We start from the raw sequence: 144,179 nt of genomic DNA on the forward strand, positions 1-144,179 counted from the left end.
CGTCATTGGCAGCACATTAGATCATAAATAAAATTAGAGCAGCGCCTCTGCTGTCCATTACCCGCGTCCTATCAGATACGCCTGGTGTGCAAATGTATCTGTATCTGTATCTGTATCTGCTACTCAGGCCATCGATATTGTGTCTGTGTGCGTTTGAATGGGTTGTGTAATATTGATTAAATTGGTGAAACTCTCCTCTCCTCTCCACTCCTTTCCTCTCTTGTCTACTCATTTCTTTTTTTTTTTTAAATTACTGTAAAATTTCGCACACTCACCCAGTGGTAACTGCCTCATCCTGGTGTCCGTGTCCGTTTCACCCTTTTGCCATTATCCGTTCGATTGCTGCTGCTGCTGCTGCTAATAATATTGACACAAAGGATACTTTTTGGTCGTGCACTTCATACAAAAGGTATGAAAAAGAGGATGAAATACAACAACAACAACAACAGCAACAACAACAAAAACAGCAACAGCAACAACGGCTTTGATCGGTGAAGTCAATTGTAACACATCGAATTGTTCGCATTGATAGATTTTGATTTATTTGCAGTTATTTATAGGCCTTCAACTGGCACCAGCCAGTGCTCATGTGTGTGTGTGTCTGTCTGTCTGTCTGTCTGTCTGTGTGTGTGTGTGTGTGTAGTCGATGACTCGACGCCTCATTGAGTGACTGCCGTGCGGCAGTGGCACTAACTTTACCTACTTCACAGCGACATTAGATTATCCGTTCTTATCCTCGATTTTTGGTTTTTACCCTTTTAGTCACTTTTTGCAGCCAAAGATTCGCACATAGATATGCAATATATATATATGTATATATATAGAAATATATACATATATATATATTGAATATATAATATATGAATGTATATATATAGAAATATATACATATATATATATTGCATTAGATTCGAGCTGCTTGCCAAATAACTATTTTGCAAATAAAATATAAAAGCCAAAAACTAAAAGCTTTAAAGTTTTATTCTTGGTATTGAAGTCTGCATACATAATCGAAATATATTTGTACTTAAGGAAAACATCAGAAACACAGAACTTCTTTATCAATATGCACTTTTAATATGATTTTTATTTCAATAAATTAAAATAAATAGAAAATATTTCGAATTATAAAGTGTTGTATTTGATTTAGCTCATGATGATATTAGCTACACTTGCAAATGCCGTAAAGTATCTTTGAGATACTTTTTGCAATTGCTGGTACTGTGCAGCTCTTGCTGCTTCTTCTTTTTCGGCAATGCTGCGTCATTTTCGCAACTACTGTCCGATTGTCCAACCGTCCAACTATCCAACTGCCCGCCAACCACAGCCCATGGCCAAAGGGTGGTTCCGATAACTCCAAAGATAACTCCAGCCATGTTTGTGTGTGTGTGTGTTTGTGTGTGTGAGTGTGTGTGTGCTTATTGCATATCCTTAAGGTAATCACATTCACAATATAATAAAACCATGCGGTGACGTTCTTTTTGCGTTTCAGCTGCCGCTGGCCTTGCGACTGTTTGCGCTACATTTGCGGTTACAGCGACTGCTGAATGCGCTGCATCACACATATGTAACTGTAACTGTGTGGGTTATCGGGAGCGCATTTGGCCATGCGGTTAGTGCCGGCACATGAGCAGTATAAGAAAACGGCTGCCTTCCATTTTTTTTTTTTTTTTTTTTTTTTTTTTGTGGAGCGTCTTCTTTTCGTTTATTTTGAAAAGTTTGTTGGTATCCGGCTACAAGTCCCTTGGGCAGCATTTACCACCCCATTCACAGGCAGCTGCGAAGAAGACAACGGTACAGCAAACCACCCACACACACTCACACACACCCACACGACCCACACACACACACACACACACATACACACATACACCTTTGGCTCTTGTTTGAAATTCTTCAAGTTAATGTTGTTGTTCCTGTTTGCTTCTTTTTTTTCTGGTTGGTAACTGTGTTGTTTTTTCCTTCTCCAAAATGGACATATGGCCATTGGCATGGCCGAACCCTGTATCCCTCCCATCTCTACATTTATCAGTGCATATATGTGTGTGTGTGTGTGTGTTGTTATCTCCATGTGGGTTTTAAAACCTTAAACAATTTCGGCAACGGCTTGCGAATAGACTGTAAATTGGGAAATTAATGGCCCTGTTACGGCTCGTGTATTGTTTTTTAAAGGGTTTTCCTTTCCATTTTTTTTTTGTTGTGTATCTTTTTCTTTTAACATTTCGTCGTTTTTTTTGTTTTCTCGCCCGAACTGACTGATAGGAGGCGTTTGCCGCCCGCTGGGTGTGGATGTCTCTGGCGTATGTGCAACTCGAATGGACCTTTGCATTTTTGTGGCTTTCTTTTCCATTTGAAGTTTAATTTATGCTTCAGCAGCTCCAGCTAGCCGGCATCGTGCGAGAGTCATATTATATACCGATATACCTATTAGTGTCTAGCTGTAATGCAGCTTGGATTGGACTTACAATTTTTGAAAACTCATAAGCAAATCTGATCGCAACGAAGTCTTCTAAATATAACTCCATAAGCATTATTGTCGTTTCAGTATCCCTATTAAAATGAAGTTATTCTTAATTGAGTTACCATTTGGCAAATGCTACTTGACTTTGCCAGAGATCACCAACATTCAACATTTGCTCTTTGTTCCACTGTCGAATCGACCAAAAAGGTTTTTCCTTGCATTTCTTTCATCTAATTTGCATATTTAATTGAAATGTTCGTCTTCTAATTAATATATATATATAAATAGATTGAGTGATGGTAGATTAGATAATCGGTGGATGCGAATAAATAATTGAGCACAAAAAGGCAAATAAATGTACACATTTGTGTGGCAAGTGCAGCAACTGAGCCGAGAGACCAAGCTGAAGGCAACTGAAGTGGGTACAAACGAGTAAAAACAATAAGAAAACAGCGATGGAGATGGAGAGACAGAGAGAGGGAAAGAGAGAGAGAGAGAGAGACAGAGAGAGAGAGAGAGATATTGAAACAGAAACATCAAAAACATATGCAAAAAAAAAATGTAAAATAATAACAACCCAAAGGAAAACAACATTTGCAGATATTCTGTCGTTTGTTGTTCTTGTTGTTTCGACGCATGCATGGATGGGAGGGTTTTTGGGTAGCCAAACGGACCGGTCAGGACATGTACAGCTACCCACGCCACTCATGCACATGCACACACACACACACACACACACAAACACAGAGCAAACATAAAGCGCCATAAAAACACACACACACACTTACAGACAGAGGACTATAGATCGAATGGAGTGATACACATTGGGATCCCGAAACGCACGCCGCGCTGCTCGGACTTTTTGAGCGTGCGAGTTTGTGGGGAGTGTGTGTGTGTGTGTGTGCGTGTGTGCGTGTGTGGTATGGTGAACTGTTCGAAATGGACGGGACAGCGCAGGACCTTTTATATTTACATGTCTTAAAATTTTAAAAAGCACCACAGCAGCGACCAGGCGACGACCAGAAAGGACCTTGGCAGCTGTTTTGCATATATGTGGGGGTGTAGCAACTGTGTGTGTGTGCGTGTGTGTGTTTGTGCTTTTGGGTGTAGTTTTGACAACGAGCATTGGGCCAAAAAGTTTGCTCTTTGTATATACACATATGTCCATATGCAGATGTATGTGTGCGTATTTTGTGGTCCTTTTTTGGGTGGCAGAAGGTCCAGAAGCTTGCTCGGTTGCCCGGTTCCGTTTCATTAGTTGGACTGTCGTTTCGTTTACCTTGTAGCTATGCAAAGCGAGGCCAGCTGGGGAGATGTACAAGCATACATGTATACACACATATCCTTGTACATATGTCTGTATGTGTGTGTGTGTGTGTGTGAGTGTGTTTTGTGGCTCCGCCGAATGCCGAATTGGATTTATACGTGTATAATAAAAGTACTTGACGGGAGGGCCAAAACACTAAATGACTATAAAAAGCACTTTGAAGAGGGTCAAATGGAGATAAATTTGTGTGTGCTCGACTCTCGCTCTCTCTCTCTCTCTCTCTCTGTCTCTCTCTCTCTTTCTCTGTATGTGTGTGTGGTCATATATACATATGCATAGTAGCGCAAGGACAACTGCGGGGAGCTGTGCGTTAAGGATATTTGCTTGTGTCTAATGTGTTTTTATTTTCCAGCTCGTTTTCGTCTTACGTTTTACGATTTCGACGGTCACTTTTGTGGACGTGGCAAACGTTGCCGGGCGTCAAATGTCCTTCGTCCTGCGTAAAAGGGCTATTTGCATGCAGGCGTGTGTGTGTGTGTGTGCCTTTTGGGTGGGGTTCTCGGTTTGTTGGGGCCTTGTGTATTTTATGGCCACACACACACACACACACACACCACACACACGCATAGCATTTCTTTTAGCGCCTTTTGACATCGGTCGCTCGGTCGTTGGACCAACCGACAACTCGCCCCGTCATTTGAATAGTACCCATTCATCCGTTAGGCAATCCCAAAAATCCCAAGACCCCCTCCCAAACTTTGCCAATTTCCCATACCAATTTCAGATAGTATATTACTAAGAAAGTAGTTGGGGGATGGCGAAGGAATTAATTCCAATGAGACTACCAAATGCTCTATCCTATATTCTCTACCACATTTTCAATCTTTTCAAGTTTTCCTTATCAAATTTTATTTGGTATCGTTTAGCAAAATAAGAAATGTGCTTGATATCTCCACAGAAATATAATTGTTCAACAATTTAAACTGATAGTTTCTATGAGATTTAAGTCTGTATAAATAGAATCCTATATTCATTATGAAATATTGATATTCTGATATTTTAAGTATATTTAAAATGTACAATTCGGTTGCTTTTCGAACTGTCAACTTATCTGCTCACTTTCATAAATCACAAAGCCATTCAAGAGGTCGGCAAAAGTTTGCCATTTACATTCCTGAGGTAAAAACTTGTTTTTTTTTCTTTTTACTTCACTAACTATTGGTAACACGATACTTTTTCAGTAGGGTTGAGATACGCTGGACGTTTGTATCCATTTCTAATTGCAAACTGTCAATTACTTTGAGAATGCGGGAGAGTTATTGCTCAAGATTGGCCCCTTACCATTTCCCGGCGGAATATCAAACATAGTAAATGCTCCATTGCGATGTAAATTGGCCCTTCTGGCGAACGGACAGCGAGCCAAATTGGCAAGTTTTATGGCTTATAAAAAACCAATAACAACAACAACAACAACAACGACGACTACAAAAACACCAGCAGCAAGAGCACAGGATGACTTGTGGTAGCGGCCGGTATTGTAACTCGATATCCGACACCGATGTCGATATCGATGCCGTTACAGTAACCATTATGTGGCGTGCTTCTCTCCACCCCCTCGGCTCGTACCCCTTTGTGTACGCGGATGCGACAAGTCGCGTCCAAGTTTTTTGACGCATAAAACATGATTAATTTCTGTCCGCATTTTTAAGCACTTCAGCCTTGTTGTCCAACGTAAAAACAAGACAGCGAACAACTGCTAGGAAAAAAAAAACATAAACAAAAATCAAATCAATCATTTTGTGCAATTTTCCTTGTGGGTTTTCCCGTGGAAAACTAAAACATGCCGCCTAATTGGGGTGCCTGCCATTTGGCCCAAGCGCACTTTCGTCCAAGTCGCCTGGACATTTGACCATTGGCCAAGGTTCTTCGAAACGAGTTGAGCCACACAAGTCTCAGGGGGTTGCTTTAAGGAAGTTATCTCCTGCCAGGTACTTAACTGGACGCTGCTTGGACTGTGCGTCCAGCTTCGGTCCTTTGGCACTTCGCCTCGATCACCTTTTGATGTACATCTTGCTTGAGACGCGTGTCACAACACGACAGCAAAGTTCAAATTGATTATCGTTGAATCATTATGAATGCACTCGGTTGTGGCTCATTTCGAGGGTCAAGATTATTTGACAAATTTACAAGGCACGCCACATTTCGGATTTGAATCTTGTTTTATTTTAGATTTGATTTAGTTTAATAAGTTAAATATAATATCTTATATTAGACTGATAAATTATTTCAAATGCTTTGTTTTACACAATTTTCTTCATGTTTGGCAATTGTCTAATATTGCCTAGCCTTCACAATTTTATTTCAATTCTTTTCACTTGAAGTCACATAATTTTTTTTTCTACCATTTAAGTTTTCCTCCAATAGCTATGTTTTTTAATTGAAACCCTTTCAACAATTCCAATACTCACGAAAGCTGATAGTTTTTCTGTTAAGAATAACAGCAATCATTTATTTATATCTTAAACTTTAATTAGGATTGAGTTTTCTGATAGGACGAGTATTTAAACATTTTTGTTTACATTGACTATATTATTTTACTTTAACATTTTCTTATTTATTTTATATATCGTTGTTTATTTGCTTCTTATCAGTTTTCGTATGACATCCCAGAAAAAATGTATCAAGCTAAGGTCACAACTAGTCAGGCGAAGGAATTTGATCAACTGACGCCTTTCTACAGAACCTCTGATCCTCTGGGCTGCTACAGTCGCGTCCGAAATATTAATCTACTTGGCATTGGAAAAGGTCACGCAGCAGGCACCTCCCCGATCTGATTGGAATTATAGTTCACCCAATCGGGAGTATTTGACGCACAGCTAGGGGTAGTTGGTGATCTCGGCTATGAATCAACCCTTAATAAATGACTGTTGGGCTGTGCATGAAAGAGATGGTCTATGTGTGTGGAAGAGAGTGGAGAATAAGAGACGGAGAGAAAGGATATAAATCGTAGAATAGTTCAAATTTACCTGGGTATTTGCATAGCTCAGGTTTCAATTGTTACCTAAGCCAAAGCCAAAGAATAAAGAAATGAAATATTGAGCTTCGCCGACCTTTCATAGTCTCATGTAAATCATGATATATTTATTCAACTCAGCTTAGCAAATTTATACATTATTTGGCTATCTAATTTTTCTTTTGAAATTATAATTAGTCATACATGGTATACATATATAACTACATATAACAACATGTCTACACAGATGAAGACTTTCAGCGCCAGACTGGAAATCCTTTACTCTCCTCACTTGTGTAGTTCCTGTCTATTACTATATAAATCAGATTTATTTAGTACATCATCATTCATTGGTTAACTAATTCAAATCAAATCAATTATCGGTTTAAGTATAACACATTTCATTGCCTACTTTTTGGGATTGGGGGCATTAACAGATAGCCGCGGGTGGCAATTCCAACTGCTCGATGGAATGTTTATCATAAGAAAATTATTTGCCTGACGAATGTGGAATGTTTGTAGTTTTTGCATTCGAGCTGAAGCTGAGCCAAGTTATTTGAATATGGCCATCGTTTTGGGTGGGTTTGTCAAGACGACTTGTGTCTAGACCTAAAAACAATGAATGTCGAATATCTGTTTGTGATTTGTTTGAAATACTTTTCAAAGGTGCACGCTTAGAGCGAGAGGGAGAGCAACAGCGAGCAGGAGATGGACAGAGAGAGAGAGACGCTCATTTGAATATCTTTCGAGTGGTCTCAAATTAATTTACACCCAATACACACACACACACACACACACACACACATTCATACACGTGTGTGTTCCACACACGTGAGTGGAAGCTGACGGCATCGGGTGACAACGACAACTTGCTGTAGAAGGAGAACAATTAGAAGCCAAAAAACCGAAGCCAAGTCGCCAACGAGCACAAAAGGCCCCCAGCATCGGCTTTTGCTCACGGTTTTCTATATATATATATATATTTATATATATACTTACATATATAATGTGTGTGTGTGTGTGTGTCACATGTGTGTAGCATTGAGTTGTGTGTGTGTGTGTGTTTTTTTTACGACATGGCTGCAGCTTCACATGGCTGATTCGTAATGCTCTCAATTCCCAACTGTGCTCCAATCTCCCCCCAAAAAAAAGAACTCATGCTCTTTCTCGTTCTTGGACGCATTCATTCGCTTTGGCGTTCTCGTTCTCACGTTCGCGTCGAAAACAAAAGGTTAAATTCGCTTTCAAATGGTCAGAATTATTTAATGAGATGGGTTTTTTGGGTGGCTGGGCAGACGACGATGGCAATGGCGATGGCGATGGCGATGGCGTTGGCGATGGTGATGGTGATGGTGATGGCAATGGCTTTAGCTGTGGCTATGGCTATGGCGGACAGGCAGGCGCACTGTGCCCGACATGTCGAGAGTGGGCGAAACACCAACACGATGCCAAACAAGCTGTACATATGAGTGTGTGTCTGTGTGTGTGTGTGTGTGTGTGTGTGTGTGTGCGTTTGTATCTGTGTGTGTGAGCTGAAAAAGGGTTATTGCTGCCGGCAAGCAAACACCACCGGCTACCCGGCTACCAACTGCGGACCGTGTGGACACCGGACAGCCGACTGTCGACGGCCTTTGGCTGCTCACCGACCATCCAGCCGTAAATCCACCCGCCGCCATTACGATGCGCATCCATTCTAACTGTATATTTCTCTCGGTATGTGCGTGTGTGTTTGTGTGTTCTGCTTGTGTATGTGTATGTGTGTGTGTGTGTATTCAATGTGGGATATTCAATGGTTGCCGAAACGACGGCTGCCCACTGCCCTGCATTAGTTTGAAAACATGTCCAGCCTTGGAAAGTTTCTTGTTCACAATTAGCAAAACATGAAAAGCGCCCAAAATGTAATTCAGCTCCATTGGCAATTTAGTTAGATATTGCGCAGGTCCAAGCACTCCAAACTAAAGATATGCCAACATATTAGAAAACAAAATTGAAGAAGATTATATACCCTTTTTTAGAAGTTGAACTGAAGTTGGCATTGAAAATCTACTTATTAATTTATAAATTCAAATGAAATTCATAAATATCAAAATACTCAATTATTGAGCATTACTTCATATGGAAGAACGGCTATCTTTAGCATTCCGAAGAATATATATATCTTTTGTAGACCGGAGTTAGTCTACAAAATTATATTTTGACGATTTATATTTCAGTACAGAGTTTGAAGTCAATATTCAACATTTGTGTGGTTATATTGTATCAGAAAGAAAGACATGTTGGTCCACACATAACTCGATCCTACAACTGAAATCCTTAGACTGATTGCTCCTATCTCAGTTACATAATATAGGGTCCGATCAGGTTAGATTTCGACATCCTTGTCGCTAAAGTAAGATTACTTATTGAAAAAATAGGTGTACGCACTGGGCACAGACGGACATGGCTATATAGACCCGACTGGTGATGCTGATCAATATTATATACACTTTATGGAGTCCGAAAAGTTTCCTACTCTCAAGATAAAAGAATGATACCCCCAGCAAGGTTATAATAACCACTGATTTGTTCTAGAGGTGTATTTGTCTTTGTTTTTTGTTTTGCATAATACTTGAATTTTGTGAGTCTGCTTCGGATATATTAGTAATGCTTAAGATAAGCTTCCCATAATTATTGGACTGTGCTTACAAATTAAAATGCCGTGATCAAAAAGACATTGCTTTTAGAAATCGATTGAGTTGGGAACTTAAGACTTGTTCCTATTTATTATATATAAAATTGACTAAATTAAATTAATTGACTATAAATAAAATTGACTAAAAATCGTGTTTTTGAATTTAAATGCAGCATTAGTTGTTTGAGGCTCAACCATACGCAATACTTTTGAAAATCTGAGTAGATTGGACAATCTTATGGCTGTAGAAAATTATAACCCATCCATATATGGTAAGAATTTATCTCTTGCCCGATTGTTCCTATGGTAGCTGTATGATATATTGTTCTAAAACGGGCGCCTCCGATATATATTCCGGCTGAGAAGACGAATGTATTCCAAGTATTCATGAATATTGACGTTTAGAAATATTTAAATGACCATTTACTATTTACCAAGGACTGAGAAATCAATGCGAACGTTGATGCTTTTGTAACTTACTTTTTCATTGGGGGTGTCATTAAACTAAGTAGTTTGACAAAAGTGTCCTTTGAAGCTGTAGCCGGTAGCAGCGTTGGGTTCCTTGTATGTGTGTTTGTATGTTATAAATGCTGTATATGTATGTATGTATAATGTACATGCTATTTAAATATTCAATTCTAATTCCAAATGTACATAAGTTTCAATTATGTGCCGCTTGTGCAGACGCTCTGAGGGTTGATTGCTAAACTTTATAATGAGAGCAAGGAACACACGCGTGCCTCAAAATATTTACACACAATGGGCCGAGACCGGGGAGACATTCACTGGCCGTTGGTCGGCCGGTCAGCAACGGCGTTGGCCTTTGGTAATTTGTTGAGCTTCCTCTCTCTCTGTTTGTGTATATGTGTGTGTGTGTGTGTGAGTCGATTTTCAACCCTCGATAATGTTGCATGTGAGAATGGTTACGGGAAACGCAGCCACAGCATGTGGTTCTATCAACTAGAACTGGGAGTTGAATTTTGGGTTAGGCAACGGAACGAGTCTGTTTCTAAACATTGCACGTTCAGCCGGCATTGAAATAGAAATCCAAAATAGGCACAACACACACACACACACACAAAATACAGCACACACACACACACATACACAGAGAGCAAGAGGGAAGGCGACTCGGACTTAGACTCGGAGCCAGTTGGACAGGCACGCACGAAGAGAGATTAAAGGTTAGCGCTCGCGACCTTGTCAGGGGCCCCGTTTGAGGCACTGACTCGACGTGGCGTGGCAGCTTGGCAAAGCAGCTTGTGGCATGTACGTGCTCGTTGTTGCCGCTGCTGCTTACAGCAGTAAGCTGGCCAACCCATTAAAGCGAATCGTAAATCAAATGAGTTGCATAAATGCCTACAAAATGTTTCAATGTTTTCGAATTTTGCGGCCTACGATAAAAAAAATAAAAAATGTATATATATAAATATATATATATATATATATAAATATATATATAAATTCGCAAGTATGCAATAAACATTTGTTTACAGCCCATTCGTAGTCTGTGTAAACTGTGGTTGGTGTGGGAGCTGGTCTGAAAGTTGGCGTATATATTTTGAATTGCTGATTATGAAACCTTTGGTAGTTGGCAGCATACTCTATAAGTTTCCTTTAAAAACTAACAGCCAAAGATTATGTGAAATGTTTTGTTTATTCACTTACAAAATGGGATAATGTGCACCTTAGGAACAATTGTCTCGCTGAAGGAGCTGTAATTGGGCAAAGAGTTTGGTTCTGAGATCGACCCTTAACAGATATTGATGCTGATTACTTAAGCAATGACAGCTTGTTCTGCAACTTTAACCGGCATTACATAGGCAGACGTGTGGTCCCTTGCCAGTTAGCGACTAATTTTTAGAGCTAGTCATGGCTTCACTCAGCAATTTATAACTTTTTCACTATGCTTTTAGTGCTTTTAATGTTTAAAGTTTGACGAGTTCAGTTTTTAATTTACTTATAATTATATGTTATATTTTTGTTTTACTTTTCTTTGCTTTTGATTCGATTGTGATAAAAAACACATCGTTTTACTCAAGACAGGCACTCAATAACTCAGTAGTTTCCAACACTGCCATAGTCGCCATCAATACTGCACTTCTATGAGAAACAGTTGCAGAAAATTAAAATAACCGATTTCTCAAATTTTCTATTTATGGCTACAACATTTGAAAATGTTCCATAGTATATAGAATCCATTTATATATTTTATGTGTGCTCCTGTGTGTGGTCTATGTCTCTACCTCTCTCTCTCTCTCTCTCTCTCTCTCTCTCTCTCTCTCTTACACAGCTTCTCTCGCTGTGCCGCCCCTTCTCCTCATTCTTCAATTTTGTATGTTTTTGGCCGCGTGCAGCTAACCTAGTCAAATAAAACACTTTCTAAATTTTGACTTTGGGCAGAAACCGCATTCATTACTCTTAGCCAAAGGATGTGTAACCCTTGCAGGAATTTACCGTTTTTAATCTCATTTCAAAAGTCCTTTCCAGGCTCCGAACACACACACACACACTGACACACACACACACACACACACATGTGTGTGCATATGGTGTAAATATGAGTATTGGTCCAAACTTGGCTAGTGTCAGATGGAAAAATAAAGTTCTGGTCGAGGGCTTTTTGGGGTTCGCTGGACGGGTTGCGTCGGGCTGTGAATTGAAAATGATGGTCCGACAGATTTTGAAAATTGCCAGCCGCCATTTGAAAACCCCGAAGCAGTGTTGGGGAGGGTGTGGGGGAGCAGACAGCCGACAGGCAGTTGTTGCAAGTGGCTGCGAGGGGGGCAGACAACGACCGCGTTGTGGGGTAGAAATGGAGTACGACGTAGGGCGGGAGGTGGGGGGTGGTTTTGTGGGGTACAGTAGGACTCGAGGCGACCGCAGACCTGAGCCTTGAGCTGGGTAAATATTTGTGGTTTCCGAAAGGATACTTTTAGCTATGCGTAAATTCAAAAAGGCAAATTGGCAACTTCTGAGCTGCAAACCCAATGCCCCAACTTCCCATTCTGATGCGGCAGGCTCCCCGCTCGCGGCCTGGTCTCATTTGCAGCCCGTTGCTGCTGCTCTCTGTGTGTCTGTGTGTGTGTGTGTGTGTGAAGATACATATCTGCTGGCGTTGCGTCAGCCACATCAACAAACACAATCGCACACACACACACACATATGAGGCTGCTGCGCCAGCGGCTCTGTTTGAGTAAAGTGTCTTGGCGTGGAGAAAGGAGGATGGAGGATGGAGGATGGTGATTTGGGGTTGGGGGTTAGTGGCCGGGAGTCCTGGGACTGGGGCGTTGGTGATTTCATTAGGATGGTGACCAAATAGATTTATTAATCCTAAGGCTAATAAATAGTGTGCGACATTAAAACACACGCACACAGAAACAGCGAACCACAGCGCAGCTTCCGCAGCATTTGGAACCGGTTGATGCTCGACCCAAGGGTTGGCTGCTGCTGTTTATTTTCGGGTGTAAAAGGGCAAATTTCGCGGTCGGTTTTTGTTCTGTGCAGCATCAGAGAGATCACAACCCCCTAGTCATACTACCCCCTAGCCGTACACCACAACCCCTGCCCCAGCAGCGGTCCATTGGTCAGTAGTCAGTCGGCAAATGAGGCTGTGAATGAGACAATTAACCTTTGCCGGATCTGAAGATCTCCTTCTCTCTGTGATGCTGTGAGCCTTTATTAACATACTAAAAAACCAACAAGTTTTTTAACATCATTTTGTAGGGTTTTTGTTTTGTTGCTTAAAAGAGGGGAGCTCTTTGGCATTTTAACCTCTTTTAATAACTTGTTGACCCGCTGACCTTTTGTCGCAGCCGACAGCAAATTGTTGCTGTTAGTCGGTAATTGGCGCATTTTGTGTCGTGGAATTTAATTAGAGGCAATGCGCTGAGCTAAGAATTTGACAATTGACTGTTCGTCTCAGTTGAGATGCGAATAGTTGCATCCCCAACTGCCGAACACTCTCAGCTATTCGCTGTAGTGCCAGTCTGAACTGAACGTGCAACAATGCCACATGCCACATGCCACACTCTCAACTCTTTCACGAACTGAGTTAAAATGACAACATGTGCGAACTCATTACCTGCCAATTAGCTGGGCCTGCAACTCCAACTCCAACTCTAACTCTAACTGTAACTGTAACTGTAGCTTTAGTGGACCTGGGCTGGATTTTGGGTGGATGACCGAGCACTGGGCACGCGCCCAATAAATTTGCGTAGAGTGCAATTAAATGGGCGGCACTGCGATTTAGCATTTAATTAAATTACACCAAGGTTTTTTCATGTGCACGCCATGCAAACGCCATTTGCCATTTCGTAATACGAGTTTTCTATCCCCAAAAAAAAGTACAGTAACGCACAGAAAGAACTAAGGACCAGGCATTAGGTTGAAAATGCCCGCTTCTCCATCCAGATTCTAGATAACAGCAACAGGTTAACTTCAATATGAGAAAGATAAACTTTTGATAGGAGAAAACCTTGAGTGCAGTGATGTAAGCTAAATATAATAATATAAATCTAATAATATAATATAAATATAATGTATATAGGATTGGATAATAATTCATTTGATTTAGGTTTCAACTCGGGAATGAAAATCGCTTCAGTTTATAAAAAACGAAATATTGAAATACATTCAGCAGCAAATTGCATTTCTCCAAGTGTCAAGTTGCTATTACTAAACGAAGTTAATAATATTATTTTATAATTCTTCATATATGTATATTAACTGATATTCCAGTAGTGGTAATTAAATAATGCCCACAGTTTTTTTAATTTTATTTTATTTATAAGACCTATTCAAATAGCACAAAGCTAAAACCAAATTGCATTCAGATTAAGATTTTTTCATTGTTGTTCCCCATTTAGTGGCAACCGCTGCACAAGCAGCTCAATGTGCTGGTCATTAAATACGCCAACGATAGTTTGGGATGCGTCCAATGGGTGCCCCACTTCCACGCTGCATCTCACCGACATAGCAATGTATTGCACGGTTGCAATTGTGCAACAAAACGTGGCAAGCGGTGCAGGCAACAAAGCAAAAGTCCGTCTCACATCTAGCAACGGAAGCGGGGTGCTTGCCGAGCACGCGGACTCCTTGAAGCAAGGTGGACAAATGTATTTTGCAAATAAACAAAACGTTGGCAAAAGGGGCATGGCAAGTGGAGGTGGTGGCAAAAGAGGCAAAGCTGTTGACGAGGGGTGGAGGGGGAGCAAAGAAAAAGCAAGTCACAATTGCATTCGCATTCGCGTTTGTTTCAAAAAGTCGAAAGAACAACAAAAACACAGCTAAAACACACACACAGAGACACACACACACACACACACAGGCGCACAGACACACACACACACACACACACACAAGGCGCCTGGGTAAGAAGCAGAATGCACAAAACCCACTGAAAAGTTATAGAAGTCATTGAATGTCAGCCATGCAGCAAGCGCAGGAGCGCCTCGGACCCAACAACAACAACAGCAACAACAACTACAACAGAATCAGCAGTAGCTACCGCAGCCACTCACCCCCCCTACCCCCTCCCCCCTCCCCCTACCAATAGCCCTCATCACGCTTTGGCAACACCCACAGCTGCCACAGAGTGCTGTACAGTGATCCTCCGGCAGTAAAAACTAGCAAAAGTAATTTCGCAGAAATTTGACTCATTATTTGAAATGTTTGCATTTGAATTTCTAATTTTTGGTCCCATTTCACGTTTAACATTTGTTTTTCCATCTTTAAAAAAAAAGCCATATTACAAGTCTAAAGAGATTTTGAAAAATTATGCATGTTTGGGTGCAATTAACATTTAAGATATGTTGTTGTTGTTGACTTTTTCAAAAACCCTGTGCCAAGTTAAAAGTCAGCAGTAAGCTAAAATCATTCGTAGCTATTAGGGTTCTTTGCAAATTACAAATGATTTGGGGAAAGGAAGTGTTCCACTTTACGAGCGGACACTGTCGGAGCCTGTGCATCCTTGCATCCTTGCAACGCCGCCGCACACACATTCGCCGGCTTAATGATTCTTTTATTCATTATTCTCCCTTGGTTTTTCTTCTATGTTTTTTTTTTTAAGATATTTTTTTTGTTGTTTTTTAGTATGCTAACTTTACATATATCGCATGTGCTTTGGACAGCGACGCGCATTTAGCCAGAAACAAAGCGGTGGTTGGGGGGCGGGGGTGTTGTGTCAGGTAGCCGTAGCTATGCGCAACATGCAACGTGGCGTGGCACATTGAAGAACCGCTGGGAGGCCGCTCTCGGTCCGCCAGCTGTGTGCGAGAGGGGGGCCTCGGGGGCTCTTATTAACGAGCCAGCGAACGCGCGAGCGAGCGTACGGTGTCCTGCCGTGTGTCCTGTAACCACAGCCCCCCTTCCCTCCCTACTTTTCACTCCTCCTGTAAGCAGACCACTCTCTTGTGCGTGTGTGTGTGTGTATTTTTCCCTCTTCGTGTCACTGCGAGAAGCAGACAATGTGAGGACAGTGCACTCCACACGCTATTTTCAAACACACACTCACAGAGACACACGCACACACTCTCTCACACACACACACACACACACACACACACACACACACACACACACACACACACACACACACACACACACACACACACACACACACACACACACATATAGAACGTGAATTCGATGCGCGCCAAAAAAGGATGCATTCACAGAACGCGCCTCGACCGCTCTCAGTGTCTCTACGTCACTGCCCCTTCTCTCTCTCTCTCTCTCACACAAACACACCCACAGTATCTCCCTCTCTCTCTCTCGCTGACTCCCTCTTTCACTCACTCCTTGTCGCTGTCTCTGTCTGTGTCCCTCTGCCCTCTATCCGAAAGCTGAAGCGCCACAAAGGTTCATGGACAGTATGAGGACCCTTAGACGGGCACAAAAGAAAGGCTTAAGTTTCCATTTGGTCTCTAGAGCACGATATTCAGCGCTAGGACATACACACATACAAACACAAACACAAACACACACACACCCACACACACACATACACATACACACACACAGGCTTTTGGGTGGCTGCAGTTGAAGCTGGAGCTGGCTCCGGGTCGCTTCGCTTCGGTTTGACTTGGTTAAGTTGGGTTTGGTTTGGCTCTGCTTCAGTTGGGTCTTGTTGCCTTGCGGTGGCAATGCACGCGCATCCCTCCAACGTTCGCATCCTGCATCCAACTGGACGTGCACATAAACGTGCCTCATGTATACTCTACAAATACATATGAAGGCTGTGTACTTCAGATTACGCCATTCAAAATTGAATATTAAGTTGCTAAGGTCCATTCAAATTATGTGCAAGAAATTAGTTACCTGATCTGTATGACGAAATTACATTCCATAACTATCAGCGCAAATACAATTGCTACAATTGCAGGGTATCTTATAATCGTTCAGCTCTCTTTACTAATCAGAATACGCATTAATAGTAAAAATATAATCCATATTTTTCAATCGTAAGGTTTAGAAATCTGCATCCCAATCTTAATATAAATGAATAATTAAAATATAAATGAATGTTAATTACTTCAAGCTGTACTTATTACAGTGTATTCGATAGTCGTGTAGGCTCTGCTTGCTATACTATTTGGCCTTTGCGAATGTTTTGTGTGTCCATGTTGAGTGCTGGCGATGGGTAAGGCGATGTTGCCGTAGACGTTGCGGAGCCATACCCATTTGTTCTTTGACTTGCTTTACTTTCTGCGTTTGCCGCCGCCCACCTGCCACGCCTCTGTCCGCTCAAGCAGCTGGCATTCGGTTTCACATGTGTGGGAGAGCTTTGCGCTGCTATGCCAATGGCCAAGGACCACGCTAAAATCTAATTCTGAGTTGGGTTTTAGCCATTTTCATTTTCTTTTTGATATTTTTATTTTTATTTTTCCCAGAGAAAGAGGGAAATAAATAATTTTTTCATGGCCAATGCGTCTGAATCTTCGAAGTAAGCTTAATTCGAGCTTAATCCAAGAAATACACACACACACACACACACACAGATGCACACATGCACACGCATAATAAACGCATTTTTGCCTGGACGCCATGTTTAGCTAACTCTGCCGTCCCGTTGGACACTTAACTGTCTAGTCGGGTGGGTGGTCGCCTTATCCTTGTCACATTTGGTCCGCCATGCTGACTGCTGACTGCGGACTGCCGACTGCTGTCTGCTATTTGCTATATGCTGTATGCTGTGTGCTTTCAATTAAAACATCACCCGGGTACTCTTGGGCCTTGGCAGCCACCCGCCACTTTGGAAATTATTCAAGTGGTCAGATGGTGTTGTTCATTATTTCCATAGTTGTGTTTTGTTGTTGCTGCTATTGCTGTAATTGCTTACACATTTGCGATAGGGTTGAAACACATACATACATACATACATCCATCTACACATTCCCTTTGCCTGCATTTGTTTTTGCTTTCAAAGTTGAGGCAGTTCACACGTATATAACTGCCAGCTCATATGTGTGTGTGATTGTCTCTGTCTCTCTCTCTCTGCGTGTGTGTGTGTGCACATTTACATGACTTTAGTCCTGGCCTCGGCAATGGCTGTTACATCCGCTCGCATTAACAGCATTGGCTCGGTCTCCGTCTCCGTCTCGGTCTCCGTCTCCGTCTCTGCCTGTGGGTCTCCGACTAAGGGTTTTTCGTTTCACGTTTGTGAATTCTTGTTCTGGCTGTGCGAGTGCTTCAATTCGAACATAATAAATTAATTTATCATCAGAAAAGAATCTCTGTAAGCAAGCAGTAAAAGTTTCACCCTTATGGTCACATAGACACACACACACACTCGTGTGTGTAGGTTGTCCGTTATATACGAGTATCAGGCACACACACTTGAATTGCTCGCTCTGAGCGGGTAAATGTCGCCCACCTCCCACATCCCACCTCCCACTGCCACTTTCCCACCAGAAACCCCAAATCTTACTACTTCCTCGTACCCTTGAGCAGGCCCCATCACAGTCTAGTCTCCATATTAGCCACAGCCAGAGTTTGGGCATCTGAAATTTGGCTCCCTTTAACATGGCAAATGGATGCCTCTGAAGAACCGTTATTAATTGCCCACTGTTGAATGGAAAACCATTAACTTGGGCTTACTTAGCCGTTAACTTGACTACTTGAGTATATCCCCAAAACTCTCAAATTATTACATTTTCTTTATTACCTTCTAACTCAAATTTCTTGTACTATAAACAAACAAAAAACACCGAATCAATTATTTTATATTTGGTCCAGTTGAAATATGTTTTTGTTATTGTTTTCTGTTGATTAGATCAATCTCGGCAATGTTTTACAAATGTATATATATAACAAATATATGTAGAAATATTTATATTTATTCATTTTTTTGTTGTAGGTTCTAGCGTTACGAAGAAAGGCTGAAAGTATTTCTATTTTAAATATACTTTTGTTTCTCGCAAATAGTTTTGTATTTTAGATATACTTTTGTACATCACAGATACTTTTGTAATTGAAATACATATGTATTTGTCTGTTGCAGATATATTCGAAATAAATCATTTAAATAAACTTTTGTACCTTCGCTACATTTTAATCTGAAAGATACATCACTATCTTTCAGATACTTTTATAAATCAGAGATATTAATGCAGTAATATCTGTTAATATCATTAGCAATATTTTCGCATGGAAGTGATTCAGCCAAGTGGCTGGAGCTTAAGTGGCTGCAAAAGCTCCAACGACTTGTTGGCTTGTGCATGACAGCTCAGACAACAGGACATTTCCTGCGAGAGCCACTCTGATGGACAGCTGATTGTTGACGGTGAACTGTCTGACGTTGTCTCCTGGGGATTCAGCTGCGTCGCCAAGAACGCGTTGTTCACATACTTGAATGCCCAGCGATCTGGATAAAGCAGAATGCAGATATTTATTTAATAATGAATATGTGAACATAAATCATTTACAAATGCGATTGAATTTGTTAGTACATTTGAAGGCTTTAAGCGATGCATCTTACTTGTGAGATATGGATTCTTAGATTACTACAAAGTCCTTGAAAGCAGCTCTCTGGACGAGGTACTTGCGACCACGTCCTTTGAAAATCTATAGGAACTTAGCCGAGTTAGGGCTAAGTTTGTAGAAAGGACATTTGCTTTCACAAGGTCAGAAAAAATGAGATAAATTAAAAAATCCGGAGTGTTTTTGCATTTTGAAGGACTATCCGAATGTTCTGTGGACCAGAGACAGCCGTTGGACGCAACGATGAAAGTCCTGCATGCAGCGGAAATAAAATAACTTTTCTTAAAACAGAAAATTGCTCATAGCTCGTTAAAGTCCATGCGTATCTTGACGAGTCTTATGTCAAACATATTGTTTTGATGAAGACAACAAATTAACCCAAGGACATTAACAGCGTTCCTTTAGCTCCCGAGAGAGCAAGGATTTTGTGAAATCGGCTCAGTTCCGTTCGCACTGCAGTGAAATTTGTAGAGGTGTGTGGGTTCTTAGATTGGACCCCATTTGATTGTGCTCTTTGGCAATTTAGCCAATGCACTTCAATGCAGCCATATCATTTCTGTTTAAGCTTCAAATAATAAAAATAGCGACAACAACTGGGCAGAGCAACTCGAACCGCACACCGAACTGAAAGCAACGAACATGTTCGACCTGCACATGTTCGAGCCGGCCACAGGCCACACTGGAAGCCTCGGCCATGGGGTGGCAACGCCACCCGAAGCAGCGACGCTGGCTGCGCTGCTAGCGTTTGCGTTGGCTTTGTTGGATGGCCCACACATGCGCCGGCCACATGTGTGCTAGTCTCGCAGTCGTTAGATTCCAATTCGAATTGAAGTTTCCGCCCCACCAATTGGGTGGCCAGTTCTGTTGGATTGGTCACTGCTGGTCGAGTTTAGTGAGCTGCCTTATGGGGGGGTCGAAGTGCTAGTCCAGCTGCTGGCGTTAACAAGACTTTTGGCGACCAATGGGGCTCCACTGGGCAGCAGCATCGCTCTCTCTCTCTCTCTCTGTCTCGCTCGCAACATGTGTGTACGTGTGTGTGTGTGAGTGACTATGTTGTTTGCATTTCGTGCGATGGCGACACCTAGCGGCTAACTACAAGCGCTGCAAAGTAGGCAATCATTTTTTAACGTTTTTTTTTTTTATAGATAACGTGTGATCGCCTGCAAAAACTCGTTGCTTACTTTCGTGCGTTGCCATAAATTTTATAGCACGCGATCGTGTGTGTTAATTGAAAAATGCATGTTTTGTTACAGTTTTTGCAATTTGTATGTATTTTTGTATTTTCGTATTTGTATTTTGTAACACAGACAACTATTTTTAATTAATAATTTACGCTTTGTATTTATTATTGTTTATGTTCAAAAAATTACACACACTTGAAAAATATTTGGTTTTTTTTTGTTTTTTTTTTTGTTTTGTTTTGTTTTTGAAATTTTTCTTATACATTTTTAGTTGCACATTTTCGCATTTGTTGTCGTTCGTTTTGCTTGTTAAGTATATTTTTTGTGCTTTGTTTGCGGTTTTCTTTCCTTATTAATTTTATTTAGTATAAAGTGGTTTGTTTTCCTTTTCTAATATCTATAATTAAATTTTCTAAATTTTTATGATAGTTTTTTGTTTGCTTGCTGGCTTTTTTCTCACTTTTCTTTTGCAGCTGCTATTTTTCAATTTTTATTTCAAATTCAAATTCTTGTTGCTTCGCTTGTCTTTGTTGCTGTTTAAATAAAAAAAAAAACTGAAATAAAATATAACAAAATAAGCAAAAATAAAAAGAAAGAATTTTGTTTGCAGTCTAAGTAAAACATAAATGTTGTATGATTTTCATAATATTTTCTTTTTTATTCAGTTTTCTGGATTTTAAATATGAACTATATATAAGTATATAGATGTATATATACTTTATATATACACATATATATATTTCTATATGTGTATATATAAATATATATGTCTTGTCTGAAACACAATGCATAGCTCTCACAGTTTTAAGAATTGCATTTTAAAAACCTTCGACACTGTTCTTATGCATGCTTTCTATTTCGCTCTCAATTTCTCTCGCTCTCGCTAATCTTTTTTAATAAATTATGCACGATAAACTTCATAGTTGGGCTTACGAATAAAAATTGCTTGTATTATTGCAGCAGCCACTGTGAGTGGTGAGGGGTGTGTTTTTGGGGTGGGTCTAATTGTGTATGTGTGTGTGCTGCAACAGTAGAAGCAATTTTCAACGCTTAATTTTCTTTGCGTGGTAAATTTGAAGCCAAAAGAAAACAAAAAAAAAAACACATACGAAGAAAGAAAAAAACCTAGTTTAAACTAATTATTTTTCCTCCTTAATTTTCGATATCGATTTGACTTTTGCTTGCCAAAAAAATTTGTACTAAAAACAATTATTAAATATTAATCAAAATGTTTTTTTTTTTCAATCAAATAACGAAAATCAACAGCAAAAACATTTATGCAAAAAAAAAAGTTAATTTTTTTCGATTTGCTTGTGTTCTCTCACTTTTCTCTATCCGAATCGCTCTTAACGCTCTTTTGTCTTTTTCATTCGCAAGAAAACAAATACGTACTTTAGTTCCTCAGTCTTCTAAATCTAGTTGTTTGTTGTTGTTGTCTCGGTTTTTTTTTTGTAATTTTTTATATAATTATTAATTGCTTGTGGCGTGAAGTTTTACGTACAAATTTCATTATTTTTCCATATATTTCTTAACGCATTTCTTTTCTTTTCTATTATTCGACTGCTTCTAAATTTGTTTCTCTTCAACTTTGTTTTTCTTGGATTTTTTTTTTTGTTTTCATTTCGTCAATTCTTAAACTAGTTGGTTAAAAAAAAGTTGTGTTTACATTTATAGATTTATTTATGTATGTACGTAAAAAATTTGATTATTTTCGGTTTTTTAAATTACATTTAATAATAGAATTATTTTCTATGCAAAAAATTTCTCGAAATTATATTAAAAAAAAAAATTATATATATATATATAATAATAATAATAATATAATAATTATAGTTAATAAGATTTTTATACAAGTGTTGCTCTTTAGTGCCTAGATATCTAGATTTACTAAAATGTACATCGATGTTTAACAAATACACGATCTTAAAACACACAAAAAAAAGTCATATATATATACATGTACATATATATATATATATATACTTTTTATGTATATGGGCATATATATATACATATATATAGTAAACTTTAGCGCAGATTTTTCCTTAAATATTTTGTGGCTCACGGGGAGCGCATGTCGTGTGGTTTTTCTTTTTATTTGTTTTCTTTTTCTTTTAGTTTTTTTTTTTGTTTTTGTTTTTTCAGATTTACGTTTAGTTGGTTTTTACTTTCTTCACATAGTTGCAGTAAATGTTTTTTTTTTAGTTTTTTGCTTAGTATTTTTGTGTTAGTTTTGCGTTTATACAAAGTCTTGCTTAATTGCTAAGAATACACTGGAAAATGTGTCACTGGCGCAGCTGCAGCCAAAAATTTGTAATTTCTAAAACTGTTCTCATTTTTGTTTTGAGTTTTTATAAATAATGTTTAAAAATTAAAAAAAAAAAAATTATATAAAATTGTGAAAAATTATATTATATAAATATATATATATATATATAAATGGTATATATATATATTATTATTATTTTCTTTTAGCAGATACACATAGTATATACGAATGAATACATATGTATAATAATTACAAAAAAGGCAAAAAAAATGCTTTAAAATTATATTACATAACGGTTATTGCTTTGGTATTAAATGCCTCTGGTCGTGTTTAAGTCGCCTGCAAAGGAGCAGCTAGGGGGCTGGGGGCGGGGCGTGGCAACAACTGCTAGACAAGCTTTTAGAAAGTTGCAGTCAGGACGGGGCAGGGTTGTGTCTGAGGGGCACGATAACTGCGCTAGATATACATATATATATACAAAGGGTGGCGCTGAGAGGGTAGCGGGTTGGGGGGTGGTTGGGGCAATACAACATCTTTAGAAGATGCGCGACATGAGACGACTGCGGCTGCTGGCCAACTGTGGATGATGGTGTGGATGCTGCTGCTGTTGTTGCTGCTGCTGTTGCTGCTGCTGCTGCTGCTGCTGCTGCTGTTGGTGATGATGATGGTGCGGATGCGATTGTGGGTGTACCGGTGGCAGCAGCACATGCGGATGTGGCTGCAGCACAAGTGGATGTGGATGCGGATGTGGGTGCGAATGTGGATGCGAATGCGAATGCGGAAGAGGACTGCTGCTCCAGCTGCTAAAAAGTCATGCCTCCTCCTTGAGCGAAATGGAGGAGTGCGCTGGCAGGCTGGAGGATGCATTCGAATCATTGTCGCCACTCACGCTGCCCGCCAGCGACAGATTGTGTCCGAATTGCGGCGGATAGCCGACAGCCACGCCCATTGCACACGGCGGCGATAGCTGCGATTGCGATGGCAACTGTTGCTGCTGTTGCTGTTGCTGCTGTTGCTGTTGCTGCTGCTGCTGCTGCTGTTGTGCCTGAGCAGCGGCCTGCAGCTGCTGTGCGGCAGCGGCGGCTTGGGCAGCGGCAACAGCATTGGCCGCATTTGCAGCAGCTGCTGCCGCCTTGCCCTGATTGACGACACACTTGCGCATGTGCTTCTCGAGGGTGGAGGGGACGCTGAAGGGCATGTCGCAGAAGCGACAGCGATACACATCCTTGCCGGTGCGTCCGTGCGTCTTCATGTGGCGCGTGAGCTTGGAGCTCTGGGCGCAGGCATAGGAGCACAGTTCACACTTGTATGGCTTCTCGCCGGTGTGGCTGCGACGATGCACCGTTAAATTGGAACAGTTCTTGAACACCTTGCCGCAGAACTCGCAGGTATCGTTGCGCTGCCGGCTCTCCTTCTTGAGCAGCGGTCCTTGCAGCAGCGAGTTCGCGCCGCCCAGACCCAACGGCTTCAGCTTGAGGTTCTCGAAGAGCGCCTCGTTGCGATGCAGGGCGGACATGCCCCACCAATCACCGCCATCGATCTTCATGCGCTTGGACAGCTCGAAGGGATTGGGAAACGGATTGAAGAGCGGCACCTGCGACGGCGCATCTTGCGGCTGTGGCTGGAACATATTGCAGTTCTTGGCGAATTCATCGCGCAGTCGCAACGCTGCCACTGGTAAACCGTTAAGCTTGTCACCCAGTGGCTGGTTGGAGGCGACGCCGCTACCAGCACCTGGATTGGCTGCACCGGCTGCCGAGCCACGATTGTTGTTGTCCACAACAGCGGCGGCGGCAGCAGCGGCAGCGGCCACAGCGGCTGCTTCCTTGCGTCCGGACTCCTGCAGCGCCTGCTTGTACGCCTCCGAATATTGGGCAATGTTGGATAGGCCGAACTTGTCCATCAGCTCACCCACCAGCGATGTGGCACCGGAGCTGGTCGTCTTGGGGCTTTGACTTTTGCCATCGATGCGATTGTTGACGCTCAGATCTTCGGCCTCGTAGTCAACATCATCGCAATCGTCTAGCTCATCCTCGTCATCCTCTTCGCCATCGGCATCCGCGTCGGCATCCTCGTCGTTCAGCTCTTCGTCGGATTCATCGGGATTGGGATCGTCATCGTTGTCCGCCTCATTCGTTTCCAGCGAATCGGCATTGCTGCCGCCATCGTGACCATCCTGATTATCGCCGCCATCGTGTCCATGATCGGCTGGACTGCGATGCACCCGCATATGCTTCATTAGCTTCTGTATGTGCGAGCACTCAAAGTCGCAGGCGGTGCACTTATACGGCTTCTCACCGGTATGCGTCCGCTGATGGATAATCAAGTTGTTCTCATAGCGGAACTTCTTGTCGCAGTAGCCACACGAATAGCAACTCGACTCCAGCTCGGATTCCCGTTCGGTGTCTGGCTTGGTGGGCGTGGGCGTGCTGGCGGAATGGGGCGTCGATGTTAGCTGACCATTCTCGATACCTTTCTCTGGGGGTGTTGTTGCGGCGGCAACCGAAAGCGAGGCAGAGCTGGGCGAGGGGCTCGCAAAGCGCGGCGATTGCTTCTGTCGTGGACTCGGCGAGCTCGAGTTAACAATGTTGCCAGCTCCAGGGCTTGTTGTGCCCGCAAGCTGACGCAATCGCTGCGAGTAAAAATCCATCTGCTGCGGTTCCAAATTTAAACTAGCAGCTGGACTCAGTGCAGCTGCAGCAGCAGCCGCCGCTGCGGCCACTTGTTGCTGCTGCTGTTGTTGCTGTTGCTGTTGTTGCTGCTGTTGCTGCTGTTGTTGCTGCTGCTGTTGCTGTTGCTGTTGTTGTTGCTGCTGTTGCTGCTGTGAGCTCAGTGACGGAGGTGGTAGTGCAGCGGGCGGTACTGAGCCACGCTGGCTGCTATTGCTCGATGGCGGTCGCTGCTCGACGGGATTAGGAACATTGACAGCAATGGGCTGAGCAGGTTGCTGCTGTTGCTGCTGCTGTTGTTGCTGTTGCTGTGTATTGGCATTGAATTGCGCCTGGGCGGCGGCAGCGGCGGCGGCCAGACTGAAGCCATGGTGCCGGAACTGCTCGCTAACCAGCTGCTCCATGCGATAGTGATCGGCGGGCGTGGGGCGGCCAAACAGCGGCGACACGCTAGGAACTACATTGCTCTGCGACAGCGCGGGTGGCAGTGGCATGCGCAGCAGCTGGAAGGGGTTCGCGTGCAACGAATCTGGTGGCGCCAGCAGCGCATGATGACGCATGCCTGCTGCCAGCGCTAGACTCTGTTGCTGTTGCTGCTGTTGCTGCTGCTGCTGCTGTTGTTGCTGCTGCTGCTGCTGCTGCTGTTGCTGTTGTACACGCTGCTGCAACAGTTGCTGTGTGGGTGAATTGGCGCTGTTGCTACTGCTGCTCACATTACTGCTGCTGTTGCTGCTCGTATTGGCCGAGCCTGCAGAAATTGCGGCTGCTGCTGCTGCTGCTGCTACGGCGGCGGCGCTGCTGTTGCTGGTGCTGCGCTTTGGCGCTGGAGACTGCGCCATGAGCGCGTGCAGCGGCAGCGGCAGAGAGACGCTACCAACAGTTGCTGCTGCGGGACTGAGACTACGATTTGGACTGACGCTGACGCTGGTGGCTTGTGCTGCTGCTGCTGTTGCCGCCGCATTAAGAGCGGCGGGTGTGGCCACAGTCAAGGTGGCGCCACAGCCACCCGTCTCCACGTAGATCTTGACGCCGTGCGAGTGCTGCACGTGCTGGATGAGGCGCCACGCGGATGTGTAGCGGGTCTTGCACGTCGAACATGTGTAATTGCTGGGTTCTGCAACGATAGAGAGCGGGGAGGGTAGGGGTACATGTTTAGTCATGTTTGTCAGTCAAATATGTGAAATGATGGCAGGAAATGAGGCTGCCAGCAATTTTCTAGATTAATTATTAATAAATATGCGGTAAATGAAATGCAAAAGAGACGCGACGGATGATGTGCGCGACGTGTGGCTTTCGAGGGGGATACTGCAACGTTTTTGGACGGCGGTGAATTTATATATTTATTGATTTTGTGTACGGCAGAAGCACACACACGCACACATACTCACACACACAGCCAGAGAACAGGCGTGTGCTGTTGCGGGCGTGCATTGCATACAAATGGGCGCGCACAGCAGCAACATCGGCAACAACAGCAGCAACAGCAACAGCAACATCACCAGCAACAGCAGCAGCAGGTGCCCCAAACAGGCAGCAGGATATTGCCAATACACACACATAAATATCCAAGACACACACACACACACACTGTGCCGTAATAGTTTTTTATTTTATGTTGCTTGCGGTTTGTCGCGACGTTTGTTAATTTGCCACGGAAACCGAAAACCGAAACACAAAAAGCGTAAACCACAACCAACCGACAACCACCCGATGCCACCCACATGTCCTGCGGCGGAAATTACAAGCGAGCACACATGTGTCCATAACTATCGATGAGATTGGGCGGGGGCGGAGAAGGGCGATTTAAGGGACAACGCAGCAACAGATGCGAAGTTTAAAATGAAAAATGTGAAAATGTGAAAATTGGCTACGGCAACAAAATAATAAAAAAAAAACTGACAAAAAAAGATGAAGTATAATAAAAAAATATGTGATAAAAGACGAAAGCAAAAAGCACTAACAAAGCTCAACGACTCGAGCATACACTATATATATATACAGTGGCTTACAGTTCATTTCGGGCAGTGTCTAGCAAAAATTTTAAAGTGCTATAAAGTTTAAACAAAGAAACAAACGCAAAATGTTTAAATGCCAATTTGTTTTATGTTATATCACGTTTGAAAAGGAAGCTTCAGTTTTTATTAAAATATTAATTAATTAACTAAAATTAGTCAAAACTTAAAACATATCCAAAATACATGTTACAGTTTTTTTGGAACAGTCTTGGAAAAGTAACATATTAGGCGTATAAAAACTTAAATAAGGATGTTAATACTTAGTATGATATCCTTTAGCCTTAATAACTCCCCTTAACCTATTATTCATGGAAGATACCGCTTCGGGTCGTTTTGGACTGATTTTGCTCCACTCATCGGAGCATTTTTGAGATCGGATCTGTGATTCCTGATGTTATTTTCCAGCGAGCCCACAATTTTAAATAACATTTAAGTCTGGAGACTGGGCCTGTGGAATTATCGTGTGGGGGCGTTCCGATATGCCAGGACTGTACTAATCCGGACTTATGCTTGGCTTTTGTCTGGTGTTGTGTGGTGACCGAAGTACGTCGGATTCCTGCTTCTGGACTTTGGAGTAAATTTTCCTTGAATATATTGAAATACACACTCTTGTCCATTGTTGTTTCAAAAACCAATTTCCCGCCGGCTTCCGAGATACATGCCCATACCATGACACTCCTCCGTCGTGTTGCTGTTGCCTTTGATTTTGGGATTCGCTGTATCGGACTGTCGCATAGTCCGTCCGTCTGGCAAAATGTTGAATTTGGGCTTTTAATATGAATTTGTTCCGACCCAATCCTTGTAGTGGGTTTTGCATGCCATCCTAGTCCCTTTATTTTTGGGCTTATAAGGGCTTATTCGTGGTCTTGGGCATTAAGTCTGGTTGGCGAACCCGGGCACTTTTGTTTTTTTCTCCTGCACCTGTTGGTGTTTTGGGCCATAGCTTGGGATTTTCCTTATTTTCCTGATGATCCTCCGCCCTGTTGGTGAATCTTGTTTGGTGCATTGCTTGTTTTATTTTGTACGAGAGTCGAATGATGTTGAATACAGTTGTGGTGCTTGATTTATTTTAGTATTTGGCGATGTGAATATCATCTGGAGTGTTCCGGATGGATTCCGTTGCTCATGGTAGTCCGTGTCCATAGTCTTGTTGGCTGGTGGCCCGGATGCAGGTTACTAACTGACTCAAGGATTGGTTATTTATTCCAAAATAATCATCCCGGCGTAAAATCCGGGTTTTATGGAGGTGTCCTAATGCCACTGCCCGAATAATATGTACTATTGTCTTTTTTCCGGCCTCGAAACCCATTTAGGGGGGATAATATTTTTTTGGGGGGTAAAAAAAAAACCCCCCCCCTTTTTTATTTTTTTAAAAAAAAAATAAAATTTTTTTTAAAAAGAAAAAAAAAATATATTAACCATATATATATATATATATCTACCTAATATACAATAGAGACCCCTTAGTAAATTGCAATCATATTTGTTATGTTTGCAACTTGATATTAAATATTTTCTTCTAGGCAATTATTATATTGTTGTTGAGTTACTGGAGACAGTCGATGCCAACTGGTTGGCTATATATAAGCATCCTGTCTATGCTAGAGTATTAACACGTAGAGCCATAGACCGAAGCAGACGGGGTCCAGGCGCTAATCGAAGCGAACGAATGGTAGAGCTGTTGTTGCTGTTGTTGTTGCTGTTGCACAGGTCAACATATGTCACCACTGGCGCTGGCCATCCGGGCAACAAGGTGTTAATGCTTAACTATTACAAGCGAACTACCCCCAGCAACTACAACAAGAATGGCAACAACAACAACAACAACAAAAACTAAGAAGTTGCGCCACGCACTTTGCATTTAAATGACGCTTTAAAAAAAAGGCAAAAAGATGAAAATGAAAATAAAAAGTGAAATGAAAATGTGTTTGGCGTTGAGCAAGGGGAAAAGGAAGAGGACAGTTGAGGAAAACGCATGTCGCGCACGAGTCCATAAGGATGAGCATTAGATACACACTCACACACACACACACACACACACACACACACACCTATCAAATAACTACACTTTTGCTTTTCTTTTGTTTACTTTTTTGTATATTTTTCCACTTTTTTTTTTTTATGTTTGGGTGTTTTTTTATGACGTTCCGCGCGGCTGCAGCAGCAGCAGCAGCAGCAGCTTCTTCACTTTTGCCGGGCTTCCTGTCAAAGGTGAGAGTGTGCTGAACATGATTTGGCCACGAACCCTGGCGGCAAGGATAACAATGCTGATCAGGGGAAATCCTTGGCCATGCGGGCAGCAGGAAATGCAAATGAATCTGACAGATACATAATTTGTTTTCGAAAAGGGTTAGGGGCTCTTTAGTGCTTTAGAGGTTAAGGGTTGCTAAGGGGTTAACACGTCTGTTGTCGCGTCTGCTGCTGCTACTGCTGCTGCTGCTGCTGCTACTGATCATGATCACGATCGTTATCATCACATCATGATTGTCATAAAAAACGAGGCAAAAGTTGTCGAAAAACGTGCGGCATTTGCGCAAGCAGCGCGTACCTCGAGGATCCTCTTTAATTTCATTTGAATTTACTCTTCATTTTTTTATTGTTGTTGTTTGTGTTTTGAGTTAGACGCGCGTTGCGCACGCGCCAAGCGCGCATCCTTTATATCCTCTTTGTGTGTTCTCTAACTGCTGTCTCTGTTTTCTGTCTGTCTGTCTGGTTGTCTGTCTGGTTGTATGTCTGGTTGTGTCCTGGGCATGGCACGTTCTGATTTTGGCAGCTCTTTCAGCTGCTCATGCTCGCACATGCTGGCATTGTCCTTGCGGGAGTCAGGACACCAGAGCACAAGCTCCAAGCTGAGTCGCAATCTCAAGTGACCCGAGTGACTGCATTCAAAGCAGCTCAGACGGAAGTGAGCAAAACACAAAAAAACAAGACAAATAATAAAAATAAGAACTGAGACTCGACAGAGGTCTGGGGCCAGGAAATGGCAAATTGACCGCCTGCTGCAAAAGTGGAGCCAGGAAGTGCGCCAGGACAACGACGCGTATGAGCATTGCATAGAAAAGACTAAGACTCTAAAGAGTGGGGTCAGCGGGTGGGCAACAGCGGCAGCAGCAACAGCGGCAGCAGCAGCAGCGGCAACAAAAAAGAAAGGGTTGCACAGTAATGGGATAATTGTTGCAGCTTTTTGCCGCATGTTGCCAACGCAGCAGCCAACATTATGTTGTCGAGTGTCCTGCGGGCTCCTGCGGTGATTTGCATGGCCCGACCTTTGCCTAAGCCTTTCGCTCTGTGTCCTTTTTTTTTTTTGCCTCCTTTTTTGTTAGCTGCCACTTTTTTTCTTGCTGTTCACAAAGCAAGGCGCGCGTAATCCTTTTTGTGGGTGGGCGTGAAATTGCATGAGCCGAGCGCATTAGCCATTGATTTCGATATTGAAATGGTAGCCAGGTGGTGCGGTTTTGGGTGGTTGGGTGGTCAGTTGGGTGGTGCGCGTTGTGTTGGGCGCTGTCTTTCTTCTCTCTCGTCTCTAAAGGGCGGTCGGGGAGGGGAAGCGGGGAGGGGCGACACTAATGCCTGGCTTAGTGCCAGCATGAGTCAATAATTGAATGTGAGTGCGGTGAATGAATACTGTATGGGCCAAAATGGATAAAATGGGTTCAAGTCCTGTTGTCCTTTTGCTGACCTCAGACCTCCGACCTCCAACCTCAAGCCTTCCTTTGCCCCCATATTCAACCTCCAGACTCCTGATGGTTTTTCATTGTTGCTGCGGTCGCGACACGCTGCGCATTTGAAAGTGCGCCAGTAAATTGATAATTAACATGAAACACACACACACACAGACAGACAGACAGACAGTCAGGTAGTCAGGTAGTCACACACGCTGACAGACAACAGCGAAAAAAGGCAAGTTGAAAATGCAAGCAAAAAACAAAAAATGTTCGTGTCATCGCAACAAATATTTCCATTTTCCCCATTTTGTTGACAGTTATTCACAGGGCAAAAGTGGGGGTGGGGGCAGGGGGCAGGGGGCGGGAGATTTGTGGCAGCCATGGCAGCCGTTGCTCCATATTTATAATTACCAAATGGACAACAATTGGATGCGAGGACAGCAAACAACAGCCAACAGCAGCCAACAGCAGCTTTCAAATGCAAAAAAAAAAGAGAAAGAGCAAAAAGAAAAAAAAAAAAAAAAAGGAAAAAAACACGGCAAAAAGAATGAAAATAAAACAATGCGTAATTAACGTGACAGATACAGATACAAATGTATCTGCAGGGCACACATATCTGCATCCGTATCTGTATTAGTATCTGTATCTACACATATCTATGGCTGCTGCGTTGAAGAGTTGACAGTTTTGCATTGTTAAGAGTCAAACAACTTTGTTGTCAGTGACTTGTTGTTGTTGCTGTTAAAGCATGTTGTTTTGCATGCTCGTGTCAAAAGCTGCAAAGTTCAAGGGTTAAATTGCGACAATGTATGTGAGTGTGTGTCTCTCAAGCAGATCTGTGAAATCAGACAGCAACAGCATTCAAAACAAATGACAAGCATGCGTCAAGCTTTGATTGACTGACTGAGTGAGTGCAGCAAGTGAAATATGTTGAGCTACATAAAACATGCAAAGCAACGTTTTTTATTTCAATTATTTCTTTATTCCTTTAAATATGAGTGGATTCATGCGTGTTTCTTGCACTTTTCAATGAGTATATTCACTATTGCTTATGAGTGCACCTCACAGGTTAGAATGCTAGCAAACTAGCCAGCAAACAGAATTCAATCTCGTCCAGTCCAGTCATGAGTGTTTAGTGGTGGTGCCATTCACAAAATGCAAATGAAACAAGTTGCTGTCAGAAGTCACACTCAGAGTGAGTGTTGAGTGCCCGCTGTGTTCACTTCAGTCAATCAGTCACTCAATCGGCTTTTGGTTAACTCAAACTCGAACTCGAACTCGAACACGAACTTGATCGCCGCCTGTCAATTGCTCGATGATTTGCCGTCAATAGCTGGCACGCGTTTCAGCTCACCACGAACCTTGACCCCTTTGACCAGCTTGCTGGTCACGTGGCAGCAATGCGTTGGTCAAGTCACCAGCAACAACAACCACAACAACCAAACTGACCGCCTCAATCGTTTGCACAAGAAAATCGCTAAGCGTTAAACCCCTCAACTCGTTTCGTTTACCTTCGTCTTGGCGTTCTCTGCTTTGTGCGTGTGTCAAGTCCAGTTTCAGTTCGCATTCACATTCACATTCACATTCATATTCAGGTTCAAGCTTGCTGCGTCCTTTGTCCACTCAAGTGGTTTCTTCTGCTCTCTACCCTCGACCCTCGACCCGCTCTATCGCTCACATTCCTTTGCTTCCTCTTCAAAATTAACCCCTAAGGGCAGCTCGACTTCTGTTTGCAGCTACAGATTCAGATTCAGCTTTTGCTGCTGCTGCTTCTGCTGCTTTGTTCCGTTGTCCTGCTGGCCTTACCCTTTCCCTTTCCCGCTGCTTCCTTGCCATTGTTTTTATTGCTGTCTTTTGGCTTTGGCTTTTCATCAGCCTCATCATCGTTCGCATTTGCATTGAAAAATGTCACAAGTCAAAGGATAGCAGCAACCGCCGCGTAACAATCAAAGCTCGTATCCCTTCCCTACCATCCAGCTGCTGCCCCTACCCCACACTCCTTACACTCATGCACCCCTCCCGCTGCCACTGCTGTTGTCCGAGTGTCCTTTTTGGTCGTGCTGCACTTCAGTTTTATCAGCAGTCGCGCTTTGATGTCGCCCACGTTCCACATTTTCTCTATGCTTTTTCATTTTTTTTTGTCTTTTTTTTTTTTTTGCAGCGGCAGCATAAACAAAACGTTTTACAGCGCAATTGGTCAGATATTGGGCGTGTGGATGTGGGTGGCTTCCAAAGGGGAGGCGGGGATTAAGGTTGAGAATGTGTGTGTGTGTTTTTTAAATGCAGCCGCAGCTGCAGCTTATCGCGCGTTCAGCAGCCCCGCGGCCCGATCAGCGCCGACTTATGAACGGCCGGGAGTGCATGTCCTTTGACAAACTCACACACACACATATATATATATAAACTCTCATCTATACACACTGACACACGCACATCAAACACATTTTTTAGCGCAATTTTGAGTGTCTCGTTTGATGTTTGGCTTTTCACTCATTTTATTCCATTTCATTTCATTTCATTTTTTCTTGCGGGCGCTGGTCATTTTTGTGTCGCGGATGGTTTGGGGCTGATTTTAATTTTGATTACGCGAAAATATGCGACAACAAACAACACAAAATACCGCTTTGAGTCTTTGGGTCTTTGGGTCTTTGAGCCTCACCTGTGTGCACTGTATTCGCTTCGGCATCGACGAGCTCCATTTTGGGCCGCTTGGCCAGCGGCTGTTGGCACTCGTCTCTGTCAGTCGCCTGTGTCAGCAGTTGCGCATTCAGTTCCCGCTCCCGCTCCCGCTCCTGCTCCTGCTCTCTAACCCGCTCCTGTTCCTGCTCTTGTTCTGGAGCCTGCTCCAGCTCCAGTTCCTCGTCGAGCTGCTCGTCGTCGGCATAGGGCTCCTGCTTGACCTTTGGCTTGTCATCGTGCAGAGCACACTCGTCGCGACCAATCAGTTGCCCCTGCGCCAACTGAGCGCGAGGACTGTGAGCGATGCTCGACTCCAGTCCCGCTGCGCCGGTGGCGGTGGTCAGCGCATCGCTGTCCGCTTTGGGCGTCGTATTGTCGTTCTCTGTCAAGGGGAGGGGGAAAAGATGGTTATAAAGAATACTCGCATCAATTTGTTATGGTTAAACTTACCATCGACGAGGCGCTTGGGAGTGCTGCTGGCGCCATCGGCGAGCAGATCCGCTGGACTCGGCGGCGGTGTGTGTATGCGTGAGCCGCTTGCAGCGCTGCTTGCAACAGCGGCTGCGGCAGCCGCTGCTGTCGCCGCCGCCGCAGCGGCAGCAGTGGCAGCAGCCGCACTTGCAATTGCATTGGCTGCAACTGTGGGGCCACTGCCGGCAACTGGCGCCGATTTGCGGCCTGTGATTGGCGCCGAAATTGAGGGACGGCGATTGACCAGACTCAGGGGTCGACCCTCGTCGGCATCGCGATCCATGCTGGGCGCCTGTGTGGTACACTGACCATAGTTCTCCTTGTTGCACTGCAGCACCTTGTGCTGAATGAAGCGGACAATGTCCGACAGTGCGAAGGTCTTCTGGCAGGCGCCACACGTGAGGATGTCCTGCGCGGCAACCGCATCGTTCTCTGTCGAGTCGGAATCTGCAATGTGTGAACGGTTTTGATTAGTAACTGGGGCACCACTTGCACAGCGCGAACGCATTGAGAGTCGCTAGCCACCCACGAAACCCGAAAAAACCCCATTCCAAGCCACCAATCGGTGACTGGTGGCACTTTTGCACTTGCAGTTCATAAATTTGCTCGACAGTTGTCGCTTTTATGGGTGTCGATTGTTGGCCATCAATTCTGGCTTAATGCGCCGCCAAGTTAACCACATGAACTCCATTGGCTGGTTTGCCTAATTTACTTCTGTTTCTGACTATTGACTACTGTTTGCTTGTGTTGCTGCTGCTGCTGCTTTTGTTGTTATTATTATTTTTATTTTGTTTGTCACTTTTATGGCAGCAATTGGCGACTGACAGCCATGAATAATTTTGTGGCAAGCAATGTGGCTGCACCGAAAACTAACCCAAGGCGACAGTTATAAGAGAGAGAGAGAGACAGAGAGAGAGAGAATGACTTATCGATAAATATCGATTTATTGATAGTTGATTTTTAAAGACATTCAACTTGTTACTTGCCACAAATAACTCGGTGGTCAGCAGTAACGAAGTCTAAGTGTAACAAAAGAGTTTTGAGAAAAGCGTTAGTTATTGGCTGCCTATCGATAAGTTTATCGATTAGCTAGTCACAGATTTTTTAATTTGCCACGCCAAAAATTAGTTGGCATTCGGTGTGGCATTCATTAAGCGAGCTTAACTAAATAGCCAAACACACACACACACACACACACACATATGCACACAGGCACATATACTTATAGAGATGTGTCACAATTGATTTGCAACAACAATTTACGCCTGGCAATTTCATTGTGCGCTGGGCTTTTACGGCTGGGGCGACAAACGGCTAGAAGAATAGACGACAGACAGGCAGACAGACCGACAGGCAGACAGACAGACAGACAGCACCCATGACCAAATGGCAGCTATGACAACCCCACACCCGACACCCCCACCAGCCGCCCAGCCGCACAGCCACTTACCACACTCCCATTCGAGCAGGCAGCAGTCTTCTGCCTAGTTTGCTCGCTCACACAGCAATTCACTTATTTACATATGAGCACAGCTCTGGGCGTTGATAAGAGAGGGCGTATGTGGCGCGGCGCGGCAAGGGGATGGGATCGTATGGGTTGGGGTGGGATGGTGTGGTGTGGTGTGGGTTGGGTTGGGGTTGGGGTGAGGTCGTTGTATAGTCCGCGGATCGATTCGCTTGCACTTTAATTTATGTATTTGCGCGCGCCCAAATAACCAAAGCAACAGCAACAGCAACAACAACAGGAACTTCACCCCGCTTAAACCACATAGCAGTGAGTGTAATCTAAGCCCACACCAACGATCCCAACCACTGAACTATTTGCATGTGTGTATGTGTGTGTGGATAAAAATGTGAACATAAATTCCAGTAGCACTGCGAATAAAATACCAAAAATTTGCGAGCGCCTGCAATTAATTCGAGTCGCAATGAACTCGCAAAAATCGTTGGCAATTGATTCTTATCCTTGTTGCTGTTGTTGCTGTACAACAGAGGGAAGCAGCAACCACACTTGCCCCTGGGGCTATGCAACTTTTGGCAATTTATCGATGAATTTTGATTGACCAAGAAACCAGCAAAGCACCCACCGAAAAAGGGCCGAAAAGCACAAATGAATGCGAAACATCGTCACAACAAAAATAATATAAATAAGAATAAGAATAAGAATAAGGACAAGAAGCAGCCGTAAATTAGCCGCCAGGCACGCATACGCACAGAGGGAAATTCTAGGTTCGCAAAAGTTGATTGAAATGTTGTCGAACAATTGCCAAAGTTTCTCTTTGTGTTTGTTTGCGGGTTTTCCCTTTTTTTTTGTTTTTGTTTTGGAATTGTCCCCCACATTGGTCAATCAAAAGTGACCAATTTAAGAGTTGCATGTGATTTGGTTACCAACTTCTTTTTCTATTATATAAAAATAAAGTTTTTCAATTTCAGTTCTGTTTTGTCTTATTATTTTTTTTATTCATTTTAAGATACGAGTTTTCATTAAACATCAACTTTTTTGTATTATTTTAAATATGTTCTTTTATTATTTTGATCTTACTCCACTTTAATAACTAAGCTGTGTTGACCTTTAAGCTAATTGCTCATCTTTTATTGTTAGCTGCAACATCCACTCATATCACATATCCTCCACACACACACACACACATCACTCCCTGCCACCCTTGGTCTGACTTTGTCAATTAGCTGTCGCAACAACCATAAAAAAAAGGCAGAAAGAAAAAAATGTTTATTGACGCGCTGTCGGTTGCCACTTGTTAAGTTTGTTGCTGCTGCTGCTGCTGTTTGGGCAGTTTCAACAATTTGCGGTTGCCCACACACACTCACACACACACACACACACATACATGGACACATACAACAACTAATGCGCCCCGAAGCGTTGCTCAACTTTTTTTGGGCCACGTCCTTTGTCCGTTTTTTTTTTTTGCCCACCCACTCCGCACGTCCGTCCGCCCGCTCGTTTGCTGTGTTTTCTTTCTTTTTTTATCAATTGATTGTCCTGCGACGGGGTGACAACAAGGTCCTCCCAGTCACACACACACACACACACACACATGCTCAAATTTATCTCATATTATTACAGATATATTTTCTTTTTTTTTGGGTAATTTTTTGATTGTTTGGGCGGGCAACGGACTTGCTGCTCGCTGCTCGCTTCTCGTTTCTCGCTTCGTTTTGGTTTCTGTTTCTGTTTCAATAACAATAAAATAAAAAATATGTTTTCGCTTTTTTTTTGCCGTTCGCTTATCGCTCTACCCCCGTCTCAACTCTCCCCGTTGCCCTATTGACTTTTGGCTTTTTTCCTCATTTTTTGTCGCTTTTTTTCGGTGTGTGTGGCTGTGTTTATTGTTGGCGGGTATTTTATTTATTGATTGGCGATCATTGGCGTGAAATCGACGCAGGACGCAATTAGCCGCCTGTCTGACTCCATGAATTAAACATGTGTTGTTGCTAGTTGCCAGTTGCCAGTTGTTGCTGTTGCTGTTGGCCGCTGCCAGTTGTTGCCAGTTATCGCCAGTCGTTGTTGTTCTTGTTGTAGTAGCTGCTGCTGTGCGATTGGCCAGTGGACAGTTAGCGGCCAGGTAAAGCTGACTTTTTACCTGCTTGCTTGGCTGCTTGGCTGCTTGCCTGCCTTTATTTTGGTAGGCGTTGCCCCGCAACAAATTGTGGTCGAATGAGTGTAGGAGTATGAGCGACAGAGAGAGTGTGTGAGAGAGAGAGTGAGAGGGAGAGCGATTGAGAGTGAGAGTGAGAGTGAAGGCTAGGGATTGAGGAGGCGGGGGCGTAACCAGCTTATTTGACTAACCGATTAGATTAGATGTGTATGTGTATGCGTGTGTGTGTGTGTGTTTGTTTATTTGTTTCTCTGTGTGTGTGTGTAGATAGAGAGATTAGCGTATATGCCTGGCAAAAACTAAGTAAATATAAATAATATACAAAAACTTATTGACAGCTCCAAAAAGTCTGCTGCAATATTGCGCGCAAAATAGCGAAAACATGAGAGAGAGCGAGAGGGTTGCACCAGAAGCAGCAGGCAGCAAGTCAGAGACAGGTGTAGGTGGGGGGTGGGGGGGAGTGCAAGGGCGGGGGTGAGCTAAGCAGCGACAGCAGCTGCTGGCCAAAAGGTGTATTGAAAGGGTGTTCAAAGTGCCCGAAACTGTCAAATGTCAGACAGACGCTGACAGTCGCCTGACAAGTGTCAACAGAAGGTAGCTCCCTCGGTCTCCCTCCTTATCTGCCTGCCTGCCTGCTTGCCTGTGTGTGTGTGTGTGTGTGTGTCTGACTGTGTGTGTGTGCAAGTTCACGTGTATTTGGCGAATATTTCATAAAGTCAGCTCATAAATTGAATTATCTCCGCAAAAGGGCAAAAAGGACACACAGCACACACATACACCCACAGACAAAGAGTTCACACACACACACATACACACGCACACACACGCAGAGAAGCGCAGTCAACAATTTAAGCAGCCAGAACCAATGCGCTAACAGTTCACTCAACTGCCCCACACTCCCCTCCCCTGCCATCGATGTAACCCTTTTGACCAGCTGCGTTGACAGGCCAAAAAATATTGAACAAAATCGGTAGGATGGAAAAGCGATTGCTAAATTCACCGAAAATTCGCTAAAATTTGATCAAAAATATTTGTGATGTCATCGCATAGGCATAATTAATTCAACTTCTCCGACATCCCCAGCCAACCGCTGTTCACTCCGTCCCCCGCGCCATTCCCTCAATATTCGTCCTTTGGCAGACCATATAAATAAATTGAAGTGCGTCGATTTGTAAACCGCGCAGCTTAAGATTTATTTACGAGCTGCGTTTGCCTCCCGGCCAAAGAAATAAGAAAAACTATCCTGCGGCTATTAATATGCGCCTAATGTCTATGTCTACGTTAAGTATGTGTGTGTCTATGTGTCTATGTGTGTGTGTGTGTGTTGGTGTGTGCGATGGCAAAGTAGGACAATTAAGAATTAACATATTAATAGGACTTTTGCGCAAATTATCAAGACGCACAAATATGAAATTCAAGTAGGCGGCTGCAGATACAGCCACAGATACATCTACTGCTGTGTGTGTGTGAGTGTGTTGTCTGCTTAGCTCGTATTTTTGTTATTTATAACATTTTCATGTTATTGACTGCACGTTGCGACAACTGCCACCACCCTCCCCAACCACTCAACCACTATTTCAGCGGCTTCTGCTGGCTTTAACCCCCCCAGTTGCTGCTGCTGCTGCTGCTGCTTCTGATGCTGTTGGAGGCGTGGCACAGCCACAGAAAACAATACGTTGATTGTGCTAATTTATGCCCCCACCACACACACACACACACACATACACTCCCTCGCACACCCACACACACACACACACACACATAAATACATATGAGCAAAGGACGCGCTTTATGGCCAAAAAGGTTATGGGCCAGTCGAGCTGGCTGTGTGCATGTGGTTGGGTGGTTCGCTTTGGTTAGTTGGGGCCAGGCTGGCCATAAAAACCAGGCGAGCGCCACACGGCCGACTGTTTTTAGGTGCCACACACACACACACACATACACACAGACACACGAGCCAAATGAAAAATGGCGACTGAAAAACAGCGGAAAATTGGTTGAGAAAATGTCGTAGCAAAAATAGTGCTGCAAATGTGCCAGCTGCAGCTTTTGATGTGTGCGACCAGTGGAAGGTCAGCAGCACAGCAATGCCGCACCATCCAATCAGAAAAGAGACCCAAAGACCGCCACTTTAAAGTTGCCACTCGCAACCCAAAACTAAAGTTGGCAGAGCAACCATGCTCAACTAGCTGTGTGTGCTATTTAAGACTTGATATAATTTAGATGTATTTTCATTTATTTGAAATTGAAACTTAAGCTCGAATTGAATTTTAGACAAAGAATTTCCGCTAAGGCTAATTTAGTTAGTTAGATAGATGGATATTTGTACTAGGGGTATTTATATTTATATACATATATATATATATATATCTTATGTCTCATTGAAATATATATTACTTGCGTCCAAGTAATGAAATTCAAGCAGAAGACTCGGTACAACATTATTATGACACCAAGTGCTCCATTTCGTTGTCTATAGGCAAATAAATTAAGTACTAAAAAAGGAATGTTGCTGTTGTTGTTGTTGTTGTTGCTGTCGTTGTTGTTGTTGAAAAGAAATGCTGTGTAAATATTTAAAAATGCTGAGCCACATTTTGTTTGTTGTCGTCTTATTGTTTTTTTTTTTTTTTTTTTTTTTTTTATATTTTTATTGTTGTTACTATTGTTGCTGTTGTTATTGCTTTTTGGCCAACGGGGCTCTGCCTTTTGAGCTCATTAAAAAAGTTAACTAAAAAAAACTGACAACGTCGGTGAAAAAAAAGGTTAAACAAATTCACAAAATTTTTGTAGCTGCCGCGATAACACGCACTGTGGGGGCGGTGTGTGTGTGTGTATTGGTAGTGGACACACACACACACATACACTTATACACACAGACACGCAGCTTGACAGTGACAAAGCGACGTAAGGCAGCTGAAAAGCTGGGCAGCGAACGGAGGGGGAAACGGGTAGCGGTCGCCTTAATTTGTTTAAACAAATTACGTGGATAACCAGCAGGCAACAGCTAAAGGTGTTTCATTTTTTCTGTTTTTGGAGCAGCTGAAACTACAACAAACACACATGCAATTGCTCTCCCCCTCCACCTCTCCGCTGTACCCTGCTCCCCGCTTCCTTTACTTATTTCTCTCTCTGTGTGTGTGTGTGGGTGTCTTATCAGTAAAACTGGCGACCAGCGACGCGTCGTCGTCGTCATCGCAAAGTGTTTTAGCATACAAATTTGGTTTTATTTGCCTATGTTGTTTTTACCTTGCATAGGCCCTGTTCCCCCCTCCGTCTACCGATGGCTCTGCTGCTGCTGCTGCTGCTGCTGCCTCTGCTGCTGTTGGTGGCCAGGTGCCCCTGGCATAGTCCAAGGGCGTGGCAGAGGCAAGCAGGCGTCGTCGGTTAGCCAAAAGACAAACGCTAACTGCTGATAACACCCGCATGTGCCGCCCGCCCCTCCAGCACCTTCTCCCCACAATCCACACACATCCAGCAGTGCAGCACTATATTTGTGTGTGTGTGTGTGTGTGTGTGTGAGTGAGCGTGTGTGTGTGTGTGTGTATCTGGACAAACAAACAGTCCGCCAGGTTGAGGTTGAGTGAATGAGCCATATGCAAATATAGGCGGCCTGGAAGCGAGCATTAAATGTGCCCAACTACACACATACACACACATATATATATATATATTAAATACATACATGTGTGCTCTACATACATTCATATATATATACATAAATATATACATTTATGCCCAGCAAGAAAAACAACAAATTGAGCAATGTATGTGTTTGAGGCAAAGCTGCAAAATGCCGCTGTGTCAAGCCAAAAGCTGGACACACACTGAGGATTGTTGTCTGACTGTAGGTGTGTGTGTGTGTGTGTGTGTGTGTGTGGGTGTATGACTGCAGAAAGGAGCAGTAGGTAAGGGAGGGAGGTGGGAGGGGGTATAGGGAGCATGGGGTTGACAATATCAACTATGCTGATAAGTAGCAAAGGAAATGAGTACAAAGCGAAATATACACATAAGCAAGAGAAATTGTTTGTAGCTAATTTTCTGATATAACTCAAAGAGCCATCTATCGATAGACTTGGCTGGGATCTATCGAGTATTACAGAATGCTTGCATTTGTTATCGGTAATCGAGATTGATTATAGATGAGAGGGCGAGCTTTAGATTAACAAGCTGCTGTTGATATATAAAATCAAGAAATGTTTATCTGACTGAGAGTCAGTTAGTGAGTCATTTTCATCCTCATTCATTTCCCCATTTTCAGTTGGAAAAACTAAAGCTTTGCGATCAATTTATCGATACTAGGAGCAGATGCAAAACTATTAAATGTTCACACTTACAACTGGCAGTTATGTTATGCGCCGATGAGGGGGAAGTGGGTGGTGGAAGGTGGACGGAGGACGGAGGAGGGGGTGAGTGTGAGAGTGGCAGCTCGATCTGAAGGTTTAGGTATCTCAGCCAACTGTCGGCGGCCAAGTCCAAAAGGCACTCGTGCATTGTTTGCCTAGTGGCATGAGACGTTGCTATTGTAGTGATAAGACACTGTTGCTGTTGTTGCTGTTGTAGTTGTTGCTGGTGTCGCTTGTCCGCTTGCGACAATGTTGTAATGCTAAGTTTTACTTTTCATTTTTCAGGTCGCTAAAATATTTGTCTTGGTATTTGTGTTTGCATTTTATGTGGCGAGGCGAGACGCCATATAAGACCTGCGTATAAATGTATCTCAGATTGTGTGTGTGCCAGTGTGTGTATCTCTGTGTGTGTGTGTGTGTGTGCGTGTGTGTGTAGGTGCGGGCGTTGGGCTTATTATTATTATTGTTCTTCTTGTTGTTGTGGTTTTCTCGGTAACAGGCGCTTATCAAAAAAAAAATTTAGAAAAAAAGAGGGCAGCTTGGCACACAGAAATTGTTGCTATATGAGGCACAATTTCCCTTTATTGTCGCTGTGTCTCCCAATGTGGAGGACGGCAAATGATTAAAGAGACAAGCAACAACAACAACAACAGCAAGAAGAAGAAGACGGAGACGAAAAAAAAGAAGCAGCAATAAGAACAACCGGAAAGGTGAAGAATTCTTAGAAATGCTGCAACTAGTATCTCAAAAGATCGTGTATCTCTGCTCAACTTATTACGCGGAACATTGTGCTTTGATAAGCCCAACAACACCTCACCTCACCTCACTCGCCCCATCACACCCCTCACCCCCCCACACACACAGCACACCACACTCATTCACTCCCCACTTGTGTGCCCAATTGAGAGATGAAAACTTGACATGTATTCCAAATTTGTGGTACACTTACGGCTCAGCGAACGGAATCCATGATCCTCACTGATCGACAGCATTTTGTTGTACATTTTTGTAGCAATAGTTTTCTTTGTCACTTTAGCATTAAAAAAAAAAATGAATTGTTTTAATTTTGGTTTTTGTGTCGCTTTTGCGGTTTTTCGCTTATTTGTTTTTAGCGTTTGTTTTTCTCTTTTTTTTTTTAGCACATCACAAAAAATATATAAAATATATGTATGGTTCTCAACAAGGCACCGCGTTGCACACACGATCGTAGGTAATCCAATTGTCCTGCGCTGTGTGCAACCAAAACAACAAACAACAACAAAAAACCGTTTGCTCAAAAAAAAAAAAAAAAAAAAAAATGAACTCGAGCAATTTCTTAAGATACGCGCAACGGTTAAGTTTTTGGTTTTGGTTTTGCTTTTGGTTTTGGTTGTTGACGTTACGATTTTGAAATTTTTTGATTTGTTGTCGTTTCGCAATTTCGGTAGCCACACAGGATCCTGAGCGCGTTGTGTCCTGCGTTGTGTTTGGGCAGAGCAGAGCGCGTGTGTTGTTGACCCCACAGAGGCTTCACGTGGACTGACAATCGAAAGTCTTCCTGTGACGGTCGTTGCCGGTCTGTGTACGGTCCTGCCCCTGCGTCTCTCTCTTTCTCACTGTCTCTGTGTGTGTGTGTGTGAGTGTGTGACTGTGTGTGACTGAGGCTGTGCAGTCGCCGCTAACGCTGGCTGCGCAGCACTCACGGTGCGTGTATGTCTATAAATGTGTGTGTGGCGGTTGCCCTCGGTCCGTGTGCGGGATAGCATTGAAGTATAAAAAAAAACGTGTGTGTTGACGCACACACACACATGCACACACACACACACATGCGGGGTAGTTGCTGCTTGCCTCTCGCTCGCACTACTCACACGCATGTGTGTGTCTGTGTGTCTGTGTGTGTGTGTGTGTGTGTGTGTGTGTGTGTGCGAGTGGACGTCGACTAAGAAAAAGGGGGATGAAAACATCTTTGGACTCTGCGGCTCTGCTCCCAGCGGCCAGCGGCAACGTCGCTGCTGCTGCTGCTGCTGATGTTGATGCTGATGTTGCTGATGTTTATGTTGCTGTTGCTGTCAACGTTTCTGCGCTGCCCGCGCTCGCTGTCGACGTCGTTGGCTTTGTTGGCGCTCTGCTCCTTTTGGTTGCACATGCGTGCCCACAAAAATGGAGTTGTAATGATAACTAGGCAGCTGAACTAGGCACATAGATCTGCAGGCAACAGGCTAATCCTGCTCAGGAGAGAGCGAGGAAGAGGGAGCGAGAGCGAGAGCGAGAGAGCGAGATCTAAGGAAACACTTCCGCCAACTGATTCGTAGCACAAAACTAGAATCGGCGATATTTGTTTATGATATTGCTAAGTTGCTCAGAATACATCCACTTTTATGACATAGGCAAGCCAAATATTACTTTCCACTTGCACTTCATTTATATAATAAGCATAATAACTATCAATATTTAACGATTATGTAAAACAAAGATGGGAAAAATAACAATTTAGAAAAACATTAAATTATCAAAGCTGATTTAGTTAAAGTTCAATAAAGAAATGCCTTTTATTAATTTCATTGTGTTTTCTGAATTATTACTTTTTCAAATTTTGGGTCGATAGCTAAATATTGATAGTACAGATAGCTTAATATATATATTGAAATAACTATCTAGCCTAAGCTGTGCTAAGTACAACTTCCGAGTTATTCGGGCAAGCAGCTGTAACTAATGTCCCCAGATCTGATGTGACTTAGTTTCAAGTTTAGTTTATGCACTAGTTCCTTTTCTACTAAACATGGCACACTCATTTTATGTCATCATGCTGCCCTGGGCAGACCCATTCCAATGCTGTTCCACTTGGCTGGCAACATCTTGGATGTATCCTTGCATTGCGCATCCAACTGAGTTTGTTGCCCTCTGCGCAGTGCGAGCGGCATGTGCGTAGCTCAAGCAAGAGAGACAGAGACAGCGAGAGAGCGAGAGACCAAGAGAGAGAGAGAGAGAGAGAGAGGTAAAGAGAAAAGAGTGGATTTGCGCTTGGTCCATATGGAAGCTGCGCAATAAGCGTGGCGGCCAGCCCCGAAATTCGGTTGCCCCTTTAGGCTCGGTCTCCTTTGCACACAGAATGGATCTGGATCTAATAATAGATGACGATGCCCGCCGAGCGAGTGAGATGCATAGCTATAGCTACAACTGGCAGCGGACAGCGGAAGCCGTAATACTTCTCTATTGAATTCAGTTCTCACTTCTGTGCCTGTGTGTGTGTGTTTTGGATTTTGTGTGTTTTTTATGCTGTGGCTTAATCCTTTTCGGGGGGTAACACATTTTTTTTGCGCGCGCATTTCTTGCAATCGACTTACCCCAGGAGACGGCTGCGCAGGCGCCGAGCTAGGTTTGGCTAGGGGCAGGGGCAGGCGACGACGTCTTGTGAGCTGCTGAACGTGTAAAAGGATGCAGCTAATGTCCCTGCCACGGCCAGGCAGCAACAACAACAACAATACAAATTTCTTAAAAAGAAAAAAAAAACGCGTCCCTGCCTTGTGCGCTTAATCAAACGCCATTCAACGGCATGCGAATTGCAAATGGAAATAAGTAATGGGATAGGGAATCGTAATGTGCACAGGAACAGGACATGCCAGTAGGGAAACAGGGGCAGGGGTAGGGGGCAATGCCTGCAGTCTTGCAATTTTTTATTCAATTTGCTGATCGACGCTTGCGTTTCTTATTTTTTATTTGCTCGACGGCCTTCTTCGGCCCAGCTTCACTTTAATATAAGTTGTTGTCGCTTTTTTTGCAACCCTGCAAAAACTGCGTATGTGTGTGTCCCGTGTGTCCCGTGTGTCCTGTGTGTCCTGTGTGTGCCCTGAGGGTGCCGCTTGTGGATCGAGGTTTTCTTCGTTTTTTTTTTTCTACTGCGACTGCTGCTGCTGCCTTGCCAATTGTCTCTACCAGGTAGACCCAGGCTGTGCCCACTCCCCTCTGCTCTGCCAAACGTCTTGCCCAGTGTGTGCGAGTGTGTGTGTGTGTGTAACGGCATTTTTTTTCTATGCAAATTTTTTTATATTAATTTTTTATACCCCGTGTGCGTGTCCTGTTCACCCTGCCTGTGTGTGTGTGTGCGTCCTTGTTGTGTTGTTTTTTGCTCTGTGAGCTGCTTCTTATTGTTTTTCTTTTTTTTTGTTTTTTTTTTTTTATTTGTTTTTTTCTTTTTGTGACCGTCAGTCGCTGGGTTTCTTGGGTGGTGGCCAAGATTTTCCCAAGATATGAAATATGCAGGGGGTTGAGGCAGGATGAGGCGAGGCTGTCCCGGTGGAAGGGGGGAAGCTGTTGTCACATGTGAAGCAGACAAGGTTTTGCATTTGATTTAGGCAGCAGCAGCAGCAGCAGCAGGACCCTCGCCGGCTGTGTGCGCGACTCGTCCTTGCGCATTGATTACCGTCGCTTTTTTAATTCAATTCAACAATGATAGAAAGAAGGCGAAAAAAAATAGAATACAAAAAATGAAGCTGCTGCCTGGGTGCAAAGCACGATAAAAAAAAAATATTGAGAAAAAAAAAACACAGATGACACACCCTGACAGGAGCAGCCAGACCAGGACAATGCGTTGTCCCGAGCCCAGGCAGTACCCAAGACGGGCAATTGTCGTCTCCGGTCTCCGGTCTCCGGTTCTTTGTGTGCCGTTTTCCCTGTACTTACTTGCATACATATGCATATTATAATTTTTTCGGGCTGATATTCAATTTTATTTCAAGCAGTTTTCGTTTAAATGAGCAAATCTCGAGCTTGAAACTACAAAAAATGCATTACTTTTTAACGGAAAATTTATGAGGCCTCAGAACGGGTTAGCAAAGGTTTTTTTTTTTGGTTTTTGTTTTTTTTTTTTTGGTTTGAAACCCTAACCGTTTTAAAGTCTCCTTTTTTCTTTGGGTTTTTGCATAATTTCTAGTTGGTTTACCGTTGCGTGTTGAAGATACAAATCCAAAATGCTGCTGCGCATTTTGTCGTTTTGGCCCTTTGAAAGGAAAAGCAAAAACAAAAAAACAAAAATAAAAACAAAAAACTGGGAACTGAAAACTTAAGAACAGCAACGAATTACCAGAACCCGGGAGAATAAAAAAAAACAGGCACTAACCAATATTGAGATTTGAAAAGGAGCACGAAAAAAAGCTGAGCATAGTTAAAAATGGAATGTGAAAATGTAACGGTTCTGAGCTAAAAAAAAAAAACAATCATAACTGAAATTCAACTGATTAAGCAGAGGAAATAATAACTATATAATTAGCTATTTAGCACTTTGCAACTAAAAATCAGAATTTCAATGCTGAAATAACGATACACATTTTGTTTGCTTCAGATCCTAAGTGTCACTATGGGAAACAATTTCAATGAGCCAACTGCAACCTGCTTGACCCCGTCCAGGACTTAAGAAAAGAAAATTCGACCTGCTGCTGTCATAATCAGCCGTATCAATAAGTTTTTCTCATTTGCACCCACACACATATGTACATCCATATATATATATATATGTATATATATATTTTTGTTTTACTTTTTGAGTGCTTGTCACTTTGCTAATTCCCAGCAACAAGAACAATGAATGAGCGATGAAAAAACAGAGAAAAAAACGTGTCATAGTCGTAGCTGAGTCGCATGCATAATAATAAGCAGCAGGCGAGGGAGTCTTCGGTCCGAAAATCCAAATCTGAGTTCGAGTTTTGAGTTTGAGTCTGTGGCTCATTCAGAGCTCGTCAAATATGTTTTTGACAATTATTGTTGTAGTAGCTCCTTTTCGCTTTATATATATGCGGCACCAAAGAAAGATCAGATCATCATGTTTGGCATGATCATAATGATGATGACAATGATGACGATGATGAAATGTTGTCATTGGACGTGGACACAGGTCGACATCGGACAACAACTCTAGCGCACGTATGGGACTCAAAGAAAAAAAAAAACACAACAAATAATAAGCAAAGAAAAACTGAAGGCGAACGAACAATCGCATACAAAACACTCACCGATACAGATACAAATGCAGAGATACAGCTACAGATACAGATACAGCTACAGATACAGATACAGATACAGATACAGATACAAAGATGCGAGCACACAGATACCGCAGATGGAGAAGACCCAAAACGAAGAAGACAAAGTGCTTAAATAGCTGCACGTTGAGCAACGTCCAGCAACGTTTTGGACATGCCAAACGATCTCATACACACCCGCACACACACACACACTCTCGCACACACACGCACACACACACACTCTCGCTGATATTGTATTTGTTTGCGTTGGTCTCTTGGGAGCGTCGTTGTAGCTGCTGATGGGATCAAGACGCGACGCATTGACACGCAGATTGTGCAACTGGCCAAGCAACAGGCAACAGGCAAGAGGCAACAACAAAGCCGCAAGCTGCACATGTCCACCAGCCAAACACCCTCACTGGCCCTTGCCACCTTCCCCTCATCAACACTTTAGCCTCATTCATTCACCAAAAATAAAAAAAACAACAACAACAACAAAAAAACGAATGAGACACAAAACTTTCTTCAACGCCGCCGCCTTTTGTCAGAACGAAAATGAAAATGGGAAAATAAGCCGCCAAGCGAGGGGGGGGGGGGGGGGGGGTTGTGGAGGTAGGGCTTAAAGAGGTGGACAGGGAGGGGGATAGCGAGCGTATAACAACAATTACTCAAGTGACACATCTTCATCTGCATCTGCGGCGTCTGTGGACGTGCCCCAGCGCTGAACCCATGTTTAACCCATTCGGGAATCGGTTTACAACTCTTGGTTTCTTTCTTTTTTGCTTTTGTTTTGGGCGCAGCTTCAATGCTGCGGTCCGTACGTGGGCTGCATTTTCGATTAGTTATCGTTCGCAGTTTTTTCTCCTCATCTTCTTCTTCTTCGTTTTATTCATTTTTGGAACAACAACTCTGAAGAACCAAATACAAAATGACAATGTGTGAAATGATTATTTTGCAATTTTATGATTGCTCTTGCAAATCGAGCCAAATACACCATAAATCTGTATAATCGATAAGATTGTGTATTAATGTGCCTTGTTGTCTATCTACCTGTTCTAATGGCCAACAAATGGCCACCGCTAATGGGCGAGTCCTTGTCGTTGTTGCCAACAATGATTTACACGCAATAAAAGCAACAACAGCACAACAAGCACAAAGCAAATAAAGCCGAGACACACAAGACACATTCAAACTCTTGTTCATCTTGCAGTTGTTGTTGTTGCTGTTGCTGTTGCTGCAGTAGTTGTGGGCGCAACTTGTCGCTGACCAGCGGCTAGCATAACAAGGACAACGCTGACATTAAGGACATGCTGGCTAACAATAACAACGCCCACAACAGTAGCAATAGCGGCTGTCCTTAAACCGCATGCGGATGAGGTCAAACACACAGGCATGAGGACGAGGGTGAGGATGAGTGCAACTAGTCAAAACACACACACAAACACAGTCACACACACACACACATTCTCTGTTTTTGTGCTGTGCGCAATCGTAAATATAAATTGCATTCGGGTTAACAGGACCACAAAGTAACGAAACAACTGAGATACCAATCGAATTGGAATCGAACAAGTGTCGTCACCAGCAGCAACCACAAACAGGTGAGTGCAGCTGTTGCTGGGCGTGGCAAGCGGTCCATGCCACAAGCGCCACTCAACATCAGCAACTTAAACTAATGCAAGAAAAGCCGGCAATCGATCAGTTAAACGAAAGACAATAACTAAAGGCGACAACTGTAAGTAAAAACTAAAAAAAAGGAGAAAATTCAAGTCAAACGATGAATACTCATCGCTTCTAAAACACCCTTTTGCATGAGAATTGAACCAGATTGATTTAGAATTGAAATTAATCATTAATCAAAATTTGTTTTTTCTTTTGGCAACTGTCGATAAATCGAAATGCATCTGCGCAACGAATTGCGACGCAGTTGTGAATGCATTATTATGTCATGGCCTGATGCGATGCGGGCTGCCAAAAAGGGTTACATTATTTTTGGGCTATGAATTTAGCTAATTTCATTTTACAATTTAATTAGGTTTTGGATTTCCACATGTCCCGCATCCTATGCATGTGGCAACAGAAGAAGCACGGGCTGCGCATGCGCCTTGAATTTAAAATCAGCCACCGCCAACTGTGCCGCTTATCAGCTCCCAGCTCGCAGTTAGCAGCTCGCAGTTGCTTAATTGGGTCAGAGCCCAACCAAATTTGGTGTCCAAGGTGGCAACGATAAAAAAAAAACTAAACCGAACCAAGCTGAATGAGTGTCTGACTGAATGACTGTCATTCTGTTTGCTGATGCGTCAGTCCCGCTTCCGGGCAACATTTGCTGTCATTTATTTACTGGACTAGTTTGGTTTCTACATATTTTTACATATATATTTATTTTTAATTTTTATTTGTATTTTTTTTTTGTTGTACTATTCAGGGCGTGTCGCTTGCTCATATTTCACGCTTGATTGGTAAATTGTTAAGGCAAAATAAGAGACTGTCATCGGCAGCGCATTGGGCGCATTAATTTCTAACTAACTGGCTAACTGGCTAGCCAACCCAATGTTCTCGTGTTGCCCACGTAACTCATGCAACAGCGGCGCCCAGCTAAAACTCCAACTTCAAATCTGGCTGCAACTTCAGCGCCAGCGCCAGCGCCAGAGCCAGCGTCTAGCGTCCACGACAGGAGGACGACAATAAAAGTTCGTGAGAACTCGATGCTTATCGGTTCACGAGAGCAGAACGAACGTTGCCCACTGGGAGCGTGTCCAATGTGGAGCCAGTTTCAAGGGAAGTCCGCAAAGCCAAGGCATTCTCGTTGACATTTGGCAATTGATTTCCTTGATTAACATTCGAAAGCCACGCAGAGAGTCGAAGATTGTGCGCTGGTCATTCTGATTTAGTTACTGATTATGTCTTATATATCTATACTGATTTCCTAATTAGGGAAATGTATGTATGATATCACAGCTATAAATAATTACACACAATTTATACAATCAAAACGTGTACCAAAAATACTACTAAATTCTGAAATTGTCGGCTGGGTTTTTTTTTTTTAATTTCAGAGTCTTCAGAAGCTTACAATCCTATAGATGAATATCGCCAACTCGATATCGATATGTGCTTATTGGACTATCAATACTCCATCAGCCAACTGCATATATAAAATTTTTGCTGCATTTCACTTAAATCATTGGAGATCATCAAGAGTTTTTGGTCTTTCAAATTTCCATAACTATCTATATGGCAATCAAAATAAATTTTCAGCTTTAAGGCTCAAATAACTTTGGAGTTTTGACTCGGCAGAACATTTTATCATTCTAGTAATCTTTTGCGCATCAGTTTGAAGCATATTTTAAGATTCTCAATAGTTTAGTCTTCCATTCTATACACACACACACAGAGACATATGTGCTAATTTCAGCTGCCCTCTATCACACACACACACACACACACACACACACACACACATACACACACTCGCACACCTCTTTCGGATGCTTCATTGTTAGACGGCCAGGCGACAGTCCTTAATCCTTTTTCTCACGCACCAAAAAACATTCGCTGGCAATAAAATAAAAAAAAAAACGAACGAACCAAAAGAGAAGAGGCAGAAAGAAAGTGGCCCCGGGAAAATGTTCTCAAGCATCGAAACGCAAACGGATGACACGTTGCAAATATAGGAGCAGAAAATGCGCATTGTCATTGTCCTGGCAAGCGGCGATTTCGCTACAAAACTGCCCCCGGTAGCAGCACCAGGTAGGAAATTGCAACAACAGCAACAAGGATAACGGCAATGGCAACGGCAACGGCAACAGCAGCGACAACTGCATCTGCATCCTCCTGCATCGGGGCCTGCAACAATGGCAAATCATGATCAATTCAATTACGACCAGGGGCAAGATATAGTGCAGCGATTTTATATGCAGGATATGCAGGACAAGCAGCAGCGTCTACATACGCGCTATGCTCCTCGACTAGAGGAGCCGGCCACAGCACCTGCTCAATTTTCCCATGACAACAACAATTTCTTAACTGTCTGCTGTGTGTGTGTTTTTCTTTCTGATTTTCTTCTTTTTTTTTTGCAAACAGTTTTTCGCGGCTAATCGAAACCGGGACCGGTGGAGAGGTGGGAGAGGGAAGAGGGAAGAGGAGGCACCTGTGTCTGCGGGCTGCCCCTCAACTCAAGTAGCGCACCAAGGACATTGTCCTCGTACGGGCTCGATCGAATTGCCCAGCGCTTTTGTCTGCTTTTGTCCGTCTGAAACATGAGGCGGCCAACAACAAGTGGCAGGAGACGCTACAGAAGACGCAGCCTCTCCCTCTCTCTCTCCCTCTTGGTGTCTCTCTCTCCCTCTGACCCCTCGAGTATGCGCTTAGTGTAATGGGATAAGCAGCGGCAAGGGGTGGGGGCGAGGGGCCCTCAGTTTTGCACACGATAATGAAATTGTAGACTTGTTCTTCCTGTAATGCGACAGCAATGAGCAACAGCGCACATTTCTTCTTTTTTTCTCTTTTTTTTTTTTTTTGCTCGGCATTTTGCTCGAAAATTGTGGGAAAATCTTTGTTAATCCCTCGCTGATCAATTGTTCGATCGTTTTGCAGGTGTCTATTATATGTAGCTGGTGTATGCGTGTGTGTGTGTGTGTGTGTGTGTGTGTGTGTGTATGCGTGTGTGTGTGTGTGTGTGTGTGTGTGTGTGTGTGTGTGTGCGAATTTGGCTTAGATTTAGACAATCGACTGATCGCAGCCAATTGCAATTGGTGCAGCTTAAGACGGAGAGCAACTGAACAAATATGAAAATATTGGATATAGAAATGGGATTGGAGTGTAAATATATATCTATATATATACATATATATGTAGGATGTACAAACTGGCATTAATGTAAATTAAGCAAATCTTGATAATAAATCTTAAAAAACTTATGATCAATGGATAATGATAGATCTGAAGATCGAAATGAACTTAAGATTTCACTTGGCCAATCTTCTTTGGCAAGCTTTGCTTTCTGATGATTTAGCAAATGGAAAGAACAGATTACAACAATAATATCAATTGCTGTTCAAGATTCCGGCTCCATAAAATGCACAAAAATTACAACTTACTTCAGTCAATGATCAATTTGCTGGAACCCATTAAGAGACCTGTCCTGATTGAGGTTCAGAGTCGCTTCTCTTTCTCTCTCTGCAAAGTGTTTAACTTTCGCTAAGTTTGAATAATTTGCATTTAGAACCGTCTCAATGATTCATCTGTGGAATTCCCCAAAAGCGATCCAACTGATCGCTGAGCACATTTTGAATAACGTTGCTGGTTCCCAAGTCCCTGATTTCTGTGATTTTTACCCGTTTTGTACAGTTGGCAAGTTAATTGCATATGGTGAGAGTTTCTCGTTCGCTTAAATGGCTGCTCCCAAAACGCACATTGCGGTCCCGTTAACCGTTAGACTTACCTGCAAAAGAGAGAGAGGGAGATAGAGAGTGAGTGAGAGGGGGCGGATGAGCATAAATTATTAATTAGTGGCGGTAAAAAGAGCGGCAAATGCAAATAATTTAGCTAGAGACAAGAGCAAATGGTGAGAACAACCTGACGAATTTGTGGTTGTTGTTGTTGTTGTTGTTGCCACGTGTTGCACGCGAGAAGGTGAAACGGGAACCGTTCACCAGTTGCCAGCTGCCAGTGACCAGTAATGACCTCCAAGTGGGCCCCCAAGCAAAAGGGCCAATGCAATAGCTGCTGCTGCTGCTGCTGTTGCTGCCGCTGCAGTCGCTGCCGTTGCAGTTGCAGTTGCAAGTTGCAGTCATGTGAATGCGCTCGGGAATTTGCACTATTTACGAGTGCAAAAACAAAAGAAGTGAAGTTCGCATAACTGGAATTAAAGCAGCGCCAAAACCACACACCAGCAACACCAGCAACAGCAGCAACAGCAACAACAGCAACATTTAAAAACAGCGCTCGTGGGTAGCGCGAGTGCTAAATGGGCCACAGAGCGAAGGCATGGCCAGCTCACATGCAATCGAAACCGCTGGGCAGTGGGAGCAGTAACAGCAGCAACAGCAACAGCCTGAGGATGGGACTGGAGTGGACATTGACGTCGTCGGTTTGTCGCCGTCACTCCTCGTCGAGTCAGTCACCCCAGCAGCGCCAGGGCCGAGAGCTGTGAGCTGTGAGCTGAGAGCTGAGTAACGCGGACGCAGACCAGGCCAGGCCAGGCCAGGCCAGGCCAAAAGACAATGGTGGGAATATTCTCATATTAAGAAATCGCGCGATCTGCAGCGCCAGATGTGTGACTGTGTGTTTATGTTGCTGTTGATGTTGGTGTTGCTGTTGCTGTTGGTGTTGGTGTGTGTTTATACACGTATTTGTATTTGGTGCAACGGCAGGTCAACCCACCGCCCACTGCCCGCCAGCCAAACTGCTGCTGTTGTTGTTGTTGTTGTTGTTGCCACTTCTGCCTGCCGCACAGCAGCAGCAGCAGCAGCAGCAGCAGCAGCAGCAGCAACAATGTTCGTGGCAAATTCGCAACGTGTCGTGGTCGTGCCTCCGTTGTCATGTCCGAGAGTGTAACAAAGACCTCGCTGCATAACCTGGCGAGCCCCTCCACCCCCACCTGCATTTGGTTGCTGGTGCTGCAAACGCCCCAGCCAAGTAGCGCGAATAAACATTAAACACAAAAACAAAAACAGCAAAAGAAAAATGTAGCGGCAAAAGCAACAGCAACAGCAACATCAACTGCAACGGCAACTGCAACTGCAACAACAATAATTGCATTACACATAAAAATAAATTGTAATGAACTTAAGGAAGAGACAACAAAGCAGCAGCAACGGCAACGGCAACAGTGGCCAATGTGAAAATCGATGCGGAAGCAGCAACACGAAAGGGCAGCAACAACAACAACAACAACAACAAGAACAACAACAACGGCAACTGCAACAACAACTCGTAGCTTTCTTCTCCATTTCACTGCTCCACTCAGCAGCAGCTGAAACAACCTGAGAATTTTTAGCATTTGCTGTTGTTCTCATCTTCATCTTCATCTATTTCCATTTGATTCTCTTTCAATATTAACATAATCGGCACCACATGCAACTGCCACAGTGATTATGTTTATACATATATAAATAAATACATACACAAGTTCAATATATATATATATATAATTCAAATAAGTTATATTTTATATAAGGTACATATATATAAAATTCTCAATTGAAATGAGCATTTATGTTAACAAATTATAGAATTGAGTTCTGCGAATAATAAGTACTATTGCTAAACCTTAAACTACTTCCAAGCTGTTGGATTTCGTTTGTTTTATTACATTAATAATTAAATTATTATTTTAAGCGTGATGTAAAAGGCATTACTCTTGAAAAGCGGCTCAGTTTCGAGAAACGAGTACTCAGTCGTAGATGACAGGAATTTATCTGGCAACTGATAATTTGTTCTTTGTTTTGTTTTGTCAGACATCTAAAATATGTTTGTCTTTAATATTCTTGTCTTGTCATTATCTATCTAACTAACAGTCGGAGGCAGTCTGAATGATCTCATAACACCTTATGTGCAGCTGACATGAAAGTTGCTTAAATTAGCTCAAGTTGTGAGCTGAAGTCCTCAAGATGCTGCCTAATTGTCCAGCCAGCAATGTGTGTGTGTGTGCGTGTGTGTGTTTGTGTGTATATGTTGCTGTATGTTTGTGTCAGTCAGCGAGTCAATTAATTAGCCATGATTCTCACGACCTCAAATTAAGAGAAAAGCCATAACAAATAGAAAATAAAACGGCAGCAGCAGCAGCAGCAGCAACTCCGAAACGGAGGCAATTGTTGCCGTTGTTGCATTTGCTGTTGCTTTAGTTGCTGCTTTTGTTGCTGGCTAGCACAAGCTGCAAAAAAAAATAAAATAAAACACAATGGCCCTAACCTGCCCTGGCCTGATCTGTCCCAGCTTTGGCTCTGACTCTGGACCATTTCGGCCTTTATCCACTAGTCCCAAAAACTCAAGCTTAAACTGCAGCTAAAGCTGAAGCTGAACCTGGCGGCGCTTGGCTCGCAACGATAACGATTGCAATGGGCTAAGCCGGGGAAGAGGATGAGCAGGGGTGGTTGGTGGGGAGGTGGGGAGGTCAGGCAATATGAATGTGAAGCGGCTTTAGTATGCGGCGTTGGCGTTGACATCGACGTCAGACCCAAAACTAAAGCCAAAGCCAAAGCCAAAGCCAAAGTTGCAGCAGCAGCAGCCGCTTCTCGCTAGGAGATCTGATTTAAAACGAAATTAGGAATAATGGCAATAGCCTGCACATGACACACACACACACACACACATGCATACCAAGTGCATTCACAGTTACACAGCGAGTAGAATCAGCTGAAATTGAGAAGAGAAGGGGCGTGGGAGGGGGGCTGGTTGCAGAGGTAAGCCAAGTCCAAGCGTTGACAGGCAGCAAATGCGAACAAGACAGTTTTGTACCCACAATAGACCCACAAAAAAAGAAGCACCAGCAGTTGCCGGTGGAGAAGGAGGCGAAGTAGCTGCAGCAGAGAAAAGAAATTATCTCACGGATAATCCGAACAACACGTTCAACTCCACTGACGACCCCCCTAGCCCCCGCCACCCGCCACCCGCCTACCACCTACCGTGGATAGCTGCCCAACCTTCACCCAAATGCTGGCAACCAGCTCACCCTTTTGGGCCATTTGCCGTTCGACGTCCACGTCGGCGTCAGCGTCAGCGTCAGCGTCGACTGCGCTGCTGCGGGGGCGCGCCTCAAACACAGCAAAAAAAATACAAAAAAAAAATTACAAAAAACAATGGCTAGCTGCAAATGCACCTGACACACGGCATCGAAAAGCTGCAGCGCCGCACCAACTGTGGCAAACTGGCAACTGTGGAAAGTGTTTGGCAAGTTGCAAGTTGCAAGTCCAAGTCGCAGTTCGCGACGCTGTGGTTGGTCGTCGTCGTCGTCGTCTTCCACCAACTCTGGATTGTGGGCATTGTGTGCTCTGTAGTTGCCCCCACCAACCCTTCCCCCTTGCCCCGGCTACCCCCATCGCCACCTCCCTTTTCTATCGTTTGTCGTAGTTGCTATCAGCAGCACACAAAAGTTATTTTGTATTTGTTTGGCGAGAGAAAGGGTAACAGATTCCCACAGTCTTGAACGGCAGGCAGGAGGGACAGACGGACGGAGGGACCGAGAGACAGAGGGACGGACAGACGGATGGACGGCGGGACGGACGGACGGGAAGGGAAGGCACGTTGACAACTGCAACAGAGCAGAGCAGAGCAGATCCCATTGTGCACCATAGTACAGTATAACTGCGCGACTCAGATATGAATAAAATGAATGAGTACTCGCACTTAGACTCACACTCACACTCACAATCACACTCACACTCACATCGCCGAACCAGTTAAACTGTGTGAACATGAACATGAATGACGCTCAGCCTTAGCTGATTGATGAATGTCAGGCACAACCACAGCCCAAAATTGTATGTATATGTGTATGAGTGTGTGTGTGTGTCTGTGTATTGGTGAGTTGTCTAACGGCACCTGAGAGGAGCAGGTGTCATGGGAACCCAGCAAATGGATCGCGGTCACACACTCTGTGCTACTGAAGGTCGCCAGTGGAGATCAGCGCATCGAGTGGGAGTCGAAAATTGAGGACAGTTTTGAATAAGCTTAAGCTGGACATAGGAGAGGGGAAGGGGTGTAGAAGAAGGGGGAACCAGCTGACAGAGACCAGTAGCTAGACCTACTTTTCAATATATGTGTAATTATTATTGTGATGCCAGTTGTATCTCAAGCAAACTGAATAAGCTAATACTTATCACATATTTCAAATAAAGCTTATAAGTCAAATAAACCTTATAAGATCGATTGTTTAATATGGCAACCTATAACCTATAATTATTATTATAATGCTTCGTTAACGAGACGATCCCAACTTGTTGTGCTGTATTCATATGGATCTATATATCACACGCACTTCACTTTGGGAGCCAAATATCCAAATAACTTTTGCACATTGAATTTTGCAAGCTTTAAGCGAGAGAGTGTCAACGTGTCCAGGGTTGTCAGCATCAATCGAAATTCGGCACATGTTAAGAGAGATCAGAGCAGTGCCACACTTGAGAGTGTGTGCAACATGAATACATGAACATGATCTCTAACCCAAAAGCTGCCAATGCTGACTCAGTGCTCAGCGTTCAGCGTTCGGTTTGGTGTTTATTGTGCTTGGGTTTTTTAAGTTTTTAGTGTTTGCTCAGCTCCTGCGGCAAAATGGGGCCGGCCACTTGAAGCCTTCAATGTTTGGCACATTAATTCAATTTCATCATTTGAACGGCAGCCCGTTGAAAAATGTGCAAACAAACTGACAAAAAAAAAAAAAACAGACATACTAAAAACTAAATGGTAAATAAAAATGACAAGTGATGTGCGACCTGCCAACAGGCGACAACAGCAACAATAACAGCAACAACAGCAACAACAACAGAGCTGAGGGCAGGCTAACTGTACAATGGCAGCGAGTAACCCAAATAGACAGCCGAATAGAGCCAACAAAATTTAAGCGCTAAAACTAAAGTTGAAAGTTGAGAGCTGAGCGACCAAAGTCGCCGAGTCAGCCAAAACTATCTACCAGATACTTGAATGTCAAAAAAAAAGAGACAAGAAAGAATGGCCGTCCTGGGCAGGCCGAAGATGACATACCCTTGGATAGCGATGAGCGATGAGCTATGTACTGCTGTCATCTACATTTTATTATAAATGAAAATTTAAACAAAAACCAACCGAATATTTCTATGATGATATATGGCAGTTCTATGTGGAGCATCATAAGAATCGTGACTATTTTATGCCAATCTGGTCTGGCATTACAAACTTGAAGACAAAATGAGAATAGCCTCTGCAAGGGTATAGAAAAAGATGAGCCGCAACGGCCAGTCGCAGTCGCAGTCGCAGTTGCAAGTGACGCTGCTCTGCGTGATCGACCGACTGTCGAAGTTGGCCACAGACGGGCCGACCCAAGTTGCCAGGTGTCATACAGACAGTCAGTGAGACACAGGGGCATAGTGTGTGAGAGAGAGAGAGAGAGTGAGAGAGAGAGAGAGAGAGAGAGAGACAGAGAGTCAGACATCCATCCATATGTATGAACTGTTTGTATTACGTTTGAAAGTCATGTTTGCAGCAGATAGTAAAAAGGCCAAAAGTATCTGCATATCTGCGGGCACCTGCAGCCAACAGCCAACAGCCTAAAGCCGACAGCCTGCTGCCACCCGCTACACCCGCTACACCCGCCACATGGTTGCGAGCAACCACAACACCATCGCCAACGTCTCGCCACTTGCATATCAATGCGGCCAAAATAAAATGTGACGGCTGGGCGCACGATTAAAACTGCGATACATGCGATACAAGTGCAGATGCAACTGCATCTTACAGATACTTTTGGCGCTGCCTAGCTAAGTGCGTCGTTGCTGTTGTGATGCAATTGAAGGCCTCTAAACACAAGCCTACATTATAAAATCAACAACAACAAAAACAAACTATTAAAATAATGGCACTGTGTGAAGTGGGCGACATAAAAAGATACCCTATCTACAAGGATATTGATATCATCAGCTGCAAAATTTGATATCCACAAGATAAATCAGCATTCAACATTCAACATTCATAAAAGTCTCAAGAATGTTGCCAAGCGGCAAGTTTTATCAATTGCTACATGCTTATTTAAGTAGTTTAGTTCAATTTAAATCGGAGTGTTTTATAGGGTATACAATAACCGAATAGCAGCAGCAGCAGCAGCAGCAGCAACAACACACATAACATTGAAAGTGCAACAACAACAACAACGTCAACAACAACGAGGAGCGTCGTGTTAGTTTTGGCCCTCGGCCTGCTGTCTGCGGTCGGCAATTGAATTCATTCAATGCTCCCCGCTGCCCTCTGCCCGCTCCCATTTCCCCACTCAAGCCATCTACCCGCCCCTTCAGAGCAGAGCAGAGCAGACACAGTCACAGCGACAGCGACAGCGACTTGATTTGCTTTTTGGCTTAGTCAACCGCAACAACAGCATCAGCAGCATCAGCAACAACAACAGCAACAACAACAGCAACAACAACAGCAACAGCAACAACAACCACAACGTTGACGAGTCGACGGGGCCGACAGTCGGTCGCGGTTACTTTGCAATTTGTATTAAGGATTTGAGAGCTGAATGGACGAATGGACGGCAAATGCGACTGCGGCTGTGGATGCGGCTGCGGCTGCGTTGCGCGTTTAACTAAAGCCTCGAATACCCAATTTCAATTTTCGGCTGCACATTGACAACATTTGCATTTACACGCACTTGCCGCAGGTCAGGCATGCCGCAAAACCCACAGATGCCATCATCGGCCGACAGACCACCAAAACCCAGGCGCAGCTTTTATCTCTCATGTCCTTGTCCTTGTCCGTGTCCGTATCCGTGTCCATGTCCGGATATCAATCGGATTGCTGCATTGAGTGCTAGATAGAGTACAGTGGATAGCGTTGGAATTGCCGTATTAACGTTAATACTTTTTTCAAGTTATCATCGAAACAAGTGCGGAATGAATCGATTTAATAATCGATAGAAGTTCAATATAGTTATCGAAATCAGTACATATTAATATTGCTGATCGGCATGGTTAATGCGCAAAATATAATAAATCAATTGAATCATCGATAACAATTGTATGTGAGTGAGAGAGAGAGGAGGAGTGTGCTTTAGTTATCGATAACTATTGACAAAGATATCGATTAGCTACTTTGAGCTTGTACGAAATCGATACATCTTGAAATTCAGTCCCAGTATTATTTGAATGATATTTTGAAGACTCCAAAATGGCATTTGCGCCCATTGTACGACCAGTGGCTGCTTAACCTGCCACACGGAAGGAAGTTGCAACAAGGACGCGATGGAGACGGCAACGGCGACAGGCGGCAGTTAGCTTGCCACGCATTGACACCTTCCAATAATTTCAAACACGATATACATATACCCCACAGCCTCTCCTCTCTTGGGCTGGAGGCGTGGCATGCCATGCAGCTGCAACTGCGATTTGTTTCACTTAGTTATTGTTGTGATTGTCGTTGTTGTTGCTGTCGTTGTTGCCGATGTCATCGTTGGAAAATTTGCGTACGGCGTCACTGGGATTTGAATTGTTTAGACATGCACGCAACATTACCACGCATTCGTGTTCAATTCGTGTAAGTCAACCGGCGTGGATATTGATGATGAGGATGCTAAGATGCTGATGCCGATGCCGATGCCGATGCTGATGCTGATGCTGATGATGACAAACAAAGCACAACGTGCCACAACTGCCACTGCAGTTGGAAATTGGCCAGAGTTGCCGACAGGCCCACACTCAGCGAAAAATAAGCCGACAAAAGCTTGAGAGAACAAAGTTCGATGTTTCCGTGTGTTTATTCTTATTAATAATATTTAATTGGCATTTCTACTTGGAAAAATACGTTTCCGCGAAATAAATTTATGAAAATATGGGCTTTTGGGCAATTTTCGAGAAACTAGAAAAACTTTGGTCTTTTTTCTGAGTGCAGCACCGAACCACAGAGACGTCAGTTAGTCGGCGGCATGAGTTGTGTTTAGAGTCAGCTTTGGCAGCAAGTTGAATGCCATTTAACATTTATCGAACCGACCGATTAACCAACCAACCAACCAACCAACCATCTATGCATGCATCCATCCATCCATCTATCCATCAGTCAGGCGGCAGTCAAGGTTACTAATTAGGCAAATGTTACGTGTCGTCTCCTTCATTGTTTCCCACATAATTCTAATTAAGCGACATTGCATCAAATGTTTGTTGCCAGTTCGTCAGCTACTCAGCTACTCAGTTCGGCAGTTCTTCAGTTCGTCGGTCCGTCAGTCAGCCAGTCAGTCAGTCAGTCGAACGTACACGAATTGAAAATTTTCTGCGTTCGCAATTGCAATCGTAGTCCCGTTCCCAAGTTGAACCAATTGACAAGGCAGCTCGGACATTGACAATGCGCCCTCAGAGGTTTGACATGGACTAGGCCGAAGACGAAGCCCCGAGGCCGCAACTATTGAGATGTCATCGCGCTCCATGTGAGCCAGATCAGAGCCGGTGATGAAAGGGGCGGTCAGAGCGGTGGTAGGTGGAGGGTACGGGGTAGTGTATCAAACATACCGGCCATGCTTGAAGGCATTTTGGGTTGGCTAACGAGCCTCGGGTTGAAATGGATTTGACCGAGAGGGCGCCTTTGAATATGCTGCTGGCATAATTAAAAGGCCAACATCCAACAAGTTGCGATTACACGCGTTGGCCATGTTATGGGCCATGTACTTAACTTGTTGCAGCGTGGCAGCGTTGCAGCAGCATTGCTACAGCCATCTGATTGAAATGCCAGCGACTGGCGGCCATGTGACCGACCCCAAACCAAAGTCAGGTCTCTCTCTCTCTCTCTCTGGCTCAGGTACTGGCACTGTTACTGGTACTGGCATTGGTACTGGTACTGGCACTGGTACTGGTTCTATCCCAGTCCATGTCTTCATGTCTAGACACACAACTCGGGCACTGTATGGGAAATCAGAGCAATGCTCACGACGCTTGTTGCCGACCAGCAGAAGCTGTAGAAATTCGCTGGGAAATTCATTTAGATCAGCAGCAGTCAAACGACAGTAATGAGGAAGTATTCATCGAAAATTACACGAACTTATTGCAAGTGGACCACGAAGCTCTTCTTACTGTGTGTGTGTATGTGTTTGAAAGTGTTTTTAACGAGCAATTAATGATATGGAGTATACCAAGATTCTACATTATATACTCTATACAAATTTCGCAAATTGCGAATGCGTTTGATAACTTTACCGATCGTTCGCAAATTTCTGTTTCTATTTTGTTTGGGCAACTCACCTGCAATGAGAAAGAAGAGAAACAAATGTGTTAATTATTATTTAATTGCGAGTTGGTTTATTGCAAAATACTAAAATACAATTAGATAATTAAGAAATATGCATTGGAGGCAACTTTTCTGTTATATTTAGCACAACAAGTTCTGCTTTTTGGGTTTGGTTCTTCAAATTTGTGGGTGTGCGTGTTGTGTCTGTTTGTCTGTTTGTCTGTTGGTTGGTAGTTTCATTAAAATTCTCCCACGCATTGCTGCCTGGTGTGGTCGCCGATGTCTGGGTGACCTAAGCCTGGCCAGAAAGCGAGCTTAGCCAAGACACACACACACACACACACACACACACACAGACTGATGGGAGACAAACAAACAAACAAACAAAGGCAATTGAACGATCTGTGACCGGTTCTGTGATGTTTTTTGTTGCTTTGCTGAGTTTGTTTCTTCTGCTTCTTGGTGTTGTTGTTGGTGTTGTTGTTGTTGTTGTTGATGTTGTTGTTGCTGCTGTTCTTGTTGCAATAAAATGAAACGTAAATGAAATCTATTGTATTCTATATGAATAATGAGACAATCTCAATAATTTATAGACAGCTTTCGGTTAACCGCAACAAAGCCAGAGCGTTGTGCAGACAATGCATCAACAACAACAACAACAACGACAGCATCAACAACAACAGCATCAACAAAAACAGCAGCAAAGATCATCACCGCAAAAGTTCGATGATCCTATTGCCCATAGTGAGCTCAAAAGTCGGATATGGTTTCTCAGGTTTGCAATCTTCAATCTGGCGCAAATGCAATCGGCACTAGTCAGCAACTGGGCAACGCCATCGCCATCGGCATCGGAATCGGCAGAGTTGCCAACCTCAGCCGCGTCGTTGATAACAAATCGAGATTGGCATCGCTTCCGATTCCCGACAAAGGTGAGAAAGCTGTTTGGTTTTGTTAGTCACTAGCCTCTTGCTTTGACTGTAGGCTCTGGCCAACTATTCATTCATTCATTCATTCATTTAGTCATTCATTCGCTCATTCGCTTATTCGCTTACTCGCTTATCCATTCGGTGACCGCAAGGCCTGCAGTTCCGCAGGGCTTTGGGGGCAATCGATTGTAATTGTATCTGTCGCAGCAATAGCAATAAGTCAAAGTTGTCGCATCGTCGCATGGCCCGTGGCTGAGTTTCAGTTACACTTTGGGTTACATGATCCGATGCTGTTTATTCCCTTATAGCCCGTCATTTGTTTATTATTATTTTATGGCTTGGCTATTAGCTGCAGGAAGAACTAATCTTTGCTGCCAATAGGACACCACCAACTGGCAACTGGCAACGGGCAACGGGCGACGGGCAACTAGCAACTGACAACGGGCAACTGGCAATTAAATGGCTTCGCCACAGCACAGGTGACAGATGCTGCATCTTTCTGGCTGTGGAGCAGAATCATAACTATTTATAGAGACCAATGTGGTTGGCAATGCTTTTTGTGGTGCAAGCGAAACCCTCTTTGCACTTTTTGGTCGATTGGTAAGTCCAAGCTGATGATGACTATTCCAATACAGTGAAAATTAAATCAAAAGACCATAAATTACATGAAGCATATTGTGAATAATATGTAAGCAACAAAAATAAATCATTTTCAGACGATTTCAGTTAATAAACTTAGTCAATTAATAGTCCGGACGTAAGTTGGCAATTTTTATGCATCTCTCGTGATCTGGCTTAGACTATAATCGAATAAGAGCACACAAAGCATTCGCATCCGCATTCGCATTCGTATTCGTATTCACATTCGAATGGGCGGAGTCATGTGCCGGACAGACGAATAGTGAAAATATATATCACACATACGCATACACATACGCTGAGTGACCACAGAGCACACGCCCATTTGCCCAATGGTCCATGCAAGCATTCCAAATTCTCATACAGTCCAACCCCAAACAGGATACACACACGAACACACACACACACGTACACACAGACACACACATGCTCATTCAGAGGCACTTTGCACCCAACTCAACGCCGCATCGCCGCCAAAATCAATAGTGCCCCAATGTCGGCTATGTGTGTGTGTGTGTGTGTGTGTGTGTGTTTGAGGCTTGGAGTCTGGGGCAGAGTGGAAGAGTCAGCTCTCATGTGGCATCTCGTTCTGGCCAAAGCTGGGCACGACCGGATGCGGCACTTAAACGCTGACGATGACGATGACGATGACGCTGACGCTGATGTTGTTGGCGCCGAGTCGAAGTCAAAGTCGAAGTTGGAGTTGGAGTTGGAATCAGAGTCTGAGGCACAGGCAGAGCCAAATGTGGCCGATGACGTTGATAGTACACGTACGAGACACACAAACACACACAAACACACACACAGACACACACACACACACACAAACACACACACACACACACAGACATGTGCATTTCTGGTGCTGTTGCTGCATTTTTCGCCTCGGGTTCACAATAAAATGTTAAAGTCCTGTCGATTCTATTTCTGATGTATGCTTCTCTCTGCCTCTGCCTCTCTCTCCCTCTCTCTCTCTCTCTCTCTCTGTCTCTGTGTATGTGTGTGTCTCTATGCAGCAGTATCCTGTATCCTGCAACTGTTTCGTTGCAACATGAACTTTATGCTGCAACTGCGGCTGACTGATTCGTGCTGCTGCGGGCAATGCCTGAACGCTCAACACCCTCCCCCATCTTGCCCGGCTCCAAAGTGGACCTTGGACTTCGGTTGCTGCTGCTGTTGCTGTTGCTGTAGCTGTTGCCAGAACCAGCTCTGATAGCTGAAGTTGTGTTCTAAAAAGCACGCGTCGTTTTTGCCACTTATTGGGCAGTGTGTCCCAACCGACGAAACCGACGACCCAACGAAAATCCTGCCAGACACCGCAGTTATGTATATGTATATATATGTATATATATATATATATATATATACATGTGTGTGTGTGTGTGTGTGTATCTCATGTAGCAGACTATGACTGCAATTTCGGAGAACTTAACCGCAGCAGCAGCAGCTTCCACCGCAGGGCAGGACACAAATTGTGAACAAATGAAAGTAGCGAAATGCTGAAGTTGAAGCTGAAGCTGAGCTTCCTTGCCGCTTCCTTCCTCCTCTCGACATGTCTATGCCATCCGTCTCCTCTTCTCTGCTCTCTAACTCGAACTATGTCTGTCCCTCGGTGTCCCCGTTCGGTGTCTGTCCTTTCGTCCTTTCGTCGGTTTGTTCGCGTTTTTGTTTTCGCGTCTGCTCCTCTTTTTTTGGCAGTTTAACTGGGGGTCAAGAGAATCGCAATGCATCTCTTGCTGAAAATGCTGACGCATACTCCGCATGCATCCGCGCCCGCCAACAGGATGGTGATGGTGAATGGTGAATGGTGAATGGTGAATGGGGTATGGGGTCTGTTGGTCACCGTGTGTCCCATGTATGGGTGGCAACCGCAAGGGAGGAGGGGTGGGGGTGGTATTGTGTTGGGGCAGCAGTTGCGACTGGCAAAAAGCAGCAGCAAATAAAATGCGCAAGTTGAAATAATTGAAAAGCGGACAAAGTTTATGGGCGCAAATAATTTTCGGGCGGTTGGCGGTTGGCTGTTGGCTGTTGGCATGGCCTGGCTAAGGGGAAGGGTAACCGAAGGCGGGGGAGCAGGAGGAAGGCACAGAGGCTGCAGAGATATATGGCAAATATAATATACTAGCTGAGTTGCCATAGCAATCAATGGTGAAGCAAGACAATGTGGCTGCTCTGCTCCCAATGTGCCAGCAACGAAAACGAATGCATCCAAACGAAATATTCGAAACTAATCATAATTTAAGCTGAATTATAAATTATGCATCGGAGCGCGGCTGAGTAGCGGCAAGTAGCAAACAGCGTAAATAAAGTTACAAATTCGCTTTTGCACACATATTTATTCAAACTAATTTTTAGATACGATTTAATCAAGTTGACTTTAAAAAAGGACTTCAAATAATCTGAATAATATGTTGAATATGAATACAACCAGATATATATATATATATATATATATATATTTAATTATAGTTTGATCCACAAATAAGTATGAGTACAATTTAAAGTACGACTCATCAGTCAGTTTATGCATATCAAGTTGATTTCTGTTTGTGTTCAACATTTGAAATCTTTAGTTGTTAATCAAACAATTGCCATTCAACAAATGCTTACCATTCAATAAATGATTGTTAATACAATTTGAGGTACTCATGTGTTTCAACTCCCATTGTATAAGCCATAATTCCATTTGAATTGGCTCGTCTAGCATTATTCATTGTGTGTGTGTGTGTCTTGTTCAATTTGTAGTTATTGTGGCTTATTAGCAGTGACATGAGTTAGTAACACCACACACACACACACACACACACACACACACGGTACACATACTCAGCTGGCATATTCAAATGTGCGGTTTGGCACTCTTCAATTTACAACAAATCGTTCAACAGCAACCCAAACATAGCGACATAAATCACACACACACACACACATGCACATACACTCGTAAACTTGGAAACACTCACACTCAGACACTCACTCACACACACGCACACACACACACACATGGAGAGCTTGCATATCTTTCTTACACACAATTGTCTCTTTTCTTTTGGCTTCGCACAATGCACAGCTCCCAGTGCTGCCTGCTGCTGCTGCCTGCTGCTGCTGCTGCTGCTGCTGCTCCTCCTCCTCCTTGCCCCTCTTTAGTTGCTATCCCCCGTTCACGTGCCCATTCAGCATCTTTTCTTGGCTGCCGCTGTGCTGCGTTTGCTCCTCCTTTGGCTGCCACAACAGCTGCCTCGTCGGTTGGCTTTTGTGAATTGGTGTCCAAGCGTTTTATGTTTCAATTATGCGCAACTTGTGCCCAACAATGGCGACGCTTTAGCTGCTCGCTCGCCTGCGCTAAATGATGATGCAAACTGACTTGGCCCTGGCTCCAAAAAGGATTCAACGCAGCTACAGCTACAGTTACCTCCCACCCTCATCCTCATCCCTAGCCCAACTAACCCACCAGTGCTGTGTATGTCAGTCAGTCAGTGTCTGCGCCAGTTGATGCATGCCTTTTCCTTTTGCATGTGTCACAGCCACACACACACACGCACACACACACACACACACACACACACATGGAACAGTTTAGATTGACACACGCACAAGGAGTCAAATAGAAGTGTATGCCTGCCTCAGACTGCCACTTGCAACGGCGTTTATTTGCTTGCCACACGGCACAAGGTGTGCTCAAGTAGCCAACGGTAATTTTCAACCATTCTGAGGCCTTTGCACTCTCGCCTTTAATTTCGAACCCTTGCCAGGTAGCTCCAGCTCCCAGCTTTTTCGATGCAAGTTGGTCTAGACTTTTGGCCAGAATACTTGGCAAGCCCGAACTCGGGCGAAGCCATTTACAATATGTGTGTTGTCTGTTCTCACAATGTGAATGAAGAACAGCAGCAGCAGCAGCAGCAGCAGCAACAGTGAAGACATTGCGAATACATTCAACTGATTTGTGGCAAGGAATGAATGACCATCAGAGGTGAGATTTGGTGGGATTTACTTTTCAATCCACTTGCTTGGAAGCCTATTTTCCATGACAAATCATCATTCGCTTGTGGGTTATATCTCCTAAAAACTTGATAAAAAAAATAAATATATAATATATAAAAATATATGTGTCAATGATCATAAATTTAAGCAACTTTTCCCGAAATGTGAAGCCTGGCAATATATTTGTGTGTGGCTGGAACCGAAACTTGAACCCCTTTGAGAGACGGTAGCCAATAAATGTGGCAGCTCAAGCTGTGCCACAGCGCACAGCGGCATGCAGCAAGCAGCAAACTTGCAACTGCAAATCTTATTCAACTCAACTCTTTCTCGCTCTAGCACAAAATGGCGAACAAGCTATTTGTGGTATATAAATCGGGCCAGCTATATTTCGTATATATATATATATATATATATATATATAAATATATGCAAAACTGTATTGTTGTTGTTGTTGTTGTTGTGGGCATGCTGCGCAGGCGAAGACGAAGACGCAGACGCAGATGCCAGGCCCAGTTTTGAGTCGACAATCAATGCGGATGATGATGATGATGATGATGATGATAGTGCCTTGGCCGAGCCCAGAGACGTTGTCGACCAGCACACGCAGCGCCAGCAGTCGTTGGCTGATTGTTGTTGTTGTTGTTGTTGTAGTTGCTGTTGCTGTTGTTGACTGTGTTGGACGCAGCTTTGGGCTTGGCCTGGCCCGGCCTCGGCCTATGTACAGGCGAGATATCAAGGTCTGGCCAATCAAAAAGCCAGCTAAGCACACGCGCACACACACACACTAACACACACACACAGAGCGAGAGAGAGAGAGAGAGAGAGAGAGAGAGCGCTCTCAATTCGAGGCTGGGCAGATTGGTGATCGCTGCTGCGATCGACAGCATTGTCGACAGGTGTGAAGAGCTCCCCATCAGCGAACGCTGTGCGGGCCACAATAATAATGATAATAATAATAAAAAAAAAAACCGTAACACGGCAGCAGATAAGCAAACAGCACGCGCTCTCAATCGCACACACACACACTCGCACACACACACACACACTCTTGCACTGTCTCTCTCTCTGTCGGTGGCCAGCAAAAAGAAACCTGCTCAGCAGCGCTGAGTTGAAGTATTTTGAGTGTTCGACTCGACTGCTGCTGCTGATATTCATTCAATGCGCTTGGCCACAGCTCGGCCTCTCTCTCTCTCTCGCTTTGTCGCTCGCCCTCTCTCTCTCTCTGTCTCTCTCACTGACTGTCGCTCGCATCAAGCAGCCAACCAGGCAGCCAACTGGGGCTGCGACTGGGGCTGGGCCAGGGCCAACTCGAGCTGAGAGGCAGAGCCAACGGCAAAAAAGAAATAAAATGAAAAACAACAACAACAACAGCAACAACAAAAATCGACTTTGAACGGACGGACAACCAAAGCCAAAGCAAAGCCCCAACCCAAAGTAAATAAGTTATCAGTTGAATTGTAACTAGAAACTCTCCACACAAGAAACGCAAAAAGAAAAAAAAACAACAACAAAAAATGAATGAATATATAAAAGGGGAGGCGTCAACAACGACAACGGCAACAAGAACAACAACAACAAAGCGAATAACAATAGGAAGACGATGGCAATAACAACAACAACAACAACAACAACAACAATAAAGCGTTGACAAAGATCAGAGCGCGTCTTGGAGACTGGGCTCACACACAGACAGCAGCAGCAGCTCCCCAGTGTGTGTGTGTGTGTGTGTGTGTGTGTGTGTGTGTGTGTGGGACACATGTGAAACAAGCGCAACGAATGAGGAGCAAGCGATTTAAAAGTCGCGCGTGCCCATTGAAATCTAAGTGCGTTTTCAAAAAGGGGGCACCAAAGCAGGCAAAGGTGGTAGGGATGGGGATGGGGGTAGGGGTAGGGGTGTGTTAGGCGATTGTGCATATTTGTGTTTGCATTTGGGGGGAAGGCGAGCGAATTTGAGAAAGAGTTTTCTGCGAAATTCACAGCGACGATTAAACTAACTGAGGGGAAAGCGACAAAGGAATAAACTCAAAACTTTTGTGACCAGAACAGAACTTTTATGGTAGGACCAGTCTAAATATTTTACTACTTAAGATTATAATACTAAATAATATATTATAATATTTATTTTGTGCTAAGTTGAATATATTTTGATTCGAGTTTGGTAGCTCAGCTTGGGCAAGTTTTACTCTGCACAACAATTTTCCAACTCGTTGAATGCACTCACTTGAATTTCGCTAAAATTCAGCCAATGCATTTGAGTGTGCCTACTGCACTCATTCATAGTCATTGTCATAGTCATAGTCGTAGTCGTAGTCGTAGTCGTAGTCGTAGTCGTAGTCACAGTCAATTGACTAAAATGGATTCATCTTGCTGTTTTAAGCCGTATTCATGAGTAGCCCCTTGTGACTGATTGGGATAGGTATTCATTGTGTATTCACAGTCTGAGTGTGAGTTGCATTCAAGCAATCATTGTGGAATTTGTGTTGTTATGTGTGACGAAAGTGGATACTTACAACAGGCATCCCCCTACCCCCCATCCCCCTCCAGCCAGTCGCCTGCAGTTAAGGTGTGCAGTGAGAATGGCATCTCTCTCCTAATGATAATCATTACAAGCGCAACCTGATAATCATAATGAATATGGGCACATACAGAGAGAGAGAGAGAGAGACAGAGAGGGAAGAGCAGTGGGAGGGGGGGGGGGGGGTGCGGCTCCAACAATTGTGTATGTGCCTTGCTGTTGTTGTTGGTATTGTTCGCCTGCAGCACGAGAGTGCCATGATTGATTTATTTATTTGAGCTGCGGACGCACGCGTCGCCCTCTTGTCAGTTGTTCTTGTAGTTGCTGTTGTTGCTGTTCTTGTTGTTGTTGTTGTTGGAGCATTGGCAACGTCATGCGACGTCTTCGTTTCATTTTAAATCAGTAATCATTGAATTAAATTATGCCAGCTAAGCAACCAACCCAAAAACCCAAGCCATCATCATCATCATCATCATCGTCATGAACATCATCATCATTAACATCATGTTCATCATCATGTTTATCATCATCCAAAGCAGCTAAATAACCATCCATCTATCCATCCATCCATCCGGGGCTGGGCTGAAGCCGCACCCACACCTACGAGACGAGCAAATCTCTCAGATTGCAGCACGCGTCGTCTTTCAGTTGGTCACATGCCAAAAAAGAAAGAAAAATAATAATAATACACCCAGCCATCAAAAGTTACCGAAAACTTAATACTCTAACCATTTAAGTCTAACATCTGATCTGATAGCAATATCTTTGAATGTATTATTCATTTTGCACAACTATTTGACACAGTTGTCTGTGTCTTTGAGCACTTTTTATTTATGATTGATCGATCAACAAGAAAAAAACAAATGAAACTTCTTCGAACAAGAACTAATTTGTCGAGCTATAGTTTCCACCAGTGAAAGTTAGGTTTTCTCTAGAAAGAAACAAAATTTCTAACTCAACTTTTAGTTAAAATCTATCTCTTTAAAACGAGGCAATTGTTGTAACAAAATTAAAATACTTTGGGCAAGAGCATCAATAAAGGGGGCTCATTGGCTGTGAAGTTTTTATTGAATTCAGCTGAGGCATCAACACCCACATACAAAAATAAACCACACAGAGCGAAAGAGAGGCAGAGAGAGAGAGAGAGAGAGAGGGAGCAAGAGAGATAGCTACTTCTCAATAGGGAATACCTCATTCAGGTTGACAGAAAAAACCTTAAAAAAAAAGGGAACCACACACACAGACACACACACACACACACACTCCCTGAACCGCTGACCCCATGCGCGGAGCTCCAAGTTGCCCATTCCCGTAGTTCCTGGTCGAAATCAAAGCTCTGCTTGGATCTCTGCTCAGCTTGGAGTTGGGTGCGGCGCTGCGAGAGACTGCGTGGGCAGCGTTTTCAATTCTGCGCTTCGTGCGCTATTTATAAACAGCGCACTGAATGCCTGACTGCCTGACTGATGGACTGACGGACTGGCGGACTGACTGACTGACGGACCGAATGAGTGAGTGAGTAAATGAATGAATGAGCAGACAGCGAGACATGCAGACAGCCGGCCAGCCAGCAAATAATAATTGCGCTGCTCAATTAAAAAAGCCAACCGAAGGTAGACAAAACAGTCAAAGCCAAAGCCAAAGCCAAAACCAAACCCAAAAGACAACCACACCAACAACAACAACAGCAACAACAACAACAGCAACAACAACGACAAGCGACCACTGGGTAGCATCTTCAATAAAATGGGTATGGGCAATTGAAGGGCAGGTTGTGGTTCTTGCCACATTTTGACATTGCGTAGGCGACCAAGCCTTTTGGGGCCGTTTAATGAATGACTCTTGGCCCTGGTCCTGGAACTAATCAACTGGCGAACTGAAGGTTAAGACAGGGCCGAGCAGTGGAGAGGAGGCAAGTGCGTTTAGGCAGGGCAAAGCAAACCAAAGCAAGCCAAAGCAAAGCAGAGCAGCCAGCAGCCAGCAGCCTGTATAATTTATGCGCAACGCAATTGACAAAAAAAAAAAAAAACAAAAAAATAATGAAAATCGCGCCGTTTTAGGCGCCTTTTTCGGCACATAGTTTTTTTTTTTTTGTTGTTGCTTGGCGCATTTCCTGGCCGGAAGCGGCAGCCGCTCTAGTCTCAAGTTGCAACTTGTGGCACGTGCGATGAACGAACGCCTGCCAATGTTGTGCCACAGGATGCGCGAGCAACAGCAACAAATGCAAATCGTAGGCAACATTTGCTGCGAGGCGCGTGCGCCGAAAAAAAAAAAACGGTGAGAGGCAAGAGGTGAGCGGTGAGAGGGAACATTGTGAGAGGGGTGAGGAAGCGTCGCTTTTTCGGTGGCATTCCCGGTAAATCACTCAAATGTTTGCGACGCCCCGCCCCGCCCCACCGCGTCGCGTCTTGCCATATATTTTGTGGTTTGTTTTGCTCGCTGGCTACGCAAATTTAACAGCTGCTCCTGTTGCAAAAGTGGAGGCGGCAAACCAACCAGCACCCGACCACCACCCACCGCAGCAGAAAGCACAAAGGTGCCAAGTTCCTTTACGCTTTGAATGCAGAAAATGGGGGAGGGGGGAGGGGGAGGCTTGGGAGTTACGGGGGGTGGCTCTTATTTTGCGCTATCTGCGCTGCGGCCGCCATTGAAAGTGAAAAGTTTGCCAAAGTGCGACAACGACAACGCTGCGGCAACGACGACAACGACGCCGACGCCGACGCCGACATCATCAAAATATGCGCGTCAAAACAAACGCTGTAAAAGATTCATTAAGTTTGCCACTTGCCTTCATTTTCCTTTTCCACTTCCTTTTCGCCTTTTTGCTTTTTTGCTTTTTCTTTTCTTTTTTTAAGCTATTTTCCGCCTGCACGTCTGGCTACTGTTTCTTCTTTTTTTTTTTGGTTTCTTTGCTTTGCTCATTTTCGCTTTCGTCGGGCATTCCCCAAAAGCAAACACTGCAGGAAGAAGCAGAAGGAGCAGAAGAGGAAGCAGCAGCAGCTGGTCAGCTAGCAAAAGCGAGCGCACAGAAATTGCGTATACGCCATGCATGTCCCTTACCAATTGTAGCCTAATTTAATAATGATGAAATTCAAACACTTTTCAGTTATGCATAAGTCAGTAATTTCACTTGATTTTTACTATAAGCCCATTTTTTTGAATTCAATATAATTTTTATATATTTTATACATTTATTTTAATATAATATCTTTTTTATGTGAGTAACGTTATGGCAAAGTAAAGTTAAGAACTCGTCTTCTGAAATTTTAAAATGCAATTAAATAATATACATGAGTTGGGCCTTAACTGGCAGCTGAGATATGTGTACTTGTAGATTTTCCACAATTTTCCATTTAATTCTAGTCAAAGTTGTTAATATTAAATAAAAAACGACAACATTTGTGCAGCTGTCCTGTTGCAGGACATACGATTGCATTTGCATTTGCTGCAGCTTCTATTTTTATTTTGTTCTCTTTGGGAATGTGCCCAACACACACACACACACACACACACATATTTATATATACTGACTTCCATAGGGGTTTTTTTTCAGTTTTTGTGTATTATTTTTTCATCAAACTGCGCCACGCTTTGTTTGCCTCATTTCATGTTTGTGTTTTATTTTGTGTTTTTTATTATTGTTTTTGGACGAAAACTTAAAAAATGGACTGAGAGAGAGAGATAGAGAGAGAGAGAGAAAGACGTATATGGAATGGGGGAGGGGAAGGGGAAGGAGTAGGGGTGTAGATGGGGTAAACAAAAGGCAAAGCGTATTTAAAACAAAAGAAAGTGCAAAACAATTCATGCGCCTGGCCGGAATCTGTGAATGCGAATGTGAATATGACTCGCTGTGAATGTGCATGAATGTGAATCCGAATCCGCATCCGAGTCGGGTCGGGTCGAGTCGAGTCGAGCTGGGTTGGGTTGGGTTGGGTTGAGTCAAGTCAAGTTGGCAGTGCCCCGAGTGCTACAGTCTTAGCGTTTCTTGTTGTTCGCATTGTTGTTGTTGGCTGGGCTTTTTTTTGGTTGGCCGGCCGACTGGCTCCGACCGCCCGCTGGCCCCCGTGTCGAATAAAAAACGGACACGACTGCGACAGACGGACACGGCTGCGGATGCACCTAGTGAGGAGCACTGGCTCACAATTGCAGAATGGGAGAATGGGAGAATGGGGGATGGAGGAGCTCTGAAGTCGCCGCAGCGGAAGCAACTTGCTGCGCGCTGTTGTGGCTGATTATGCTGCCAGTGGCAGCAGTCGGTGGCACAGACGACAACGGCTTTGACTCCAGCCGTGTGCCGCATGACGAGTATATCAGCACAGAGACACAGAAAGAGAGAGAGAGAAAGCAAAAGAGAGTGAGAGAGAGCAAGGGAGAGAGAGAGCGAGAGAGAGAGTGGGAGAGAGAGTGGGAGACCCGCTTACCCGCAGCGAGATATTTGCTAGCCAAAGTTGCCATTTATTTGGTGGCATTTTTGGGGTTGGGGGCTGCCTTCAGAGATGTCCTGCAGGCTCCTGTCGCAATTGAAATACATCAGATCCAGCGGCAGCAGCAGCAGCACAGCCCCCATCCTCCCCTTCCCCCCGCACATCCTCACCCCTTTGGTGCCGTTTAAGCCGCAGCTGGACAAAAGTTTGACATCCATCCACATGACACGACACAAGCGAATGGAATTGGGGATTGGATTGGGGTTGCAATTGAGTTGTGTGCTGTGTGCTGTGCTGCTGTTATTTCTTATAACAAATGTGGGTAAAAGTGTGGGGGGGGTGAGGGTGAGGGAGGGGTACTCGACTCTGACAGAGACGTTGCCATGGCACGCTTTCGAACAGGAGCTGGATAACAATGGCAGACGGACGCGACCGCGGTCGGTCGCTCATTTAATGGACACTGTTTGGTCGATAATCAAATTAAAAGCACAAAAACACAAAAAAAAAAAAAACAACATATCGAAACAAACGAGCGAAAGGAGCAGGAGCAGGAGCGGGGACAGTGGCAGTGGCAGGGGCATGTGCCCACTCCGGCTGTCCGAGCGAGCGAGTGAAAACTATCGATTCAACTGATTCGAGGCCAGCTGCATTTGCCGCTCGATTAGCGTTTGACCGTTTGAGTGTTGTGAGTGTTTGTGAGTGTTGTGAGTGTTTGTGAGTGCGACTCGAAGTCAAGCGGAACGACGGTCACATGGACTCGCGGCTTGAGGCACTGGCAAACACAAAAACAACAACAAAACAAATAACAACACGCCGCAGATGCAATACCCTTGCCGACCTTGCAATTTACCTGCTCTCATCTAAATTGTATTAAAATTTTTTTTTTTTTAAATCGCTAAAGATTATAGTAAAAAATCCGAAATATATTGTTTTTCCACAACACAATTAGTAAATCTCTTGTCCAGTTTGCTTGGGATATCTTTCCCTACAATACCTCATCCAACCCATTTAATTGTTCCTATGTATAAAATATAATACATGTTATGTATTTGACTAGTTCGCAGAGAAACAGTCAGATAAACTGATTCACGATAAAATTATATTACCCTCTGCCTGCCAGGGTATCGAAGTGCATATGAGTGAGGAGTGAGGTGAGGAGGAGGAGGAGGGGTGTGCTTAACGAGCAGGTGAATTTGGCACGCTTCAAGGCAAAGACATGCAAACTAAACTAAACTAAACTGAACTAAACTAAAAAAAAGAAAGCAACTCGGTTTGTTTGTTCTTTAAAATGAATTTGACTTCTTTATGACTACGATTTGAATATCTTAAATATTCAAAATACTGAAGTGTGTTAACCAATGTTGTATTTAACTGATCAAATATTTGATTATTGATAGATTGATTTAAATGAAGTCTACTTTGTTGGGTCATATTTCAACTGTTGGCTATTAATAAAAACTAGGACTTTTTACACAATAAATTATAATATATGGATGAATAATATATATATGAATGAATATTAACATCAAGTAGCATAAATTAATATTATTCACCTAGAAATATAGAGCTACGTTATTAAGCATCTAACAAACTTAAACATATCTCGTTACAATTTCATCATATTTCATAAGCGATGGCAAATACGAGTTGATTCAACTTGTTCAATACGATTGGCATGTATTCAAAATTGAATTGAATGGAATTCGCTATCTTCTTCTTCATTTTTTCTTAATATTTTTGGTCAGCTACCCCTTACCTCGCCGCCCCCACCGTCTTCATTATATATCATCCACTTGATTGCAGTTGGCAGTGCGACTTGTAGTCGAAAATTACTCATTAGCTGCGATGCGGCATGCGGCATGACGAAATCTTGTAAATTCACAGATCAAAAAAAAAAGATTCCCAACAACAGCAACAATTGCCGCAAGACCCAACACCAATAACAACAACAACAGCAATAACAGCAAAAATGGAGACAAAAATAATGAAATTGTAACAATTAATTATGATATGAAGGCACACCTGATGTTGATGAGGTTCTTCTGTGGTGCACAAGTGGAGGGGGCGGGCGAAAGGGGGAAAGGGGCACAACAACAGCAATTTTGGGCACAACAGCTATCGATAAACGAGGCGAGTTCTTTTTTGTTTTTGGCGGGTGGGGGCCTGTATCCAAAACTCCAAGCGGGTCCACAGCAATTAGTCGCCAGAGCTCCAGTTCTAGTTGTTATCAGTTGTACGGAGAATACTGCCCGATTTGCCACCAGAAACACTAGAGAACCCCCCACAAACCCCATACCCCCCATTCATCGAGCTTGTTTCTTTTGATTTGTAACACAAATAAACCGAAAAATATCGTAACAACGACAACAATAACAAGGCAAACAACTTTGCGAGCAATTAAAACTGTTTCGACGACATTGCACAGGATTGGGAGAGGTTTAGGGGGGGAGCGGGGTGCTGGGTGGTAGGGTCGTCTCTCAGGTGGGGATGGGGCAGGTGCAGCAGCAGCAGCAGCAGCTCTACATTGCTCTGTGCTCTGTTTGCTGATAAATGGCCAGCAGAGGGAACGTGGCAAGTGCGTCATTGGGCAGTTCAGTTCAGGGCTGGACGGCAACGTTATCTAGATAACAGAGCAGATAACAATGCTTAAACAGGGTGCAGCAGGCTGCGGGGGCAGCAACTAAACAAGAGTGATTTAGTCAAGAGCGGGAGAGACTCAGAAAGAGATCACGACTATGAGATATCCTGTAGTCATTTCAACATATTGTTGATTGTGGTAATAAATGTTAAGTAAACAAATTTCTCGATCAGCAGGGTTGCTCATCGATTAACAGAGTTGCTTAACATAGCTAGATATACATAGACATTATTGAGCGATTAACAAAATTATATAATATTGAAATGAGCTATGCTTTAGTATAGACTAGTATAGACAATACCTGTGTCGGATTTAGATCGGAGTTGTCATTTACACGCTTCGATATACAGCTCGATTATACCCCGTTTTAGCCAAGTTAAATGGGTATCGGGCATAAAACGAATCTCTGCCCAAAACTAACAGCAAGTCACATTTTATGAGCGCTGATACGGAAATGCCCAAATGCATAGGGATATATATCTATATATATATATATACACGTGTTTGTGTGTGTGTGTGCAAATCAGAGAGTGTGTGGCTGCGTGTTTGTGAAGTTTATGGTTATACGGCTTTGATTTCGCTTTGAACTAGCCGTGATCAGGCGCAAGCACAAAAACAGATACAGATATAGCTACATTTTAGGCAAAAAACAAAAATAAAAAGAGATACAGATACACTCGCCAAAATGTGTTTGTTGGGTCCCGCGGACCCACCGTCCAAAAGCTACGTATAATACAGTAATAATAATAATAATAATAATAATAATATTAAGCAATAAACCAACTAAGCAATAAAGACTGACGTTAACTTTACAACCGCTAACAAAAAAAAAAAGCGAACAAAAAAAAATCGGAGAAATCATTGCAAACACACCTAAACGGGCGGACTCTGATTTCCGGAGCATTGCGATATCGTCGCGATAACCGGAGTAGATACAAAACCCACAAAAACACAAAAAAAAAAAAAAAAAAAAAACCGAGAGCTGGCCATGATATATGGGCTCCGACAAATAGTATATATATATATCTATACATATATATATATTTATCTCATTTGGCTAATATATATTTATTAATAACGTCATAAACAGTTATGTGCATTTGTATGCACATATGAATAAACAAATTAACATATCCATCAACAACTCGAGACTAAAATTGCAATAAATCCAGTTTTCAATTACAGTTCACATTTCAACTCGACGCATTCGTTATAAAATTATTCATTTTCAATATCTTTAAGTCTAATAGTAGCATTCAGAATGAAACCAGCCGTTATATATTAATATATAATGTACATATGTATAAAGCCAAAGACTAAAAAAAATAGATATATATATATAAATAGATAAATAATCAAACATATATCCAACTTTGTTACAATAAGAATATTTTAAGGAAGGAGCTAAAAATGTATGCAGAAATTTGCTGTAAGATCTAACTGGAAAATGATATGTATGTATTGACATATACATATGTATATGTATATAATAACAACATTTTGAGGATTGAGTTAAGAACTTGTATTGAAAATTGTACATATTGAACATAAATATATTTAGCTTTAAGTTGACAACCAGCATTTGCATCAATTTACTTCGCTTTAAAAATGTTGTTCAATCAAAATAGTTCTTGTTGCCAAGGTATTTAGTATTACTACTCAAAGTTTTAAATTATAACTGTGTATTTTGTGTAAAGCACAACAAACTTAAATAAATAATTTCAAGTTTATGCCACGCAATTAAACTTTATGCCACGCATTCGACTAAACTTGTGAGTTTAATATTTAACTATTTAGATAACTCTTCACAGAATTCGTTAACAGATCCACTATATAGCTTACATATATATTTGTCACTATTTTAGATAAGCATGCATGAAGTATAGATTTAACACACGTGTGTATATATGTATGTATTTATATAAGTAATCTTGAAGCTTGACTGTTCGTTTGCTGTAGAAACTATTGATGTGGCAAGTGGCAAATTTTGTTCAGCATTCCAATTCCAACCCACAGGTGTCACACACACACACACACACACACACACACGCGCACACACAGACACATAAGCATATATCTGTAGTTGTGTGTAGTTTTGCAATTTGATATAATGAGCTTTTTGCATTTGCATTTTGGTTGATTTTGTGTTCATTTTGAGTACTCACCTTGTGCAATTCGAACCGCGGGCATTTTAATTCTCATTTTTGTTACAATTTCCAAAGGTGTTTCAAAACTTTTCGAGCGCTCGCCCACGCAATGGCAGCTGGGCGGGCAACTCCTCCTCCTCCTCCTGCTCCGTCTTCTCCCTCTTCTGCTTCTGCTCCTTTTTCCTTTTTCTGAGCTGTTGCTCTTTGTTGCTGTTGCTGTTGCTGTTGTTGTTGTTTTGTTGTTGTTGCACACTTTTGATAAATGTTTTGCTGATTTTCAATTTTATTTCAATTTTTGATTTGTTTCTTAATTAATATTGCACTTGTAGCTATTATTATTTTTTTTTTAATTTATTTTTGCAGTTATTCTTATTGGAAAAAATAGCACTTCTCTTGTGATCTTTGCTTATTCTTTCTTCCTTTGCTTTCTTTCTCATTTGTTGTTGTGGCCTTTTTCACATGGGTCCCACACGGCGGCCATTGGCCAGCTTCAGTTTTATGTATTTTCTTGTCGTTTTCGTTGTTGTTGTCATTTTGCCCACCTTTTCAGATTGAGATTTCGAACATTATTATATTTGATTATATATTTTTCATCGATATATTATTTAAAACAAACTAACAAACAAACAAACAAACAAAAAAAACAAACAAATTTCGCACTTGGAAAAAACACTTTTGTTGCCTGCTGCTTCTTCTCCCTCTTCTCTTCTTCTTTATATGCTTGTGCTGCTTCTTCCTCTTCTTGAATTGATTTCGTATAGGAACCGTTAGCACTGTAACTCTTATTTACTTATTCTAAGTTATTGTTGATGTTGTTGTTGTTATTGGCAGTTTGGCAGCTGACAAAATTGTTTTTGCGCGTTCCTTTTGGCCACATTATTTGTCGGTTTTTTGTTTTTCGATTTTATTTTTTGTTTTTTTTTGTTTTGCTAAACAACTTTATCAACGCCTTGTTGCTGTTTCTTGTCTCACGTTGCTCTTGTTGCTGTTGTTGTTGTTATTGTTGATGTCGTTAGCGGCGTATTCCAATTGGCAACAAATTTGAAATCCAATTGGAAATGACTTCAACACAAGACACTTGAAAAAAAATTGCACTTTCTGTGTGAGTGTGCCGCGTGTGCGTGTGTGCTTAGACCGGGTATTTAGAAACGAGCCGCTTAAGGAAGTATTTACTAGTGGAGGTCGAGAGATGTGCAACCAAATGAATTAAAAAAAATTGCAATTGTTTTTAAATTCGTTTATGAAGAACGCGTCATTATTTGTCGTTGTCCTCTGGCTAACTGTTATTGTTGCAGTTGAGTTTTGCGTTAACTGCTGCTGGCTGCTTGCTGCTGGCTACTTGCTGCTGGCTGCGTGCACCGCGACGGCGATGGCAGCCTCGTCAGAGAAATGTATGGTGCTAACGGTAACGGCGGAAGTACGCGACTACTGCGAGGCGTCGAGCGGCGAGCGCGTCTTCGCTGGCTCTGCTGCGGCTGCGACTGCGGCTGCGACTGTCGCTCTGTTGTCGTCGCCGTCGTCGTCGTCGTCGTTGTCCAACAAAGCACAAAGCGCCGTGACGAGACCAACACACACTCCAACACCAACACCAACACAACACCACTAGCAGAGCAGCAGTGCACGAGAGGCCAGTGAGTGGTGAATGGGCAAGAGAACTTCTTCTTCGTCGTCGTCGTCGTCGTTGTCGTCGTCGTCGGCTAAACGAAACGAACGAAAGCTTGACGAGTGGACGAACACAGTGCGTGAGAGAGCAAACGTATGTGTGTATGTGTGTGTGTGTGTGTGAGTGAGCGAACGAACGTTTGTATGAGAGACAGGCAAGCAGGCAGGCAGTGGTGACTGTGACTGCGACTGAGGCAGTGGCAGTGGCAGTGGCGAAGCTTATGCGAACCAAAGCCAGTGACTGAGACTGAGACAGAGACAGAGCAGCGACGAGAGCATGTCCGAACGCGACGATGTCCTGCGAGCGACTGTGGACGCACACGTTCAGATAATTCAATTTTATTTTAGGGTTTTGAACTTTAATGCCAATCTGAAAATTTGATTTTGGCTAAGCGACGCCAACGCTAACGTCGGCGTCGGCGTCGGCGTCGCCGTCAACGCCAACGCCAACGCCAAAGCTACAGCCCTTTAGCACTGGTTGGTGGTGGTGGGTTGTTGTTATTGTTATTATGCTTGCTGTTGTTGTTGTTGTTGGTGGTGGTGGTGGTGGTGGTGGTAGTAGCGGTGGAATTTTGGGTTGGTGTTTTTTTTTTTCTGGCGCGTTGCTATTGCATTTGTTCATTCGGTTTTTAGGCATTCGTTGTTCCTTTGGCCCCCACATTTGTGTGGCCGTGTGTGTATGTGTGGGTTTTTGGTGGTGGACACACACACACACACACACGACTGCGAGAGCGAGTTATACACATATGTGTAGCTAGTGCGAGCGAGCGCGCAACACAGCAAGCGCAAGCAGCAGCGAGAAAGAGTGGAAGAGGGAGAGGGAGAGAGAGGGAGAGCGCCCCAAAGCTCAAATGAAAATAGCCAAGTTCGATGTGGCGACTGTTTCATGCAAGACTGCACACGTCGCGACGTCGACGCTGGCAGCGACGCGACGCGCAGCTGATAACGGTACTTCACACATGTGTGAAGCGTGCGAGCTTCAAAGGAGTAGGAGAAAAAGAAGAGCAAGAACAAGAAGAAGAAGAAGCTTCGGCTCAGCTGCTGCTGTCGCTGCTGCTGCTGCTGCTGCTGCTGCTGTCGCTGTCGCTGTCCATTGTCCATTGTACGTTATTCGCCCAACCCTCGCGCAACCGGCGTTTGCTGCTGAATGAAGCAACAACAACAAAAACAACAATAACAACAACAGCAATGAGCACAATGTGCGCGCAACTTAAGGCGACATTTGCCGCGCAAATCAAGGTGACAACTAAAAAAACCAAACAGCAACAAAAAGCATTGAATCGCTTGCAACTTGCAATTGCAAAAATTACCCAAAAATTTTGCCAAATACGCAGCGAGGAGACACTAAAAACACATATTGTCCAGTTACGTTTATTTTTGTACTTAATTATTTTTGATGTTTTCTGTTTTTTGTTTTTAGTTGTATTTTAGGCGCGCGCGAACCGGCAGAACTGAAGCAGGAACTTGTGTGGCACGTCCTCACAACGCGGCTGCTCGTGTGCATCTAATAAACTAAACTTAGTTTATGCCCATCTTCCTCCATTCAACAAGAGGCGCTGCTGCTGCTGTTGCTGCTGCTGCTGCCAACCAACCAAACCACTCGCAACGCTGACGTCGCTGCCAGCGCCAAAGCTATCGGCCGGCAGTAGTCGCCTGCCTGGTCGCAAGCCCCAACGCCAGCCGATGCCAGTCAGTCGGCGTTCGAGCAGCAGCCGGCGCTGAGGCTGCAGCTGAAGCTGAAGCTAAATCTGAAGCTGAAGCTGAAACTGCTGTTGCCCAACTTTGTTTGTTAGCCAGGCATTTATTCGTAGTTATTCGCAGTTATTCGCAGTTATTCGTAGTCAATGAGTGAATGGATTGAAGTTCAGGTGCCTCTTGCGGCTGTTATTGAGTGCCAAACGGCTTCGAATGGACTGAGTAGCATTCACTCACACTCACTCACATACACACACACACACTCACATACATTTGTAGAATGAATTATAAATTTATATTATTATGTATTTATAGCTTTAGCTTAATTATCATTAATCGATACAGAATCGATGTGGAATAATTATCAATCTAGCTGACATTTGTATTAATGAATACATTTGCGAATGTTCCACTGAGCGTATTCATATGATTTGTATGCGTATTCATAAATACATTCTTAATAAATGATTGAACTTGCATTAATGAGTGTCTGTATAAATAAATGAATACATATGTGCATACATGTGCAAATATGATTAAGTGGTCTCGTAAGTCTATTCAGGGATTGTATTCACGAATAAATTGAGAGTATTCATTAGAACACTCAAAATAAATGATTTGACAGTTTGTAATACTGAACGCATGCATAAATAAATGAATATACAGACTTATGTAAATCAGATTGAGTTTATTCGTGAGTCCATTCATGAGTGTATTCACGAATATAAGCACGAACGGGTTATTTGCGCTAAATCTATTTAAATGAAGTTGTGAGTGTGTTTGTGTGTGTGCGAATGAGTGTATATGAGTACACTCATGTCTGCGATTGCAATTGGAGGAAGGAGTCGCCTGCTGCTGCTGCTGCTGCTGCTGCTGTTGCACTTGAGAATGCTCGTTCATAGTTAGGCTTAATGCTCACCCAGCGCGGTCAACACCGGCTAATGCACATTAATCTTTGCAGCATATGCATCGGCATCGGGCATCGGGCATCGGCATCGGCATCGGCATTGTTGTCGGCATTTGCTTCGGTGGGTGGGCGGTTGTTCGGGTGGTTGCATGCAGCATGTTGCAGCAAGTTGCTGCTAGTTGCTGGTTGCAAGTCACAAGTTGCGCGGCAGACCGACCACGAGTGGACGCGACCTGCTCAAACCACCCAACGCAACGCAACACACACACAAATACACACTCAGAAAGCTGCTGTCAACGCTGGCGTCGCTGCCGACTGCGCTGCTTTAGCATTGCACCCATTAATGTCAGCGCACATACTCAAACATGTGTGAACTTGCGAGTCAGTGTGTGTGTGCGTGTGCGTGTGTGTGTGTGTGTGCGTGTGTGTGTGTGTGTGCGTGTGTGTGTGTGTGTGTGTCTGCGATGCTGGCCCAAAAGTGAATGCGAATTGTTTTTATTGCAAAGGTTTGCGTTATTGTTAATTGTGCTGTGCACGCTTTGTGTGCGAAAGAGAGAGAGAGAGAAAGAGAGAGAGAGAGAGAGAGAGAGCAAGAGAGAGAGAGCGAGAGTGATAGAGAGAGGTGTCAAAGTGAGTGAGATAGCTAGAGATCATTAGCGCCACACATGTGCGAGTAGCTGTGAGCTGTGAGTCTATTGTGTGCGGTGAGTGTCCACTGAGACCACACTACTCCCACCCACACCGAATGAGTGTGTGAATGTGCATGTGAATGTGAATGCCAATGTGAGTGTGTGCAGTTGAATCATGTGTGATAGATGCACGTTTGCACAAGCGGCACAAGCCACAGCAGTGCAGCGCTGATAACCTCAAGCTTAACCCATTGTTTAACTCCCCCGAACACCCTAAAAAATAAAGGACACGCATGCCACATGTGCTGGCTGAGTGCGAAGCGGTATCCACAGAAATGGCCCCATGGCTATAGCATATGTATTGGCGCCTTTCACACACGCACACGCACACACACACACACACACACACTCACGTCGCACACGCGCTTTCGCCCCATCGATTGGCCATCGTTGCTCTCACCATTTTCGCATATTTCGTGTAACTCCCCTCGCCCCCTGCTCCACCCTTCCCCCTTATTTCAGCCAGCTCCGACCTCAGCTACCTGTGCGCTGCGAGAGAGAGAGAGCGTACGCGAGAGAGCGAGAGCGAGAGCGAGAGAGAGGCGAATGCTGATGCTGATGCTGTGGAGACTGCGAAAGTTACCCTTTGCCCTAAGCAGAGAGAGAGAGGCGCGCAGTTGACTGAGAGAGTGAGAGAGCGTGCGAGAGAGAGAGAGAGAGAGAGGGAGAGAGAGAGAGATGGGGTTATCAATGTGAATTTGTGTGCAGAGCTTTGGCATCAGCGTTGCGCTTATCAGTAGCCGCGCCAGCGTTGACAACGCCGGCAGACACAAAACGCTTGCCGCATGCAGCATCGCGGTCAATTCAAAATGTTTTTTTTTTAGCTCAATATGATCACAACTCAAAATCAAAAATATATATATATATATGAAATTATTAAATTTTAAAATTATTTCTCTATTTTTATACATTTTTGATATTAAGATTAATATTTAATTTAACAATTTACTACAATTATGTTTGGGAAAATTAAAAAGTTTCTGATTCGAATTTTCAAATGTGGCTTAAATGTCAAGAAATCAATCACAGTAAATGTTAGTCATCTAAAAAACACTTTGCTTAAAGTGTTTATCAAACAGTGCTGAATTCAGTTACTTTTTCATCAGTTGCTTGCTTATATTTAATTGACAGTTTTTAATTAGGTTTTCAATTGAAAAGAAGGCTTTTAAAACATTCTATAAATACATAAACTTAACTGTTGTTTAGTTAAGTTCTCCTGAGATTTTGCTTAGTGTTTTCAATAAATTGAAAAATTATAGAACAGAAACAATCGTTGTAATTGGGGTACTGATGTTCTGTGATATATGGCCGAGAAACACCATATTTTATTTGAAATTTAGAAAATATTCCATACCCCTTTTTGGGTCGTATATATTTTAAAGAATCTGATTTTCAACTGATTTGGCGTAAAACACAATTCAACTGAATTCATGTTGGAAAGCTCTTTAAACCCAGTTGACAATTTGAATACCATTAAATAAATGCTTTTTTTTAAGAATTTGTTTTCTGTTTTGTTTTGCCAAATTGATTATACAAATGGCATGTTTTTCTGTTACTGTTTATGAATTTTAAGGTTTGTCCAAAAAGGTTGCGCTAGTTGACAATTGTGGGTGTGTGCAACTGTGTGTGTGTGTGTGTGTGTGTGTGATTGCAAATGCAGCAACAGTTGCCAGATTGTTTCGGATTTCGGATTTTGGTTTTGTTTTTATTATTTTTGTCGCTGATTAAGATTCGGAATGCGGTAACATCAAACGCTGCGAAAAAGGAGCACTCGTAATTACCCTTCGTAGCGGCATTTCAATAAGTAAATAGTAAGCGGGGCTAAGGTACGCACACTATATATATATATATACATACATGTATAGGGTATATACTTCGCATAATATATGCACAGACTCCGCAAGTCGGCGAGATGTGAGAATTTTGAAAACACAACTGCAACAGCAGCAGCAGCAGCAGCAATAGCAACAACAGCAACAAAGCCTTTAACGAAAATTACTGAATTGCCGACAATTACCACTGCCAAGAGGAGTAGTTTGAGGCAGGGTGGTGGGGGGGTGGCGTTGCTGCTGCTGCTGCTGCTGGTGGTGGGTTGCACTGTGTGACATATGCGGCAGAGCTGCTTGAGTTTTGAGTGTGCACTCCTTGCAACTGCAACTGCAACTGCAACGTCGTCATTATATAATCCTGCGGCGCATGTCCAGCATTAGAAGTGTCGACAAATTGGCCAACTCGCTGGCTAGTCTGGCTGGCCTGGCTTGGCTAGCTTGGCTAGCTTGGGCTAGCTTGGCCAGCGAGCAAACTTGGCCAACGGGCAGCTGCTGCATTAGCATTAGGCCTGCCTGCGTGCCACAGACGGGTCATGATTGCTATTTAAGTGGCAGCAGCTCAATCGCTGCCAATTTGCAATTGGCCAAAGGGGCTGCAAAAGTTGGCCTATTATCACAGCTACCGTTGCGGCAACCTCAGCATCTAAAATTGTTGTTTTTGCTGCTGCTGCTGCTGCTGCTGTTGCTGTTGTTGCTATTGTTGCTACTGTTGTAGTTGCTGTTGTTGTGGCAAGTTCGGTGCCAGGCGTTGCCCAGCCATTAATTGTCGCGTGAACCGCGCTTTTGTTGGATCGATTGCGGGTCACAGTTTCGATAGCACCGCTATGTCAAACCAAGCCAGGCCAAATCATGCCAAGCGACCAACTGACGGAAACGGACCAATCCAACTAAAGGCTCAATGCCAACCGCTGGCCGTTGATCGATTTAACGAGCAGCGAGCAGATACCAACAAGCAGCAAGCAGTGAGCGTGTGTAAAATAGCTACCCAACCCACTGCCTCCACTGCCTCCACTGTCTCCACTGTTTCCACTGTCTCCTGTGTCTCCCACAACACCCACTAACGCAGTCACATTCCACAGGATGCGGGCCACCACATAAAGAAATGTTAAATACAGTAATCACTCGCATAATTGGAAGTACGCCAAAGCATGTGTGTAACATCTTGGAAAATGATTCGCACAGCTTTCAATGAAAATTCCTTGGCTAACCGGAAAGTTCGCCTAGCTTAGAGAGAACAGTTAGAAACAATTGGCCTTAAATATGGTAATTTTTTTGTTTTTCCCAAATATTTTGTATTTTTAAGATATGTATTTCTAACAAGAAATCTTGTAGACCGCAGTTAATTATTATGTTTTGTTGTACGTATATCTAGGGATAACTAGACTGTTTCTCTGGGCGCTTTATTTATTTATTGATAGACGCAAAGAACGGATATATTCCAAATTTCATCAAGACTAAGACTATCGAAGTTAAGACTAGAGATGCTGATCAAGAATATATATTGCTTATGGTGTCGAAGTCGTCTGCTTCAATGAGTTACAAGCTTCCCGACCAAATTATAACACACTCAAAAGGGAGTTAAAAGTATCAGCGACCTGACTTTAAGAAAATATTATTGGTATAGCTCAAGTGGGGTCTAAGTTGTGAATTATATGGTACTACCAATACATACATATATATATATATAAATACATATGAATATTATCCTCGGCATACAAAAAAAAACTTCTTAACTTAATCATTTATTTATTTATTTTTTACATTACAAAAGTGTCGTAATTTTGGAGTGACTACTGTATCTATCAGTAGAGCAAAGTGTCCTCACAAATCCATTCCCTTCTGTTCCATTCCATTCCATTCCATTCCAATCCATTCCATTTCGTTTCGTTTCGCATTCGTTGACAAATTGTTGATTGACGCAATCCGTTGGCCAGGGCCGCGTAGCCATGGATTCTGAACCTGCCTCGCTTGTGGTTAGGTCATTGGTGGTGTTGGTGGTGTTGCTGCTGCTGATGGTGCTGGTGTTGGTGCTGGTGCCGGTGCTGGTGCTCTTAGGGGCCGGCTGCTTCTTGTTGTTTCCGCGGGCTAAACAAAGTTTATCGATTTAACAAAATTCATTGAGCCAAAGAGCTCAAAGTGCCACATTTGGCTCCTGGGACGGCCTGTGCCTGCGACCGGGTCTCGCTTTCGCTTTGGGTTTTGGCTTGGGTTTGGGTTTGGGTTCGGGTCTGGGTCCCGCGCGGTTTTCGCTTTGTTTAGATGACCCAACAAACTCGACGCTCGGCCCGTTGGCCGGGCACTGCCAAGGGGGCCCACCCAAGTGATCGATTATACATTCGATGGCCATGAAGGCTAACAACTACTATAAACAGCTTTGTCCTCAATGCCCTTCCAGCCAAAGCGGCGCGCAATCATTAGCCATAGATACCATAGATACTATAGATATTTAGCTAGCAATCGGCAAACGGCAATGATTGATCCTTAAGTCTGAGCAAATTCGCTGGAAAATACTTTACTTGATTACTTTACTAGTTCAACAGCTCATCATAATCTACAATACAATGTCTAAGTCAGGAGCAGCGTCTTTCAGAGTCAAAGTCTTTAATCCATTTGACCTGCTTTAAGACAGGTTTTTCTTTAATGTAACATGTATCTATTTTCCAAGATATATACTACTTAGCCTGGTTAATGGTCTTCAAGGGTATTTCAGTTATCAGTCAGAGTTTTCCCATGTATCACAGCGTCTCTTTCTCAATACCACTTCGAAGCTAATCAATTCCAGATCAAATCTCATATGTGTCTATTGCTAAGGACCTCCGGTAGCTGCCAGCGAGGTCCTTACCCCCTTGAGCAGCACATCTGTGCAGCACTTTGTTATTTAGTTTTCAAATGTTGCACCGCAAATGCTTAATTGATTTTTCAAATTCTACAAGTGCCACAACACTTGACATCTCAAGTGGCCCTTGATTGCATACTGAAAAGTGTCCTGTTCGTATCCTAGAAGTAATTCTCAGCCCTGAGTCCGTTGCAATAGGCGCCTTCGACGGGTTTTGTTTTTACATTTGTGGTTGGACAGCTCCGCAAAATGCTGCAAATGATTGATTACTCACTTGAATAGCATTGGAACTGTAACACACATTGTGATACAATTTATAGGACTTTTTCTTTGGAATCTGAGAACTGGAATTTTAGGGACACTATCCAGATTTCCAACTCCAATAATTGGATCAATACTGGCTTAGTAACTACTGAGATTCTGAGAGTGCTGCTTATTTTGTAAGCTTTAACTTTAACTTCCAAATCGGACTTTTAATCGATTTGGAACAATCAATAAAATGCATAAAAAGAATAGCAAATTTGATTAAAAATGGGTTTCTTTAATATAAATTTCTAGCATTGCCTTGTAAATACTTTTATTCCAAGTCAAAGAATATGAATTCAAATTAGAATCTGTACTTGGCTACTCAAGTGCACAATCCGCTGCGTGTGTGTGTGTGTGTGTGAGTGTGTGTGTGTGTGTGTGTGTGTGTGTATATATCTCTTGCAGTGAAGATGTCTCCCTTCTACATTTACAAGATGCGACACGATGTCCAAGTGACAATATTGAGAGCTGAGAACAAAGAGTGCGCGAGGCCAATGGGAAACAGTAGCATTTGCCATTAAATAAAAACCCAGTGACAACAACAGCAACAGCAACAACAAGAACAAGAACAACGACATTTTGGGAAAATAAAATAAATATTTTTGAATTAATGGAATCTCAAGTGTGTCCACAAATGGAACATTGAGTGAGAGAGAAAGCAAGTAGCAATGGGGTCGACTGATCGATGGCAAGCAGCGACCAACTCGAAAGGGAGAATTTTGCGGCGACAATGTCAAAGTCGCCAGCAGCAACAGCAACAGCAGCAGCAGCAGCAACTACAACAACAGCAGCAGCAGCAGCAGCAGCAGAAGCAACATCATCCGGCAGCAACTGTGGCAGCAGCCCCACGGCCGGCAGTGTGTGGCAGCGGCAGTGGCAGTGGCAGTGTCAGTCGTCCGTTCCGCTGGCTGGCGTCGCCTCATGGACAAACATATGGCAGACACATGTGCGCCCGCCCAGCAGTCCGGACAGTCTCAGCAGTGCCGCAGTGCGGCAGTCCGGGACGCGGGTGAATGTGTTTTGTTATTTTTAAGCATCGATGGGGACGACACTAGAGTCGCTAGAGGCCAAGCGAGCAAGTTGGGCACTGTCAGTATCCCAGATCACAGATCGCTTGACAGTGACAACGGATTCGGATTCACATTCACATTCACATTCACATTCGAATGCAGTTTTGGTTGCACACACACACACACGCACACACACACTCACTCACACACACAGCCGTCGAGAGCAGACAAAAATCACTCACATCCCGCAATAACATTTGACCAGGCAACGACGACGACAACAAAATGCTTGGGAGCTGCAGCCCCTTAAAGAGAAGCAGAGAGCAGCCCCAAGAGTACAGCTCCGTAGCGGGGGGTGAACTTGAAAATGTTTAACATTAAGTGTGAGATATTTATATATTTTCCACTATTTATTCCTTCTGCATCTGCATCGTCTTTTTCATCTTTATTTTAATGGCCGCCACTGAAATTCAGCAGAATCCACAATGAGGTACAGTTGAGATGTGTTGCGCCTGAGTTGAGTTGCGGGTCTCCAAATTGGATGCGAGTTTCAGGCTGAGAGCGAAAGGCTGAATTAGACCCAAAATCATGATGTCTAATTCACATAATTAAATATCGATTATTAAATATTAGTGATTAACAAAGCATTAACTATATATTTCAAACATCTCTCGTTTTTGGCAGTGGTTTTCTTTAAAAGATATTCTATTTTCAAAAATATATTTACTTTACTTAATTGAACAAATCATTAGAGTTCTATCGAGTCTTCATATATTGGATTGAAATTTATTAACTGCTTAGTTTCTAACTAGAAAGTTGCGACTAACTTTATTATCCTTGAGTCGCCTCATAACTTCAAAGCAACAATTCAATCAAAGCTGAACTTTCTGTTAAACATAAATTGCATCAAATTGTGACACATATATAAATATATATATATATATATATAATTGACTTGAGTTTGCCTTTACTCTTTATGGAGTATTACTAATAATTACAAGAACTTGCATTTTATACATATTTCAACATGTTCTTAAGTCATATCTTGACCAATACTTCAGGTAATTGTTAGAAACGCAGAACTGCAGCCTCAGCAGATGGCTGCCGGGAGTTAATCCTACATTTTAGCTGTAATCAATGTAATCAATGTTTTACGATAACAGTTATGGTGATTTTTAACAAGAAGGAATCTATTGCCGAGGTATTGAAAAATGGAGCTATTTGGGGGAAGGGATCGCTGTTTGTCTCTTTCGGCAGCTTCTTTTCAGCTGCTTCAATTGGTATTTAGATACTTTGACTGGCCTTTCTTTGCATGTGCAGATGAGGAGAGTTGGGGACTGGAGAGGGGCTGGAGGGGAGTGCAGCTGTGACTGGAGTGCGCCTAGCTATATATGTATATATATATATATGTATATATATATATAGTGGGGAGTCACGATGGCATCGCCAATGGTTGCGACGCAACCGGCAACGGTTGACAGTCACAAAACCAACAACAACAGCAACAGCAACAACAACAACAACAATAATAAAAGAACGTTTAGGGGTTAACAGGGTATAGATACGAAGAAGAAGAAAAAAACAAACCAAAACACCAGCTGGAGAGGGAGAGAGGGATAGAGGTGGCAGGAGAGCTGTGCTCTGGCTAAATACTTGGTATATACGGCATTTGTGGGTTTATCTTAATTGCAATATCTCTGGATATCTGTTGATTGCGATCTAAGGTGCATCATAGTGCACAAACTGAACTTATCTGGCCAGGCATGCGATTTACGAGTACTCGCATGCTCTCTGTGTGTGTGTGTGTGTGTGTGTGTGTGTGTGTGTGTGTGTGTGTGTGTGTAAGTGTGTGTGTAAGTGTGCGAGTGTGGCTCTCCCAGGCGCATTGCGATCGAAACACAATCGAGGCGGAGTCGCAGTCGGAGACGTAGAGACAATTCGAGCATTGTCATGTGTGTGCTCTATTTGGCTAGAAGGCATTTCGAATTGTTTATGGATCATGCTGATAAGCACTATGCATACATATATATATATATAATATATACATATGCAGCAACTTTAAATGACTTTAAGTGCAGACTTCGTTGCAGTTAATTGCCATGTTCGGCCTCTTAAGCAAATTTAATTTAATAATAACAATTCCAATCGGTTTTTAGGCTTTACTCGCATTGAACTTAGTAAACTATTCCATCCATTCACAGGCATAATATATATTTCATATTTATATCAAGTAAATGATAGGGCATACAAGATTCAAGTTGGGCTGCCAACATTTTGCCACATATTGTTAATATAATAACTTGGGAGTCTGACGCTTTTGTGTTGTTTGCTCTTTAGCTTAAGCGGCGGCAACCCACGCAGTCTGCCTATGAATCGAATGACTCGCCTGGCTAAATCTGAGCATAATGAATGAATTGCTAGCTGCCTGGCTGGTTGGCTGGTTGGCTGGCTGGCTTGCTGGCTGGCTGGCTTGGCTGACTGACTGACTAACTGACAGACTGGCTGACTGAATGTTTGGCTGGCTAAATGACAAATGGGACTGGCAAAAATGTTGTTAAGGTGGCTCATGACACCAAAAACAAAAACAAAAGCAAAAGCAACAGAGTCACAACAACGAATATCAACAACAACAACAACAACAGTGTCGGGCATACAAATAACAGCAACAACAATGCCAAAGACAAACAACAATTACTACTGCAGGCCAGCATTTAGTCAAGCCCAGGCTGCTGTTGGCCAGGCCCACAAAGAGGGCTGGCAAAATCTTCGAGCATCGCTAAACGGTGCTCAACTCAAATCAACTGAACTCAACTCAATTCAATTCAATTCAAGCCAGCTCAGCTCAGCTCAGCTCAGCTCAACTTAGCTGAGATCTGTGGCTAGCTGCGATCAAGCAACCATTCCCCAATCTGTCTCCAAGCTGAGACTGTGTGCAACAAAAATCTGATAAGTTGATGGAATGCCGAGATTGAGAGTGTGCTTTATTAAATATTAATACAACCAAGCCGAATAATTGTGTATTTCATTATTTAAGCTGCATTTTTATTATCCGGCTATATACTAATCTGATATATACTAATTAGATATATTTATGGAATGTTTTTGGGTGTGAAGCACAACACAACACAATAAATAACTGACATCTCAATAGAATCTGATTTTATGCCATTAAATTGAATCTATTAATTGCGTATACTTTTCACATCAATTTTGAATTAAAGGTGCGAACTTGTAATACATATGTATATATATATATATATATATATATATGACAGTCAGCCTATATCCTTTAGCTGTCATAGGAACTTTGAGTTGAGAACCAATATTTAATAATCAATATTTACTCGATTATAAAATGGGGCAATCTGAAGAGTTGAAGAGCCCAAAAGAATTTGAACAGTCGGTCAGTTAAAATGTGTTTGTGATTGTAAGTGACGTAATGGATGACGTAATCGCAGCTTTGATGATAATATTACATTCAATTATTGCTGCATGGCAGACTTTAGCTGCAATTCGCAACTATGTAGCTTAAAAATAAAATCAATCTCTTTCAAGGAAACTCGCCTCTTGCCATTTCCTGTGTGTGCGTTAGGTGGGCATTTAGTGGGTGAGGTAATTGTAATTGCAGTGGAGCAGTTTGCGAGCCGAGTCCTCAACAGATCACACTTGCACACGCACACACCAATACACACACACACACACACGCACACACACACACACACGCACACACACGCAATGAGGCAGGCAGGCAGAGAACGTGGCCGTGCCCCTGGCCGGCGCTGTGTTTGTTTGGTGGCTGGTGGCTGGCTGACTGGCTGGCTGTGCTGGGGACAGATCGGACTGCTCGCTGCTCCACATCAATGAATATGAAATGAGCTAAGGCGTACCTGCGATATGTCTTGCTCCCATTCGCAGCGATATCTCAGCATCTGTGGCCCAAACTCTGGCTCCAACTCTGTTGTGGCTCACGCACACGCGAGCGGATGAGAAATCAGAAATCAGCGCCCAGAAATCATTTTGGGGTCCCAGCAAAAAAAAACGCACACACACAAAAAAAAAACAAAATAAAAACACAGAATCGAGTGCAGCTGAGCGTAGGTTGGGACAATTTTGTACTTTGTAAGTGATCGCACTTCGAGGAGGCGACACTGGCAGTGAGAGTGAGGGGGGAGAGGGTGGAGAGCGGAGAGTAGAAACGGTATCAGCTTGGCTTTGATTTTGATTTTGCTTTTTCTTTTCTGTTTCTTTGGTGTTGTATTTTTTTATTTTTTATTTTTTGGTTTGTTTTTTTTTTTTTTGGGTGTGCGCGCGCCTATGCCCAAGTTGGGTGAATTGAGAGGCATGCCAGCCACGCCCAGTTTTTGTGGTCATCAATGGCACCACACTGGCACTGGCACTGGCACAGACACAGGCACAGGCACAGCCGAGCAGATGATGATGATCATATTGTTGTTATTGCCGGCAAGCCCGAGACAAGACGAGTGCCGAGACAAGAGACAAGAGACAAGATTTAGTTGGAATGGAATTGGCGCTGTACTATTTTCAGTTGGGTTGTCATGCATCGACGACGTCGAACTAATCATATGGCACCAATATGCGTGAGCCGCCAATGGTCTTCATATGACCGAACCCCAACCAAACTCAGCTCAGCTCAACTCAACTCAACTCAACAGCACAGAACAGAAACGATCTTTGCTCAAAATACAACTCATGGCCAGCTCTTATACATATATATATATATATATATATATGTATATCTTTGTATGTGATGGCGCATATTTGTAAGTATATCTTGTGGTATATCTTTTGTGTACTGCCTAAATTCTATGGGGTTGCATGTGCAGCACATGCATCTTGCTCTGAGGCATACAAACAATAATAAATCTTAGAAGTTAATATGGAATAACAAAACAGTTAGATAACTTTCTTATATAATTTGGAGTATCAAAAATATCCATTCTTTAAATCGTATAAAGCTTGTTTGACGAGTCGAAATAAGTTAAATAATTTACGTATCTTGCAAAATTAGTCTAGGACAGAACTACACTAAGATATATTTGAATATTAAGCATTTCATAAGGTCCAACCATGAAATAATTGATTGAAGACAGAGCTTAACCAACCTGAATTGGCTAATTACATCAAAACAACTACGAAGATCAATGTTTAATTGGATTAGTTTGGGTTAAGGTAAAGAAAAGTGTAACTTTCTCCAAGGTAATAGAGAGAAAATAAAATGATTTTACATGTGATTAGAAGAACTTGTACTTAGTATAAGAAAATAGTATCTAATAGTCTATCATTGCATTTTCTTTTAGTTACTTTGGTCTATTAACGTCACCCGGCGATCATAGTCAGCGGCAAAACAACAAATGTCAGACTTGAGTTGGCATTTGACGATCGCCGCCGTCGCAGCTTTTGGCCGGTCAATTTTCAAGTGCACACTCTTCGCCACTGCGAATGTGTGTGTGTGTGTGAGTGTGTGTGTGTGTCTGAGTGTGTGTGTGTGTGTGTGTGGGCTTTAGCAGCTGCCTTTTGCAATTTCTCGGTTGAGCAGCGATGACAACAACGTAGTCTGACGAGGTCAAAGTGCGCAAAATCGCATATAATTCGGACAGAAATTGAAAGTGACTCCGCGAGAGAGATAGAGATAGAGAGAGAAAGAGAGAGAGAGAGAGAGAGAAGCTCTGGACAGCCGAAGAGAAGGAGAATAGTTAGCGGGTGTTGTGCAAAAGGAGAGGTGAGAGCTGAGCGCTGAGTGACTTGGCACTATGCATTGTGGCAAGCAACACTGATTTCTAATTAGTCATGCCGCTGGCAGTGCCACATCATTAGGTAATGAATGCCCAATGTGAATTGTCCAATATCCAATAACCAATGTCCAACGTCCAATGTCCAATGTCAAATGTCCCAACTGAATTGAGTTGAGCGAGCAGCTGGCATAGATCAGAGAGCGACTTCGACTTGAACTGGGTCGTTGATTTGGGTTTGCGCTTTGGCTGCATCCATCCATCGATGGATGACTTGCTGTGACAGCAGGCGCAACCTCTGCGGAGGTGTGTGTGTGTGTGTGTGTGTGTGTTTGTGTGTGTGTGACTACGACTTACAACCTCGACTCCATGGCTCATTATTTAAACGACGCTGGCTTGGCTGTTAAAAGCCATCAATAAAAAATGAAACGTATGGGCTAGCCACAGCCAAAGCCACAGCCACAGCCGCAGCCGCAGCAACAACCAGAGCTACAGCTTCAGCTACAGATCCACTGAGAGACCCACACCAGCACACAGCGATCCGGCACAGACACAAAAGATCCGCTGACCATCGTGGAGGGCTTGGCAATTGCAACATGCAAATGTGAGTGGGTGGGCAGCTGTTTCAGTTGTTGGTTGTTGTTGTTGTTGTTGTTGTTGTCGTTGTTTGGACGCTCCTAAAACGCTTGTCAACTGGGAGCAGCACACTTGGTTACAGATTGACGCTCAGATTTCTGGGTATATGATGTGATGCTGATGTGAATCTCTGACAGAGGCTACTTACTTTACTACACACCACAAACACATATGGACGAGATAACTGGCGTTAAGCTTGCTCATCTCATGAATCTCTCATCTCACACTTCCTCTCCAACTCCCTATATACATGTATATATATATCTTCACTGAATTGTAATAGATGTGCAGAGCTTGACATATTCATCAATTGGAGAGTTAGATATATAATACATACAATAACAACATATATATAGACATACCCTTGACCTGTTCCAATAAGATGATGTAAGTATATACCCAGTAGTATTATCTGGCTACTGACTGCAACATAAAGTCAAATATATTTCAATTTGTATCAAGACACATCAAGGAAGACAGATACATTGACTCGTCCAGTGATCCCATATACTTGATGGAATCGGAGAGATGTTCTTCAATGCGTTCACAACAAAATTCTAGTATCTTCTGCAAGCGCATAAAAATTGTTTAAGTTCGATTTATATAAGTTTGCCGACAATGTTGTAAGTCTAGTTTAGGTAATCAAAATAACAAATTGCATGACTTTAAAGGCATGACTTTCTCCACTCTCGAAATTGCCTGCCAATATATGTATCGACAGATAGATACATAGATAAATAGATGCTTTGAAATTCTGTTTGCTTTCAGGTGATAACCTAATAATTTTGATGCATTGAGGCGTCTCCATTAGGGCTAATGGCAGCCCATCATTCAGTCAATTCGCAACAGCTCACGTGCCTGGCAATTAAACTTTGCAGTAAATTTAAAAAGTGTGTGTGTGTGTGTGTGTGTGTGTGTGGCTGTGCTTAAAAGCCAATTTGTGGCTTACTGTTGGCCGGCACGGGACACAGTACACAGGACACAGGACACAGTATAACGGAGACAGCAGGACTTTATTATTGCGGGTCGAACAAAGCAGGAATTTGTTCCTTTTATTGTTTATTGTTGGAAAAATGCGTGCTGCTTCTGCTGCCGGCCGGGCGATCCTTATCAGTAGCAGCAACTACACACGATGGCGATAACCAAAAAATTGGGAACACAAAACTTTCGCCTCGCATTTCTTCACGTGGGCAGAATGAGTATGAAGGAAGCCAGTGGTGTGGGTGGAGAGGGGGAGTTGGACGGCTGTAGCTGGCCATTTGTGCGGGTCCGTGCACCTGACGGCGATACCAAGGGCCTTGGCCCCATCTTTAGCAACTTTTCTTGTTTTTCTTTTTTTGTTATTATTTTATTCCAGGCCAGCACAACGCATGCGACAACTTTGTTGTTGTTGGTTGTTGTCTTTTGAGCTGGGCCGGGTTCACACTCGAGTGCCCGCAATTAAAATACAGCTTGTCCAACTGATAAGCCTTCATGCATTCTTTTCACTCGTCGACCACAAGAAGCGTACCCCGCTCCCCGCCCCCAGCTGCCCCAGCCAATGCTGCCACTGCCACTTCCACCCCCAGCTCCGACCCAACTCAGGCGACTTTTGTCAAAACAAAAAATTGAAAAGTTTTGCTAAAACGCAAGCAAATTGAAAAGCCATGGGGTGCTGGTGGTGTGGGTGGGGGGTGGTACTCTGGTGCTGCCAAGCAGCCAGCAGACACAACTTAAAAAAGCACACACACACACACTCACACACGCATAAGACACACACGTACACGCAACACTTGACTAGGCCACGGTGCGTTTTTTTTTTTTTTTTTGAGGCTGCCAGCAAAACGAGTGAGTCCTGGACTCACGCCTGCCTGGAGTCATGCCCACAGAATTGGCTCCTCTAGTGGCCTTTCCACGAGCAGTGCCACTCAACAACTTATTCAAAGACTTAACACACACGCATAAGAACTTGTAATTTGGCCAGTTTGTAAGGTGAATAGGACATTTTTTGCGAGTCCTGCGATAAGCTGTTTGGCCTCCCAATGAAATATTTATGCCGGACAATTGCCAGCATAAAAGTGCCCTTAGATGGAGTGGATGTGGGCAAAGTGCCTGGACAGTGCTGCACAAAAGGGACACTTGCCCGATAGCTGTGCTCTGAATATGGCAAGTGCTTGCCACTGAGAGCTTAGCAAATTCACCTGGCAAATTCTCCACAGACAGATAGATTTGAGTGTAAAATATTACATATTTTGGTTTATTTACACAGAATGGATGAGAAAGCACAGAGAAAGACTAAATTAAACAGAGCAAATGGGGGTTGGGTATAACAACTATTGATTGACCTCTGATTAATTAGAGCAAAAGTTATTTCATAAGTCGAGAAATTCAATAATTCAGCATGAAGAGTAAGTGTTAAGGTAGATTTGCAGTCAAAAAGGAAACATCAAAGGGAAAATGCAATTTTGCAACTTGATTTCCAAGCTTTGATATCATGGCAATATATATTAAATGTATAGTGATATTCAACTAAGCTCTGATTAAAGATGAGTGTCGAAATGCATCGATGGATTAACGTGGTGCAGATCGATCGACGATGCTCGCACCACGGTTGAGTGGGGTGGGTTGTTGGCTCAGATTGCTGCTCATTTGGCGGTGCTTGCCGGCTTGTGTGGGCAGCAGAACATTGCAGCCGAATGTAAGCCACACATGCCACATAATGGGCAAACATTGAAACGTTGCAACTGGATTTGTGCCAAAGTGGCAAGCAGCCGTTTCGCCTTCACTGTTGTGTTGTACTCATTGCTGCACTAATAAAAAAATCACCTCTGTATTTTGAAAATATAGTTTCTACAAATGATTTCTGAAAAATGAGAATACATTTTCTTCAAATTTGAACAATTTTTCAGAAATTCTTCATATTTTTATGAAATATATTTCGAAATGCAATTTGGAAAAAGAGTTTCTTACTTATTACAATTCAGAAATGGTATTGAAAACAATACAACTTTTAGTTGTAGAAATAGACTTTCTAAAAATGTTTGTGAACTGCACTTAGCGCTAAAAGTATGGCAATTTCTTAATTCCAGGTTGTTTTTTTTTTCTCTGAGTGTAGAGACATGGACAGGGCGATGGACATATATAGGCAAGGGACAGACATTGAGCTGGAGCTGCAGCTAGAGACAGAGCGGAAGTCATGACTAGCCAAACACGAAGCGATGAGATGAGCTGCCGTGTCACAGCAAAGCAATCACAGCAACCAGCAACCAGCAACAACAACAACGAAGCGCAAAATAACAAAAATAAAAAACTAAAAAAAAGGAAAAAATGTAAAACACAAAAACTGAAAATAAGAAAGTTCGTAGATTATTTCGGGCAGCATAGACAATCGTATAATTTGTGCGCGTGAAAGTGAGAAAAGTTCCAATTACTTTGATGGCAGCGCGCGAGACGCCTAAGCAGCGGCATTTAGGGGATCTCTCTTACCACCCTCACCCCCCACCCCCCTCCAAACACCCCCTCTCGCTCTGTCTCTCTCTCTCTCTCTCTGTTGGAGAGCACCCACATACAGTAGAGTACCCAATGCCCACCTCCCCCCTCCAGCAAGAAATCCCTTTTTGGCGATGTGGTGCATCCAAATTTGTCATAACCACGATTACGATTACCCCGGTGATTGTACATGAGATGCCCAATAACGTGAATGAACATATCAGACGGCGAATAGTGAACGAATACGTATCGCAATGTGAATGCAAGTGTGAGTGCGAGTGTGAGTGCTTGTGAGCTAAACACGAGCATGTTTTATTTGGGAGAGTACGGCGCTGTACCGCGTGGCGAATTTCGCGCTTGTGTCCTAATCGTGCCTCCGATAGATTCGTGAGTTTTGCATACATATGTCGGATGTAAATCATTTGACAATTTCGAAAAAACGCTTCCATCCGCCCCCACTCGCATCTCTGCCACCGAGCCCCCTGCGGCGCCCCAGCTACTGTTTTGCCTTTTTTTTTTGCTTCTTTTTATTTGAGTGGGTGGTTTTAGCTGGGTGGTTGCCACTTTCCCGAAGACATTGCGGTTGCTTGTCAAGTGGAGCATGGTGAAATGCTTATAGTTATCGATAACAGGAAGGCGATCAACTGGTGTTTGATAAATTTGAACAAATATAAATAAATGTCGATAAAACGGTTAATCGATCACTATTGAACTGGATCGGAGCCATGTACTAAACCACACATCTGGAAACAAATTCAAGACATTTGTTGCCACCTCGGAACATCATTATTATTGTACAACAACTGAATAAATATGAATTTATAATTAGAAAAATTCGTATCTATTTATTAGAGCTATGATTTCTCTTAGCCTTCATCGATAAATGGTTTCCCCGATTATTACGAATAGGTGTTTTGATAGAACGATGAATTGGTCCACTGTGCGTGCTGCTGGCCATGCCAACACTTTGGGCCTACAGCCCATCAAATTGCAGAAAACTGCCAATGGGCGCTGCGGCTCGCTCTCATTGATTAGCCGACGAGGACAAAGATGAACAAACGCTACCGTTTCCCGCTGTCTGAAACAAATGGCTTTCCGTTTGGGTCTGAGCCTGGGTCCGGGTCTGGGTCTGAGTTTGGGGTATTATTAATATTGCTGGGCATTTTATTGTGGCGCGACTTGGTCGTTGGCTGATTTCGTGATTTATTTTTTAAGCAAATTGTCGCCAGTGGAGCGCAAGCCGCCAGCGTTGGCAAAAACTGTCGCCAAATGGCTGCCATGTAACGGGGCCAATGAATAAACGACCGTGGGAGTGGTGGGCCGAAGAGGGGGAGGCGGATGGGGAGGGGCAGGTGCATTGGCAAGGGGGGAAGTGAGCTGCGCCAAGCTGAGCTGAGTGTAAAGGAAGAGGTTGACTTTAAAGCCTGGGTGCTGGAATCGTGCATTGCGCTATGGCAATGTGTAGTAGCCGCATCTGCTGAAGATTACCACCTCCCTGGACGGTCGCCGACTGCTGCTGCTGCTGCTGCTGCTGCTGTTTCTTCTTCTTATTCTTCTTCTGATACTGCTGAGCAAATGTCGCATGTGATTTTCCAAACTGTTTCCACGCTCGCTGCCCACAAAGCCAACAACAACAACAACAGCAACAACAGCAAACGGCGGGACAGCAGCTTCTTCTGCTGCTGCTGCTACTGCTACTTCTGCTGCTGCTGATTATCATCAAAAGATCGGAACTTGCACAGAGACAAACGAAGAAGCTCTCATGTGGCTCCATGGAGTGCTCTAACTTGGAGCTGCCATCCATTGCCTACGAGCAATTGTTGCTGCTGCTGCTGCTGCTGCTGTTGCTATTACACCCTATGGAAATATATTAGGTAAAGTTGGGCATGCTAGAGTAAAATCTTATAAATGATATATGCATATATAAGTGATCGATTATCAATACTGTTCGATACTAGTGCCTATGGCAATGACCTGTGACATATAAGAGAAAGACGAAGTTTCTGGCAACTCAATAGAAAAATATACATATATATCTACCATAAGTTAAGCCTACAGAAACCTAAGTGTTTTGATGTGTTAAGAATCATAATTTTTGTATGATTTTTAGCACATCTCAAAACTCTGCAAATCTCAAAATGTTCGAAATAAATGTATAAACGCAGCGAAACCCTAATTACAGGGTAACATCTGGTCGAATGCGCTCTTAAAGCCTTCAGCTGTTCGCCATTTGGTGTTGTTGTCGGTTGTTGTTGCCGCAGTGAAAAGCGTCGCGTTATGCCCTATAGTCACAGCTCCATGTGGCACAAACGAGTGCAGCGAGCAGCAAGCAGCAAGCAGCAAGCAGCTAGCAGCAAGAAACGGGCGAGCAGCATTTTCGTGGCAAATTAAAGTCCAAGTGCGAGTGCGAGTCAAATTATTTCTTTACAAGTGAGTTACTGTTTTCATTGCGGCTCTTAATGTAACTAACTGTTTAGAAATATTTATTTTTATTATTGTAGGTGACGTTGCCGCTAGTTTCTACTTCCATTGTTATTATTCATTGTTGTTGCTGCCTCGTTTAATCGCCTGATGATGATGACAACGGCAACAACGGAGACGACGACAACAACAACGATTATTAAAAACCACTCGAAATCTTGAAGACGCAGGCAGGCGAATGAAATTAAACGGCGACCAGGCGCATCTAACCGCCACAGACCGCAACAACCCAACCACCAACCACCAACCACTGTCCGCTCAGATGCCCACGGGCCGATAAGACCCCAAAGCAAAGTAAACCAAATCAAAAGTAGCATCAGGATTATGTGTATTAGATGAAGTTAAACCTCCGTTTAGAAAAAAAAAAACTTTAAGATACACTCAAATCACTTTACAAAACAATCTACTCAATAGTTTGTCAAGCATTCAACATTTTGCCTTAATTAATCTAACAAATTAAAAATAAATAGTTAATTGCTCTCATTGAAACTACTTCAAGATCCTAAAAGTATTGTAAAATGTGTTGCTTTTAAGTTTCGACGTAAAGAGGCTCACTTATCAGATTTTGACTCATTGAAATTGCAACTCTTGATTAGCTTAGTCTGTATTCAACTTGTGCAGAGATATATGTATCTTGAGGCCTCTCTTGAGGCGACTCTTAAAGATAAAAAAATACATTTTTAATATTGTTGTTAATAGATTTATAAATTGTTTTTAATAGATTTATATATATATATACGTTAAAGGATAGGTTTTTTGTGACTTTCAGTTAAGAATATGTAATTAAAATCAGTTAAAATTACATATGATGACATCTGTAAGACTTTTGCAAGTTTTCAATTATGAAATAATAATACCAAAAAGGAAAAATAATAATTGACTTTGGTTAATGTGCTTAGAAGTAGCTCAATTAACTGATAATCACCAGAGAGAGAGAGAGCTATACTTTCAACTGAACCACAACTACAGCTGCGAGTACAACTAATGTTGTAATGTTGCAACTAGTTATGAGTATGGTATCTAAATGGGTGTCGAGAGCCAAGTGCAACGACTTTTCGACTCGACTTAAATTAACTTGTATGTCATACGATGAGCTTGGACATTGCCTACACACACGCAGACAGAGAGAGACACACACACACACGCACACACACAAAGTAAACATATGTATAGATATGGAGACAGAGATAACAACCAGAGGAGGACAGTACTTGGGACTGGGTTCTATGCTCGCTGGGTACTTTCGGTTCTGTTGCTGGGCTCTGTTTATGAAGGCGCTGGTCGGTTGCCCTTGTCGCTTTTGCGGCTCAGTTAATGTTAATGTTAATACGCTTCAAACTATTTGTATGCCTTGCCCTGCCTGCCCCCCTCTCTCTCTCTCTCTATCTTGGAGTGTTGTGTGTGTGTATGTGTGTGTGTATGTGTGTGTGTGTGTGTGTGTGTGTGTGTGTGTGTGCGTGCAATTGTGACCAGTGGGTTAAACCAATTTCACGCCGGTAAAGCGCCGCAAACGTTGCAAAGCCCAGGCAAACAGCATTGAGAAGGTTCTCGTGTCATCTACCTTGGCCATGAGCAAAGCGCACTTGTGTGTGTCTAGCTGTATGTGTGTGTGTGTGTGTGTGTGAGTGTGTGTGTGTGTGTGTGTGTGTTGCGGGCGGTGGTGCAGTGTGGTGTTTACTACTCTACTAGAGCTAAATGTGCATGACGTACACTTTTGGACACACACACACATGCGTGTGTCTGTGTGTGTGTGTGTGTGTGTCGCGCTGTGATCTTTGGGCGTCTGAAACCACTGGAACCACCGAAACAGCAAACAGTACAAGTCGCGCCACTTTCATTCAGTCAGTGGAGCGCAAAACGAAGACAACTGAGGCCCTGGACAAGTTAGTCGACTTGGCCACATTATCAAAAGCGTCGACTGGTCGCAGCTATTGTCAATGCTTTAACGACACACACACACGCACACACACACACACTAAGCCAAATACAGAGCAACGAGAACTCATATTAGGCCATTAAAAGAGCGATAAGAAAGTTCAGCGGAACTGAAGCGCGCAATTTCAGGCTTAGTTTAGTTTTAGTTGTTCGAGCTGTTAGAATTGGCCAGGGGGGGGGTGGAGGGATGTGATGGTGGTGGTGGTGGTGCTGCTGCTTGGATGGGGAGGGGGAGGGGTTGGTGATGCCTTGGAGTTGTCAGACAAACGTGTGTCCACTACAAAAATCACGATCTGGCAATACACGCCGCAACACATGTCGATAGATCGCGCGGCGTGCACACAAAAAAAAAAAAAACTTTTTAAACATAATTTTCACAACAGTCTCAGCTCAGTTTAAGGGGGGCTTCGCAGGGGTAGGGGGTAGGGGGGACGGGGGGTGTGTGGGAGAGTAAGAGGCAGCTTAAACAATTTTATTGATTAATGAACCATAATTAGAGACATTTACAATGAGCAACAATAATTCTTCATTATCCGCAAAAGCAGAGCAAGCAAGGAGTTTGCAAGTGCGCCACACGCTCGCTGCACAAACAGTTGTTGCCACAGCATCCACAGCACCGCACAGCAACCAGCACAGCAACCAGCAGCACCTACAACTTTGGCTGGCCCCCGAGGCGACCGTTGGCCGTGCCCCACATCTCCTCCACTCAGCAGCCCGCTGCCCATCTCCACCTGCTACAAACTTGTGCCCTGTACGCAGTCTCGTTGATCGTGGCTCACGCGCACAACTCATTCAATTTCCATGGCAGACACGATTCGCGACCAAAACCACAAACAAAAAAAAAACAAAAAAAACGAAAAAAAAAAGAAACCACCAGGCAGCCAGGCAGCCAGGCAGTCAGTTAGGCAGTCAGTCAGTCCAGTGCGGTGGCGCATTTCGGCTTTTCCACGAGTGGTCGATGAATGAATGAATTTCGCGTCTGTGCATTGCCGGAATTCGCAATTCGCAGTCGTCGCAAGTTGCAATCTTCTGAACTTTCAGTCGGTATGGAGCGTGTCAATAGTACACACACACACACAGACACACACACACACACACACAAGCAGCGGCTATGTGTTTTGGCAGCAGACGGTAGACTAAGCAGACATCAAGGTGGACGCACACGGACTCTAATCACTTCCGACTACAAGTTCATAAATCGATCCATTCCATCTCTTTCCATCCCACTCTCTCTCTCTCTCTCTCTCTCGCTCTCTCTCTCTCTTTCTCGCTTTCGATCTTCGTCTTCATCGTCCACAGAGCCAAGGAAATTGTGTTAACGTATTTTCCCAGCACTTCTCAACTGGGCACAACTAATTTGATGCGAATGGGGCAACAGTTAAAGCTTAAGACGCTCAAATTGTATATATAATACTAACGGATATTTCAGATCAGTTTTGTTAATACAATCGATTGTGTTGTGTCGATAACACATGCTACTCGATTAGTATTATATCATTTGGAATTTGATGTTTAGCTTATTTTTAGAACAGGTGTCGAATTGAGCAGTAAACTGAAATATGTTGTCGATGGCAGAGTAATAATAATGCAAACGAATCTATCGATAAGGCATCGATAAATCGATAATATTTTTGTCCCATGTATTATCGATAAAATCAATTGCAAAACATTAAATGGAGAACTTCACGAATTTTCTAGAAATGTATCATTTGAGCTTGCGGTAATCTGCACACTTGCTGCCAATGTGTGTGTGCGTGTGTTGTGTGTGTGTGTGTGTGTGTGTGTGTGTGTGTGTGTGTGTGTGTGCGTGTGTGGTTTTTGGTGTTGGCGTTGTAAAAGCAACCTCAATTCAATTACGTGCATTTCTATCAGTGCCTCTTCGTTTATATTGCTGTGTAGGTCGTTCGATCGATTAACGATAACACAGCGGTTGCCTCGTTGCCTGGTTGCCTGCGCGATGGTCGCTCGATAACCGCAAGCAAAAGCAAAAGCAAAAGCCAGTTGGCAGCACCTCTACTCAAATGAGTTTTACAGCGCAATTTACAATGCATATTTATTTTGGGAAAATAAGTAATCAATGAACAAGTGGCAATAGGCAATAGGCAAGAGCGCAATGAGTGTAAGGTATGGGAAAGAGCAGCAGAATTGGCACAGGAAGCTGGCAAACGCCAAAGACGACACGACACCAGCGCAAAGCACCCAAAGCACCAAAAAGCGGCCAACTGCTGCCCAGGCAAACTCCCAGGCAACATCGGCAAGCAGCAGCTTCCAAGTTCTTTAAGTTCCCGCTCGCAACTCAACAAATGTATAAATAAATAAAAGCTGATTTATGTAATTTCACAAATTGCGAGCACTTTTGCCAAGAGTCTCCTTGTTTTTAGTTTTATTTCGTTTCTTTTTCTTTTTTTTTTTTATTTTGTGGAGCCGCCTCATGATCCAAATCAATGGCAATTATTAGCGGCCAGTAATCGTGTCGGGCTGACCAAGCAGCAGCCACAGTCAAAGCGAACCTGACCTGGCCCAAAGACAGACAGAGACAAAGAGAGAGAGAGAGAGAGAGAGAGAGAGAGAGAGAGAGAGAGAGAGAGAGAGAGAGAGAGAGAAGCAGCAGCAGCAGCAACAGCAGCAGCAGCGGCAACAGTTGCCGGCAGCAACAGCAGCAAGCCACAAAACAAAGAAACAACGACGCTGAACCCGCAGCACGACGATCTTCATCATGATGATAATGATGATGATGATGATGCTGATGATGAGCATAATGATGCTGCTGCTGCGGTGCGAAATTTAAATTTTCGCTCGAAACGCTTCTGGGGACACTGCTAGTCGCTGCCTCTGCCGTTACACTGTTAACAATTTCATATTTATTTTATATAATATCAAGATTTTGCACTCACAAGCTTCATAAAAAAAGCCTAAGCAACAATTTAAAGCTTTTGGACAACATAAAATAATTCAATTTGACTACAAATTGCACTTTAAGGTTCACGTTTCAAGTCGTTTTATGATTTAGTCTTAGAATATTTATTCTGTATCGTGATTGATCGTGATTGATCGCTCTCTCTCTCTCTCTAAAATTTAATTAATTTAGCAATGTATTAAAATTAGAGACTAAGATCTAATAGGATAATAATAGCAGAATTAAGACAAATGTCGAAATGCTTCAGTAGTAATTTCTTTGGTTATCTTTAATTTAAGTTCATCAATTTCAAATCAATTTATTATTTAGAATTCAAATTTTGTTAATACTTTGTATAATTGTTGGCAGCCCTGTTCAAGTTCTATCAACAATTGTTTACTGTGTGCTGTAGCTACAACAACTGTAGAGCAACTTTGGACCGGCACTTGCCCAGCGACGACGTCGGCGGACATGGACGTGGGAACTTTGTGTCTAGGCAGCTGCCCCTTGGCAAATGCTGGGCAATCGCTGCCGATTGTCGAGTGCTGCCTGCTGCCTGCTGCTGCTTGGATGCTGTCTACCACTACTACTACTACTACTACTACTACGACTACTACTGCTAGCTGCCTGGCTGCCTGGCTGGCTGCTGTGCGCCTTGAGGCTGTAGGCTTGGCGGAATATCGCGCACGATTGAGGAGCCACTGGCAGCCCAAAACAATGCAGCGAATAGTCGGCCAAAACGTTGCACACAAATCCAATACCCCTTAGACCCTCCCCTTTCCTCTCGAACGCCCCCCCGCCACCACCCCCTACCCTACCTGGAAAATGTACAGTTTTAGCTGTTGCTGCTGCTGGTGGCTGGCTGGCTGGCTGCCCACTCCCAGAGCTGAGAAGCTTGGGCTGCTGTCCAAGGCAAAAGCAACAATGGAGCTGTGTGGATCGATTAAATTGGTCGCTAAAGGTCGAAATTAAATCACGAAATAATTGTTACACCAAATATGTTCTTCTTCTTCTTCTTCGTCTAGTTCTGCTGCTGCTGCTGCTGCTGCTGTTGCTGCATCTTCTTCTGCTGCTGCTTGTGACTTTGGGCTAGTTGGCATCATCGTGCCGCTAGCTGATCGATCTATGAACCAAGTCGGAGTCGAAGTCGAAGTTTTAGCCTTTGACTGACCGTCACTCCTTATGCCTTTCTCTCCCCCCCTCTCCCTCTCTCTCTCTCTCTCTCTCTCTGGCTCATCAACATGTGAAGCGTTACGAGAGAATCCTGTGGTGACCACGGCATTGCCTCTCAGCTGTCTGTGCTGTTTTGGCCCTAACGTGTCCGTTCTGGCCAAAGTAGACGTAATGCAACCCAAGGCAATTACCTCGTGTCACAATAAATTGTTTTTCTTTCCAGGAGGCGAGGAGCCATTGAGGCCAGTGGCTACAAATCTTGTTTCGACTGCCCGTGTAATATGTAAATTGAAAATGCTAAACACCAGACATTAAACGATACAGATACACCAACAGATACAGATACAGATACAGATGCAGATGCAGATGCAGATGCAGATACATTTACACAGACAATAACAGCCACAACAAGAACAACAACAACAACAACAGATACAGAAAGAGAGAAACAGTAACAATTTAAGTTCGAGTTACAATAACAATAAAGCAAAACACACAAATGAACATGGACATGAATCTCAGAGCCGCTTTCATCTCGGCTCAATGAGCTGCTGTAAATGGTAGCTCAATTTTACTAGATCACCGATATCTTTAGCATATACGAGTGTTAAGATATCCACAGCGCATTGCGAGGGAATAAAGCAAGCAAGTTAATTATTAGTAGCCAAAATGGCAGAAAATTCAGCACTGAAATAATATAGCATAAATAATGAGGTAGAAGAACACCATTGAGAGCAGTCAAGACGACAAATAAACAAATTCTGGAGAAGATTTGCCCACTTGCTTAATAAGATGCCAAATTAAGGCATTCTATATAAAATGACTACAATATAGAACACTAATGCGATGAACAATAGAACTAATATTGTGATAATTATATGTGAGTGAAAGCTTAGATATAAGTTGGTAATGTTTAGTCTTATAAGATGAATGCCAGAATTAATCGATTGCAAATAGTCAAATGATTATTAGGCTGCCTAGCCTAGCTTATAAAAGATTTAAAAGGCATTTAAACACATTTTGCACATTGTTTTTTTAATAAATATTCCATACATATCCACAACAAATCCAATCAAGGTTTCATTGAAAGAGAGTTAATGTGAGATTTTTGTGTTTCTCATCAGCATCTGATTACTCAACACTTTGTGGCCGATATACCATTCTCTTTGCCTTTCTCTTGCCTGATGCATGCTCCGATGATCCGGCAGCTAATTGAAAACTAAAAGTAGAATATTTGAACAAAAATATATAACTGCAAATTGCGGTGCAGTTGTTGACTCAGTTGCCTGGTGGTTGGCAGTTGGCAACAACCAGACACACATACACAGTACAATTGACAAAACGATTGCCAGTGCCAAACAAATTGAGCTATTGTAATTGCCCAAAACGTTCAAATCCATCTTAACTTCTCCACTGGATTCCCTGTCTGCTGCCCCCGCTGTTTGGTGGTGGTACCCAAAAGCAATGCAAAGTACGTGGGGCATGCGAGTTACTACTGGGGAATTCAGTGCCACGACTTCTTGAGTGGCATGTGAACGAGTCGATTGTTGTTGTTGCCGTTGTTCTTGTTGTTGTTGTTGTTGTTGTTCTTGCCGTTGTTGTTGGTGATTTTGTTGTTGTTGCTTGCTTGCGAAATGCGACCAGGCCACACGATGCATTGGTCCTCAGTTAGTGGGTGAGTGATGCGATGGCACTGCACCAAGATTCAAGGTGCAATGCAACCGAAAGTCGAGCCAGCTACGCCTCTGTCTCTGCCGGTGTATCTGTATTTGTCCCTGTCTCTGTTTCTGTTTCTGTCTCTGACTTCCACCCTTCCAACCTCCTCTATTTATTTTTTTTTCCTATGTTTCTCTCTTGAGTGATTGCCAGCCAAGTCGAGCTGGGGTCAGGTGACGGACGACTGTGGCGACTGCAACTGAGACTGCGACTGCGACGGCGACGGCGACTGCGACTGTGGCATGCCATGACTTCACCGTCCCCACATGTTTGAAAATTACACACGATCATTAAAAGATTGTCTTCATGTCGAGATATTTTGCGCACTACAGTTACCGTTCCTATGCGGCACACATATGCCATATATTATATACAGATATATATATATATATAAATATATATGTGTGAGTTTTGTCATTTTGGTAAAGTTCATTCCATATATAGAAATTCTTTTATAATCTTCATATTTTATATTCACTAAAAAATAATAGTCGTACAAGAAATAAAGCCAACTTGGGCAGTTTGAGTGAGGCAAAACCGAACTTTGAATTTCTTTTGCATTGACATTATTAAATTTGGCAACTGTTTACAGTAAACAACAAATATATTCAGTAGATCTAAATACATATGTAACTGTATTTGCAGCTAATAAAATTAAATAGAACACTTTCTAAACTTCATCTTGAAAAAGAAACTCTAAACTAATATTACAGTTTGGCTAACATAATATTCAAGGCAACAACTGCATAAATATTATTGGCAATATATTATGTGGAGTGTATTATTATATATTATTATATTACTACGGCTCAAGTGTTACCAATAGCAACAAAATATGTTGACGTTTAACATAATGCAGAGCTGTGAGTAAAAGCAAGACATAAAACTGGTATTTGGCAATGAGTTTGTCAGTTAGGGTATATGAGAAGCGGTATGCTGTCGATAGTTGCTGTTGTTGCTGTTGTTGCTGTTGCTGTCGTTGGTTGCATGTCGGGCGAGCGTGCATCTGCTGTCATAAGCGGCAGCCGCGCCAGGCTTTAGTGGAGCAGCAGCAGCAGCAGCCACAGCAGTCGAAGCAGCAGCAACAGCAGCCGTGGCGGGCACATTAGCGCCACGAGGAAGCAATGACAGCCTCGGGTAGCGGGCAAAGCAACCAACCAACCAACCAACCAACCAACAAACGAACTAGCCAACCAACAACAACCACGAACAACCAACAACCAGGCAACAGGCATCAGGCATCAGGCACCGGCTACGGCGAATGGCAAACGGCAACAAGGTTGTTTGTCCGACATGATGATGAGTGTTTTAGGCGGCTGTGGCAGCAACAACAACAACAGCAACAACAGCAACAACTACGATATAATCATGACTGCCCAAGTTGTTGCCAAAGTCTTTTAGCTGCAAGTGATCTGCGTCTTGAGCCGCCACAGATTCAAGAGCGCGCCGCATGTAAATGAGGCAACGAGCCACCAAAAAACAAAAACAACAAAATTAATTATGCAAAATATTAGAGAGAGCCAACACTTATCTATGTTGTCGAAGATTATATACTCTTACGGGCGTATTATAGATTTTTGGTTAAGTTAGTGTTAAAAGCCAGGTAGATGCTTCACCTCTTACCAAGGACGTGCTCATACATGTATATATATATATATACTTTATGGGGTCAGAGATATCTCCTCATACGAGTAGACGACTCGCTGACTCGCGTGAAGCCATCGAATGTTGCTTGCCACTAGCGAATATCATAATGATGACAGCCTGATGATCATTGATGATGATTGCAATGATGGTAATGCTGCCACTGCTGCTGCTGCTGCTGCTGCGATGATATTGTGCCAAGGTAAGAGACGGTTCCGTTGCCAAATAGTTTTTTTTTTTTCGAAAATTTTTAAAATAGAAAAGAAGGCAAATGCGGCTCGAAGGATTTTTGTGTGTGGTTGATGTTGTTATTGTTGTTGATGTTGTTCTTTTTTTTTTTGGTTTTTTTTTTGCCAGTCACTGCGCGCGACGAGTGCGCAAATCTGTGCAACAAATCGACAACCTCTCGCCAGAGCTGGAGCTGGAGCTGAAGTTGGAGACCAGACCAGTGCCAGACCAAACTGAATGTTGCCGCTACAAATCCGTTGCACAACTCATAGCGCACGAAGAGAATGGTGGGGAACGATCGTTGGAGAGTGGCAGCGGTGCGGGAAGTGGGGGATTTGGTTTGGGGGCGGGCGATCTACAGCTGCATGTCAGTGGAGCGGCTGGGGCTGCATGCTAAAAGGTGAGCGCTGCTGAAGAATCCTTTGAATTGTCAAAATATTGTATGCCAGATTCACTCACGAGTTGCCAACGTTGCCCCGTTGGCCTCGCTGCCCCCGTTGCCAACTATTTTCCCAGCCGGTCATGGGGCATGCTACAACAAAAACACACAAAACAAAACAAAACCAAAAAAAAAAACTAGGAGTGAGCGGCCCAAAGTCAAAACATGAATAAGCGACGGACTCGCTATCGATGTTCAAATACATCGATACTTGTGCCTCGATACTCGATACTCGAGAAGCAGCAGCAACAACAACAACAACAACAGTCAAATGGCAAATGCAATAAATGTCCAGTTTGAAGCTATTGACACATTTGCATGCGGCTTGCGGCATGCGGCATGTGGCACTCAATGGGTTCGGCATTGAACCCAGCTCAGCTTGAGCATTGATCGTTGAGGAGCCACCAAATGTGGCACACAATTTGCAAGCCGCAGGTGTGTGTACAACGCTGTGTGTGTATGTGAGTGTGTGTTTGAGTGTGTGTGTGAGTGTGTGTGTGAGTGTGTGAGTGGAAGTGTGAGTGCGCGTGTTGACAAATTTAGCCTGAAACAACTATTGTGCCAGCTCATCATGTTTTAGGCATCAATTGCCATTTAACGTGATTTGACCTACTTTACGATGAACAACATAGACTATCTCTCTCTCTCTCTCTCTCTCTCTCTCTCTCTCTATTAAAGTATCCAATTTAATAACATAATTGGGCTAAATAAAATGAATAAAACAATCACAAGCATGATTGAAGGCATTGCTAATCAATATGTAGTTTAACAAAAGAAAGACCAATTCTCAAATAATGCAAAATGCATTTAAGATCGGAGTTTTTCTACTCTCAAGTTTGGTCCATTTTTCGAGCTGCTTCGTCGATTGTTTAGCGACTTATAAGTCAAGATTTTCCAATAATTTACATGTTGTCTTGGCGCTGTTTCAAGCTGTATTCAAATGTAGACTAAAAAAAAAAAAACGATGCATGAAGAAAGTTGGTGACTTCCAAAGTTTTTTATGCATAATGTGCAACGTTCGAGTAAAAAGATAGAGAGATAGAGAGAGAGAGAGAGAGAGAGAGAGAGAGAGAGAGATAGATAAATAGATAGAGAGGATGACTCCTAATTATTGATCATGACAATGATTTATGTAGAGCGAAATTAGAATTCGCATTGCAGAAACACTTTATGGCCAACTTGTCTTTGGTCATGGTTGTCAGGCAACAGCTCCAACTACAGCTCCAGCTACAGCTACAGTTGCAGCTGGAGCAACAGCTACAGCTACACAACATATAATGTGACTGCTGTGAAATTCACGATTCAACCGTTTGCTGCTTGTTTGCCGCATAGGCTCTTCCTGGCACACTGGGCACCGCCGGCCCCGGTCCCCGGGCCCCGTACACTTTTGGCCAGTTGCAGCCGTGAGCAATGAGATCTTCATGGTTTTTGGGCAAGATAAGTTCAAATTGCTTGAACTTTATGGTGTTCCAAATAGACCAGACGACTTGTGAACCAACTGGACGGCAGGTTGTCCCTTTTTTGGCCAGTATGACCAAGTGGCTCCGACTGTGTCTGTCTGGCCATAAGGTGACCAAGGGCCAGACGCTGTTTTTTTTTCTTTTTTGGTTTCTGCTTCTTTTATGTTGTTTTTTTTTGTTGCTTTTTTTGAGCTGCTTTTGGCGCTGCTCTTCGGGTTTGGAGTTTTGGGTTTGGGTTTGGGTTCTTCGCCATCCTAATCAAAAGTCAAAATCTTTGCTTGCTGCCCACAAAACGTGATGCAGTAGAAAAATGCTGACGATGACTTGTTGTTGTTATTGTTGTTGTTGTTGTTATTGTTATTGTTGTTGCTGTTGTTGCTGTTGTTGTTGTTGTGTGCTGCCGCCTGCTGCCTGCTGCCATATGATGGCATTTTAGTGAATGCATAAACTTGGACAATCAGCCAAGTGACTAACTGACTGACTGACTAACCGACTAACTGACTGACTAACTGACTGACTGACTGACTGACTGACTCGCTGGCTGGCTGGCTGACTGGAGGAGCGTCTAGTCTAACATGGACCTTAACCATTAGCCAAATGGCGCAATTGCTTTTATTGGCGCTGCAGAAGCTCGATGCCATGGCGGCCGCTCCCGTTGACAACTTGGAAAATTATGAACATTTATTTGGGCTTGCCTGCCTTGCCAGCTGCACCTCCCGCAGCAGTTGCCTCTACCCCCCGCCCCACCTCCCCATCCCTCCAGCCCCCTCCAGTTAACATAAAAAACAAAACAACCAGTTGGCATGCGCCTTTGGCCAGATGAGTCGTCATCGCCGTTGTCGTCTTCATCTTTGTCGGTGGTGCGAGATCTCGCACAATGTACAGTGGCAACCAAGTGACAGGCCCAGCCACTGGGCTACTGAGCCCAGTTTAGTTTACCACTCCGGCAACTCGATTGTCGCATTGGGTGCCCAGCTAGAATCGCATCGAAAGTGTTAAATATATGGTATTTAACACGTTCCACTCAAGAGCACATAATAGATTTGTATATTGTCGAGAATAAAACGCATTATCGAAACCATCCCCGATTTTTATAACTAATGATGCAAGCTCTTGAGTTAAGTTGCGCATAGTATTTAGTTATTATTCATAGCCATGTTTTTGTAATTAAGGCAGTATGTATTAGTTGAAACAAGCTCAGCATATTATATCATCAACCATATGATTTCTATTTTACAACTTATTTTGAAATGAATATAGGTGTGGACTTTTAAGAATGACAATATAATCATAATTTAATTTAAAATGTATTCCCAAGCAAAGTGACCAATAGTCATTAGAAAATTGAGCACATTCTATAGAAAAGTACAGCTTATCTATAAGATATTAATTAGGTCTTTAACAACTAATGTTTGCGATTTCAGCTGCTGCCTGCACGTCTGCTTGCAAATTCTATCTAGAAAGAAAACAAACATGCAGCTAGCGATTTTTCAGATATGAGATGCGATATGCGAAACTAGAGAAGCGAGTGTATTTTGTTGTGTTGTTGTTGTTGTTGTTGCTAAAGATGATGAGACAACTGCCTGCACAGGCTGCAGAGAGTTAAGCATGTGTGCAGCATCTCTGTGTAGACGGCTGTCTGTCGGTGTTTTTTTGGTGTCGTCTATTTGTCTGGGTGCATAATCCCATCGAGTAGATCTCACATATCTAATGGATTTTGCACACATTACGACAACAGTCTTGCAATTTGCAGGACAACACAGCACAACAGATGTCCTGCGAGCTCAACACAGAGAAAAGGTTGAAACAGTGAGGAGAGACTGAGAACTGAAAGAATGTCCCCTGATGTTATCCAACAAAATGTTTGAAGTGCTCGAAGGAAACTCATCATCTCTTGGCAAATATCATTGCGTAGCTGGGCTCCTGCCTGATCCTGCTGCTTCGGGTCCCCAATTAAAATCAATCACATTTTGAATGCGCAACGAAGCGAACCGGCACCGCTAAGCAGATAAACCATTGAAAAATTATCATCATCATCGGCATCATGATCATTATTGCGATCAGCTCTCTCTCTCTCTTTCGCTCCGACTTTCTCTCCAACTCTCGGCAGCATCTTTCTCATGTGGCTCATTTTATTATTTTGTTCCTTCTTTCTTTATTCCTTTGCGCCTGCCTATTTTTTAAGGATAGCGGACGGCGTGCGAAAATGAATAGAAATCTGGAGGAGCTGCAGTTGTCGTTTTCCAAAAAAAAACAGGATAATAGAAGAAAGAGCAGAAATGAGAAAGGACGAGTGTGCGGGGAATAGATTTGGAGTGGAAAAAAAAAAAAAGAAAACCGCTATGTATTTGTTCTTGAAGTATATGATCATCCCACGTCCAACGTTCCACGTCTCCCCGTCCCCTTCCCGTTCCCCTGTCCGCTATGCGTCGTCCGGCGCGGGTCCATTTTGCTATTTTTGTGGTTCAGGATGGGGCAGGATGTTGGTACCGCTATAAAAAACGGTCGAAGCGTCTTAAGTTTCCTTTTCTTTTCACTTCTTTTCTTTTCAGCGCATCTCATTCTGCTTTTGTCCACGCTCGAAATGGGAACAATGTTAGAAAGCAGATACCGTAGAAGGTTGCCGTCCACACACAAAACTACCAATATGCTGAAGTAGTTGTAGGTGGTTACCAACCCCACAAAAATACAATAATAAAAAAAAGAGAATGAAGAATCGTATTCATTTTCGCGGGGTTGAGTGATGTTATGAAGAGGTCAATGCCATTGTTAATCCCAACTTGTAGATTAGTTGAGAGTTCGGTTGTGCGAGCGACGGAGACTCGAGCTTAGTTTCCTAAACGACTTAACTAATGTGATTTGCCATATCAAATGCTTCAAATACAACTGATTTTTTAATACATGTGCAGTGGCACTTAAATCCATGATGACATCAAACTATTCCAGCCGGGAATTGTCAAATATGGGTTCATCGTATTGCACTAATATTTCAAAGAATATTTCATATCACATATAAAAGTAAGTTCAAATTTTCATTTCCATTTAAAAGTAATCGAAATTTCTCTAACATTTATGACTTACTTACATTTTTATACAAAAAATGGTTTTAGGTGTCAAACAATAATGTCAACTCGACTTGACACTTCATGGCATTCAAATTCCATTATGAACTGCGTGGGATAATTGTTGTTGTATCTTAACTATTCGAATATTCACACTCCAGGGATCTGTGTAGATGCTTGTCGGACTGGCCCGATGGTATCTAGGTGCGGTAGGTGTGGGTGCAGTGCACCTTGTGCACTGTGATTGAAAGGAAACGCCATGTGTGTTACAAATTTTCGAATGCCATGGAAATTATGAAAACGGACAGGACCCAGTGAGAGGGGCAGCCGCAGTCAGCAGGACAGCGATTTCCGGTAATTCTCACAGTTCGTCCAGTACCGAGAGGCTCATAGCTCATTATATCTCTCTCACTCCCCCACACACACACACACACACACACATAGGCACACCCGCATCAGCAGCAAGTGCAGAGAACGAAGCAACTGTGAATACTGTGTGTGTGTGTGTGTGTGAAATCTTTGTGTATGCTGATCGCGTTCGTATCTGGCTTTGATCTATTATTCTATTTTCAACGTGTTTACAAACACATCACAGCGCCAGGGTAAAGGTCAGCGCCTGGCTACCAACTACCTGACTAGGGCCTAGTGTGGCCAACACTGCTGACTACTACCTGCCCCTCGCATCTGGTACCGTTAAGTTGCAGCTCTTGTCTTGTCTCACAGCGGGAGGGGCCGTGGACCAAACAGCACTTTGCAGCACTTGGCAGTCGATTCATTTCCGTGTCGACTGCGGTCAGTGGACTTCCTGGTCCTGTTGCTGTTGCTGCGTTCGGCTCTTGTCTATTGCCCGGCACTAATCCTGCGTGTGTTTTCATTGGATTTGGATTGAAGAGCGTTGATGAGCCAAATTGCTTATACAGGTAAATACTATACGTATATATATGTGTATGTATATGTATATATTGTCCATTATCCTTTGTCGGTGTGCGCTTCTAATTATTGCCGGCAAAATCAAAAACCCACAGCAAATGATCCTTTTGCGGATCTACACCTTAATTGCGCTTAACGGAAACACTAAAAAATAATAATAATTGTGAGCCCAACTGGACAACAATCAACACAAATCGCCGTAGCTGCAGTTAATGAAATCCTTCGAGTCAATCGATTTTGTGCATTGCAAACCAATTGCCAGAAGAAAAAAGAAAAAAAAAGAAAGACGGAAACTTGTGGTGCGGAAGAAACTACAAGGACTAAGCCGGAGATGGCGATCGCGTGAGTTTGCAATAAAAAAAAGATGCCAAATGTTGTTAAGGAAAGTGAATTGAATTTGAGTAGCAGTTCGAGCTGAATCGAATCAGGCAGTTAGCTATCGAATCTAAGATGACTATGATATCTGATGCAGTTCTCTAGACTACATCACTTAAAGATCTGACCGATTAACTTGCTATAGCCAACGGATCTACGAAATATATGGCATACACGAATCTGTGGAATCGATTTGATTGATATAAAAATCGAGCCCATTTTAATCAAATTTTAATGATCCTAATTAAATAGTTGCCAGCAGTTTTATTTTATATATATAAATTCATTCAATTAGTATATATTCAATGTATATTTTTTATAAATATAAATTCATTTAATAAGCTGTTTCAATTAGTATATATTTTTCTAAATATACATTCATAAAATAAGCAGTATCAATTAGTATCTGGTTCTAACCCCATTCGAATATCAGATGGAGTGAAGTGAAGAGTTTTGCAGCAGTTTCCCAAGGTTTTAACGAGTGTGGCTTTCTTTAAATTGGCCACAGGCCAACCCGCATTAAAAAAAAAGAAGAGCCAACTCGAAAGAGATACTGATTACTGAATTTGAATGGTGTATGCATAGATAAGCATAGAAATCAGTGTGTAACCACCCCTCGTATTGGGTGTTGGATTTGTTCTGTTTTTTATGCCTTTTTCTATTTTTACCTACATGCATGACCTGCCCGAAAAAGGCGAGCGCGGTGGCAGGGAGGGGTGCGAAATTGGTTGACAATGTCGTGGTATTTGGTATTCGGCATCGGGGGTCATCGAGGTCTGCCAATGAAGTTACCCTGAAGATGCGACCGCTGACAACGAGCCCGCGACCCGCGACCCGCTGCCCCGTTAACCCTTGTGGCATTCGCATATGCAAAGGACGCATGTAAATTAATAAATTATAGTCAACTAATGAAAAGAGAAAACGAGACAAAAACGAAACGGAAAATAGGAAGTGCATATTGAAATAAAAAATGAAAGAAAAAAACTGCCCGTGTGATCCATGTCAAATGCTTATAAAAAATTGTCTACGACCTTTTTATGTCTGTGTGTGTGTGTGTGTGTGTGTGTGTGGTGCATAGTTTTTTCTTTTAGTTCCGGTTTATTAGGGGTAAATGTTTTTTGCGCAGCCCTTTGACTGCACCACTTCGGACGAGGTGACGCTTATGCATATTTAAAAATTCCAAAATACAAAAAAAAAAAAAAAAAAACAATTCCGGGCTTCTGGTTATTCAATATTCGCGGGTAGCGCCCCGCAGGATCCGCGTACATGGCACAGGAAATACAAATGCATACAGATAGATATATGTACATATTGCATACGCTTATAATTACATATGGCTGGCTATATGGAGTTGTGCATCTGCATTGCCCGGTTTCGATGTCTTCGGCTCTGTCGTGGGAATTGAAAAGCGCCCAAATAAATCAAAGTGCAACAGCAACAACAGTAGCAGCAGCAGCAGCAGCAGCAGCAGCAGCAGCAGCAGCAGCAGCACTCAAAGATGCAGAGCACACATATAGTGTATACATATGCAGATTCAGATACAGATATAGATACAACCTACAACTACAGCCTACAAAATGCATTTCACTGGCGTTGTTGTCATCATTATTGAGCGGATGCAAGCCTCAGTGCTCCACTCGAAAATTAAATCCCGAGCCAAACGAGCTGCCAACTCGAGCCCAAAGCAGCAATCAACGCGCGGTGTTGCGTGGGGGGATTGAAAGAGACAACAACAACAACAACAAAAGGAACAACAAAAGGAACAACAACAGGAACAAGAACAAGAGCAACGCATCCAAAATGGACACACACACACACACATGTGTCACATGACCAAAATCCCAGCCAAGTACTCCCCTCTCTCTATACTCTCTGGCATACTGTTGTGGGTGCCTACTTCAGAGTGTGTACTGTACAGGCAGGCAGCTCTCAGGCGAAATGATCGCCTGGCACATCCTGTGTGCATCCAGCACTCAGCTGCCGTGTGAACATTTCTTTTGGGGAAACTGGGACTGGCAGCACCGATCCCTGTTGTGCTCTTTGCATCTAGCCTATAGTCAATTATAATGATTTTCTGATCGTTTAAGTCTAGTTACAATAGCAGTAAATCTGCAATAAGTCTTTAAATGCTGTCAAGGTTGCCTCAAAAATATAAATTTGTCGAATATCAATTTACTCAAAGCAAACCTTCCAAAAGTTAAATATAATTGATAGTGGAATATGGAATAATATAAAACAAAGCAAAAAGCGAATCATGTCCATATGATTACACACAAATGGATATGTTTAATTTAGAACACAATAATATAGAGATACCACTATGCAAACGATATACTCTCATTTAAGAGATGTGCTCAAATTATTATTAAAATGCTCTTGTTGGCTATCTGTGCCTAATATTATCAATATAAGATGAAGCCAGCGTATCTGTATCTCTGTCTGCAATCTGTATCTGTGGCTGTCGTATCTGTATCTGCGTTACCCCGGAGAGATCACAGCGATGGAAGATGGGAGCCGGCGACCGAGAAGCGGACACAAAGTACAGTAACACAAATCGAAACGGACACTAAAAATAGCCACCCCTCCGCCAGAGCGACGAGGCCAACGGCTGGGGCGCATCAATACTAATGACTGACTGCATTTGGGCCCATTCTCAGAGTCAGCTCAGCTGCCGTATTGCCCCCGGGGCAGAGGCATCGTCATAGACATAGTCAGACCGTGGTGGGGGTGGAGCTGGTGCTGGAGCTGGAGCTGAAGGCCTGAGGTCGCTGCTGGTCGACTTGGACGGTTGAAAGACGCACAATGATACAATGATACAATGCAATGACATTAAGTAAACAGAGTGGCAAGCATGTCAATGTCAAGAGCACTCGCCACATGCGTTGCAGCATCTTGTGCAACAGCTACACGCATGTGAGGCCAACGATACATTTTGGACACCAAAAGCAGGACGCGCATCGCGCTCGATACCCGCCCCTCCGTTGTACGTTGTATAAGTGAAACACATACGCACACACACTCACACACTCATGCAGAGTGTACACGTGTATAACGCACGCACAACTCGCACAAATAGTGGCAACCTCACGGTCACCGTACACGCATCTGCAACAAGCCAAGCCGAAGATTTCGTATCCAACGGATGCGTATGTTTATTTTAGTCGCACTCGCAACTGTATACGCGTGTATGTGTGTGTGTGTGTGTGTGTGTGCTGTACCGAAACGGTTATGCAGCCACAGTCATATTCATTTGCAGCAGCAGCAGCCGCAGCAGCAGCAACAGCAACAGCAGCCGCAGCATTAGCGTCACTGCCCCATCCCCCAGTGTTAGTCCTAGTCGCACAGATACTTTTTGGTCTATTTTGGTCGTCTCCCGTTGCCAAACTCAAAGTCAAAGTCAAGTTCAACGGCGATCGGTAATATATATACAAATTCCAATGCTGCCTTCTCTCTCTCTCTCTCTTTCTGTCTCTTTCTCGCCTGCTCTGCTTTGCTGCTTCTTTTGCGTAATTAGTGCGCATCTTGTTTGCTTTAATGCAGAAGGAAGTGAAAACATTTCCGCCGCACGCGTTTCTTTGATTTCGTAAGTCAAAAGTATTATAATAAATTATGACTATGTGCAACATATGTTGTTGCACATTCATCGATTAAGCTAAGCAGAGCACAACTCAATTCAAACTTTCAAGCTAAAGAAAAAATGAGAAAAATTATTATCTATTTCAGATTTCAATCGAAGTTTTCAAACAAGTTTTAACAAAAATCACAATTTTCTATACTGATTCAATCATATAAATGAGGGGGAAAATGGAAAATGGCATTGAAATGTATCGGTTTTCCGATTCAGTTGCGACTCCAAGTTGCATGGTACGATAGATAGATGGATGGAGAGCGAGATGGGTAGATGATTAAAATGCAACTGAGATATGAGTGCTGCAATTGACCAGCTGGACGAGCTGGCAGCCCGCGGTCATTGCCATTGTTAAGATGTGCCATTTGAAGGGGACCTGCAATGGCAACGCATTTGACTTTGAGCTCTTGCGTCGGATTTGCCATTTTGCGGCAAAAATACTCATAAAATCAAAAGGACACACAAAGAGAGAGAGAGAGAGAGAGAGAGAGAGAGAGAGAAAAAGAGATTGAGGGAGATAGAAGTCTTGTAGTTGTTATTGTGTTTGCCGAACAAAGGCGGACAACAGGCCAGCAAATTGTTTTATTGGCAGCCGCCGCATTCGGTTCGGCGATAAAATCAATTTGCTGCCCGCTCAAAAAAAAAAAAAAAAAGAAGAAGAAAAAAAACCCTGTCCCTGTCGGCTCGTCTGTCCCGCTGTCGTTCAGGCGTGAGGTTTGTTGCGTATGCAAAATTTTTGCCGTGTGCCCGTCGCACGCACAATTTATCTAATCCATATTCAAATTTCGCCTCGGACAAACCCTCCAAACCAATTGCTGGTGCTGGCACTGGTCCTGGCCCTGGTCCTGGTCGTGCCCCTGTTCGAACCCTCAACTCGAGTTCTCGACCGCTGTCCATTGAATGGCAGCCACAGTTTGTGTTTGCGGTTAAGATTTATTTTTATTGAATTGCAAAAAATTAGCAGCCCAAGTTCTGAAACCAAAAATCCCCGACACGAAGACTCTGCAATTGTGCAAATAGTCGAAACGTTGTGCAAATTTTCTAAATTGTTTTTTCCCTCTTTTCTACTTTTTTTTTCTATTTGACAAACGTTTGGCTCATTTGTGTGTGTTGAAGAGGGGGGCTGGGTGTGCGAGGCGGAGTAGTGCAGTGTTATTAGAAATATACTCGATTAGATAATGGCCCGTGCGAAGGTTCTTAGAAAGATGGCATGCTTCAAATTTCCCATATATTTTTGGATTTTAACTGAAGTTTATTGTTTCTTTCTTTCATTTCTTTTTTAATATGAGAACTGGTTATCAGTTTTTGTTTGACTTTCTCGTTGCTTCTACTTGATATGATAAATTTTGTATTTCTTATACAAATAGATGTGTAATTAATCAGTTGAATGAGCCGAGTTCATATGGCGATGTTAGCCTATCTGTTGCTAGCTGTAGTTTGCTTAAGATGACTCCTACACAAAATATTAACAATACTCTTAGCTAAACATCCTTGGCATTTTTAGTGTAAAATAGGATGCAGCTAAACTGCCTCGTTCTAACTATTGACTGTTACCATAAGTGAGTAGTTAGCCCTTTGGGCGAGTGTCTGTCGCTGCACCAGCTGTCCTCAATCAGATCAAATAATGATGCTAACCCATTCCATTGAATTGGCCATTGTTGATGGGTGGCCAGCAGAGAGCGATGTATGCATTCTCTCTCTCTCTCTCTCTCTCTCTCTCTCTCTCTCTCTCTATCTCTCGCTATTTCAGTTGGTCTTTGTTTTTTGTCCAGTTTTGCAATAACAATCGATGATTTGCTGTTGCGTACGTGCGTTGAGCCGAATGCTGGCAATATATCCATATATCCTTAATATCCTTGTTGGGCCGTTTGCATGCTGCATGCTGCATGCTGCATATTGCGTGCTGAATGCCGGCTCGGCTCTGTCTGCTCATGTTTTTTACGAGTCTTTGCGCCAGGACAATGCCCAAGTCCAAAGGTCAGCTCCATGATCGTATGTGTCTGTGTGTCTGTGTGTGTGCTTGTTTGTATTTTGCTTGTTATTTTTTCCATGTTGCTGTTGTTGTTGCTGTGGTTGGCCTTTGTTTCGCATATTTTGCGGTTTTTTATGTAATCTCACGTTTGACGTATTGGTTTCAATACGACCCGTCTGCGTCTCAGGATTCGAGCAGAGCAGAGCAGAGCCGAGCAGAGCCGAGCTGTCAGAATTGCCAGCATTGGGTGGTCCAGCATTGGCCCCGCACAGCAGCGGCAACACGTACCACACATCCCTGCCATTGCCCCTGCCCCAGGCCCAGGCCCAGGCCCAGGCCCTTATGACAGCAAGAGTCCATCACAAATGCTGCGCGGTTGCATCATCAAAATCAATCAGTCTGAGCCTGAGCCTTTTGTTATCTGCATTCGACACGGCTGCAGCGCTGCTAATTGGCAGCAGGAAAAGCAACCCACAATCGTACAATCTCACAATCTCACAATTCGACAATCGCACAATCAAATCTGTCTATTGTTTTTGTCAGCTCGTATGCAAATTGTCGCAGGCTAATCAGAAACACAGCACTTGTCATTCGATTCGATTTGCTTTCATGCATTTGCCATAGTGGTTCATCAGAGCAAACGCGAAATATTCCCAATCTGGAAATGGATACTACTAAATTCATCTTCTAGCAATAACTGTCACTGGCTAATGAACAGCTGATGTTCGTTTACATTGAGACTACTCTTACAGCACCCTCATATTGATACATTTTATATTTTTTTGATCTTTCCAGGGAACTTTCAACTTCCAAACTCAACATGAAAATGTCAACAGAATCCTAACTCTTTACGAATTGAATTCATGTCACATACTAAGTTTTAAAGGTTTTCCAACCTTGCCAAAAAATAGATTATTGTTTCTTAAAGGAAAAATTCAATAATTCAACTTAAATGATATTGAAAGGAAATTGAATGATAAAATACGTCTTTCAAAAATGTGTAAGAAACATTTAAGATTGGCTATAAGGAAAACTCGTGTTTTTGCTTTGTATTCAAATATCACAAATATATTTAAACAAAGAACAGCTGCAGCTAAAAAACGAAATATTTCAAATATCAAATCCTAAACCCAGCTCAATATCGGATGTGCCTTTGAGTTTGTTGACAACCCGTTTTGCATATAAGCAGGGTAACTGTTACAATTTCTTGATGTTTTCCATCTCATGTTTATATTACAAAATATGCTGAAAGACACTTAAAAATGCGGCTCTGCTTTATTTTATTTTATTTATTTTTTCTTGATCAGGTCGTAGTTCGGTGGTGTTCGGTGTACGATGTTTAGTTCGGTGTTTGAAGCGCCAGCGTCGTTGATGGAAGCGAGCAACTGCAGGATGTTTATCATTGTCACTTGAATCTCAAGTTGTCTAATTCCCGTCCACTGTTCGCGGGGGTGTGTAACACACACCAACACACACATACACACACACACACACACACCAACACACACTCACACACACACACGTAGATATGCATGTGCCCTGATTCTGTCTCATAAGCATGGTCGCTCCATTGTCAAGCCACATTCTTGCTCTTTCTCTCCCTCTAAAAAACAAAACAAAATCATTCCTAGCTCGAGCGTTGTTTTATTTATGGCATCTTCAACTTGAGCTAGAAACAGGCGCACATTTTGGATCTCCGTCTCCGTTATGTTTAGGCATCCAAAAAAAAAAAAAAAAAAAAAAAAACCACCAAAAAATGAATAACGAACTGAGGAGCGCATTCATTCAACAGTCGAATAGGAGCGACTTGTTCGTTTCTTTCAGTTTGCTTTCCTTTCCTTTCCCTTTGTCGGTTTGCTGTCCGCCGTCTGTCAAGGACCCGCAAAAATGTACAGTTATGCAAGCAGCAGCATCTAGAATTTCATGTCAAACGATTCAAAGGTCAATCAGTTTTGTACAACTAATTCTGAAAATACGCGTCTTATTTTTAGTTCTCCCAATCAATGTCAAATTTTACGCTTATCTTCCACAAAAAAAAATAAACAAATAAATAAAACAATAAGTTTTAAAATTCTATTTGCGTATCAAGTTTTAGTTTTGATTAATTCCAGTCTTGACTTTTTTATGGCACATTAAAAACAGAAATATGATACAAAATTATTATTATTATTATTTGCTTCCTATCAGAAAATCTTGAGTTATTCAAACTTCTGACTATTTTATAATATTTCATTTACCATGCATTGACATTTAACTCATGTTTGATTAATGTTTTTGTTTTTGATTCTTGATTTTGCATAAAACTGGAATAATTGAAATGGTTTTCGAAAATGTTCCTGCGACCTTCAGTAAGCATTTTGAAATAATAATTTCAATCGATACCCACTCTTAACCATGCTTAGACTATTAATTAACTCATATATGGAATTGCATTTAATTTTGATATTTATGGAACATCAGTTTGCTTGACCAAAGACTACACTCAAGGCACACACGCATATGTACTGCACACATGTGTATATATTTGGCGATACGTATGCATACACACACACAAACACACACTCAAACACTCATACATGCACATGTGCTTGTGTGTTTATGGGAAAACCACCCCAAAGGCGACCAATTCTAGTCTTCTGATTGGCATTTACGAGTGCGCGTGTCCAATCAGTTCTTGTGGCGCCATCTGTGCGCCAAGCGGCGAAACAGTAGCTGCCAACAGGTGGCGTCTAGGTGCTAAGTCCTGCAGATTTGTTCGCCAACTGGACAATCAGTTCAAAATCAATACAAACGATTACAACAAATACTTCAGTCGCTGACAGACAACCGAAATGAAATCACAAATTTATTCATTTCAAATTTGAGAGGTTTTTGTACAAAAAACAAATTGATAATTAGGCGCTGCGCTTAAAAGTATGCAATAAACTGATCATTGCTATAAAAAATAGGTGCCATAATGGCTAGCAGATCCACAAACCACCACCAAAGTGTTGCGAGATCAATTTGTGTGTATGTGTGTGTGTAGGTTCTTATCGATTCGCTCGCTTGTGTGGAGGAGCATTAAGGATTCCTCAGTGGCCAACAGTCCGTGCCCCCACACATGTACATAAGCTGCTAAATAAGTATGCATATGCATGCCACATACATAGGTATAAATATTTATGTATATGGCGTGTATACAGCACACACATATGTACATATATGTACATCTATATGTATATGTACATGCTATACACATACATTTGGCAAGTTATTTGGACACACACACACACACACACACACACATATGTGGAGAGCCACCCTCGCCTTTACATATACATATGGCCAAAAGTTGACGGCCGTGATAAAGCGCAAGACGTGCCCGGGTGGGTTTTATTCGCCCATGGGCTAAAGGGCTGTAAAAGGGGGAAGGGGTGGCTGTTTTGGAAACTTGGGACACATGGCGTCCTCTCCTATATATGCTGAATATATGTACATCCATACATACATACATACATATATATTTTGCAAGTGTGTCGCCCTCGCTCTGTGTGTCTGAGTGTGTTTGGGTGTTTGGGTGTGTGTTTGGGTGTGGGTTGGTGCTGGTGGTGGTTCGCACTGGTCACACGGCCCAGTGGTGGGTTTGTATACATTTCGCAAATGTTTGCGGACCAGACACAGACCCAAGCGAAGCCAAGCCAGACAATATCTAAGCACTCAATCCATTCCAACCGCCCGACCACCCGCCCACCCGCCTGTCCGCCAGCCAGGCAGCCAGCTAGCCACTCACACCACCAACGGCACCACCCAACCCAACCACCCACCCAGTCAACTTGTCGCTTGTTCGCCTCTACGTTTGTTGTTGTGTGTTATGGCCATATAATGGCAGCCAACACAAACACACACATATAGAGACAAACCACCCTCTTGATGGCTCCACACACACACACACACACACACACACATACACACACAGCTCCCTTTCTTTCTCTTCGTCTAGCTGCTGGCCGGGGCTACCTTTTGCTTCCATTCGTTCTCCTCCTCCTCCCAACCCGCACCGCATCCGGCTGCATCATCATCATCGCAACAATGTTCGCAAAAAAAGGACATTTTATATGTGCGCCATAAAGGCATTAGCATTATCGCTCGTTATGTCCTCGCGCGCTTACCACCCCCTCCTCTCCCTGTGTGTGTGTGTGTGTGTGTTTGTCCACCCTCAAAGCTCAAAGCGCGACAACGGCATATGCAAATGAGGTAAATTCGCAGAAGCCATCAATACACATAGTTGGGCAATTTCAAATTCAAATCCAATAAAGTCCTCGCTCAGGATATTGAACTACTACTGCCCGGCAATACACGGTTGAGGGTTGCCACTCTTTGCGTTTATTTCTAGTTACTATTTGGGAATGATTATTATTTAAAACTCATCTAGTATTCTAGCATTCATTTGAAGGCCAGTTTAGCGGTCCATTAAAATTAAAATAAGCAAAGCCTAACCAGATGCTAACTAACTAATTGCAGATGAAGCCAAGAAGCTCTTCTCATTCCAAATTATGGGATTTATTTATGTATTTAATGTTAACTAGGTGCAGTCCCTAAGTTTTTGAAGGTTAAAATTTCAAAAATAATTTTAGAAATTAAATAAATTAAAAGTAGTTGTCTTAAATAACAAACAAAACGTTCAAAAGAGAAATATAGAAAAGAAGTAGGAACATATCTGAACCCTTGCACTGAAATTCGGCTTATATGGAATGTGTACACAAACTGAGTTATCCATAATAAATAATTGCTTGAAAATGAAATGAACAAATCATTTAAAATTTTTAAGAATGGTAATAATAATAACACAACTTCCCCAAAACATGTAAATTGCATTTTATATTTTTTTGAAGGATTTTAAAGCTATTTTCTGAGCTAGAGAATGGATTAAAAGTTAAGGTATTAAAATAGTGTTTTAAGTTTATTTTATACTCGCCATATGCAGGAATATATCCAATTTTGGCAACAAAAATTAATTTGGTTTTATATTTTATGATAAGTATACACATATACATGTTTGAATCAGAAACGATATTTAGACAGACGAGAAAATAAAACAAAGTTGGAGCTTAAGATTTGAGCCTATTTCGCATATGTTGTGAATTCATTTAACTATTTAAATATATTATTTGCAGCTTTATTTCCTGCGATGTTTATAGTCATGAACTAAGTTTCTTATGAACTGAAAACTGAAATTTAGAGGAAAGGGGGAAGAGAGAAAGAGAGAGAGCGAGAGCGAGAGAGAGCGAGAGAATCAACTGCTGCCTTCATCATTCATTGGCCTTGATATACTGAATCTCAAACGCTGGCCAGGCTAAGCTACACACACACTCACACTCAAATGCACACACATACACACACACACACACACACACACAAAGTTACCACTTACAAAAGCCAAAAAGCAAAAACATTGCTGCTAGCCGCAGGTTGAGCTTCTAAAAGGGGCTTGCTAAGTGCCAAGAGCAATGGGAGACACACATACACCGAGAGCATATGGATGTGTATATGTATGTATCTATGTATGATTGTGTACATACATACGTATGTATGTATATGCTAGCTGGATCATTCATACATAGATTTTATGTACTGGCAAGCTTCCAAAGCGCATTAATCTAACGACCACATCCGGCACACAAAAGCTCCAACCGCGCCTCGGCCCAGAGACGACTCCAAGCTCGAACTGTGCGGTCTTTGTGTGTGTTTGTTTGTTTATGTGTGTGTGTGTGTGTGTGTGGTTGTCCTTATACATTGCTTATGCTTATGTCCTTTGCATATTTGTCATTTGGATGGCGCTGGCGATGTTCGCAACGTTTGCAAATTCCCGATTTTGCACAAATCCAGGAAAACTGTCGCTTTATGTGTATGTGTGTGTGTGTGTGTGTGTGTGTATCTCGCTCTTATGTTCACACCCTCTCCCTCTCTCTTGTTCACTTGCTGTCTCTCTTTTATTGCGCTCCATGCAAATGCGACGGTCTTGTCCACGCCCCTGAGACGATATGTACGAGATGTTTTGCATATCAAAAATATAAATCACTTGGCGTAAGACCAGCATCCAAGCCTCTGCCTTCCACCCCCCCCCCCACACCCCCTCCCTTCCTCACTTTTAGTCACACAATCCCGCTCGCTCGTTCGCTTTGCTAACGGACCTGGGCTCCATGAATGGATGGATGGATGGCCTCTGCTCTGCACTCGCTTCGTATCGTTTGCTTTTCTTTTTGCAAATTTTTTGTTTTTTGTTCAGCCTCCAAAGACCACCCCTTCTTCTTCAACAGCATCGACTTCTTTTTGCAGTGTGTGTCTGTGTGTGTGTGTATGTGTGTTTGTGTTTTATTTTGAATTCGACAGCTCGTTCCAAATGATTTGAGAACCACGAACAACGAACCACATTCATGCCAAGCATTTCAGCCACTTGGTTGGTCTGCAGTCCGTTGCTCACAACAACATTCCGCAATCGACTAACTTTTTTTGCACCCTCTCTACCTCTGGGTACCACCTTCCCACCCCCTCGCTCTCCCTGTCCACCATCATGGTTTGCTCACTTTTTTGTGTTGCCCGCCCACCCCCCAAAAAACACCACCCATGATGCCCCCCACTCTCCCACACGGGACACAGTTAGCGTCAGTTTGAACACTTTTTGCACAAATGTTTTCGGTTTAGCGTTCGAATTCCGAAACAGTACAGTTGCGTATGCTATGCCATGGCATTTTTGTAGTATACACACACACACACACACACACACACACACGTACACATGTGCATATATGTATATAGAACTGCTATTGTGTATGGTACATGCGCACACCCACACACACACACACACAGATAAGAGGCAGATATAAAGAGAGAAGCACCCAGATGGAGAGTGCGAGTTGGTTAAAGAAATTGTCTTGTCAAGAGGTCAAAAACATAGATCAAATCACCCAAATCAAGTAATGGAAAAAATCCGTAAAAGCACCAAGTGAAGTGAGTTTGTCATTGAATGGCAGTCTGCGCTTGCTGCTGCATACTATTCCACAACACAGTGGTCGCCAGCCAATTGCAATGCTTCCAATTCAGAAATCATTTGTATTTTGAATTTCGCACATGTTAGAAAACTACACTCGCTCTGAATTATAGATGTGGTTTTCGAAAAATATGTCTTATTTCCAATGTGATTCCTTGCATCTAACACTTGCCTTTTTATTAGTTATATTATTAATCGAATGTTTTTTATTATTTAAAGATTTCACATTATTGAGAGTTTAGAAATTCAAATATTTTAATTTGGATTTTATTTCGATTCTTTAGCGAGTTGAGTGACTTCATACTATATATCTTTATTTTATTTTACATAGTTTCTGATTAACCATTTTATGTTTATTGAAGATTGACATTCATCAAATAAATACCTCACATTTGGAATTAAAGTTCTTCTCAAGACAAGCAATTTTCTTTTGAGAGAATCGTTAGAAAATAGTTTCTCACTGAATATTACGATTTTCATTTGCACAAGTTCGCATTTTCGAGCGACCACTGTACTTACTACTGTACTTTATGTATTTAGCATTCTGCTAGATATTCCCACAACTTTGCCACTGACAGCAGCGAATCGAAGTCAATTATTTGCTAACCCTTTTCATATTTTGGCTCCATGTACAATTTTTCATATTTGCAGCTTGCTTTTTAGTCATTCCTCTTTTTATACAGTGAACACATTAAAAATGGCTTAAAAGGTTATAATGGTTTCTTACCGAAGTGTTGAAGAAAAAGCTTCGGAATTGTAAATAAATATAAGCGCAGCCTTGGCTTTTTTAACTCTTCTGTGCCTGATATTTACGAGAGTTTATTTCACAACCGGGTTCAGGGCAAACAGTAGTCGAGCTCACTCTGCGGCAGCATTCTTATTTGGTTTCTTTGCTGGTTTGGCACACCCCCGCCAGTGTTTGGTTTGCTGCTGTTTGATGGCTTCCATTTTGTAGTTGATAGTTCTGCCAATTTGTTGGAATTCGTAACGAATTTCGTAGAATTCCACCCCGTTTTCGTTCACAAATATGCAATTGCCGTTTTGACCACACCCTTCCTATTTATACAGCACGCCCTCCCCTCCCCTACCCTTTCGGCTTGGCTTGGCTTGCCGCCTGCCCGCATGTTGAAGGCCCGCATGTCCTGGTCTGCAGCAATGCACGGACACGAGCCTCAATCCCTATGCCATGTGGGTTGTTTCTATCTGATGTGTGTTTGCCTCAGTGTGTGTGTCTGATTGAATTGACCAATGCAGGCAGGCTGCTGCTTGTAGGCGATGGCGTCGCGTGAGGACGCAGCGACTCATGGGAAATTGTGCAAAGATTTATGGAAATTGCCTGCCATTTATGTGCGAAATGAAAATAATGAATATGCAGACTAAGTCAGTGAGCTCGTCATTGACTTTTTATTCAACTCCACAGCAGAGAATGTACAAATTCGAAGAGAATGCAACATCAACATATGATGCACTTTGAATTGAAGTATTGTGTTGGACTCCTTGTCAAAGTTAACATCATGTCTTTGTTGATCTAATACTCATCTAAGTAAAGAAACAGTCTAGATGCAAATGTCATAAATATACTGATAGAATGCACAAGGAAAACTTAATAATAACTAAATCTAAAAGGAAAAATCAAAATAAACTGATATCAGTAAAATATATAGTACAACATCACCAAATGCTATCTGAATTTAAGACTATCTCCAATTTGCATACTATATTCTTTATCCTAACTATCGTAACTATCGTAAACAACAATCCTAATCTTGTATCTTATTAAAAGCTAGTTGACTATATACTATATACATATACTTTGTCAAAAAGCTGACAATTAAATAAATACTATTTACAATATATATTCGAGATTAATCGTCTTAGCTACAATTTATCTCCGAGTTTGGTTTGCAATAAGAAAATGAGACAAACTTTGGAATCAGGTATGTCAGGTCAGAGAACACAAAAATAGATTTAAATACATTTAAAACTGCTTCTCATTTCAAGTTATTTTACTATAAACTGACTCTTCATATATATTCAAAGGAAGAAGCCACTGTGTACCATGTGGAAACCAATAAGCAACTTGTGGAATCGGCTAATCGGTTTTAATAGAAGAAACTGTCTTACAATTTTTTTGCAGTTTTCCTTGCTGGACGATAAATCATTTAAATATTTCAGTGTCTCTCTCTCGCACACTCTCTCTCTCTCTCTCTGTCTCTTTCTAGTTGTAAGCGTTTAACAGGGTTAATTGTACCAATTAGACGCATTTTAAACAGCTTCTTTGGCAGTTTTGTATCTGGGCAGCAGAAGCTGTCTATTGTGCGAGTGCCAGAATGCTACTTAAAGGCTTGCCACTTGCCAGTTGCCCCCTTTTCAGTGGCTGATAGACAGACGCAATCAGAGACTAAACAGAGAGAGAGGGAGAGAGGGAGAGAAAGAGAGAAAGGAAGCAAAAAGAATTTGCACAGAGTCAAGAGTGAAAAAGCTAATAAATTATGCAGCAGCAGTCGGGAAACTGTGCAATTTCATGAGTTCATTTTACAAGCCAAAAGCCCAACTAACAGTCCCCACACCCTGTACCCCTTCTCTAACCCCCTCCCCCCCACAGCTGGCGTTGCTCCCAAGTGGCGCCACTTTCACTTTGCCTTGGCAGCCAACTTGCCAACTTGTTGCACACTCATTTCTTTTCTTGCCTGCTTTTTTTTTTCATTTTCCATGCTTTCTTATCTCATTTGAAATTATTTGCTTTAATGGGAAAGAAAAAAAATAGAGACAGAGCAGAGACAGAGATTGTGGAATGGGGGGAGGGGGGTTGGTATAGGAAGGGCGCGCGTGAAAAGTGTGTAAGGCATGGCAAACAAAGCGGGCCAAAACAAAACGACGCAAATAAATGGCGTCTAGCGTCTTACCCGCCCCACCCCCCCTCCCCTCCCCCAGCAACTGCCTTGTCTCGAGCGCGCGACAAGCGAAAATAAAAAAGTTTTTCATTACATTTCCCATTTCCGCATTAAAGAACTGGCGGCGCGACGACCTTGAAAAAGAGAGGCACGAAGAACCAAAAAAAAAAAATAATAATAATAATAAAAATGGCAGAAAGAGCCTGCAAATAAATCAGTCTACAAAGTCACAAGCGCACAACCCTCACATTCATACACTTCACCCCTCCTCCCCCCCATAAAGGTCACAGCATCCAGTCGAGGCTCAGGGCCGAGGGGGGGGGCGAGACCGCTTACATTATCCATAGCGTAATTTCTAACAACAAAAATCCAGAAGCAAAACGAAGCAGAGCTAAAAAAAAAAAATAAATAAACTGCGCTGTTCTTTGCCGGGGAGCTGGTGCGACTGAGGGGGCGGGGAGGTTGCGCCGGCTCAATGTCGTCAATTAGAGACTCATTACGCTCGCATTGCAGACTCGGCGGGCAGACTTAATATATATTTACATACTTATACACACAATACACATTTATATATATATACAAGTATTTATGTTGATATTTCTGGTTTCTGTTTTCATTATTTTTTTTGTTTTGTTGCTTTCCTTTTCCTTTGCCTTTGCTTTTGCTCGCCGTTCGTCCTTGGTCCTGCGTTCTGCATTCTTTTATTGTTCCGCTGCTGCTCGCGTCGCGTTTCGTTGTTGTTGTTTTTTTTTTTTTAGACAAATTCATTCATGAAAAGAAAAGCGTTAAGTGTGAGGTACTTGGACAACTTTTGGTGTTTCACCAGTGCTTGCAAACCACTCCCCCGCCCCCCACCCCCCGCTGGCATCCACACCCCAAGCTTCCTTCTAGCAGCACAAGTGCTTGTAGTTAAGACTAAAACAGAGCACAGTGTCTAACGTGGCATAAACTAGATAAATATCAAAATATTCCATTTAATATCTATCATCCACAAACCCAAAATCTAGAATCTTATGATTCCAGCCAGTCAATGTAAATATATCCTCAATTCAAATAATTAAGATCTAACTTGATATAATAATAAAATAAAATAAATAATACGATCTAGCTTAACTAACTGCACATATCTGATATTCAGTTATATTTCCACATAATTGCAATTGATTTAATCTTGGAACTTTCGAAAAAACCATTCATATCAAGATTCAATCAAGAAGTAACCCTTTTCTAATGGGTAAGTTAAGACACGTCGCTAATAGCCATTATTAGTCTAATAAAGCATTTCAGTTAACATGTTTTAACTAATCTAATCGAAAGCATATCGCTTTTGGAAACGCGACCAATTAAGGGTCAATTAGCATGATATTCAGTTAGTGTTGCACAGCTTTTAACCACTGTGGCAATTGGCAGGGGGAGCGCGACGCCCTGCGTCGCCTCACTCTGGCTGTAAATAGATGGAAAATTGTGGCATTTAAAATTAAAATTCAAATTGAGACTTGACTGGCAAGGACGTGCCAGCCACCAGCAGCCACCAGCCACCAAGCAGCAGTAGCAACAGCCACCATTAGCAGGCCAGACGAAAGGCGAACCACCCAACGGGCGCCCAAAACACTGCCAGTCTGTGGATGGCGGAGGTGAGGAGGGGGGTGGTGCGACGCCAGCAGTTTTCTATTTGCATTTCGCTTTTCTTTTATACACATTTTTTATGGTGCCGTATTTTCAGGTCGCATTTTTTAAATACTCGCTGGCAACAGCAACAGTTGCTGGGCCACAAGCAACACTTGTTGCTGTGCTGCAAGTTTAGCGAGCTTTAAGTGACCTTCAAATTGATTTTTGTCGCTGGCCACGCCTACCTCCCTCCACATCCAGCCCCCCCGACCAGGCCAAACGGCAGTTGCATTCAATAATTTCGCCTCTAATTTATGCCAAGTGCTTTTCGTTTTTTTTGTTCCTCTCTTTTTTTGGCGAGCTCAAAGCACACTTGAGACGCAACGGGCACATCAGCATTTTTTTAGGGTTCATCGTGCCAAAAAGGAAATATATAAAAAAAAAAAAATTGTATTTTAAAATAGTTTAATTTTTATATGGTATATGGTATATGTAGTCATTTGTGTTTTAATGTATTTCAACTGGTTGCTGACGAAATGGCGTGAAAACCACTTGAATAATTTACATTTCAAGGAAGCATTGAGCGTGATGATGTTTCCTGCTTGATAGCTGATGGCTGAAGGCTGATGGTGGTGACTGCCAAAAAACGGTATCTACATCCCAGCGGGCAGCTCAACCCCATCCTGCCAGCTGTTGCTGCTGCACGTTCGATAGGCCGTTATCGATCCTGGCAGGCGACAGTGTGTGAAGAAGTTCTCGAGTGATGCTCTTCACTTTTGGCCACGCTGTGAAAAAGATGATGATCATCAGCTTCATCATTTTCATCATCTTCAACGGTCCCTCAGCTAAACCAATAAGTTTCTCTATTCACTATTAATATTATAATTTTTTTTCTCTTTATATATCAAATCTATCTCCGAAGATATAATAATAGGCTTTTGAATATTCTTATGGTTGTCCTATTGTAGCGAAAGTTGACAGCTAGTCTTATGTTCGGGTGATTAGATAACCTGTTAAGGTTTTTGGAGCTGATGGCAGGCTAAATCCAATATAAAAGAAGTGGCGAATAGATTTCTTTGAGACCACATAATGGGCTTTTGAGATCAATCGAAAAGCTGAGCACAATAAATAAAATCATTTATTACTACTAAAGAAAGCGACTTGGCAGATGAATTGCGAAATCAATTTTCACACGAAAATTATGTGTTCGAGTTGAAATACGGAATCCAATCCATGTTCAAAAACTGTTCTAATATTAAGACCCATATGTGTACAGTATATTTGTTAGCGCCTGAGTCTGACTTGAGAGTCTATTTTGTGTAAAAATATTCAATGATATTCAATGAAATATTTCCTCGATTTCATTTAAAATAGATTGGAATTAAAATATTATTCTTAGCCAACTGAGCAGCATAAACTTAACTGGAAAAAAGAATTGTGAATACCTTTCAGCGAAATGTGTGTTTAATACACAAGTAAAACGAAGTCAAATTCAAAAGGAGCTGCCAAATGGATTAGATTAGATTAGATAAGACGTGAGGGTGGTTCAGGATTCCGGATTCCGGATTCGGGTTGTGAGAGATGGTGCAGAGTATATGGTACAAATATGGACTATTTTATACGGGCCATGCGATACGCAACAAATGTAATAATTTTCACGGTGTTTATGATGCTTGTGTCATGTTACACAACGCTACTCAACCACTTATACACACACACACACACACACACACATACAGATATGGCATAGGCAGACACCCTTCCCTTCCACACCGGGACCGTCTCCTCATTCGCTGTCCAATTTGCATGGGTAATAATTTCTCAGTAGAGATACGCACGGAGCTAGCTACACAGTTAACCGTTACATCGTCTGTCAATCGAGCTCAAAGCGAAATTTATACCTTTTTTTTTGGAATTTTAATTAAATGGCATCGTCTATACCCGCTCTCCGCTCTCCCCTCTCTCTCTGCCGCCTGTCCGTCTGTCGATCCGTCGAGCTGTCGCCTGTTTGCATATTGCAATTTTTCAGCTTCGACTCGGGGGACAAATGTGAAATGCGCCTTTCTCTAATTGCGGCGCACATACATGCAGCCAAGGGTTTTTCCTCTCCAGACACACACTCACACACTCACACACACACACACTCGCTCGTCTTGGCTGTAATACTTTTGATGCATTGAGGGATTGGTCTTCAGATTGCATATCCATCAACGGCCCAGATAATTGAAGTCGGGGCGCGTATTGAAATTTTGAAATTTACATGCGCCCGCTTATGGCTTAGAGCCCATGGGCAAACGCCCTATGCTAACCCTATCTTACCCTAACCTTAGCGCTACCCTTCTGCCCTGTGGTTTCACCATTGAGAGCCTTGTAATTTGATTACGACGAAGACGCTGGGCGCACTGAGGACACAACCAGAGCGACAGGGAGAGATAGGTGCGAGTGATTCGACAATGCTAACGAGCCCGGGTCAAAGGGCAGGTTGCGTTTACCGTTTCCCAGGCCCTAATGCATGCAGCCTGCATCCTGCATCCTACATCCAGCATCCCATATAAGTCCTGCAGCCTCGCATGCAAAGTACCCGCCGTGCAATTAATGCCGAAAGGGTTGCGAACGTTGCAGCAATTTCAGCACTTTCTGCAACAACACAAACAACAATACGAATATTTCCTCTTCAAGAAAATTCGCACGATAAGAAAAAAAAGGCAGTAATTTGGTACAATTTGCATTTGGCGTCCAGGTGACAGTTGAGCAAACGCAAATATTGATTGACAGGCCTTCGAAATCCCCCTGGGAAATTGAAAGAATAGAAAGCCGTAATTTTGTAATGTCAAATGTTGATCAAACACTAAAATGTGCAAATTTTAATTACTTTAATTAGTAATTTTGAATTCTTCTATACAAAATGACATATATTTATTAACTTGTTGGGAGTCAGGACATAAGTTACTTTTGAAGCACTCGTCTCCGACCTTATAACGAGTGTATATTCTTAATGTTGCTGATCAAGAATATATACTGCCGAGTTGATATAGCAACTCGATTTTAGATAGGCATTGAGAGACATGTCCCCTTTTATGCTACAATATACCTACACAAATATGGATTATTCAGTGGAGAAACCGAAAACATATAAATAAACTTTGTTTAAATCGAAATGTGGGCAAAAATTTAAAAGAAATTCAAAATAAAAGTATCATTTCTAAATTGAAATAGTTAATAATACATTCTATATACCCCTGATAGCTCATCGTTCATTTATTTATTTATTTATTTCTGGGGTATTTGGGTATATATATATATATGGTATATAAAATCGATGAGTGTCCTTAAACACTAAGCATGTATTCAATTTAGCCAAACTATGCACACACATCTATTGTTATACGTTTTACAAATGTTTAATTAGTTTTTCTACTAAACAACTAGAAAATAAAAACAAAAAAAAAACAGTGAGATAAATGGCGGAAAAAAACGAAAATGTAATACGAACATTTTTGGGCGCTGTCAAAAGTTGTGAACTGCTGCCGTAATTGAAAACTGTACCTTAGCATAGATACACACACACTCGCACACACACACTCGCACACACACACTCGCACACACACACACGCACGCACAGCCACACGTCAGCAAAATGTATTGACTTTTAACTTAGCAAACCCTTCTCCAACCCAACCGCCCCCAAAGACCCACAGCTTAATGCCAGTTGCTGTTGTTGTCAGAAACAGCGCGCAAAGCACAGCAGCGAAGATAAACGAGCGAAAAAGGGGCCTGGAGCGTGGGCGGGGTTGGAGGGAGGTGGGCGTAGAGCAGAGCGCAGATAGGTCATACTGTGTAGGTAGCTTGGGCCAGTGGTGGCAGGGGCATGGACTCTGGCAAGGGGCATAGCTAGGTGGCTTAGAACTAGGGGTAAGCCAGCGGGTCCAGGCTCCACACACTCTTGCAGCACACACTCAGTTGAGTTCAGTTCAGTTCGGCATGCACGAGTATTGGCTCAACTGGCAGCGACTCGTGATTCGTGACAATGTCCACACACACACACGCACACACACACACACACGCACACACACACACACACGCACACACACATACACACAAATATACATATGCATCAGTTGTCGGGCCAACGAATTTCACTTAATTTCTTCAGTCCTAGCATCCAACGTCATTAACATATTAAAATCGATTTTTACACACACATGCTTGTGTGTGTGTGTGTGTGAACTCAATTAGGAGAAATAAATAAATAAATATATATATATATATATATAAATACAGTGGTCGCTCAGAAATTTGAACTAACGAAATAAAAGTTATTTTCAATGAGAATATGAAACTCTTTTTTTGAGGATAATTCAAATTGAGAATGAAGAAGACATCTTCGAGTCAATATAATCATCTGTCCGTCTGTCTGTCTTTTCCAATGTTGAGTTCATCGAATTGTATCCGTTACTACAGATACTTTCGGCTAAGAGACGCGTTCTTTTGTAAACGCTTTCATTGTTTTCCAAGATATCTTTAAAAAACACACATGTTCCAATTAGCTAATTAACTCTATTTAAAATCAAGTTTTTATTTATATGTGGCACGTTTCTCTTCGGATTTCTGTTTGAATATCGAATTCCAAAGATTCCTTTGAAATTAATCTTGAGATATCATTCAATATATATGCATTGCATGAATAAATTAAACATAATTATAAATTCAAAATCAGAAATTCAATAAATTCGCAAATTCAAATGTGGTAAACATAAATATATTCATATATAGTCATCTTGCGTGTGTGTGTGTGTCTGCACACAAAATGGCCGACGTGCAACTCATTTGCCAGCAAACAAAACTAATTTATGCGCAGCAGAAGAAGCAGCGAAGTTGGGGTTGCCAGTGGGGCATGTGGAGTATGTTTGGGCCTTAATCAGCTATCCCCCTGTGCAGCTGGCAGGCATGTCATGTGTGGACGGGGTCCAAACACACACACACACACACACGCCCTTCTCCCACGCCCAGGCTTGCCATACAGCAGCGAGTGGTCGTCAACGGCAACGCTGGCAGCAGCAACGACAGCGACAGCGGCAGCGACGTCAGCTGCACCCTTTTTGGAAAAAAAAACAACAACAAGTATAAACCTGAATTGAAGGTGGTTTGTTGCTGTTGTTGCTGTTGTTGTTGTTGTTGTCGTTTTTACTGGGGAGGGATTGAGCCAGCGGTTTTGGTCAGGTCATTGAGTGGTTGGACGTGGTGGGCAGAGCCGAGCAGCGCTGGAGTGACAGCAATGGCAGACAAAAAACACACACACTCACACACTCGCACACACACTCACACACACGCTGACACATGTGAGGGTGTGTTGCTGCCTATATGCATGTCCTGCTCTCTCTTTGTCGCTCGCTCAGCGTGTGTGTATGTGTGTGTGTGTGTGTGTGTGTGTGTGTGGGTGAGTGGGCTTGGGCTTGGGCTTAAGCCTCAGCGTAGCGTGTGGCCTGTTTAAGGGAAGCAAAATGTATTGCTCATCGAAGGCTATTGAATGTGTGTGGTCGTTTCTCGCTTCTCGTTTTCTACATAGTCGTCCTCATCTTCGTGCTCGGCTTCGTTTGTGCTCGTGTTTAACACGAGAGTTGCTGCTGCCGCTGCTGCTGCGGCTGCTGCTGCTGCTGCTGCTGCTGCTGCTGCTGCTAACAATGGCAGCAACATTGCTGCTGCTGCTGGCCGAACATGTTGCGTTGTCGTTGTCCATTTTGTTGTGCGTGCGTGTGTATGTGTGTGTGTGTGAGTGTGTGAGTGTGTTGTGGCTCACACACATGTTGTCTCACATGGCGCTTCGTGTTTTATTACTCGACCTGCGTACTATTCGAATGCGAAGCGCCCAAAAACTCACACACAGACACACATTGAATATTAGTCGCAGCCGAAACTTGACTCACACATATGCATGCATGAGACACGCATGTGTATCTATGTGTGTGTCTGTGTGTGAGTTTTTGGGCGCTTCGCATTCGAATAGTACGCAGGTCGAGTAATAAAACACGAAGCGCCATGTGAGACAACATGTGGTCTATGTGTGCCTGTGTCTGTGTGTGTGTGCCTCGCTTTCGCACATTTTGAACTTTCGTTTGCTCCATCTCGCTCGCCGTATCGCCGCATCTTTAATTGAAGGACTTTGCGCAGCTCTCACACACACACACACACACACACACCCCACCCCGCCCACATACCCTCCCCTTGTCCACCTGTCACATACAAACTGATGCGCTAGCTCGCTCTGACTCCATGTGTGTGTGTGTGTGTGTGTGTGGAGTCCATGGCAGTGGCTATATGTGAAGAATGGGGAGCAAATGAATATCTCATGCTTATAATGGGCATTGCCCGGGACATGCTAGGACACAGTACGGCGGGGGGCGGAGGGTCGGTAGGGCACGGGAGAAGAGGACGTCAAACGTTGCCAACAACACAAAAGGCGGCAGCAGTTGGCAGCAGCAGCCGTAGCAGCAGCGGCAGCAGCAGCAGCAGCAGTTGGCAACAGCCTTTGGCAGCGCTGCGCAGTTCGCGTCGCTGCTGAGTAGCCCTTTGACTACCGTGCAGACGTCCCATGCTCACTTCACATTGTCTCCTGTACGCTCCACACATGTACATACATATATGTCCTGCGGGTGGGCCCACACACACACCCACACACACACACACACACACATATTTGCTCGCCGCTCTCTTCATGTGTGGAGCACTTTTAAACATATGCACATTTCGTGCTATCAGCGGCGGCCACATGAGTGCAATTGAGAGAGCGTGCGGAAAAGAGACAGCCAGTGGGTGGGGGGATGGTGGTGTAGTGGTGTGGGCGAGGGCAAGGCCAGTAAGCGCACGAGTGTGTGTGTCAGAGAGAGAGGGCGAGAGAGCGGTCGAAAATGGCGGAGAGGCCAGTGAAAAGCTTATGTAAGCCAATACATACACAATGCGCGATATTTATGTGCCATATGCACACACACACACACATACATGAATGTATATATGTATACCCACACACACACACACACACACACACATGGAGCATATATGTACATCGCACATGTGGCAGAACTTTCATATTCGATTTTTCATGACGGCTCGCTTGAAATGTTTTCCTTGCTTTTCTTTTCTTTTCTTTTCTTTGCTCTTCCTATATTTTTAAAATATTTTTTTCTATTTCTATTCTTTATTTTTTTTTTTTTGTTCATATTTCGATCGGGTTTGGGAAACTGCTTACATAAGTTCTTCAATATGCAAATCATTTCACTTCTAATAACCGTTCAAGATTTCGGTTAGATTTTATGCAGATTTTGTTTTACATTTGCGCTTGGAAGTACAGATAAAGTATATATTGATACAATTTGTATCAGATAAAGTGATAAAGATAATGATAGTAGTTAAAGTAGTTGGAGTTGTACACTCAAAAGCAAGTTTTCCGCCTTAAATATGGA

General features: G+C 43.0%; 2 protein-coding genes across 2 annotated transcripts; both read right to left on the reverse strand.

Moving 5' to 3' along the window:
• Nucleotides 1–23,059: 23,059 nt before the first annotated feature.
• Nucleotides 23,060–23,648, reverse strand: LOC116805641 (uncharacterized histidine-rich protein DDB_G0274557-like; the record flags this gene model as incomplete). Its single annotated transcript, XM_032738849.2, has 1 exon — nucleotides 23,060–23,648. A coding segment is annotated over one exon (270 nt), but the record flags the coding sequence as incomplete, so codon positions are not given.
• LOC116805639 (AF4/FMR2 family member lilli) lies at nucleotides 23,599–80,610 on the reverse strand. Its single transcript, XM_032738846.1, has 4 exons — nucleotides 80,485–80,610; nucleotides 34,322–34,789; nucleotides 33,852–34,253; nucleotides 23,599–26,626 (listed from the first exon to the last, which is right to left on the reverse strand). Exons 1-4 carry the CDS (start codon nucleotides 80,519–80,521, stop codon nucleotides 23,655–23,657), a joined length of 3,879 nt encoding a protein of 1,292 aa, XP_032594737.1. The 5' UTR covers nucleotides 80,522–80,610; the 3' UTR covers nucleotides 23,599–23,654.
• Between the last annotated feature and the right edge of the window lie 63,569 nt (nucleotides 80,611–144,179).

This window comes from Drosophila grimshawi, unplaced genomic scaffold (genome assembly GCF_018153295.1).
Source record: "Drosophila grimshawi isolate 15287-2541.00 unplaced genomic scaffold, ASM1815329v1 contig_848, whole genome shotgun sequence".
NCBI lineage: Eukaryota > Metazoa > Arthropoda > Insecta > Diptera > Drosophilidae > Drosophila > Drosophila grimshawi.

Bases quoted from the DNA above. Each gene is read 5' to 3' on its own strand.
- LOC116805639 (XM_032738846.1), bottom strand. From the start codon at position 80,521: ATGAGAATTAAAATGCCCGCGGTTCGAATTGCACAAG. The intron at 34,254-34,321 runs GTAAGTTTAACC...TCCCCTTGACAG, and splicing joins TCCCAAGCGCCTCGTCGATG to AGAACGACAATACGACGCCC. The intron at 26,627-33,851 runs GTGAGGCTCAAA...CTATCGTTGCAG, and splicing joins AGCGAATACAGTGCACACAG to AACCCAGCAATTACACATGT.